The 144,179-nt window shown below is 41.1% G+C and overlaps 2 protein-coding genes across 6 annotated transcripts; one reads left to right on the plus strand and one right to left on the minus strand.

Moving 5' to 3' along the window:
* Positions 1 to 34,937: 34,937 nt before the first annotated feature.
* Positions 34,938 to 54,912, minus strand: GDAP1 (ganglioside induced differentiation associated protein 1). 2 transcript variants are annotated; one of them, XM_053395835.1, is made up of 9 exons: positions 54,852 to 54,912; positions 44,513 to 44,550; positions 42,310 to 42,406; positions 40,703 to 40,965; positions 39,734 to 39,926; positions 38,557 to 38,730; positions 38,102 to 38,196; positions 37,123 to 37,237; positions 34,938 to 36,732 (listed from the first exon to the last, which is right to left on the minus strand). In XM_053395835.1, the coding sequence occupies exons 4-9, from the start codon at positions 40,817 to 40,819 to the stop codon at positions 36,350 to 36,352; spliced, it is 1,077 nt and encodes a 358-aa protein (XP_053251810.1). In that variant the 5' UTR covers positions 40,820 to 40,965; positions 42,310 to 42,406; positions 44,513 to 44,550; positions 54,852 to 54,912; the 3' UTR covers positions 34,938 to 36,349. The 2 variants fall into 2 exon arrangements, with proteins under 2 accessions (XP_053251810.1, XP_053251809.1); XM_053395834.1 differs by lacking the exon at positions 54,852 to 54,912 and adding an exon at positions 47,142 to 47,216.
* Positions 54,515 to 117,204, plus strand: JPH1 (junctophilin 1). 4 transcript variants are annotated; one of them, XM_053395833.1, is made up of 6 exons: positions 54,515 to 55,050; positions 60,979 to 61,735; positions 101,149 to 101,267; positions 106,958 to 107,598; positions 111,565 to 111,646; positions 114,636 to 114,731. In XM_053395833.1, the coding sequence occupies exons 1-5, from the start codon at positions 54,672 to 54,674 to the stop codon at positions 111,640 to 111,642; spliced, it is 1,974 nt and encodes a 657-aa protein (XP_053251808.1). In that variant the 5' UTR covers positions 54,515 to 54,671; the 3' UTR covers positions 111,643 to 111,646; positions 114,636 to 114,731. The 4 variants fall into 4 exon arrangements, with proteins under 4 accessions (XP_053251808.1, XP_053251807.1, XP_053251806.1 ...); XM_053395831.1 differs by lacking the exon at positions 111,565 to 111,646 and adding an exon at positions 116,542 to 117,204 and having other exon boundaries at positions 54,516 to 55,050; XM_053395830.1 differs by lacking the exon at positions 111,565 to 111,646 and adding an exon at positions 114,919 to 117,204 and having other exon boundaries at positions 54,517 to 55,050.
* The last annotated feature ends 26,975 nt before the right edge of the window (positions 117,205 to 144,179 follow it).

Consider the following 144,179-nt stretch of genomic DNA (forward strand, 5'->3'; position numbering starts at 1 on the left):
CTAGTCAATATTTCTCAGCCTAGTCTACTCCTTGTTGGAAGGATGAGCAAGAATTTCAGTTTATTAGATAGGGCCTCTAGCATGCGCTTTGCATGGGTTCCATCCCAGGTCCTATCCCCAGCTGTTCTGACTAAAGTATCTCAGGCAGAAAATCTAGGAAAGACATCTTGCTGAAACCTGGAAAGCTGCCATGGCCCAGATTAAGCAGTGCTAGGCTTGCTCATTAGAGCAAAGCTCTGATTCAGTAGTGAGGCAATTCATGTTTCTAGGTTATGGTTGAGAGAGGAAAGCATTTTTATTTTCCTTGTACTCTGGGTCAATAAAATAGTCACTCCAACTGTAACAGGAAACTCCTTGCAGATGGTGAATTTGTAATCCTGTTTGGATCTGCTGTTTACATGCCCTCGTTTTTGTTGATAATTGAGCAAGAATGTACAGGGCATCTCTCTTAAGCCGTGAGAACAGAAGTGATCATGTAGCATTTCTTCAATGACATCAGCAATGCTAATCCACTTGCAACATTTGTACTGAATCATATGCATATACAGTATAGTTTCCAAGCATCAGAGAAAGTTAGGAAATACCCTTCCAGCAATAGAGGCAGCTGGCATGTGCTGGAAGAATAGTAGTCACATCCTTCAAATCTAGAAACTACTGTCTGGCCTACAAGGCCTACCTAATGCCATAACCACCCATCTTTCTCTGTCATTATATCAGTTCATCCCTGGGTCAGGTTCTGGGGCTTTTTGGGGGCTTTGTAACTAAACACATAACTTTTTGAAATTAAACCCTAGATTTGCGAGATTCTTTCTAGTCACTTTCTGGCTTCTGTTTTTTTTTTTTTAATAAAATTTTTATTGTTTTTTCAACATATAATATAGAACAATACAAAAAACAAACACAAACAAACAAACATATAAACATGTATAATTTCATAAATTTCTTCATATATCCAATTTCAGCGACTTCCCCATGTCTCCCTTTTCTGCATCCCTGTTTTAAATTTTTTTCAGCAACCCCTGGCTTGCTTCTGGCTTCTGATTCCTTTATGTTATCTCTGAAACCAATGGTTCTCGAACTTCTTTCTCTGGGCCACACTTTCAGAATAAGAATTTGCTCGCACCACACCAATTTTTTTTATCGATAAGAAATACACTGGGAAACAAAAAGAAACAACTCCTAGTAATGTTTGATTTATAACACAGAACACAACTACTTTATAATATGATCATGGGATATCTAGAAAGTATAAAACAATGCAGCTACAAGAGAACATGAATCATTCCCAAAATATAATATTGATTGCCCTTGAGTCTTCCCTCCGCACTTGGTCATTTTCTCCTGCCAGACCGGTGTGGTACTCCACACCCTTTGAAAACCACTGTCTTATACATCTTTAAAACTCTCTTGCCAGCAATGGATAGACATGGTAAGGAGCTATCAATTTATTTGTATGGAAAATAGGACAGAACCATACTGCTCTACCCTAATTCTACTCAGGTAGAACAATTGGAGAAAGTCGAAAGGAAGTATGAACAACTCAAGTGCAACTGTGGTGAAGGAAACCCACATCTGCCCAAGGGGTAGGAGAACTGCGCCTGGCCACAATGCAGATCATAGAATTATGAGGTGTCTTGGAGGTCATCAGGTATAACACCCTATTCAGTGTGGGATGCCATGGGTCAGCCCAAGCACTTTTGGCTGTGCAATGAAATTTCTCCTCCCTGTCCTGTTCCCATGTGCACCTAAATGAGAGGGTTGAGGGGAAATTTAAATAAGATTTAGGGGGTGCACAGCAGGTGCACTGGGTGAGAAGGGGGGGGGATTTCTGTTGTGCAGCCAAAGGTGCTTGTGGAAGTAGAACTGTTTACTTGGATAAGATCCCATATTCTCCAGAAAAGCAGTCAGAAGTCAGAAGCCAAAAATCAACTACACTTCCTCTTAAGGTAAAAGGTAATGGTTAAGGACCCCTGGAAGGTTAAATCCAGTCAAAGGCGACTATGGGGTTGCAGAGCCCATCTTGCTTTCAGGCCAAAGGAGCCGGCGTTTGTCCACAGACACCTTTCCGGGTCACATGGCCAGCATGATTAAACCACTTCTGGTGCAATGGAACACCGTGACGGAAACCAGACCACACGGAAACGCAGCTTACCTTCCCATCGCAGCGGTACCTATTTATCTACTCGCACTGGCATGCTTTTGAACTGCTAGGTTGGCAGGAGCTGGGACAGAGCAATGGGCGCTCACCCCATCACGGGGATTCGAACCGCTGACCTTCTGACCCTCAGTGTTTTAGACCACAACGCCACCCGCTTAACCCCTTTCTTATATGAAATAACTAGTCCCACCCTTCCAGCCTCATACCAAAGGGAGGAGGGAGAAACATCATCATCATCACCATCATTTATATCCTGCCTTTTCTTTATCTTTCCCCAGGCATTGTCTGTGGCAGCTGCTAAACTGAGAAACTCCCTTCCAACAGAAGTTGCATTGGGCAACTTCATTACACAGTTTTCAGTGAATGCTGAAGACACACTTCTTCACCCTGGTCTCTGACACCTGAAATGTATATAAAACAGCACCTACCTTAATTTTTGTGATTATATTCTGTATGTTTTTAAACTAGTTTTAATGTTGTATTTTAAATTGTTGTACCCTGTGAAATCCAGCTTTCTATAACCCTAACCATGACCCCTACGTTTAAGGTGAGAAAGACCTCTTTATATGGGACATAGCTTTATTTGTCTTGAATTGGGCCCTGATCCTAAACTTTGGAATTAAACCATTATGTACCAATTCCCTGCCACTGCCAAACTTCTTCCTTCTCTTTCCCTGCCCCTTCACTCAAGCTTTACTCTATGAACTCCAGCAGCTGCTCATCTTTTTACACAGTGCTCTCCATGGACAGTGTACTAAGGCTTTTATAGCTCTCTGCCAAGACTTTGGGGTCTCTCTTCTTCCCCCCAGCTAATCCAAAGTTTCTACCTGTATCTCTGGGCTACACCTAAGAATTCCGACCAAAAGGAACTCTCTTTTAGAGTTCTGGCACACATTCTGGCATCAAGGCTTCTCCTTTTTTCTTGTCATGCTTCCCAAGAACAAAGGGAAAGTTCAGAACGCGCTTTTTCTGTGCATGGAGAGAATAATTGGAGTAAACAATCAAATGCTGGAGCTCAGTGAGCCCTGTTAGTTATTAGACAGATGTTATCTTCTAACACGATATTATTTAGCTCTCTGCAAAAAAAAAAAGAACATTAAAGAATTGAACTTTAAGAGCACACACTAATTGTATTGTGTTGCACTTAGAACTGTGTGTAGCTCTTGTGTGTGTGTTTTTCCTAACTGAATTCAGGTTTCTTATATTGATATCTATCTATCTGTTATGAGTCAGTCTTCAAAGTCCTCTCATGATTTCCCTTGAAATTTGTCGAACGAGTTTCAGATTTCAAACTTGATCATGGCAGCTCAGACTTTTGAGGAATCAGACTATCAGCTACTCAGGGGTCTTTGCTGACCTCGTCAACTTCACTGAAGGTAACATCTGAGGGCCATCAATATTAAGCTGATGCCCCTTCAAATTCCTTGCAACTTTACCTGATGGGCAGCCCTCTGGCAATCATTGCTAGAGACCCTGCTTGAGGATTGAGCTCTGGGCTTCCTTGAATAGGCACCTGCTGTACCGGAGCCCCTGAACTGTTTCCTGCTGTAGTTGTTCTTTACTGCAACCTGGTCCCACCTATCCTGGAGACCGGAGCTGTCCCAGGTCCTGCAATGTGTAAATTTGTCCTGGTCATAGATGCTGTTTTCTCTGAGCTGATTGCCCCCAGACTTTGTCCAGAAACCTATAGACCAGCTTTCTTCAATCTTCTGCCCTCCAGATGATTTAAACGACATCTCCCACCATCTTCAATCACTGGCCATGCTGGCTGGGGCTGACGGGCATAGTGGCCCAAAATATCTGCTGGGCATCAGGTTGGGCATGGCCGCTGTAGACTCCCAGCTTTGCCAGAACATGACAGCATTTCTCAGCTGAATGTGAGCAAAGGGTCAATGGGGAGATGAGATTACCCCATTGCTGTGTGAAAGGCAAAACTGATGTGACATTAATTGTGTGAATTTGTGTCATTGGAGGCTTATCTACCATTGAAAATAGCAGCTGGCAGGGTCAATGGGGCAATAGATAGGTATATCCATTGCCAGATGTCAATTGTGGGACTCCTTGACCTTCTAGTCTAGAAGTTGTGTCATGTCTTGACCACAGTGGCTGCGGTGCCTCTTTCCTAGCTGTCGTGTTTGTACAATACTATGTACATAACAGCTATAAGCCCAGATCTTACCTGATCTATTTCATCAACAATTTTGACCTTGGAACAGCCTCACAGCAGACATTGTTAATACTTTGTATATCCAGTGATTATGAGTTTTCCTGTTACTTAGCCAATAATGATGGATCTTTCCACTACTTGAGCACAAAAGAAAAATTAAAACATTGCTCTGCTCAGGCAGTGGAAATAAAACTATATTATTCTGTCAGCAGCACTATGCAGCAATACTTTCAGTAATAAAAATATTGATAACTGTGTTGGTCTTATTCAGATGCCTGTTATAGTCTCTGTTTGAAACACCCTTCTGAATGATATAAAGATTTGCCCTGGGAGACCTTTCTCATCATTCACTAAAAAGTTGGCATTGTGGATATGTGAATTTCCAAATACATTTTCTTATCCTGCACAGATCTTTTGAGAAAAGCTGAAATGAAGATTTCAGTATTTTAAATAGTGAGGCATCCATAGGTCAGACCTAAATATGTTAAATAGCTCTGAAGCTGGATGGTCAAATATTTGCCTCAGATGCTACATTGGGGAGTTCACACAATTAAACACAATTCTGTGTGTGCAACCATATGTAACTCCTTGCTGCATTTTAATAGTTAATGTAGCAGAAATTTGTCACCTTATTATAATCAAGAAGTAGCTTTTTTATTTAAAAAAGTCTTCAGAGCAGACTTGGGTTTTTTCCTCTTAGTTTAAAGGAAAGGATTTTAGATGCAGACTATGAGATTATTCCATTTTCCCTCTTTTTCTTAGAATTATCTTTTACATAATGCCTTCCAGACTGGGACAGGTTTTTTTCATAAACAACACTGCAGAATAGTAACAGATTTGCTGCAGGTTGCTCAAAGGGTTGGTTGGTTGGTTGGTTTGTTAGTTAGTTAAGCTTACAGGGTTTGCCAGCAGCATGATGCAAGGTCACTATATTTTTTTCTCACTGCTGGCCAAGCTTTGTCTTTTGGCTTCCAGCAAAGTGTGCTGTTGCCATTTGTTTTGAGCACTTTTTAGGCAAATTTATCCATGAAGCAAAGAAACAACCTTATTTTGACATTTGGCAAGAAGAAGAAGAAGAAGAAGAAGAAGAAGAAGAAGAAGAAGAAGAAGAAGAAAGAATCGCTCACTGACTCAACAGCAAAAAGTAAACTAATCATCTCGTCCTTAAAACAGAAAGGCGTAAAAGGAACAGATACTGGAGGTCTGTGGCCAAACTTTCCAAACCTGTTTGCCTAATCTTAGAAATTCAGTGTCATGCTTCTACAACTGACCAGCATTTTCCACTGTTGGTCTTGTAAACCTATATGTTTTTGAAAATCAGACTCTTTATATTTAAGGTAACACAGTAAGCCTAGGCTGCTAGTCCTGAAGCCAGAGGCAGCTTCAAGGAAACAAAGAAAAGATAATAATAAAAGGGACAGAGAGGAAAATTAGAATTGTAGAATCATAGAATTGTAGAGTTGGAAGGTGATAAAGGGTAGTCTAGTCCAACCCACTGTTTTAAAATTTCCAATGAAGAAAAGACCACCTCCTTCTGACTGTCAAGCAGCTCTTGCCATCAGAAAATTTTTCCTAGTGTTATGTTGGAATTTCCTTTCCTGCAGCTTGAGTCCATTGGTTTGGGTCCTGTTCTCCAGATCAGCAAAAAACAAGCTTGCTCCATCTTCCATGTGGCAGCCCTTTAGATCTTTGAAGATGGCTGCCATATCACCTCTCAGTCTTCTCTTCTCCAGGCTAAACATATCCAACTCCCACAACTGTTACTCATCTTGGTCACACACACACACACCGCACTTAAATATTTTCTAAGGAGAGTGTGTGGCAGAATAAACCTTCCTCATATATTTCAGTCTTCATATATATATATATATATATATATATATATATATATATATATATATAATTTATATTCTATTTCTACCCAAGACAGGGTGGACAGGCCATTTTCACAAGGTGGCCTTTCATATTCTTTCATGGCCTATCATTTTTTGTATTACTGTATATTGCTGTTTGATTTTGGCTGAACAGAAAAGCAGAGAGAGGCAGAGAGAAATCAATTAAGACAGGAACAGGAAGTAGACTATTCTAATGCATAAACTGATAGTACTGGTATAAACTGATATAAAATTTAAAAAGAAGAATACATTATTATTATTATTATTATTATTATTATTATTATTATTATTATTATTATTTCTACTCCACCCATCTGGCTGGGTTTCCCCAGTCACTATGGGCGGCTTCCACCAAAAGATTAAAAATACATCAAAACATCAGTCATTAAAAACTTCCCTAAACAGGGCTGCCTGCAGATGTCTTCTAAATGTCGGATAGATGTTTATTTCTTTGACATCTGATGGGAGGGCATGCCACAGGGCGGGTGCCACTTCCAAGAAGGACCTCTGCCTGGTTCCCTGTAACTTTGCTTCTCACAGCAAGGGAACTGCCAGAAGGCCCTCGGCGCTGGACCTCAGTGTCCAGGCAGAATGATCGGGGTGGAGACGCTCTTTCAGGTATACAGGACTGAGGCTGTTTAGGGCTTTAAAGGTCAGCACCAACACTTTGAATTCTGCTCAGAAATGTACTGGGAGCCAACGTAGGTCTTTCAGGACCAGTGTTATGTAGTCTCGGCAGCCACTCCCAGTCACCTGTCTAGCTGCCGCATTCTGGATTAGCTGTAGTTTCCAGGTCACCTTCAAAGGTAGCCCCACATGGAGCGCATTGCAGTAGTCCAAGCAGGAGATAACCAGAGCATGCACCACTCTGGCAAGACAGTCCACAGGCAGGTAGGGTCGCATCCTGTGTACCAGATGGAGCTGGTAGACAGCTGCCCTGAACACAGAATTAACTTGCGCCTCCATGGACAGCTGGATAGCACTGGATCCAGACGTAGAGCACAATCCTTATTATTTCTACTCAGAAGTAAGTCCTGTTGAATTCAGTGGTGCTTAGTCCCAAGTAAGTGGGGTTTAGATTGCAGTCTTAGGGGCTCGTCCACACTTATATTTTGCCCCACGCTTTCTAGGCAAAGGTTCATGCTTTTCTGGTCAGCATCTGAACCCTTGGGGGGGGGGGCTGTCACTTTCCGCTTCTCTGGAAAACCTGATATTTACTGCTAAATCAGAGCAAATGGCACTTTGGGTTTTCTGCATATTGCTGTTTACTCCAATTCAGTGCTAAACAGTGGGGTTTCGTGGGGGAAATGATGAGGCAAAAAAGGAAAAAGAACTTGGAAATGAACCAGAAAAGCCTGGACCTGTGCCTGGAAATGTGGGGGGAAGTATGGATGAGCCCTTAGAGTAGATCTTTATCTGTAAGATGTCATTATAGGTTGAAAGAATTTAATTTTTAAAAATTGAATTTTTTTCTACTGAAATCAATGAGACTTAAGTAAGCCATGATGAACATATTTATTTCACTGGGTCTACTCTAAGTATAACTAAGCCATCTGGATCAAATATACAAATCACAACTATGGACCTTACAATTTAACCTCTATCTCTGAAGGTTAGTTCAGTGTATCCCAAAAGCTTGCTTCCAGCAGAATAATGGATCCAGTAAAAGGCATTATCTCACGTCTTCAAGGTTTCAGATTTACAAAACAGCATTTTATTTATAAGATAATTTGTAGCCCGCCCTCCCAAGCTGATTACAATCAATAAATTTGTATGTACTGCCTTTATATTCTTGCAACCCTTTTATTGTACTTGAGTAAACAGAACTTCTAAATAAGGTAGTTGAACTTATCAACAGATTATTTTTTTTCATTTTATGGAGACTGTTGGCAGATGTTGGTTTTTTAAGCTAGCAAGTATATCTCTAGAGGATGTAGATCATATTACTTTAGTACTGTACCAGTGTTTTTCTATCAGTTAAAATAAAAATCAATTATGTGGAGCTGTTTGTACTGAGGGAACTTTGGGTGAACGAGAAAGCTGATAATCTGATGTTACTTTTGGAATAATGTACAAAAGCACAGCAGTTGGCTTAAAATTCTCAGCTCAATAACACAAGAAGTGAACAGGTTGTTCCTTGCATGACCACAGCCAGAACTTGAATACTCTAGGAACCCACTCCATTTAAACAAGTAAAGTTTAGAGTTCATTGGTTTCTTTATTATTAAATTTTGGGTTAACTTTTTAAACTACCTTTGGAGTGTTTTTATTACGGAAAAGCTGGTTTCAAACTAAGAAAATATTAGACTCTAAAGTGCTTGCCGAGGACAGACAGACCTAGATATCCTCCTGATTACCTGTTTATTGGGCACCCATTCTACAGAGAGATTATACAATATTTTGACCCCATACTTTCTAGTGCTTTTCCTCATCACTTTCCTTACTGCAAAAGGTCCAATGTTTTTTGAAACATGGAGTAGGAGGAGGGAGTTGCCAAGGTGTAAAGGGAAGGGGCTTTGAACAGGTGTAAAAGGAGAGGGTTGGCAAGGGGTGGAGGTGAATAAGCATAATTGGAGAACAATACAAGCAGGAGTGCAGCCCTGGAACACATCAGAGTTCACCTCCTTTAAAGCAGTTTTCCTCTACTTGGGGCCATGCAGATACTTTGAACTGCAAATGGTATCAGCCCCAGCCAGCATGGTCTGTTATGAAGAGAACCCTCTTTGCTCCTCTTGCTGAAACACACTAACATGGCTAACCCTCTGGGAAAGAATCCCCATGTCAAGTGAAAAGGAAATACAATAAATGCACAGCATTTTTTCATCATTCCTGCGGGGTGGAGCCAACAACAAACCTGTTTTATTAATGCATCAGATATGAAATACTTTAATGTGTCGACATGTTAATAATAATAATAATAATAATAATTTATTATTTGTACCCCGCCCATCTGGCTGGGTTTCCCCAGCCACTCTGGGCGGCTTCCATAGAAACCAAAAATACACTAAAATATCACAGATTAAAAACTTCCCTGAACAGGGCTGCCTTAAGATGCCTTCTGAATGTCAGGTAGTTATTTATCGCTTTGACATCTGATGGGAGGGCGTTCCACAGGGCAGGCGCCACTACCGAGAAGGCCCTCTGCCTGGTTCCCTGTAGCTTTGCTTCTCGCAATGAGGGAACCGCCAGAAGGCCCTCGGCGCTGGACCTCAGCATCCGGGCAGAACGATGGGGGTGGAGACGCTCCTTCAGGTATACTGGGCCGAGGCCGTTTAGGGCTTTAAAGGTCAACACCAGCACTTTGAATTGTGCTCGGAAACGTACTGGGAGCCAATGTAGGTCTTTCAAGACCGGTGTTATATGGTCTCGGCGGCCGCCCCCAGTCACCAGTCTAGCTGCCGCATTCTGGATTAGTTGTAGTTTCCGAGTCACCTTCAAAGGTAGCCCCACGTAGAGCGCATTGCAGTAGTCCAAGCGGGAGATAACCAGAGCGTCTGCATAGTGCATAGTGGTTTTATTCATATTTTATTGTCATTTGTAAGCCATCCTTACCCCCCAAATGGTCCAAGTGGAAGTATACACGTTTTTTAAAAGTCCTATCCCTTTAAGCATTTGCCTGAGCTTTATTCTGTGCATGCTGCTCTATTTAGGGGGCTCCTCCTATAAAACAGGGAAGCTCTGACATTATCATGTATGCCACATTGTGCTTGTAAATTTTTCGCTTTCACAAACAAAAGATCAACTCCTTGTCTCCAGATTCTCATTTGTTTAAAATTGTGTGTCTCTCTCTGACACCAGGGGCTCGGGGGGGGGGGGGACACACACACTGTAAACGTTTCATGCAGCTTCATTCTAGAAGGTTGGCACCCCAGCCAAGATAGAGCTGGCTCTCTTTCCTTCTCCTCCTTTTATTGGCAGCAGTTATGTTGCATGTTATGGTCCAGTTGCAGATGGGCTCCTTCCAACACTCTTCAAGAGCTGTTGGCTTATTTGCCTGTACTTCCAAGATCTCTGAAATCACCCACAAGGCCATTTGTTGCACAGGAAGGATTCTGAATGTTGAAGCATACATTGCTCTGCTCAAAGAGAAGGGAAGGGACGAAAGGGCAGGGGTAAGATTAAGAGAGGTGCAATATGTCCTGGCAAACAGTCATGTTTCTTGCACATTAATCTCAGATTCAAGTAGATGATGTGCTGTTTTGAAATACTTTCCCCCAGCTGTCCAGAACTGTATTTGACAGTTTGCTAAAGCCATGAGTATTGTATTTAATTATCTAAATAGAGGACTGCTGTGTCTTAAAATTAAGACTTTGGGAACAAAACAGAGAGGTTCAAAAGGAAGTGGATTGTCTCAAAGTAGGATGACAGTATCCTGGACTTCCTGAATATTACAGCAGTGCTAAGCACACTAGCAGATGGGTGGATTCCTTTTAAGTCAGTGAGTCCTATTTCTAAGGAACAATGCTGAGGCTTATTCCCATCAGAGCGTCGTTTTCACCATGCCACCAATGAACTAGTGATGCAATTGAGTTAGGAGCATTTGATTTGCACATTCTTTTGATGGAGGACATCTGGTGATCAGAGACTTGGAGGTTAAGCCAAGGAGGCTGGTTTCAGATCCCAGCTTTGTCATAGATTCCAGGAGTGATAATTGATTGTTTGTTTGTTTGTTGTTTAGAATCATAGAATCATAGAGTTGGAAGAGACCACAAGGGCCATCGAGTCCAACCCCCTGCCAAGCAGGAAACACCATCAGAGCACTCCTGACATATGGTTGTCAAGCCTCTGCTTAAAGACCTCCAAAGAAGGAGACTCCACCACACTCCTTGGCAGCAAATTCCACTGTCGAACAGCTCTTACTGTCAGGAAGTTCTTCCTAATGTTTAGGTGGAATCTTCTTTCTTGTAGTTTATTGAAATCTCTTGTAATCTCTCTCTCCAGCAATCAAGGCAGCATTCAGTAAGACATGAAACAAAATGAGCTCCCCAAAACCTGCTCTGGTGCATTAGGAGATCCCCACACAAAAATCTGAAAAGGCAGCATTGGTGAAAACAAACAGATATGTTGGCTAAACCAAAAGCCAAAGGAAATGAATGCCTCTTGCTCCTAGCCCTGCTGAAGTTTAATAGAGAGCAGGAATTATAGATAGAGGGAAGTACATTCTACAGTGTTGAGTGGAAGACCCACAACAGAGGGGTTTGAGGAGGTCAGAGCTGGTGCTGAGAAGTGGACATGAAGGATAGTATAGACAGAAGTGCTATCTGAGATTTGTGGAGCCTAGGCCATGGACACGTTTATAAGGAAGCACCAGGACCCTGAATGATGCTGTCAAGAAATGGGAGTTGAACTAAATGGTTCTCGCTGTCCCCTTCAACCCAGTAATTATATATCTGTAGATTTGATTCTGCAGAAAAAGAAACTGCTAAAAAAGTCAAACTGCGTAGGCAAGTTTAAGCAGGCATTCAACTAACCAGGTGTGCTACGAGAAGCCAGTGCAAGGTTTCTCACTAACACAATAGGGCCTTCCTCACCTCCCCAAAACCTGCTCTGGTGCATTAGGAGATCCCCAGAACAATGTATGTTGGGAGGAAAGGGGAAATCATTCAATCTGACAAAAAGGAACACTGGTCAGAAGAATGCAGTTTTATATTTTCTCTTTAACAAGTTCCCTTTTGTTGGTGGAATGGGTCTTTGCAAAACTAAAGAGACGGCCAAGTACAGGTAATGTTTTGCCATGGAAATTAAATAGCTTGAGATCTTTTTGGGAAGGGGATTATGTCTCTCTTTCTCCTGTCTCCTGTCTTCCTACCCCACCCAACTGGAAGTGCTTCTTTGTTTTGGGGAAAGTTATGTGCTTGTATAATATGAATTTGAATACATAGTGCTCTTGTGATTTTGCATTGTGTGCTTTGTTAGCACTTGAATGTTAAGCAACTAGGAAGGTGTATCTACAAATGGTATTTGCTATATATATGGCATTCATCTTGATTGACAGAGGCTTCCAAATTGGGAGTTCTCTTAGGCCTGCAGTTTGGATTCACCTTTGGAACTGCAGTGGATATACGGTACATTAAAGCACTCATATATCTTCTTGAGTGCTATTTTTGCTATTTCTCTTGGAATGGCAATGGTGCCTACCTGAGAGGTGCTGGAATTGAGTTCCAGTGAGTTCTGACTGAAAAAAAAGCCCATTCCCAAATTTGCTATTGACCTACCCTTCACTTGATCCATGATCTGGGAAGAAAAGATAAATCCCTTTTCTCAGGCACTGTTGTTCCAATTTTCCCCTCCCACCATTCAGTGTTGTCTTGATGCTGCAATCCTATACCATTTACCTGGGAGTGAGACCAACTGTAGGACATTCTGAGTAGACATTATAGGACTGAGTTGGTAGCGACACATATTGCTTGGTCTGAAGTCCAACAACTTTCCCACCATTTAAAAAAAAAATCCATGTGAACATTCAGTGTGATGGGTGTGTCATCTCCTATCTTCAACCACAAATCCACAGACATCTAAACAAACCTTACAGACCATTGGTGGTCCACGGACCACACTTTGTGAACCTTTTCTCTGAAAACCATGCTAGTCCTTTGCTCTGATGTTTAATGTTTTGTTTCTCCACCTTTTATATGTTTTACTTTGGGTTATCAAGACCTGCAAGAGAACTGTGTAGTGAATGCAGAACAAATCAGATTGGGGTGGAAGGAGAGAGAAAAGAAGATAAGAAAAAGAAATGATGTAATTGACACAATTATGCCAAACTGATTATTAATGGCTTCATGGTTACAGTATGAAATCAATAGCATAACATGCATACTTGCTCTCATGTCAGTGCCAGTATTTAATTAGTTGTGGTAAAATGTTCAGATTGAAGGACACGGAGCATACATTTTTCTGATGCCAGATATATTATTACTCTAGGATTGAAGTTTTAACAAGGCCTTTAGTAACCTCATACTTAAAGCATTTGTTTTGGAAGAAACCCTGCAGCTTAAAGTATATGTTGGAGAGATGGGATTTTAAAAATATACACTCCATAGTTTATGCATAATCACTGAAATCAAAATAGCCCAGCATATTTCTTTGGTTCACAACCTAGTTGTACAACATTGCTATTTACTGTGATTTACTGTTGCTTATGTAACCTTTATTGCCAGAGGTCAGCGATTTTCAGATGTTCTATGAAGAGGAGGCAGTCATTTCTCTTTGCCCAGGACACATGTGCCAGCTCCAACTCTTTAACATAGAAATCGCTGATATACGGCCCCAATCAATGGAACTCTTGTCTGTCTGCTGCAGATGACATCATGGTTCCAAAGCAATTGAGGGGCTACAAGAGTCTCCCCACCTTCCCTTGCCAGTGACATATTATTCTGCCACCTTCAATACGGTCTACTCTGCCCAATCGCTCTAACCCTAAATGAGATGTGTGTGTCATTGTCAAAATATGGGCTACTGGAGACAGTAAGAAATCATCCTTGGCCTGAGAAAATTGAGCACACACCAGTCAGCCATGTATCCCGCTATTGGAAACATCAGGTGAGTGATTAAATAGATGTGGACATATATCATGCTTTGCCAAAGGCATTCCTGCTTGGTTTCTGAGAAGGTGAGATGCATATTTTCTGCAATGCCTAGTGTGGAAGGAAAAAAATAATATGTTCAGCTGTTTTACAGATCAAAGAGCAAGACAGATATTTCTGGGTCAATCCCAGAAATATCTGCAAAACAGTTAACTCCAAGAATCAGTCATCAGGGATTTCAAGATATAGTGACTTCTCTCTCTATCTATCTATCTATCTATCTATCATCTATCTATCTATCTATCTATCTATCTATCTATCTATCTATCTATCTCTATCTCTCTATCTCTCTCTCTCTCACACACACACACACACACACACACACACACACACACACACAAACCCCTCACTGTCTCTCTCTTCTTAATATTTTGTAGGTACAATCCAAATATAAAATAACACTTTCAAAGGCCACAGTCCAGACGGTCAAGGCAAGTGCCCTTCATTCTTGTTGAAAGTCAAGTAAGGTCAAAATAATCCCACTCCAACATCATGACCGGAGTATCAGTAGTACGAGGCTTCCCAAAAGACAATAAATTGAATGCCAAGAAGATGAGAAGCATCTTTTTTCCAGGCTTTACTAATATTTCCTCAGAATATTAGAAGAAAGGGGATTTATTGGGTCAGATTCCTGGATGACAATTAACCTCTCTAGATGTTATTGGACTTGGAAGCAGTTCTTAAATTTTCCACCTGAAACAGTGAAATTCTGGGCAGTCTTCTGCTGTTAGTCCTTAGTCCTAGTCAGCCATTCTTCTCAGGCATTCTTCTGAGGGCAGAGTGGGGTCATGTTTTCTGGACCTGCCTCCAATGTCAAATCCTTATTTTCCACCCCACCCACCCCTACACCATCCATGTATGGGGGATGTTCTAAAGGGGGGAGGCTGCTGTACATACTTAGGAACCCTGCCCTATTCAGAGTAGCGCAGGGTTTTAAATTGTACAGGACCGTCTTTAGGATTTAAAACACAAATCTTTCCCAGTCCTACTTGGAGATGTTGGGGATTGAACTTGGGAATTTCTGCATGCAAAACCACTCAGCTGCAGCCCTTCCTCTTTGGAGATGAATTACCTCATAAGCAATTTCCCTTGAAATGAAGAATTGTGCAAAATAACCAATGTGACCTCCAAGTTCAGTGTTTTGATGTGTTGTATATGTTGCTTAGTAGTTTAAAGAACTTGGCAACTTACACGGCAATTTATCTATTTTATTTTATTTTGGTATGTTTTCAAAGTTGTAAATAATGTAATGGTGCTTGCTGTTATCTCAGTACGGTAATGCCAAACATCATCATTATCATTATTATTATTATTATTATTATTATTATTATTATTATTATTATTTCCCCCACAATCAGGACTCAAGGTGGTTCACACACACACACACAAAAAGATAATAACATTACCTCTTTTATGCAACTCTCAAAACTAATACAGTTGATTTTATTAGAAACCACTCTGTTTCTCCATGATACAAGCAGGGTTGTTCTAAAATGAATTCCTATACTGTATTAAAGTTGGATATTGCAGTACAGTATATGCAACCTTACTTAGCAACAGCCGCCGCCAGAGGGAGCCCAAAGATAGAGTGACAGCAAACATTCATTCAAACAAAATCCAGCAAGGGTTAGAGTTGGTGATGAATTATGGAGCTACATAGAATTCCGCCCCATATTTGAGCTTCATTCCTGCCAATTTGGAGAAGGGTTTAAGGAGCTTGTGGTTGTCGGAAGAGTCGAGAAAGAGAATCTCAGGACTGTATTGCAGCATATCTATTATTTAGTCGAGGATCATCCATCCAAGTGAACAGGACACTCCCCCAGCAACGCCATCCAGCATGCCTGCCTTCTTCTTATAACCACTCCTCAGCTATCAGCTTTCCCCTCCTTCCTTTGTGTCCCCCTTGTAGAACTCTACAGAGGCGAGGATGGGGGCAAACCTAGTATGAGTTGGCTGTGCCTGGCTATGGCTCTACCTTCTTTTGGCCTGCCAGTTCCAGTTAGCACTAGTCACCACTACTATTATTTACATATTTCTGATATTTATATCCTGCCCTTTCTCCAATAAGGCTTTCTCCCACCATTGTTGTTGTTGTTGTTTCAATTTAGATCCTGCCCTTCATCCCAAAGGAGCCCAGGACAGCAGACACAGCAACACCAAAATTTATCTTTACCCTGTGAGTTGGCTTGGAGGTTAGCGCTACCTAGGGATTTGTATCCAGGTCTTTCAACACATTCAACCACTATACAGTGGTACCTCAGGTTAAGTACTTAATTCGTTCCGGAGGTCCGTTCTTAACCTGAAACTGTTCTTAACCTGAAGCACCACTTTAGCTAATGGGGCCTCCCGCTGCTGCTGCTGCTGTGCCACCACTCAATTTCCGTTCTCATCCTGAAGCAAAGTTCTTAACCTGAGGTACTATTTCTGAGTTAGCGGAGTCTGTAACCTGAAGCATCTGTAACCTGAAGCGTCTGTAACACAAGGTACCACTATAGCAGGAATGGACAATCTCCCCCCAACCTGCTCCCATCAAGGAAAATCTGTCAGGGGTTGCATGTTGATTGTGAGCCTGGCTAATAGCCAGAGCCAAAAAAAAAATTATTCCCTCTCCCTACTCACCTCTCTTTCCCCCCACTCTTCTTCTTCCAGGAGGCTGTCAGAGAGGGGACAGTTCACTCTTAACAGAGCTGACTACTTGCAGAGGACTTTTGGAATTACGCTGCAGGCCACAAAAATCCCTAGGGCTACAAACTACCTACCCTTGCACTATGCCACCAGACTGCTGTTCTTTGTGCAAAATCGCAGCTTTTAGTCAATATGTTCCCAAGCAACAATCCATTTGTTGAAAGATATGCACATCTAAGAAAACGTACAACCCAATTCAAAGTGGTATGTGTGCACTGATGTATATGTAAACTGCTGTATGTTCAGCAAGCATCCCATTTAATCCCGGTGGATGGAACCAAACTGCCATTGCAAAGAAATAATATGTGAATGGATTGCTCTTCCAGCTGAAATGAATGGCAAAGCTATTCTGAGCAACACAGGTGTGTTTGAACTTATGGATCAGGAACAGATCACTTGACTGAATTGGAAATTCTGGATATCAACCATGTTTTCTACAAAATGCAACTGAGATGATTGCTACTTCAGTATCTTGAAAATGACATGCCTACTTGTCAACGGTGAGAAGGAGCTATTTAGCTATTCATCTGAGGTAGTATTGCACAGGAGTGGGAAGGCATGAGTTAAGTTAGTTTCACCCTTTGTCAGAGGCTCACTCGGAAAACAATAGTCTGTTCTTAAAGCTAATTTTGAGGCCTTGAGCCAGGAGCCACACAATAAATTTGTAAACTCCCCAAAGAGGAGATGTTGCCATTGAAATATGCTATTTTTAAACGATTTGGTCATTTTAATTTCTGCAGTGACTAAGTACCTAGATAGACAAGGAAAAACAATGTTTTCAATAGCTATCCTCATTGGCACCATATGGTTCATTTATTAGGAAAGAAAGAAACCCTCAAGTTTCAGGGTTCTAGGCCAAAATGGGTAAGAGCCCATTGGCACAGAAATCAATCCTAACTCTTTTTTATTATTACTGCCCCAGAGCATCAGGTTATAAACTGCTGTCAGCAGAAGGTTTTGGGTTGGTTACAACATTCTTCAGGGAACTGTTATAGGCCTCAAAGTCAGAGACCATCAGCCAACCAAGAGCAGCAACAATTACCTCAATAGTTCTTCCTGTTGAACCACAGCACGATTGTGATTAAACAATAATTGCAACAGTGACAGCTCAACGAGACTGCTTAGTATTCTAAAAGGTTTCCATAAATGCAGATTAATTGGATAAGGTTGTGAATTAGGAGGCCAGTAATTCAGCCTGTGTATCTTTGGTGCTTGACAGGTTCATGGAATTATTTGCAATGTTTTCAGAAAGCCCAGGGTCAGCCCAAAGTAGTGTCTTGATTTGCAGCCTTCCAGTACCAAATACGACGCTTATTTGGGTTGATCAAATATGTTAGATATGTAGGGGGTACCATCGCGGCTGCCCCCCAGACATGCGCCGCGTACCCCACCACCACGCCGGGCACCACGCCCCCACCTGCCCTCTGCCCCCAGTGCCGGAGCATGCAGCTTCGCCACTGCCTGGAAGGGGGGTCAGGAATGCTCACCAAAGACACTGAGTCTATCTGCTGTCTCTCCCCTGGTATTTCTTCTTCCTGCTGTTCCTCTCCCAATATTTCTCAGCTTCTCCCCTCTGCAGCCTCTGAACCTTCTGCAAACCACTGTTTTAAATTTATACTGTCCTCCTGTTCTCGGGAAGGCTCAGGAGAAGGGGGGCAGCCCCCACCATTCCTCCTCAGTCCAGCCCCTGACACCCGGTGAGCTTTATGTTGAGTGGGGATTTGAACCCTGGTCTCCCAGTTCCTAGTCCAACACTCCAACCACTACACCACACTGACTCTCAATCTGAGCCCCAGGTTGTTGTATTTTACCTCTTGCCTTGATCCATGAATCAAATATATCTGAAGTTTTGGTGCTTTCTGCCGGTGCAAAATTAGCCCACATGTGTCTCTCTGCTCACTCAGTTGGGCCAAATTCATACATTTCTCATCCTAGTAAATTAAAGATCTGTAGAGCACAATGAATCCATCTCCCAAGGAAAAGACTTTTAAAATTAATAATATGCAGTGCTTTTTTCTTAAAAAAAATGTTTAGGGGTACTCTCATTTTCCTACTCAAATTGAAATCCTGCCTCTCAATGAGGCCAAACTTAGATTCACAAAATGTTTAGGGGTATGTGTCCCCCCAGAAAAAAGCACTGATAATATGCAAAACACATATGTGCATTCTTCCGTAAAATATATTATAATGAGTTTGGAATTGGGCAGGACATCTTCTTGGGTTCCCTTCCAGCCTTTTTGGTTTTATAGCTGTAAGACTCTAGCCTGCAGGAAAGGGGGACTGCTAAAATAATCAAACCAGTCTATTTGCTATGTGAATAGCCTGGCCAGGTCCATTAACTATCTGCTTTGTAATGTAAGCTAGGGCAATGAATTGCCACAGAACCAAGCCAGAGATCCTTCTAGAAATTGAGCAGAGGTGGGGGCATGTGTTCCTTCTTCCCGTCCCTGGTTGGAGGCGATGTCGTTGAGGTATTCTGTGTGAAGTAGAACACAATAAAGAGCAGTATGCTGATGACACTCAGCTCTATTTCTCCTTTAGATCTGCAGGTGAGGCAGTGGAAGTGCTGGACCAGTGTCTTGCCTCAGTAATGGACTGGATGAGAGCCAACAAACTGAAGCTCAATCGAGAGAAGACTGAGGCACTGTTAGTGGGTGGTTCCTCAGACAGATGGTTGGGTGGTCGCCTGCTCGGGATGGGGTTACACTGCCCCGAAGGAGCAGGTTCATAGCTTGGGGGTACTCCTGGATCCTTTGCTGTTGCTTGAGGCTCAGGTGGCCTCAGTGGCCCAGAGTGCCTTCCATCAGCTTTGGCTGGTGTCCCAGCTACACCCCTCTCTGGACAGGGATGGCCTAACTACTGTTGTCTATGCTCTGGTAACCTCAAGGTTAGATTACTGCAATGCGTTATACAAAGGGCTGCCTCTGAAGATGGTTCAGAAACTTCAGCTGGTGCAGAATTCAGCAGCCAGTTGCTCACTGGGGCAAGGCGGTTTGAGCAAATTACACCAATTCTGGTCCAACTGCACTGGCTACCATTAGTTTCCGGGCCCAATTCAAAGTGCTGGTTTTGACCTATAAAGCCTTAAATGGCTCAGGACCACAATACCTCAAGGACCGCCTCTTCCCATATGAACCTACCCAGACCCTGAGATCATCTTCTGAGGCCCTTCGTGTGCCTCCTGCGCGAGAGGTCAGGAGGGTGGCAACACGAAAACGGGCCTTCTCTGCAGTGGCTCCCCATCTGTGGAATGTTCTCCCGAGGGAAGTTCACCCGGCGCCTTCACTATACACCTTTAGGCGCCAGGCAAAAACTTTCCTTTTCAACCAGGCCTTTGCCTGACTTGATCTACATCCTATACCCTGTTTAAAAATATTGGCTCTTTGGGGGGTTTTTTATTGAGTTGCTGGTTTTGTTTTGATCTTATGTATTTTATATTTTATGTGAACTGCCCTGAGACCTTCAGGTATAGGGCGGTATAGAAATTAAATTAATAATAATAATAACAACAACAACAACAACATGGGTAGTCAAGGGACTGAGACTGGAAGGAGGCAAAAGCCTGAACTAAATCCAAAATATGAAACATCTCACTACTTGGATATTATTAAACCAAAATAAAATAAACACATGATAGACAGCTGTTTTTGAAGTCATGTTATATCAACTCATTTTATCCTTTGTCCTTAGCCCTGCAGCATATAAGAGCAGCTACCTGCCTATGTTAGTAGCCTGGGCCAGTTCAGAAGTTAGAACAACCTTTTATTGTATATTTAAATTGACTGCAATAGCATGGTCTGTATATTTTGATAATAAATCAGGTTGTTTAAAGTGCAGCCGGTGCGGTTTGACTCAAGGGGAGTCAGAATAATCACTACCTTGCCTTTGGACCTTTTCACCAAGATATGGTAGAGTACTATTGTTCTATATTCAGTAACATGCCACTGGGCTATTCTACTGTGGATTTAATATCAGTGTGAGACACTTAGGTAAATTGCCCAGATAAACTGCTAACCTGGGCAAACCAGTTCTTTGTTTAATGAATAACTCAGTCAAGGCATAAATTAAGTATATGCTTTGTAACATAAGCTAGGGCAATGGGTTGCCCCACAGAAACTAAATAGGTGGAGATCCTTCTAGAAAGTGAGCAGAAGAAAGTGTGCCTCCCACCCCCATCAACAGTGGGTTTTCCCTGAGGGTACTCATGGGTACACAGAACTGGCACCTTTTTTTTCTAGAAGAAAAGCACTGCCCACACCCTTAGCTGTAAGTGATGTCCGCAGGGTGTTTTTGTATGAATGAGAATGAATAGAAGACCATTCCATCTCAAAACTGGGCCTGGCTTCCTTTCTGTGTATAAGAACCTAAGAGCTGGATGAGGCCAGGCAGATGCCCAGGACTTGAATGCAACAGCAGTCTGCTATATGAATCCAGTTCTATGGCATTAGGGAGAGGAATTCCCCTAGAATCCTAATAGGAATCTGTTGGACTATTCATGTTGTGAGCCTTCCATCTCATGCGCAGCCTGTCTATATGTTGTAAGCAATGGCATCGGTTTCTCCAGAGATTCCAAGGAACCTGGGACCCCTGAAGTCTCCCACTACTTGGTGATTGGGGTGTGCAATATAAATAGAGTCATACACACACACACACACACACACACACACACACACACACACTGCATGCAAACATCTCACAGCATTCTAATATCTGGCTGAAGAATGGGTTGACTTGTCTCCTTTGTAGCTCTGTTGAGCAGACTGGGAAGCTGCCCTCATTCAACTCACAGTGGATTGAGCCCATTGCTTTGCTCTGGAACAGTATTTACTTTTACTCAATACTGCACATGATCCTGTTGCTTTATCACATATTTCTGAGCTACAGGTCCATTGCATTCTTTTTTGGGGAAAAATGTACACACGTTTCAAGTGTGTTCTCAAAATGTCAAGTGTGTGCACTCCTAAGATAAGGACTGACTCAAGACAACTGTCAAGTGTTTGTTGATGTGTGAATGCCCCTCAACTAACCACTTCCATAGGATTACAGAGTTTGCATGACTTCAGGGTTTGCCAATGCATTTAGAATTCTGATTTGCCTACAGAGCTTGGCATTGCCTTCCAATGAGTCTGTTTAATCCTTCCCATGTTAACTAGCCCCAGCTGTTCTTGCTGGCTCACAGAGTTATTCTTTCTGAACTTGGGGTCCTCCTACAAAGAGCTGGACCATCCCTGGAAGACAATTTGCAAATTATCATTTATCATCTCTCTGTCCAAGAAAGTGTAACTGTTGATAAGTATCAGACTGCATTTCAAATGGCACATGTTCTTGCTCTCTGCTCTGAAAGAGGGTGGGTGGTGAAACAAACATTATTTTATAAGAGTATCCTAATCAACAGGCATAGTAAAGTGCAGTGGTTAGACCTAAACCCTGGCACTTCAAGAGATCCATCACAGCAATTATTATGCAGATAGGTTTGGTGCTAGGGGAAACCCTGTGAGAAAGAGATCTCTAGTAAGTTTAGAGGTTTAAAATGTAGAACTTTCTTTTAGGTTTTAGTAGAACTTTCCTTTAGAAAGAAATCTACCCCTCTTCCGACAATTTTTTAGGTGTTGGTTATTCATTTTTATGGCATTTCTTACCCGCCCTTCACTGTAAGGTCCCAATGCAGATTAAAAAATATATAATATACTAATAGAAAAGCAGATCAATCCAAAACAAGGAAAGCCATTCCAGACAGAGGAGAACAAATTGTATTCAATAGAAGAGTTGAGTCCCATAAGGCAAAATACCTTGGTCAAAGGCCAGGGTAAAGAGGTGTGTCTTCAGCATTTTGTGAAAGCTGTACAGTGAAGATGCTGGTCACACCTCTGTGGGGAAAGAATTCCACAGTTTAGGGTCTGCCACAGAGTAAGCCCTCTCCTGGACTGCCATTCCCTGCACTTCAGAACGTACAGCTTATATGGATGCAGATATGCAGCCTAATTCACCCCCTGAGTAACTGTCCAAGGGCATGGTCTAAAGCTCTTGGATATCTCTGCATGACTAGTGCTGGACTGGAGCCCTAAACTTTGCACAGATGTACTTCATAAACCAAAGTTTGCAAAATTTGAGATCTAAGACATATGCACAACACATGCAAATGACCTATTTCCAGAAGCAAGCAGGCATATAAACTGTTACTGTGCTCCACACAAGCCCTTGTATGCGTTATGGAAAGCACTGTGCATATTAAAAGCTGCAGACTTTCTGTAATACCATGTTCACATGCAAACGTTTGCCTTTGGAGATAATCTACAATTCAAAGATGAAAAATGAGCACAGAAAATATTTGCTTCCATGCTTCTGAATAGGACTGTCCTGACTGTAGGGGTCAGGTGTTGGAAATCTGTGGTCTCCAGATGTAGTTGGACTCCAACTCCTATGAGCCCCAGCCAGCACAGCTAATGGTGAGGGATGGTGGGCGTTGGGACTCCAGCAACATCTGGGAGCCCACGGATTGCCCATCCTACCTGTAAAACAACTCAAGTAGTTGCCTTGGGGGGCAATATTGAGGGGGGGGGCATAAGAATATAAGAAGAGCTTGCTGAATCATGACAGTGGCCCATCTAGTCAAGCATCCTATTCTCACAGTGAACAACCAGATGCGTATGGGACGCCCACAAGCAAAACCTAGGGATCATTCACACTTCTGCTTATCCCACCATTTTCCCCCAGGGAAACCCACTCTTTCACACTGAATCAGAACAAACATCAGATAGGTTTTCCATGACATTTGTTCCAATTCAGCAGTGAAGAGAGGGCTTTCCCAATGAAAGGAGTGAGGCAAATAGAAAGCCGCTTGGACCTCTGCCTAGAAAGCATGGGACAAGTGGAAAGCCAATCAGATCCATGCCTTCTAGGCACAGGACAAGTGAATTTTGGACAACCCCCTAAAGCACAACAGCATGCTCCCGTCCAGCAGTTTCCAGCAACTGATATTTAAAAGTATACTGCTTATAACAGTGGAAGTACAACATAACTATTAGGATAAGCAATCATTGATGGCCTTATCATCCGTGGATTGGGCCACTGTGAGCAATGTTTATCAGAAGGACACGTACCTTGAAATGTTCCAGATGGTGCCAAGAAGCAACGCTCAGCAGCAAATGTTGTGTTTCCTCATCTGCTGTGGCACTGCGAAAGGTTCTGGGGAACACCAAATGACCCATGTGGTGCATTTCCTTGAGGTGACAAAAAATTTTGAGGTACCACCATTTTTGAAACTGACAGTGAAAATGCTTTAGAAAGAAAAGTTCCATCTTCTCAAGATGTGGGACTATTTTTGAAGTAGGGGAAATACTTTGTCATTCAGCAAATTGCAAAATCCAGCTGATCCAATTGGTTCCGAAAATGGTGAACAACCAAGGCAAAAACTTTGCACTATAGAGATTTCTGATAGATCTGTGTTGAAAGGGCTCCATACCGTAATCAGGCTCAGAAAAGTTGCCTAATTACCACATTTAATCATTTACAATTAATTATACCTTGTATAGTGAATTAAAGAATGGTGGAAGATGTTGTGTGGCTTCTATCATTATGCTCCACCAGGGTCAGGGTGAGAACTGAGCTCATTTTTGGCATCCTTTCAAAATGGCCTCCAAAATGGCAGCTTGCGCGTGCAGACTTTATATCTACAAATGTATGCAGTATAGAATTGTCTTCTTTAGGAAAATTCACTTTACTTTTTAGCACCCATTTACTTTTTGATGTTAATTCTGTGCTTTTCTGAAGAGCAGTTCTATTCCCAGAGCAAACCATTTTCTGCACGTGGCGTGAGCTTTTCCGGCAATGCAAATCGCTTGTGACTTGCACTCAATTTAGTTTCCTGGCTGGATCTTGCTCAATATCTAAGGGAATTATAATTTTAGATGAGGATCGTTGGAGCTGTCTGTGCGTTTATATAGAAGCGTCCAAAATAAATTCTCAGGAATAGTAAATAAACAATGTCACAGAATCCCTGTTTTTCAATTGCCACTAATATAGACTCCATTTGGCAACTTGGATTGAAACAGGACTCCTCAGGTTGAGTTTCATTTCTAAGCATTTTGTCTCTGTTGTATTCATAAAAATCCATTGCCCTTCTATTTTTCTATGCCTTTTCCCATAACGATAAACAAATAATTAACAAATCTGTTTTATTAGCAGAAAAGAAGTAATCTGAGCTGATGATTTACTGGACATCCTTCCCATCTGGGGAGAGTCTAAATAAATGGATTATAAGCCATCCTATGTTGGGGAGGGAAATGTTCTCAATAATCACTGCAGTTGATGGGATTTTTTCCACAAAACAATAACTTCATCCTGGTGGCCCAGTCCTCAAGAGTGCCATTTAGTTGGGATGTTGCTCTGCCATGCAAATTTGCTTCAGAAATGACAGCATCACTAGCCATTACTCTCTACCCCACAAAAAAAATTAAAAATCTTACACAATGTTCTGGATTAGTGCTGTGCCGAACATTTCTCCTGCTTTTTTTAAACAAAACAAACCATTATCCATCAATTTATGAGAAAGGAACTTACATTTGAAAATTACAAAGGGAGGATGTAAATTTCTGCAAAAATCTTGCCCACGGGATAAAGGATTTCTGTAGCGCTCACCTTAGTTTCAGGATGGCTAAGGGGTGTTTATGAGTGCATTTCCTTTCATTCTGCATTCTGGAATTGGTGGGGAAGATCTGCCATAACCTCTACATTCAGTGAAGGGATAGTGTTTGAGAAAACTCATAAATACATGAATTTAGCAAGGGCTGGAAATAATACCAGCTAGCTTTCTCATGAGGCCAGCCTGGCAACATCTCACTTGAAGAAACCAAAACTTGATATGTCCTGGTTTGTTTGATAATGACAGTGCTTTTTTTCTTGGGGTACTTGAGGGTGCACAGTACCGGCATCTTTCTATCTAGAAGAAAAGCACTCGATCAAAGTGCATCACTTACTATAACAACTTCATGGTGAGTACCAGCACCTTTTTGTCTAGAAGAGAAGCACTGGATAATGGTAAGCCACTGAAAGACATCAGACTCTCTGCCCAGTAGATTTTGGAGTAGGATTACCATTGGCAACAAGGGGGGGGGGATGCCTCTGGCAATGGGTTAGAGACAATGGGCCAAGGAGACTGACAGGGTACTGGAAGCGGAAGGCGGGGAGTTGTTTTCTGCAAGTGTTGTTGGGAATGAGGAAGTGGGCAGAACTCCATGTGGGAACTGAAGGGCAGCAGCCATGCTGGCTGGCTGGAGCAGGCTGTTACAGAGAGAGACAGGGGTGGCACTCAGGGTGCCCCTGAATCCAATGCTATACTGCTGGGTAGAACATGCAACTCTTCAGATGCAAATGCTGTGAAGTCTCTCTCCATAAAAACTCAGGTTAAATATGTGTGAACAAAGCAATATTTCATAAAGAAGCTAGTGTCCATTGTGCCTCATTTTCCCCCAAGGAAGCACAAACACCAGTTAAGTACCAAGCTCCCTTGAATCTTGCTACTGCTCAGCAGAGATTGAGGGGTGGGTGGGCAGAAACACTATATTCTCTAAAGTAGTCTGCACTCTGCAGACTTCCTGTGTGCCTGTGTTGCCAGGAAAAAAGTCATGGCATCTCCAGCTGGGCTTTCCTGTAAGCCCAGTAACGGAAACTGACTACCATGTGTTCATTGTTTTAGTTTTTAGGTGGTATTTTTATTGACCATCTTTGCTAAGGCGGATGGGAAACATGTTTTAGCAACATCTGGAGGGCCAAAGGTTCTACATTCCTGAACTCTATCTTCCTCTATACATAAAAATGTAAGGCTGTCATCATGCAGCCCCCATTAGATTTGTAGTGCCACATCACAATCCTGGATTTGCATGGAGAAAAACCCAAGAGGCCAAGAAAAATAAGCATCATGGTTACATGGAGTGGGAAGGGTATAAATGTAGGGTTTGTGGAGGCAAGGGCTATCGATTGCTATTAGCCATTATGGCTATTCTCGGCTTCCACAGTTGGAGGCAGAAATGCTTCCAAAATCCAGAAGCTGGAAACTACAAGAGGGGAGAGTGCTTTTGTGCTTGAATCCCCTGCTTGCAGTTTCCCCACAGGCTTCTAGTTGGCAACTGTGAAACCAAGATGGTGGACCATGGGCCACTGGCTTGATCTCACAAGGCCTTCTTGTGTTTTTATGGTCTTAATGTTGGGAAAATGGCAGCGGGGTTGGCAAGCAAATGAGCTGGGACACCACCTAGTATATCTATTAAAAAAAAAACACTGGTGGCAATTGGGTAATAAAGCCTCTCATGTACAAAGAATACTCTCCAGCATTGCATGAAGTGAATTCAAAACAGGGGGTGCAAACCAGATGTATTGCTAAATGTATCCCTTGGGATTGTGTCAGGTTTTTGTTTTTTTTAAAGTCTTTTGTTTGTTTTGTTAGCTGTTAAGTACTCCATGCTTAAACTTTTGCCGAAACTTTAGCAATGTGCCATTATTTATTTTGATATTCTTCTCACAAGCATTTCCTGGAAGTTTTGAGTGGATCTCTCTACAAAGAAATCAAGGCCCTTCTCCCTGTGCATGACTACTGCTAGTACAAATTTTAAAAAAAGCTATAAACTACAGGATTTTTCTTGACAGCTGAAATCTCCCATTTATAGAGATTAGAGGTCTAGGGAAAAAAGCTAAAGTAAACTGTAGCGTTCTGCTGTCTTAAAACACACAAAACACAAAATTTATGATGCTGTTCTGGAGACAATCCTAAACATACTCCACAAACTCTTTATAAAAGGAGTCATTTTCCCAAAGAAATAACTCTGTGTTCCAAAAGTTTGGTTCAGTACATGATGCCCATGTTCAAAGCTTAAATGAGTTAAAAGCATCACAGTTCTATGCTTACCATGCAATCCCCATTTTTAAAAGAGACTATTATGTGGCTCTTGATGAATTACAAACAACTGAGCTGTTTTTAAAGGATGCATTTTTCATGTGATGCTGTACTTTATGGTATAAATACCATCACCAGTCACATTCAGGCTTGTTGTAAGCAAATTCAGAAGGGGGGGGGAGGAAACGAAGTTGCGTGAACATGCTCCAGATCTGATTATGAAAGCAGGATATGTTCTGTGTCTCGCTGAATGTTTTACCATCACTGAAAATTGATTAATTATGGATGTTGGTGGCTTTGACAATTCCCCCAAAGACAGCATTCTGTCTTTCTTTTTGTCTGTTTCTGTCTGTCTGTCTGTCTGTCTGTCTGTCTGTCTCTCTCTCTCTCTCTCTCTCTCTCTCTCTCTCTCTCTCTCTCTCTCACACACACACACACACACACACACACATACACACAAAACTACATATTGTGTCCTTTTTCTTTAACTTTTAACAAAAAGGAAGAAATGTTATGGCTTTGTCCTTAAATGTTAACCTACAAGAGGGGTGAAAGTGACATGAAACAGCCAAGAACGATATTCTGACATGGCACAGGCAGGTAGAAAGTTTTGGTTCTTTAATATCACTTTTCATTTTAGTTGTTACACTCCAATGATGCTGTGGGGGGAGGGGGAATTTGTAGAAACCACTTGAATTCAGCATGGCTGCATAAGAGTCACATCCATTACTTTGCCCACTTTTGCACCTAACCCCACACCTATCACTGGCACAGTGTCCCTGGAAAGTTTCCCACATCAGGATGTTGCCCTCCAGCTCAAAACAATTCCTCACACCTGGATTAAGTGATTGATTTGTGGACTGACATCATCCCCACATAGCTTTCAAGTGACAGGCACACCACTTCAGTACACCTGACACCCGCAAAACTTGCCTGATGTGATATAAGCCTCATGGAGAACAGTGGGAGGACCTCCAAGAGTTGGAGCTGGATGCCCTGGGGGAGAGCCCTAGAAGGTTGGGGGAGCCAAGAGCGGGACCCCAATACTGTGGTACCTCAGTTTAAGAACAGTTTAAGCCCTATTTAAAAACTATTCGGTTTACGAACTCCACAAAACCAGACCTTTACCTCGGTCTAAGAACAGAATCCGAACGGTGGAAGGGCACCAGCAGCAGAAGGCCTCATTAGGGAAAGTGTGCCTCGATTTAAGAATGGTTTCGGTTTAAGAACAGACTTCCAGAACAGAATAAATTTGTAAACTGAGGTACATGTCTGAGCCCAAGGAGGGGAACAGTTTAACTAGAAAGTAAGGAGCTAAATACAGATGAGGTTTGATAGTGAAGCAGTACCAGATTTATGTATAAGCTAAACAAACTATAGCTTAGGGCCCCACTTTCTTGGGGGGCCCCAAAAAATTTAAAGGGGAAAAAAACTTGGATAAAATACATATTTTGTTATGTGCAAAAGGCTTTAGATACCTATTAGGTCCATAAATTACCATATAGCATATAGGTAAAGGGACCCCAGACCATTAGGTCCAGTCGTGGCCGACTCTGGGGTTGCAGCGCTCATCTCGCTTTACTGGCCGAAGGAGCCAATGTACAGCTTCCGGGTCATGTGACCAGCATGACTAAGCTACTTCTGGCAAACCAGAGCAGCGCACAGAAGCGCCGTTTACCCTCCCACTGGAGAGGTACCTATTTATCTACTTACACTTTGACATGCTTTCAAACTGCTAGGTTGGCAAGAGCAGGGACTGAGCAACGGGCGCTCACCCCATCACAGGGATTTGAACCGCCAACCTTCTGATCGGCAAGCCCTAGGCTCCGTGGTTTAGATCACAGTGCCACCCGCATCCCATATAGCATATATTCAACACAAAAAGCAGTAACAATTTGTTGTTGACAAAGGACAGCTGGACATATAAAGGGCCCTATTAGCTTCAGTAGCTTAGGGCCTCATCAAACCTAAATCCAGCCCTGCAGTGAAGGGTTCTGCTCCTGCGATATCAGATGCCTCTAGCCAGGCACCTACTAGAGTGGAGACACTACCGCTTTCCCTGGCATTGAGGAGCCTTCCCCTTTGGGGGAGGCAACAAAGTAAGTTGGATACTGAGTCAGTTCCAACCCCACCTCCATCACCCAAGGCATGGAGATGCAACACCAGTGCAAACAAACCTCAGAGATTCAACCCACCCCCCAAAGTGCCTGTTTGCTTGCCTAGTCCAGAGACTTCTACCCATTTGCCATATTAAGAGCTGTCTCCTGCCCACTCTTCAAAAGGAAGCAGGGCAAGGGAGCATGTGGCTGTTGGATCAATGTCTTAGCTTGCACTTAGCCATGAAATTCACTTGCTGTCCCCACCTATATGCTTCCAAACGATACTGCCCTGTTATTGTTAATATGATTTTGCAGCCCTGCAGCTAAGATGGGAAGTGACTAGTCCACAAGAATTTTTAAAATGACCTTCATTTGTGGAACAAAAATGGCCGTAGGAGCAGGGAAAGAAACTTTATGGCTAGCTGGAGAGGTAGTAGCCAAAGGTAAGAAGCCCATTGCTGTTGAGATTAAGGACACAAGTTACTCTTATTTCCTCTCTTTTTTCCTATTGCTTGTTATTGTTTGTGACTGGAAGATGGCTCGGGCCTGACCAACCTGTATATATGTTCTTGATAAATTAATGTACTTTTTTAATGAATTGCCTTCATCTGACCTGCCACAAAGAGGCACTTCTATATGCCTTTATGAAGATGTGCTGTATTGCTTTGGTGATTCCCTAGCCACTTCCCTGTATCTATTTTCAAAACGCAAGGAGAAAGTAGCATCAGCAGCTGCTTTTAAAAAGGTCCCAAAATTCTGCGAAGCTTTCCGGCAAATGTAGGCTTGGAAAACACTGCCATCTGGTGGTATTTTGTGTTTTTTCCAGAGAAGACAGTAAAGGTCACGATAAGTGAAATGACATTGTACACCCAAGGAATTAACTTTCACCGTTCAGAAGAGTGAACACCTTAACACAGAAGGAAATTGACTCTGGACAGATTTAGAAAGCATGAGAGAGGGCGCATGAAGTGTCCACTTTCACTACTGATAGTCAAATAGTAGATTTGCCATAGCAGATAATATTTGAATGTTGCATTTCAGAATCACATCAATATGATGTGTCATTGTGGCTGTCCAGTTCCAGAGTTTCTGCTATGCATATGTATAGCAGAATGTTACAATACAGTAAGTGCTGATTCACTGCAGTATATTAGCAAGAATGTTAAAGCAAAATTTCAGTCATTCATAAGGGCTTTTCTCTGGAAGTTAGGTCCATTGAAAATAACTAAGGTTACTTCCAACTAAAGCCAGTTAGCACTGGAGGGGAAAGATGCTACATATAAACAGTGTTGTGTGGTCAAATTAAACTATGTTTCTGCAAACAGAGCATATCCAGTTCATCAGTTTTGCCAAAATAACTGGGTCATGGAGTTAAATTATATTCATCTGTTTCTTACTGCCTCCAAATGTTTCCCAAATAAATAGAAGAAAAGAGTGTTTCTCATTATTGCGACTGAGCAGAGACTCAGAATATATTGTTAAATCATTATTTCTATGAAATAGTAACCAGAAATTTCAGCAAGTGAATTGCCATTTCGGTGTTGACAGTAATTTTAAATTGGCAGGGTGGTACCTCCCTGATTACATCTGGTACCTTGTGAGTTGATCATCAGGTTCCATAACAACTGTTACAGAGACAACGGCCCATTCAAATTAATGGGTATAGGCACTCAAGAATTTAACACTCCAATCCTATTGAATTTTTAGGCAACAAATGTTTACTTAAGAAACAAGAGTTTCTCTGTGTTTGATATTTGGCTGGAATTTAGTTCCATCTGGGATTTAGTCCCGTCAAAACTAATTTCTTAATGTCTTTAGATGAGGTTAGGAGGGTTCAAAAAGTTCCGAGGAAAGGCATGATGCCAATAAATTTGGCATTTGAAAGAAAGAGGAAAATGCTAGATTATTGGTGAGTTCCTTTAGAACAGTTTGGAGATGTGATTGGTGAAGGGACTGCTCATGTAAAACTAAGTCCTGCCCTTTTGCAGGCATTGAAGAGTATCAATAATATTTGTTATTGTTTTGGCCCATTTTCATATACAGTGGTACCTCGGGTTAAGTACTTAATTCATTCTTGAGGTCCGTTCTTAGCCTGAAGCTGTTCTTAACCTGAAGCACCACTTTAGCTAATGGGGCCTCCTGCTGCTGCCGCACCGCCGGAGCACGATTTCTGTTCTCATCCTGAAGCAAAGTTCTTTTTTTAAAAAAGATATTTATTGAGTTTTTCCACCTTTATACATTAAAAAATCAAAAAGAAAAAACAAAAAAGTTAAAAACACATAAAGTTTACAATCCTTATTTTCAATAACATATTTCCCTGACTTCCCCACACCTCCCCTTCTTATATTCCAATTCAAATTGTTAATTCAACAAGTTCTTGTCCTCAATTTTTGACCTTTTTATATTTAATTCATTTTTTTAAAAAAACCAATTTTAACTTATAAACATCAGTATTTAAACATCAGTGCTCACTGAAGCAAAGTTCTTAACCCGAGGTAATATTTCTGGGTTAGCGGAGTCTGTAACCTGAAGCGTATGTAACCCGGGGTACCACTGTATGACTATTAGAAATGCTTTCCAGTTATTGGTACAATATGAAGCAATAGGCATTGTTGTGCCTTGAGCCACTGTCCACAACACAAAACTTCATTTGAGACTTCATTTGAAACTTTGGTCATTTGGTAAGGAAGATGGTGGAGATGGATTCTTCATAGAATTGTGGAGTTGAAAAGGGCCATGAGGGGTATCTGGTCCAGTTCCTTACAATGCAGGAATCCTCTGCCCAATGAGGGGCTCAAACCCACAACCCTCAAATTAAGAGTCTTGTGCTCTACTGACTGAGCTATCATCTAGATAAGTATGTAACCTAGCATGTGGTGCCTATGTGCCCCTCCACACTGAGATTACATTGGAAAGAAGCCTCCCATTGTAACCAATAGAAGGCTTTTCTCAAGCCTAATTGCAGGACAGTGGTGGGTTGGGGGACTCACAGATGAGAATGGTTAACTCTCCCCTCTGCAGCTGTGACTGCCACTCCCACTGCCAAAAATAATCCTCCGGTCGCTGCATTAGGCTTCCAAAAAGCCTTTTACTGTAGCCAAAAGAAGGCTACCTCATGCCTAATTGCAATGGGGGAGAGGCTATTTTGGAGGTACTAATGGCTGCAGTGCTTGTGCAGTACCCATGACAGTTTCTCCAGATTGTAAATGGGCTCCAAAAAGCTTGGCAACTCTTGCATTATATGCTGACTTGGCTGAAAACCAGTATGGTCTTGTGTGTCAGCTCGTGTATCCATGGCCAACACTGGCAGTTTCCCACAGCTGTTGCATGATAATGATGATGATGATGATGTCAGGTCCCAGAGAAGGTTACAACAATTTAAAATACTGTATTAAATGTTTAAAAGTTTGCAAAGAATACAATCACCAAAACATAGGGAAGGTCCTAAAACTACACAAGTAAACCTCAAGCACTCACAGAACAGGCTGCCCAGTTGGAAAGGCTGGGGTGCTCTCTCCTAAGTAAACCTGATCAGAAGCCCTGGTATATAGAGGGCCAAGAAATACAGGACCTTGAACAGCTCTTAAGTGAGCCCTGCTGCCTGAAACGTTATCCTACTAAGGTAGATGTAGAAAGGTGCCACAGCAGTGAGATGAAGCCAATTGGAGCCTTATGCGGACTAACAAAACCTGTGGCATGGTTGCCTCTGCCCTTCTAGAGGAACCACATGGGTTGTTAAAGGATGTATACTACTAGAATTTGTGCTTCAGTATTGTACGTGTGTGTGTGTGCCATATTGCTTTAGAACTGTGTATTAATAAAGCATTAAAAATATGTCCTGAGTCTTTCTTGGGTCAAAAATAAGAGGGCTTCGTGCTCTTGGGCTGCCTAAAAAGAAGAAGACACTGTGCTGGATAACACTCACTGCAAGGTCCCAGGATCATGAGCCATGACACTGCTCATCGATAGAAAGAGAACACTATACCCAGCCTATCTCAAGTCTTTGCTTTCTGCTGCTTCAGTTTCTGTGTGCCTGCAGTACAAGAAGACAAACTGGTCTGCCAGCAAGGTCTCTTTCAGAACCCCCAAAGGATGTCACTTGACAGTGACAATCCAGCCAAACCACAACCCGCCCACCTAGAATGGAATAGGATATGTGACGAGCTAGCCCAAAATGAAATAAACAGCTGTCAGGAGTGGGATTTTTAAAATAGCTAAATCCTATCTCCTTTTCTGATTCTAATCATTAGTGAATTAAATTGGAAGATGTAGGGATGGGATCCAAAGTTTTCTCTGTAAACTTAGTCAGACATTGCCATTTATGCACTGCAACTTCTCAGATTTCCCTTTCCAATTGCATCTCCCTTGGCAGCTCTTTGTCAGCCATGTGCTTATGTCCTGCTTGCAGGTTTACCAAAGGCATCTGGCTGGCCATTATGAGACTAGCATGCTGGACTACATGGGCCATTGGCATGATCAGCAGGTTTGTCTAGGATGAGGAGCTTCAAAAAGCAGAGCATATGTAGGAAAGTCAAGTTTGATGAGTTGAAGAAGCAACTGACTAACAGTTGTGTGTGTGAAACCTAAGTTCACCTATGAAACCTGTAGGTGGCTTTGGGAAAGCTGCAATCTCTCCACCTAAGCTGTCTCATAAGGTTGTTATGAGGCTACTGTTATATTTGGGAATAATTCCCATATCGAAATTGGTGATATTTACTTCTGGAGGTAATATAAGCTCTTGGAAGGAGGGTGGGTGCCTAATAAAACAAATATATGGTGTCATGCCTTAACAATGCCCTTTGTTAGAGCAAAGATTAGTGCAACTGAACATGCGGTATTGAACAAAAAGGTTTGGTGTAAAAATGCTGAGAAAACTTTCTCTTGGTTTTCGCACATACAGTCTGACAATGCAATGTTTGTGATCTGAAAACGAACTCTTTTCTAAATCAAATTTGCTGCAGGAGGACAGGGATTTGCATTTCCCTGTATCATATGGCACAGTATGCTTTCCTTGAGTCATCTGGGTTTGTTTTACTCAAAACAAATCATTTGTCCTACAGCCACCTCTGACACAGTGCATCTTGGTTCAACCTGCTTTATTTATGTAGCCTAAGGGTTACATACATATGTGTGAACACTTCCCCCTCCAGGGGAAAAGGTTGGGTAATGCAAGTGGCTTCTTCTGATGTCCTCTGGAGATAAGGGCTCCTCCCTTCCTTATATTTGGAAGACCTGTGCCACAGAACAGAAGATCCTGTCCCAGGGTTGAATTCAACTGAGTCCTACTCAAAGAAGACCCACTGAAATTAATCAGCCGGTTAGCTGTTTCCATTAACTTCAGTGAGTCTACTCTGAGTAGGATTAGCAAGGGGTATCAGACCCCAGTGCCAGATAGCCTTCACACCCTTTCCAGATCTAAAATATAATTACCCCACACTACTAAGACTTCATAACCAAACTGCTGGTTGGTAAACCAATTTTAATCAGAAAGCAAAATACAGTTCATTGGACACAAATCTGTTTACAAATGTGTGTGTGTGTCTTTTCTGAAGAAATTATATTTGTGGAGAGCACATTTTCTGAGGCACATTATGGGCTACATTCATACACAGGCAGAAAAAATATGCTTACATTAAAAGAAAAGCAACACACCTATTGATTTACACTCACAATATCCAATGCATGATGCACAGTGCTTCAGAATAGACTGATGATGCATGACACTCCTGTGCAAAGAATAATCAAGGCACAAATTCCATCAAGGTGTCTCCTCCTAATGGACAATCCACAGAGGTCCAGTGCCTAACTGTTATTTGTGCCTTGGAAACCCGTTTGCTATGTTCCTAATAACAATCTACTTTTCATGTGCTTTCCTAATGTGATTTAAATGTGTGCTGCTCTGACAAAGTACATTCAACTAACTGGTGTTTTAGGAAAATGTGTTTTAATCCAGTCATGGTGCAACATATAATTGATGTAAAGCTCCTCATTTTTAGAAGGGCCAAATTTACATAATATATAAGTGGTGGATTAGCAGAGGGCTGATCACACTGAATGATGAGAAATGTTGAATTGCCAAAAGACCACATAAAGTAAAATATTAAGGAATGGCTTTTAAGAGAGAGAGAGAGAGAGAGAGAGAGAGAGAGAGAGAGAGAGAGAGAGATGGGAGAGGGGGGGTTGTGTATTCTTTCCAACTGCATATTGCCATATGAGCCACAATTTGAAAAGGAAGCTATATCAGCTAGAATCTTGAGTACTGGAAGCAGAAAGAAGCCTGGAGATTATCCCATTATTTTACCCCCCTGCAGCTCCAAATGCCCTCCTGAACAGCATGAGTTGAGAGGATGAGAAGTTGACCCAAAGCATGTGGAAGTTAACCCAAGTCATTACATGAGCAGAGCACCATTTGTGCAATCTGTATGGTCCTTTCCCCTCCCACAACATTGGGTAATCCAACCTTCTTCTGGAACTATGCCCCATCCTGTGCTGCTCAGAAGGGTCCCTCAACCATCCAGAGAGATTTTTTTTAGCAGTAGAAAGGGAAATCCCATTCCATAGTTTTCTGCTCCCAGTACTCCAGATCCAAGCTATTCTTTCATTTTTATTCAAGATTTCATTTCTATAAGTACCTGTGCGACAGCAGAAATCTACTCATATGGGGTAGCCAATATGGTGCCCGCTGATGTGGCTGGACTACAACTCTCATCATCCCTTACTAATGGCCATGAGAGTTGGCTGATGAGGATTGTAGTCCAACCACACCTGGAGGGTGCCATGTTGGCAACCCCTGTACTAATATATAACAACATTGTGGCCCATTACATCCTTGGTGTAATTGGTGGTCCTTTCACAGTTTGGCAAGAAACATCTACAGATAACTTTGCCTTGCTCTAATGGATGACATCACATTGGGAAACCTCCTCCGGAGACACACCAAAGCAAAATACCCAATTCCAGCTAAGAAGCCAACCAAAAGAGTGGTGCCAAAAATCCTTGGTGCCCTCTTCTTGGCCACTCGAAATGCAGTTGGAAGAACTGCAGAGATTAATATGTTGTTGACATGTCCTAAAACCTTGTGGAATGCTTTTCTCTTCAAGACACGGTCATAATAGGCTTCCAAGTTAGGCCGCTTTCCGTTCCCCCAGTTTCTCCTTGCCAGTCCAATGAACTTCAGTCGATGCAATGTAACAGCAAGGGATACATCGGCCAAGCTGAAAAACTGACCGCAGAGCCAAGGCTGGTGTCCATTTTCTAATCAGAATGAAGGTTAAAAAAAAGTTAGGGGTTAATAAAAAGTAATAAGATGAGAAGGACCTTGGGTCTTATGTTTCTGTCACTGTTTTCTCTATTATGCTCAAATAGCCCAGATTGTTCCTGGAAAATGCATTAAATTGTTTGTTTATTTGCATTTCTAAATTTTCAGTCTTAAAGCAACAAAAGTGCTTCAACAAGAAAACACTGGGAACCTTTGACTTAACCAATTGCAGTGCTTGGAATGAACTAGTTTCTTTTTAAAATGAACTTTCCATGTGCTCATCAAATGTCTGATATATCGATATATGCCAGTATATTGAACAACATGCAATGCTTTAACTGAGACAGCTACACACTGACCAAGAACTAAATATGAAAATTTCCTACCTGGAGTCTCTTCATTCCTTCTTTGCAGCTCAGTCTCAACTTGATCCAAAACTTTTTCCAGCTCATCCAATATTTTCTGTAAATACTTTATGTTATCATGATCCATCAGTTTAGACTAAGGAAAATAAATAGATTATATATTTAATCTGCAGTCCTATTTCCTGGGAGTAAGCTCCATTGAACATATTGAGATTTACTTCCGAGGAAGCATGCATAGTATAGTGTCATAAACCAGGCATCTATGCATCCAGTAGTGAGAGCCAGTGTGGTGTAGTGGTTAAGAGCGGTAGTCTCGTAATCTGGGGAACCGGGTTCGCGTCTCCGCTCCTCCACATGCAGCTGCTGGGTGACCTTGGGCCAGTCACACTTCTTTGAAGTCTCTCAGCCCCACTCACCTCACAGAGTGTTTGTTGTGGGGGAGGAAGGGAAAGGAGATTGTTAGCCGCTTTGAGACTCCTGAAGGGGAGTGAAAGGTGGGATATCAAATCCAAACTCTTCTTCTTCATCATCAGTGGAGTGTCGTAGCTAGAATAGCACTGCTCACCTGACTTTCAAACGCAGAGTGTTGTTGCTGGTTCCTGAGAGGTGGAGGGGCAAGATATGGGGAGTGCAGTGTGGGTGCAGCAACAAGAGTGTTCGTTTGGCATGATCACCAGGCAACACTCTGCTGAACTCTCCAGGCCTTACCCCTCTCAGGAACCAGCAGCAATGCTCAGTATTTGGAAAGAAAGTGAGCAAAACTGGAACCCACTACTGGTTGCATAACAACACCAATACAAGCACAGAACAAACAAGCAACAGTAATAGCAAGGAGTGTGGCCACAAAAGCAGAGCTATTACAAAACATTCCCCTTAACCTTGACTTCTTCTGAAGATACATACATGCAATGACAAGAAATATATCACATTAATATCACATCCAAAGGAACAGTAGCATTCTAAGTTAGGTTTTTGACTGTCAGATATTGTCCATTCTTACTTTAAGACGTTTCTGCTTCGCTATATAGGCATCTTGAAGATCTGGGTTTTCTTCTGCAAGTTTCTTTAATTCAGACTCAGTATTGCCTATTTGGCCTGAAGAAACAACAATGAGCTCATTAAAAGCTAATAAACCACGTCCATCAAAATACTTCAGTAGAGTTATATATATTAGAACATATCAGTTAGAAACTCTTTGATTTAAGAACTTGCCAAATGAATGTTGCCTGCCTGCTCCAATATCTGACATACTTGAGTATAAACACCTCTCTGTCACTGATGCAGATTTAACCCCTAAATACACTATAATTAATTTGATGGAAAACAGTATTTTTTAAAAAAAATGGTTTTGTTATTGTCAACGGAAATAGTTTTATGATAAACACACAAAAATAGAGTTAAAGCATTCTATCTAACACTGCACAAGCAGAGTTCTCATCAGACAATGGTACATACTACGAATTCTAGTTGTGGCGTAAGCTGGGATCATAGAATCTACTGCTAATTCAGGATGTAGAATGCAGCCATGTGTATAGGCATCCATTGGCAAGGAATCCAGGAGCTCTCTGTAGTGCTGAACCCTGGGATAGTACATGCTCCCTTCTTCTGGAATCAGCCTTGGAATGTTTTCTGGGGTGAAAAATTAGATAGATGATAGATGATAGATAGATAGATAGATAGATAGATAGATGATAGATAGATAGATGATAGATAGATCTACAAAGACGATGGTGAGAACAAAATTGAAGGATCAAAGTTTAAAGTCTTAGTCACTGCAATACTGTGATTGGAGAAGGCTCAGTTGCAAACCTTCATGCTTTCAGGCAACAGTAAAGGTAAAGGGACCCCTCACCATTAGGTCCAGTCGTCACCTACTCTGGGGTTGCGGCACTCATCTCGCTTTATTGGCCAAGGGAGCCGGCGTACAGCTTCCAGGTCATGTGGCCAGCATGACTAAGCTGCTTCTGGCTTACCAGAGCAGCACACGGAAACGCAGTTTACCTTTCCGCCGGAGCGGTACCTATTTATCTACTTGCACCTTGACGTGCTTTCGAACTGCTAGGTTGGCAGGAGCAGGGACCGAGCAACAGGAGCTCACCCCGTCGCGGGGATTCGAACTGCCAACCTTCTGATCGGCAAGTCCTAGGCTTTAACCCACAGTGCCACCCGTGTCCGGGAGAGCACTATTGCCTCATTCAGTGGTACTGCACAAGCTTTCTTTGCAGGAGATCCCAGGTTCAATCCCTGTTGCTTCTAGTTAAAAGGATCAGGAAACAGCTGATAGGGAAATCTCCTGCCAAAGTCCCTAGAGAGCTACTACTAGTCACAGTAGACAATAATGGGCAAATAGACTATGAGAGAGATGGGAGTAATAAAATCATAACCCATGTCAAAGAGTGGCTCTAATTTTTATCCTAAATCCATCCCACAATGTTTCCTAACCCCATTTTTCAGTGTGCCACAAGGATTAAACTGCACATTATGTGACCCTCCTGGAAGCATTTGGGCATCTTTAGACAATCGGTAACATTTAGGCAATCGTTTGGGCACCTGTAAACAAATCCTGATGCAGCAAGGTGTAACTCACACCCAACATTTACATTACGAAAAATCACCACAGTACTCTTCTTACCATTTACAAAAGTTTCTTCAAGATAGTCGACAATCTGAGTTGCATCACAAATTATGTTTTCTCTGTGGACAAGTACAGGGACTTCTCCAGATGCATTTAAACGCATAAACCAAGGCTCATTGTGTTCACTCAGTGGAAGGCTTACATCATGCTCTTCACATTTCAGTCCCTTTTCAGCAATCACCAAACGCACCTGAAAAATATATATGAACATTCCTGTTGAAGATTTACAGCTGTCCTATTAAAAATACACATTTCCTATTAATAGAGTTTGGAAATACACATGAAGAATCTGAAACTAACAGCATTATTAAAATATTATACATATAACATTAATTAATTTGTTGTTGTTGTTGCTGCTGCTGCTGCTGCTGTTTTGAAAATGAGTAACATACTATTTAATTTGGTTCAACATTGCAGGTGGATTCTGGTAGGGACATGCTCACAACATGATACCCATTAATTTCCTAAGTGCACTCTGTGGTCTCTGTAAAGAAAACCATGTATGAAGAAGCAAGCAAATATTGTTTCTTCCTTTTGCTGCTCAATTTATTTATTCTTGGAAACAGCTAACTGTTTTAAAATGAATAAAATTCTATGACAGGTAGTCAGTGTGTTCCATTCTAGATGTTGTTGGGACTACAGCTCCCATCATCCCTGACCCTTGGCCATGCTGGCTTGGGCTGGTGGGAATTGAAGTCTAATAACATCTGAAGGGCACCACATTGGCTATCCCTAGACTATGACAATTGTAAGGGCTCTGGGGCCTGTTTATGAAGCACACTGGGCTCCCCTTTCCCTACTCTCCCCTCTGCCTGCTTTCTTCTCCAAGTGCATTCTTACAGCTGCATTTAGATAAACAGAGTGTCCACACCCAGCAACCACCTTTTAGGTGGGCAAAACATACAGAGGGAGCTGTCCGGGTTCTGAAATCCGACATTCTTAGAAACAGCCACACTAGCTACTCACCTTTTGGGAACTGAAGGACTGAGTCCAATGATAGAGGATCAGTTTGTCATCTGTCTTCAAATATACTTCAGCTGGAGGCATTTCCCCTGCACCCCGGTCCTCTTTCTCTTCTGCCATTTCACCTTTTCTCTCGGCTCAGCTCACCACTCCGAGATTCTACCTATGAGATTTTGTTCTCTCGTCGTTACTGAGTCTGCTCCATGGACTGAGCATGCTCACTGCTGACAGATGAAGCTGCTGTTCTGACGATGCCCTTAGACTCCCTTGGAACCCGAAATGGGAGAAGTGTTGAAATTGCCATCAGTTTGAACCTAGGGAGATTTAAAAGAGGCACAGAGGGAGAACAACAACAACAGAGGGAACCTATATAAATGAAAAACACAAAGAATTTGAAGAGGGTTCTCTTGTATCCTATTTTCTAATTTGCAAAAAATAAAAAATAAAAATGAAGGCAAGACATTGTGATTCCAGTCAAGAATTTAAATTTGAGGCAGCAAAAACCTGATTGCCAGACAGCCCTCCAAGAATTATTTGATTTGATTTTCACAAGTTGAGAAAGGAGGTAAGTTCCACAAAGAGAAGATTTTTAAAGAGCACAAGAGGCTACGCTAATCCCTTGCAAGCTCAGCCTTCCATTCCTCTACTTCTACAATTTGATTAAACTCTTTCCTTGAATTTTAATGGTTCCTCATTACACTCCATGTTGATTAATTTACCTTGCTTTTGTCAAATATGGTTGCATATAATTTTTTTTTCATATTTCAGCATTAGCATGCATTTAATAATGTCAAATAAAATGTGCACTGCTGACAGCAGGGTGGAAATTACAAACAAAAATAAATATGTTTTAGAACCTAGGGAGCACAATTGTTTGTGTGCATGAATGAGATGTTTTATTTTCTGTCGGCTACCATAGCCAGCCTATAAAGAAAGGTGGGGAGCCCTTCAAGAATATTTTAAAAAAAGAAAAAGCAAAGTTAAGTAATGTTAAATAGACTATATGCAAATACAATAGGGGATGTATTGTGAGACATTGTCTACATTTGGCTACTACCAATGTTCTGAATAAGTGCAACATTTAGAAAGTGAAAAATGGTCATGCAAAATCTATAAATACAAGACCAAAATTTGGTGATGGAACTCCAGATTAGCCAACTTCCTTAATAAGAGTGTCAAACTGCAATCCTGTACTGAATTAATTTGGGAGTAAGTCCTATTGAAGTCAATGAAGGTTTCTTTTGAGTAGATATGAATAGGATTGCATTGTCAGAAACAGAATTTATATTTATATTTATATTTATATTTATATTTATATTTATATTTATATTTATATTTATATTTATATTTATATTTATATACAAGGGTATCACTAATCAGACACATTAAATCTAGATGAATAAATGATAGAAACGTAGCCAGAAAAAGAAAGAGTTCTACAACAATTTAAAACAGGGATTGGGAACCCTTGGCCCTCTGGATGTTGCTGTACTACAAGTCCCATCATTCTTGACCACTGAGCATGCTAGCTGGAGCTGATGTCCAACAACCTCTGGAGAGACATAGGTTCTCCATCCCTGCCTTAAAGACAAATACATATATTGTGGCACTAACTTACTTTGAGAGGAAACAGCTTCTGATGAAGTACACTCTTGTCTGTTATCAAGATTCTTCGAGATTTCTTGCTGTTTCTAGAAATCACACAGCCTGTAGGAGTGATGAACATGCATCCAGTAAACAACATGTCCCTGAATGACCACAAGAGGTCTCCATATTTCGAGAAACGGTTGGGGAAATGGAAGGGATTTGGCAGTTTTTTATCTGTGTGAAGTTCAAAATGAATGAGTTTTCATTTTTGTTAACCAATTATATGCTTTTTGAATCCATATATTTTTGTATCTACCTCTAACTCAGAGTGGTTTACAACAATGTAAAATCATAATACAATAATACATATATTAAAATGCAAGGCATACACACAAAGAGGAAAGTTTTACTTGAAACCCCCAATGTGCATATAAACTATATTATGTGAGATAATTATGAATCATGTGTATATGTGTAAACAACAACAACAAAACCCTGCAACTCTAAACACGTCTCTATTCTACATGAACCAATGTGGAATCTGCAATCTGCTTGGCTCTTTCCCCATGTTTCCCTTGGAAATTTTCCTGGGGAAGAAACCCCAGCCATTTTGGAAGGTGCTTCCTATATTCCCAGTTGTACATAATTCTATACAAAAACAAATGTCTAGAGTAATGAACAGACCAAAGTTCTGGAGCAAATTGAAGGCACCTGCGATCATGATTTCTCTTTAAGGACATAAGGGCACTGCTTTCTCCCCCAGTGCCTCATTCGTTGGCAACGAAGGTGGCAACCATTTCAATTTAATATCAGAAGTGCTGTACAAATTGGACTGCCATATTGTGTGCTATCATATTGCACTAGGAGCTTAAGAAGTCACAATTCAGATAAGTTCTTTAAAAAGAAAAAAAGACTACTTTTACTACTACTCACTGCTCTACTCAAATCATAAATGTGAAAATGTGATCTGGAAGCAGGGGAATACAAGGATGGACATGGAGAAACAATAGCAGGACTCACAAATACAATACAAAAGCCATTTAGCTGCTGTTAGAAACTTTTGTATCCCTTGTGATGCATAACATGACTTAAGTAGAATACCGTACTCCAGTTTCCTAGTTGTCCAGATTCAAAGTTAAGACCCTACCCTTCAAGTCCTAAATATACTTAGTAGTGAGATCCACTGGGTCCCATAGGACTTTCTCGTGTGTAGTTGCCTTTAAGAGAGGCGCCAGGCAATTGCTTGGGATTTTTCCAAGCTCTCTTACACACTTGCTTTGTAATCTCGGCAAGTCACATAAGGTCCTGTTATATCTGCAATGTGAGAGTGGTATGTAAAACTGGACATCTTACCTACAGATCTGCTGCCTGTGTGAATTGAGCCTCAGATCTGATTACTAAGTACAAAATATGGGGATTGCTACATTTTGTTTTAATAAAGAGATTTTATTTCAAAGACTACAATTGAAAAAAAATTATAATGAAATTACATTAATGATAAATGCATTCTGCTGTTCTTACCTTACTTTATCCTAGCCTTCTTTTTTAAAAAAATTAAACATCCCAAACAACTAATGTACTCACTATGGCAAAGCTTCAAATTTGGATTGCATTTCATCTTAGAAATGCAGAAGAGCAAAAACAGAGTCATCCTATACATGTTTCCTCATGAGTCTCAACAAGTTCAGTGTAACATATTTCCTGGAAAGTGTGGTAAGGATTGCAGGCTGACTAACCAGACAAATGAATGCATGTTCTCTTAAACTAAAACATCATGATTATAACTAGATGAAAAATCATATGAGAGAAGTGACTATTGTGATTTAATTCATATAGCAACTCAGCAGAAAACATTTATGATCTCTAGGAGTCACCCTGCTCTGAAACGACTCATTTAGGGTGACAGTCTAAATTAATTCATGGATCTACTCTGTTTACATGCTCTCCCACTGAAACCCCATTGAACTGTGTAAGTGATTTTCCTTTTGCTTGTGTTATTATTATGCTTATATTAAAATCACACTGTCCACAGAAGAATCAGAGCTACCTAAAAGGACAAAACACTCCACTACCCCACAATTTTTTAAATTTAAAATGTAATCACCACAAATCAGCATTTTCATTTGCAAATGAAAGTTAGCTAATTCAGATTTACTAATGCAGCATTTACTGAAGACTCCTTGGATTAAAAATATCCAGTTAAAAAGAGACGGTGAAAATACAAACCCTGGACTTGTAAGTGAGAATGACGTTGACTGTGTGCCCTGTGAGAGAATGGGAGGGAGAAATTAATAGAGCAGGCAACAGCATGTGTCTGATATAAAAACCTGCATTCAGCAATGCTACAGTAGGCTATTATATCAGCATAGAAAGAAGCAAAGCAGAAAATCCTCAAGAGAACATCTAGCTATTTTTCTCAAATTACATAGAGAAAAGTACACCCAAAAGGGAAAACATTTTATCATATGTATTGTATTGTATTGTATTGTATTGTATTGTATTGTATTGTGACAGTGAATTTTTATACATTCTTTTATACACCAGGGAAAAGAAAGTTAGCAGGAGGAGAGAGGGAAAGCAAATCCCAGTTCATCCACTATCAGAGGAGGCATCTGCCCCCATCTTTCCCTCTGAGAAAGAATGAACTGTGTCCATAGGAGCTAACACAATAAAATATTTGAGGGGGCTGGGCCCCCACAAAATTGATGGCCATTCCAGACCCTCGAAGTGTCCCTATTCTCCAGGGACATCCCTGGTTTAGAGAAGCTGTCCCAGTTTCTGATTTGATTCCAGAATGTCCCACTCTTCCTTAGGATGTCCCTATTTTCATTGGATAAAAGTTGAAGAGTATGGAGTTATCTGACCCCCCCGAGCCATCTGAAGGCAATCCTATATAGGGAAGTTTTTAAAAATGTTTTATTATGTTTTTATATATGTTGGAAGCTGCCCAGAGTGGCTTGGGCAACCCAGTAGTAAGATGTGTGGGGTATAAATAGTAAAATTATCATTATGGAATGGGACGTCCCTATTTTCAACAGAGAAATGTTGGAGGGTATGCCATTCCCATTCAAATGGTTTGTGTGCACTATCTCATGTGATCAATTATGTGTGGCAGGGCTTACCCGATGCCCCTACAACTTTATTCAAGTTGGCACCCCTGGCTGTGTCCAACAATGATGCCCACTTAGGCCAAAGCCCTGCTTAAGAGAGCTTCATCTGTCAGGTAGGGGATGATGGAATTATGCATCCAGTGCCTTTATTTGATTGTGTGTTGGCAGAAGAGGAGCCCTGCTGGGTCTGTCTTGTCCAGCATCCTTATTTCCAGCACAGGCCAGCCAGGATAGCCCCAGGAACCAAAGTAAAGTTATGCAAGATCCAAACTCTATTGTTCGACTTACACCACCTTTTTTGCTGGCTTAATTTATGCTGGGTTTCCAGGTCACATGACAGAGCTGAACAGGGTTAGAATCCAGCCTAAGTCCCCCCCACCCCCTCTGGTCCTGCCCTCACCACACTCCTCTTTCAGGATTAACACCAGTTTGGGATCCACTGGGCCCAGCTCAGCCAGCTGAGTCAGGATGGGGGAGATATGCCAGCATGCATCTGGCTGAGCCAAGAAGTAGGGAGAACATGAGAAAGCCCTGCTGGATCGGTTCAAAGGCCACCATCCGGTTCTGACAGTGGCCATCCAGATAGCTATGTGGGGCTATTTGTGATTCAGAAGCTGCTATTCAGAGGCATACTTCTGGCAGTGGAGGAAAGTCCACCCACGATTTCCTTCCATATGTAACAGCCAGTAACATTGCCAAAGAGCAAAGGAGACCAAAGCAGCGTGAGAAGATGGATGAGGAGAAGAAAAAAGACAAACAAGAGAGATAGCAAGGCTTATGGGCAAGACTGCATCATGACTGCATCCAGTCAAAAACTTGAATTGCATGCCATCAGTAAGTTTTGCAATTTGTAGCTAAGAGCACAAATGTTTCAAGGAAGATAAGCACGTCTTATCCTGCCCATTCTACAACAATATTGCTGAATGTCCATTTTCCAAATAGGTGAGATGAAAACATGTCTAGGCCCCTCAGTGAGTCTGCGGCTGAAGCAGGAATTCATTTGACATCAATAGCCAAAATGCTATTCACAAGGCTAATTTCCTCTTCCAAAAAAACCACAACCCAAAATAAAGGCAGCCTGCCCTCTGAAAAGTTGTCAAAAACCAAATTCTTTTCTCATATATCACTGATCTCATGTATCATTGCTCCAAAGTCAATGCAGCTATGCTCTGTAACTTTCTGATTACTCAGGGTTTTGTCTATACCTCTACACAATACAACTATGCAAAACTGCAGGTTGTATTTTAAAAAAAATCAAAACAAAGGAAGAGTTAGTGATTGGAGGTGGTGATATTTTAAAAAGACATATACCAGTATTTCATCTTTTTAGAATTTATATTTCACAGGCATTTCTCAGCCAACTGAAAAGATAGCTGGAAATATTTGTGCATGGTGGGTAAATATAGTGCTCTCCAGTGCTTTTTTTCCTTTTTTAAAAAAATGGTATTTGAAGAAGTGTGCATGCACATGAAAGCTCATACCAAGAACAAACTTAGTTGGTCCTAAGGTGCTACTGGACATATATATATATCAAAATGGCTACCTACCTGAATCTATAAAAAAAAATTTTAGGGGTACTCTCACCATTTTATACTTCAAATTGGGGAAAATAAAAACAATAAATGGACAAAAGTACAAAGATTCACACATTGTTTAGGGGGCATGAGTACCCCTGCGTACCCCCAGGGGGGGAATCACTGGTGCTCTCTCATTCGAAAGCATTTTTAAATTAGTGAGAGAGATACATGGAATATTGAGAGGGTTTTGTCTACTCCATTTTGTGTTAGCACTTTCATACTTCCACCACAGATGGTTGTGTAACACCAAAGAGAATATTAGAGGCAGAGAAAGAACCCTTTCAGTCTTCGCTTTTCATTATGCAAGGAGTTGCATGCTTCTGTCAGTGCCACAAATAACAGCAAGCTCTCACGCAGAACACACTCCCATATCTTGAAACACTGAGTCAGCTGCTGCTTTAATATATGGCCCAAGAAGTTAACACTCTCTGCTCGGGGACCATATGCCCTCCTCCCGTTTTTGCTTGATGTCAGCTTGATCAGGACAGGAATTAAGTCTCTCTTAACCACAGCTACTTTTGCAAATGTTTTATCAAAGCCTTTGAATGCCTGGCAGCCAATGGCCCCACTGGGTACTGGGAATGTGATCTGGGTCTCCGAGTGGAGGAGCAGCATGACCATATTTACGGCTGTTGCTATTCTGGGGCAAGCATGCTGCCTCCTCTCTCCTTGGCACCAGAAGCACATTGCCTGTCCCTTCGTCTTTCAACACTCACTTCTAGCAAGAGAGGATGAAGTGAAACATACAGTTTACTTGGGAGGAAAATTGCTTGCATGCATCAGTCTTTTTAATGGTGGGGGGGAGGGAGAATCTTAACTGGATACCCACCCTAGGTATCCACTGTACACAATAACATGGTTTAGTGGCAATTTAATACGCTTCTTATATTTAGGCATTATAGATCTATAACTCTTGCAGCCTGTTCTTTGCTTATAAAATACAGCTAATCTCAAGTGTTGGGTCATACAGGTTCAAGGCTGTGTTGGGTTATCATCACCTACCACATCTTGGCTTGCCGTCATATTTAGCAAACTGTATAAAGCAAGCATCAGCATGCTTGTTGGGTGCTGCAAACACTGCAAAATTCCTACATGTGAAACACTTTTCTGTAGGTATTAGCATGCAGCACCGTTGTAGATTTGCCACTGTTAATGCTCACCTGCACATCTGTTTTACTGGAAAGTTGCAGTGAGCAAGAGCTTCAAAAATGAGGTTCAGATCTGTGTGATTGTCATGTCTCATGCTCTGTTTAAAGGCAGAATATTAATTATTATCCCTATTTGCATTTCATTTCATTTCCAACTTCGACTTTACCACCAGATGAAGTGTAGCTGATGGGTCTCAAACCCTTGGTATTTGCCAACATGTGAATATAGGCTCCAGTGGATTGAGTCGAAGAGACCAATTGTGGGTGCTGTAGAGGGAAATGAGGGACAGATGGGACTCGTCAACCTGGGAAGGCAACACATCTAGAAGAAGGAAAACTCTGATCCTAAACCTTTCTGCCTTGTGGCTATATTCATTCATGAGAAAGGCTTGGGAAGTAAACTCTGAGGAAAAATCTGTACATGCTGCCAGGTGAATCTTCTTGGGAGAAGAAAAGGCTAAAGTGTAAGTCTTACACAAATCCAGACTGGAGTCCCTAAAACAACGTCTTGTATGCCTCCTTCCGGCAACACCTTCAGCGAAGCTAGTGCCAAACATTTTGCTCTGCTATCCTTTGGACCACATCAGTGAGAACGAGAGGGGGATACTGTCATCTGGGCAGCCCAGGACCTCCATACACACTGCCCAGGCTTGCACCCCAAAGAGGTCACTTTGGTGCTGCTAACACAGCAAAAACAACACAGGAGGCAGCAATTATAAGTTACTGGTCTCTGCAGACACAGCAGGCACTGTGATTCTCCAGCAGTTTGACTTCGCCTGCAGAGGTGAATTTCATTGCCTCTTGAGACAGGTGAATGCCAACAGATTTGTGTGTGTTTAAGAGAGGAGGGTATGTGAAAGTTAATGAGCTAGAAACCATGGTCCCTCATCTTCTTCAGAAACCTCCACTGAATAGTAGAAGTGCAATGGACTTGTGTCTGCGTGGGTGCAGAAGGGGCAGACTACACACTTGCCCTATATCTTGACTTACTGGTGTATATACCTATCACATCCTACAGGTTCAGTTCAGGTCGTTTGTGATTATATCAAATTTAGGATGCACAGACAATCCCATGTTGCAAAGGACAACTGGCAGACTTTCAAGCACAGCATTAAGCCGCCCTGCAATCATATGCACATTTATGTTCTGCTTGAGGGCTTCCCATAGGCATCTAGTTGGCTGCTGTGAGAACAGGATGCTGGACTTGATGAGCCTTTTAGTGTAATCCAGAAGGGCTCCTCTTATGTTCTTATAGGGCAGCACGGAGACAGTGTTGATTGCAGGATGCCAAACAGGACTCATGCACCAGAATAGAAGTGGACACACCTGCAATAAAGCATGTCATCCCAGCCCAGGAAAATTGGCTTCACATCCAGTAAGTCCTATTGAAGCAGCAAAATATACTTCTGAGTAAGCATGCTTAGGACGGTACTATTAATAAACAATGAAACTTCCTATGCACTAAGTCCTATTGAATGCACGGGGGCTCAACCCAGAACAAGCATGCCTACCTACTTTCAGTTCTCAGTGTCAAAATACTTCTGTTCCATGTTTTCTAAAAAGCCTGTCATGGTTGGGTCTTGGATATAATCTAACAAGAAATTAGATATTAGTGTCTGCAATGATGTATAACCATCTGCTCTCTGTGTAACCAGGTGTTGTAAACTCAAGTGAAAATGTTGAGCATTAGCTTTCTGCATCATACAGAGAGAGAGTAAATATGATGAACTAGATGGTATAGTTCAATGCTATATATTTCTACCCAGTATTTCTTGCTAACAGGTAAGTATCCTTGAGATATTAGCCTCAATTGGCCCTAGAAAAGCTCAGTAATTGTTGCCCATCTCCGCTCATGAGCTCACCTGCAGAACCAAAGAGAAATATAAGGGTTTGTTTCTTCCCAGCATGATATATACATGTGGGCAAACTGGAGGAGAGGAAAACAATACTTAACAAAAAGCATATGAAAACAGTGGGATAGCTGAGTGATGACATGACGGTTGATGCAAAAGTAGAACCCTATGTAATCAATGTGTTTGAACACGGTTGGTAGAGTATCTGCCTTGCATGAAGAGTCCCATGTTTAACCCCAGGCATCCCCATGCAGGACTGAGAGGGATTCCTGCTTGAAACCATTGAGAGCTGCTGCCAGTCAGTGCAGACATTACTGAGCTAAATGGACAGATGGCCTGATTTTGGTATAAGGCAGTTCCCTGTGTTCCTATGTAATAAAAACAAATGATACTCATTTGACTTCGCAAGTTACTTCCCAGTTTTCCACCTGTGTGGAAAAACTTCAAGAAATATATCTCAATAAATATGTGTGTGTTGTAGTCAACTAGGTTCTACTCAGAGTAGACTCACTGAAATTAATGAAATTAACTTCGTTATGTCAATTACCTGGATGTAACCATTTTGTGCATAACCTTGGCAAGGTCTGCTTTTCTGGGGAAAGGTCTAAGCTGGTGCTACACTAATTACCTCTGTTTCCCTTATTCAAGACTTTTGTTTTTATCATTCTACTGCATGAGGAGATGAGACTGATGCTGGCTTTCCTAGTAAGTTTATGACCTGAAGACTTCCTCGCAGCCCACACTTCTGGCAAATAACAATGCCAGTTCACATTGTTCTACAAAATGCACATGTCTTCAACAGGGACTCTATTGTTTTTCCATTTGTGAGACTATCATTTAACCCTGGACACTGCTATTCCTCCTTGGAGAGAGGGACTGACATTTGACTGTCATTCCACTTACAGGACTGTCATTTAACTGCCATCCCACTCTGAACACTCAATCCTTTTCGTTCCCATGGCAACCTACATTCCAACGTTTCTCCAAGGCCCCCTTCCTATAGTTTTTTATTTCCATTTTCCCCCTTGCCTGCCATAGTTTTCCCTACCTTCCATTTTGGTACACCAGTGCCTCTGTATTACCCCCTCTATTGTTCTCTGACCCCTACCCATTCCTCAAGTCAATTCATCTTTCCTTTCTGTTGCTGAATAAGCTCTGGCTTCTGCAAAAATATTTGCAGTCCCAGAAGGAAGTACCAATGAGGTCAAGGTAGACAGACAGGTAGTTTATTTTGTTTTGGCCATAGGCCATCATCAACAGAGGTTATTTCCAGCACTTATAGAAAGCCTTGTTCTCCTGACTTATCTTTATTGTTCTACAGTCATTGTTCTAGCACCCAGTTGTTTGTCAAGCCCTGTTTCGTGGGAATGCTAAAAGCTGACTTTCGATTGAGACAGGAACTATACTTCATCGATTTATTAGTTCCAGATCTTACCTACATATGTAATTCCCCACCTGCCACCGCCAGCACCATTTGATTCTCACAGCAACCACTTAATTTTTTAAAAAATCTCTAAACAGTTTACATGACAGTCACTTCACATAGAGAATGTTATTTTTAAATGGTCCCCACCATAAGAAACAACTGTGGATCTGTCCTGTGTGTTCCTATACATTTTACAGTTTGGACTTTCTTACTGTAAAACACTTTGATAAACTTCTTACATCAAGCAATTTTAAGAACGTAAGCAGAGCTGTGCTGGATCAGGCCCATCTCAGGGGCCGACCTTGGTAATATGCTGCCCTGTGGGAGGCCATTTGACACCCTTCCCCCAGCCCTCACAGGCTTTGGGAAGGAGGTGCAAGGCTCTGGCAGGGTCCTAGAGCCCTCCTATCTACTTCCCAAAGTCAGGTAAGTGCCCCCCCCCCCCGCGTTGGTACAGAGGACTCTAGGACACTGTCAGAGCCCTGGCACCTCCTTCCCCAAGCCATATATGCACCTACTGGGCTTTGAGAAGGTGCTCTCCTCAGCTGCAGGCCCTGTACAACTGCACTGAGCACACTGCCCTAAATCCGCCTCTACCCATCTTGTTTAGCGTACTGTTCTCATGTGAATCCCACAGGACATAAATGTACCATAGATATGATTACAGGGTCCAAGGCTGTGCCAGAAAGTCTACAAATTGTTCTCTTTGTGGCAACTTTGGACTGTCTGTATATACTAAGTTTGTTAATACAGTGGTACCTCGGGTTAAGTACTTAATTCGTTCCAGAGGTCCGTTCTTAACCTGAAGCACCACTTTAGCTAATGGGGCCTTCTGCTGCTGCCATGCTGCTGGAGCACGATTTCTGTTCTCATCCTGAAGCAAAGTTCTTAACCTGAAGCACTATTTCTGGGTTAGCAGAGTCTGTAACATGAAGCGTATGTAACCTGAAGCGTATGTAACCTGAGGTACCACTGTAATCACAAGCATTTCATGGTTTTTCCACAGCAAAGTACTCTACAGCAAAGTACTCTACTTCCTACATTGCTCCATCGGGAGAACTACCCCTTCATTCCTGTTCTCAATTTGAGAACACATTTATCCCATGACTGCTAAGCTCACTCAGGTTCAGAAGATACACTCATCCAAATGTTGGTCTAACTGCTGCACCATGCTGAGATAAAAGGACTGGGGAGGAGCAATGTGGGCGTGGGTCCTCTTCAGGAGCCCACACCTTGGCTTGGCTTATAAGAACATGAGAATGTTGGATCAGGCCAGTGCACCTTTTCTAGTTCAGCATCCTACTCTCATAGTGGCCAGCCAGATGCGCCTGGGAAGCCCCAGCCAAAGCAGGACATGAGCATAAGACCACTCTCCCCACTTGGGATTCCCAGAAAATGGCATTCAGAGGCAGTGGATCAAGAACAACATGGAGGCAGAGCATTTGCACCAGGCCAAGGCCAACTGGGGGATGCGGGTGGCGCTGTGGGTTAAACCACAGAGCCTAGGACTTGCCAATCAGAAAGTTGGCGGTTTGAATCCCTGTGACAGGGTGAGCTCCCGTTGCTCAGTCCCTGCTCCTGCCAGCCTAGCAGTTCGAAAGCATGACAAAGTGCAAGTAGATAAATAGGTACCACTTCGGCGGGAAGGTAAACGGCGTTTCCGTGCGCTGCTCTGGTTCGCCAGAAGCGGCTTAGTCATGCTGTACGCGGGCTCCTTTGGCCAGTAAAGCGAGATGAGCGCCACAACCCCAGAGTCGGCCACGACTGGACCTAATGGTCAGGGGTCCCTTTATCTTTTCCTTTAAGGCCAATTGAATCACCTCTGTTTCTACATTTGTTGACACTCTCAGAGAATTAGTGAGATGGATAACTGATTAAATAGTCAACAAAATGAGCACAGCAGGAAGAAGAGTTTTAGCCAGCACAATCCCTGCTATGCTCATTTTCTACTTGCAGGGAGGTGTGTTGTTTGTTATTTTAAACATTGGGGACCTTCACAAATGGAATACCTCACCTATAGACTGAAGTGCGATACAGTGCATTCTGCTACCTCACCTTATTGCATCAGATACAGCGACTGGGGCACCTTCCTTTGTTGGGAAGATTGCATGTGATTACTGATAGAGGTTAAAGGTAATGGATGGTTTAAGGTAAACAGAAATCGCTCTGGAATGTATGAAAGGGAAAAACCAGGCCATTGACAGTTTGGCTCCAGGGCTGGCGAACTTCTAGCACTAGTCCCTACCACAAGCTATCTTCACACAACTGGGAATTAAGCAGCAGGAGGGTTCAAAGCAACGTGAAACCTGTCATTTTAGAAATTAGCAGGTTGCTTCAAAAACCACACACAGACAAGTTCTCTCAGAAGAAGGGAGGAGCCTACTAAGGGTCAAGCTTGCTTGTGCCTAAAAGCTTCTGAACTGAAAGCTTTCCTTTTTGAATCTTAGATGAGTGAAGAGAGGTTGCAGAGCGTGCATGGTGAAAGAAATGCACTCTGTGCATGCTCAGAGCTGCTAGCTTATTATTACTTGATATGCTCTCAGCCCAAACAGAGTCGTGCCTGGCATTGCAAAGCAGCTATGGGGGTCGAACCCACAAGTTGTTGTTCTTTAAGTGCTGAACAAGTGCATCTACCTACCCCACACAGGTTGCACATCCACCATACATTGCAAGCGCATTGAAAGCACCTGTTTCCTCGCCTCCAGAGAATCCTGGGAACTACTAGTTTACCTCACAAAGCTACAGCTTCCTTTGCAGGATTCGGGGGGGGGTTGTTATGTGCTTTAAATGTGGTTTAAACGTATGGTATTATGGCTCCCCCCCCCCCGTGGTCTCCTGGTCGCTCCCTCACACCTTTGCCTGTGCTGAGGCGCCGACAACACCCCCTTCCCCCTCAAGCGGGATCCGCCTCACGCGCGCACCGGTGTTTTTTTTTAACCTCCTTTCCCCTGCTTCAAGAGTTCCGGAAACTGCGCGCCTGCCTCGCTCGCCTGAGGCACCTGCCCCGCCTCGCTCCCTCCCCTTCCCGCCTTTTTCCCTCTCCCGGGGCAGGAGCCGGCCGGCGGCCGGGCTTGGGTGGGGCAGGAGGGGACGGCGGAGGGGAGGAGCGCGGCTGAGGGCGGGCGCCAGCGCCGAGCCGAGGAGCGCTGCCTGGGACGGAGCGCTGGCATTTGTCGCGGGAGCCTCAGCAGGGGACGCAGCGCAGCGCCCCGAGAACAGCAGCGGCGGCGGAGGAGCCGAGCTCGGCCCGGGCGCGCCCCGCTCCCCCTGAATGACGGGCGGCAGGTTCGACTTCGACGATGGCGGCACCTACTGCGGCGGCTGGGAGGAGGGCAAGGCCCACGGGCACGGCATCTGCACCGGGCCCAAGGGGCAGGGCGAGTACGCGGGCTCGTGGGCGCACGGCTTCGAGGTGGTGGGCACCTACACCTGGCCCAGCGGCAACACCTACCACGGCTACTGGGCGCAGGGCAAGCGCCACGGCTTGGGCGTGGAGACGAAGGGCAAGTGGATGTACCGCGGCGAGTGGTCGCACGGCTTCAAGGGCCGCTACGGCGTGCGCCAGAGCCTCACCACCCCGGCCCGCTACGAGGGCACCTGGAGCAACGGGCTGCAGGACGGCTACGGCGTCGAGACCTACGGCGACGGAGGTGAGTGCGAGAGGCGGGCAGGCGAGCAGCGGCCGCCAGGGGGCGCGCGGAGATGGCGCGCCACGGCTTCCACACGTGCGCGTGTCCAATCCCCGGTCGCCGGAGTGCAGCGCTGCGCTCGGCAGCTTCCCGAGTTGGTGCGCTCGCTCTCTTTCACTTTTTATTTTTCCGATCTTATGGTTTGACAAACGTGGGTAGCAGGTGCATTCTTTGAAGCGTCCCGCTTGCGGAAGGAAACGCGCGGCGCTCTAGGTTCGAGGAGGAAGAGAGCCTGCAAAAGTTTCGCCTTCCTCACCGCGAGGATTGCTCAGAGCCCCGTTTTCTGTAAAAAGTATAGATCCCACCACCGTGCATAGGTGGCAACCGCCGCGAAGCCGATGGCCCTTTGTAGCTTCATGCAAAAAGTGAGAGGCGGCTTGACACCCTGCTGCTGCTGTTGATCTTCCGCCTTCTGGGAATGAAACAGGCGCCGATAAGGGAGTATTAGCACATTTGTACGGCTTGTCTTGCACAGGCGGTTTGCAGCGCAGACAAGAGATAATGCCCCCCCTTTCTTTTCTTCTTTGCTACAATCGCACAGTTCAGTTCATCAGATACATCCGAGTGTGGGCTGTTGTCCACCAAAGCCTATGCCACAATATATTGGTTAGCCTTTAAGCTGCCATAAGGCTCTTTGTTGTTTTGGCCGCAGCATGCTAACCACAGATATTCCTCTGGAATTTCCAAATTGAATTAGATCCTCCCTTCAATTCTCCTATAAGCTGACATTAAAAGAGTGAGGAAAGTCCACCCTTTCTGCCACTCTGATTGCTGTGACAGTATGTTAAGTTGCTAAGGGGGATCTAATCTGCATTAAATCATTTTTGAGTAAGCACCCTGTTATCTGCTTGGGCACATAATTGCAGTAGGTGTTGTGGGATGAACTGAGTATGGGCTGCCTGACTTAAATTTAGATGGTTGCCTAGGTTGCCTTCAGACACCCTTTTCCCACCTCAGCATTTTCGTGCAGTACAGTTGCTTAGGTCTCTCCTGAAAACCCTGAACGCAGTTTTTAGCTTGCTCAACATCATGAGTTTGAGGCTGCATGTATACCACACGTTTAAAGCACACACGCTCACACACCCCAAAAAAGAATCCTGGAAACTGTAGTTTACCAATCACAGAGCTACAATTTCCAATACTCTGAACAAACTACAGTTCTCGGGATTCTTGGAGGAGGCAGATGCATGGGGTATTTAAAATTAACTTTTACAAGGGAGGGATTAAATGTTACGGTACTGTTTTTTAGGATTGCTACTTTTCTTTACCAGCTGATAGAAATACTTCCAATATTTTACCTTTCTGGAATGCAGAACCTTTTTGCAGTTTGTTCTTCTGTGCCTGATGGCCAATTCACACAGTAGCGGTAGTGTGTTAGCCCCTGACACCGTGCTCCTGCGCCTGCTACTGGGTAAACCTCATTCTGGTTTAAACAGAAGCTGCATCAAGATAGCGCTGGTACCCCACTGTGGCATCAGGTTAGTTATCTTTTCTAAGACACCCTCCCTTATTTCTTCTGGGGTGTTCAATCAGTAATTACCATAAATCTCAACAAAAACAAGGATGAAATAAAAAGCCACTTTAAAACAAATAAAATCCAACAGAACAAAACAGAAATGTGATGAAAGCTTGGGGCGGGGCAAGCTCACCAGGAGAGTGCATGCCATAGGCAGGGTGCAAAAACCAAAAGACCCCTCTCTGCAATTGCCATCCAGTTAATCTTGGGTAGTGGGCAGAAGGTCCTCAGATGAAGGATAGAGGGCATAGTCATATTTGTGTGGAACAAGACCATGTTCCCATGGCATTTAGGGATTCATAGGTGGTAATCAGGACTTCAAATTGTACATGGCAATAGGCTGGCAGCTTGTGTAGATTTTTAACTACTGGTGGGATGTGATCACTATAGATGTTTACAGTCAGCAGCCTAGCAACTGAATTCTGAAGTTCCCAATAAATCTCCAAAGGCAGCCCCATGTGCAACATGTTTTAGTAGTCCAACTGAAAGTTTACCAGGGTACGGAAGCAAACTCTGAGCAGGGCATCTATATCAAAAGAAGTTGGTGCACCAGCCATAACTGATGAGTTTGACAAGGCCGAATAGTTATATTTTGAGAGCAGTGAAGATGGTTATTGTTCTGAAAGCACTTACAGCATATTTTACCATCGATATCTGAAATGTGAACTAGCCTTGCATCTAGGGGGGAAAGTTCCTAATTTCTTCTGGCAGCAAAGTGAGCATAACAGGGGGGATGAAACAGGAGTTCATTTAGGTCAGTTAAGAGTACATCTTGTCCAGATAAATTGTTTCCCTGACATACTGTACTTGTGTCATATTGAGCACTGTACAGAAAACAAAAATAGGCTGGATCCTTGCCATTTACAATTACAAAACTCATCTAAAGCTGTTGAGCTGCTTTTGATTTATTCCAGCCCAAATGTATAATTGGATCAATCTATTTAAAATTTCAGTGCACTGCATACATTAATCACATAACCACCTCAAGCTATGGGAGAGGCAGGATAATAATATTTAAAGTACATAAAACTTGGGCATATTTATCTTGCTTGTGTTAGCAATTAATGCTGCATAACTAGTATGTAGGAAGTTTGCTGTGGTACATTATTCTGCAAAATATGGTCGGCAACACAAAAAAGTCAGTGTTTTAATATCCTAATCCAATTGCCCTTCATTGCCATTGATTTCAACAGAACTTGCTTTCAGGGAAGTATAGTTAGGTCAGTGGTTCTGAAACTTATTTTTATGAGCCACAGTTTCAGAATAAAAATTTCCTCATGCCACACCATTTTTAATTGATAAAAAAATACACTGGAAAACAAAAGAAAACAACTCTTAGCAGTGCTTGATTTAGAACACAACTGCTTTATAATATGATCAGGGGACATCCAGAAAGTATAAAACAATGCAGCTAGCTACAGAAGAACATGAACAATTCCCAAAACATAATTATAAACGAGCCTCTTACACACATACCTTAAGTACGTATACAAAGGTATCACTTGATGCTCTCATTTCAAAAAATTATCTATCCATATTCCGCAAATAAAAATAATTATTTTGATACCGTACTATACTATACTGCACTGAAATGTTTCTTTGATTGTCCTTGAATCTTCCTGCTACATTTGCTAGCCTCTCCTGCCACACCCTTTGAGAACCACTAAGTTAGGGTATTAGCCTAACTGCCCTGTTCTCTGCATGTTTATTGGCACACAGTGGGACTTACGTAATTCAGCGAAGAAGCGAACTGCATATTGCATATTAACGCACACAACATTCCTCAGAACTTCTTCAAAAAAGAAATAAAAGCTGTTTCTGGAGCAGAAAGGTGGCCACTGAGGCTGGGGAAGGGCATATGGCTCTTCACTTGCCCATCATTTCCCTGCTCTACATCATTTCCCACATGCAGCTAGCCTACCTGGCCAGTGTGGGATGTTTTCATCATCACTCAGAGAGAATGAGTGAGCTCTTGACTGGTGGTAGAAGAAGAACAAAAGTCCATATATTTCCAGCTTCAAAATATGACTTTTTATTTTAACATTGCAAGACAAAACCTCAATTTTCTGGCAGACATCTCTAGATTTAGAGCATAAATCTGAGTGGTACTTCAGCATATCCTTTGTGTTAAATAGAGACTAGCAACATTTTTAATGGAAAATGTTCAGCACAATCCTTTGTGCAGGTTTACTTGGAAGTTACGGTAGTTTGACTATAGTAAGGTTTTCTCAGCGTCAGAGTTCTTTTGTCAAAAGACTAGTTGCTAATTCTCATCCAACTGGCCATGCAATTTTATTTGCAAATCTGGATTGTATAGTGATCTGCATGGTGGAATGTTGTGTGCTTTAAAATCTAAGGTTCGTGTGTTAGACATCATTAATGAGAAGTACCAAACATGCCTTTCTGCCGTGTTTGTGGGTGGCCGCTTTTTCTCAGCTGTTGGAAGAACAATATGTGAGAATATAAAGTAAATATTAGCTACGGAAGATAAATATCTTATTCCTAAGGAATACATTTGCTAAAACATCAAATGTTTATTTCAAATGGGTTTTTGTAGTTTGTTGACATTGTTTTAAACAAAAGAGAACCCTAATCTGCATCTTGCTTGTTTTAATATTTGTAGTTCATATATTTTATACACTATATATATTATAATCTTTAAACTATGGGTTGTATCCAACTAAGGTATGGATATTGAAATCAATTGACTTATTTGCATTGTTAGTTATTTCAGTGTGTCTGCTTTGAGTATGATTCATAATTGGCCAGGAGTGTTCAGATCTGGGTACTGGAATGTTTCTTAAAATACTTTTCAGGTGACATAAATTTTACTTTTTTCTGCACCTAGGATATGCAATAAAATATGTGTGCTGTAATCCTGGAGCCTGCTGTATATTAAATAATAACTTAAAGAAATGAAATACAAAAATGTATAGCAAAAACATTTTAAATCTAGGCTGAAACTTTTTTGATAAATTTTGTTGCATTGATTGATGGTTTAAAAAAATGGGAATGATAAATCAGCACTGCCAACAGAAAATGAAATAGGAAACCATATGTAAAAAATGTATGTCAAGATATACATAAGCTAATTGTATCCACTCAAAATCACAGGCAGAGAGGCTTCATTGCTCCAAGAAAGTGTCCGACAATACATGTTATCCCCAAATTATCGAAAATTTGGGATGAGTAAGGCTGCAATTGTATGCATGCTCACAAGAGTAAATCTCTTTTAAAATCGATGGGCCCGAGTGAACAAGTTCAGCATTGTCTTTCACATATCATTGAAGGCAATAGAACATGTTAGTTGCAACTAACTTAAATCCCAGTGCTTTAAATTAGTTGAATTTAACGGCATTGGGGTTTAGATGCAAGAAGCTTACTCAGTAGCCGTGGGAATGAAGCTTCAGACATGAAGCTCACTGAGTAAATGTAATTACTTACTTGCGTTACACCATGATGCTGTTAACAGCAATGGCGATCCTGTGGCCCATGGTTCGAATTAGGCCTGCCAGGCCTCCAAATTTGGCCTGTGAGGCTCTTTGGGGCAAGCCATGTGTTAGGTGTGGAGATCTGTTATCTTAGATCTTAGAACTTAGTCCTGCAGTGCTAAGATGAGAGATAAGCCCCTGCTCTTTGACAGTAAAAGGCAGCAGGCAAAGGCTTATCTCGTAATGCTGTGGTCCCATAGCCAAATAGGGTTTTATGAGGGCATAACAAGTTAATAGCTCATATACATTGTGACCAACATTCACTGAGTTCTATGAAGGGTGCCTTTGTACATGAGCCATTCCCAATGGATGCAATTATGATAAATTTGATACCTCATTATCATTTGCCAACATCCAGTGAGATAATTTAGGGTAGCCTGTGGATTTCTAACCTGGTGGCATGTCTCATCAGGAACAGGAAAACTGGTAGGCCTTGCTATACCATAGAGATGTGATGCTACCAGTAGACTCAAGGTAAAACCATCCCAGTGTTCTGGACTGGGGACAAAACAGAGTGAATACTATCTTGTGGTGGGCTTGCTGAAATGAATGTCCACCAGTTGAATTATCTCGGGTTTGTTTTTGTGCTTATCACATAGGAAATAATTTTAAATACTTTGATCAGCAGATTCCATGCCACATTAGAATAAGCATTTGAAGCAATGTATATGATATATATAATCATGGATCAGTTCCTAATTTGTTCAGGCTTTTTGTTATTTTCTATTTAAATCACTCGGCGGGGGGAGAGAAGAAGCCTTTTTAGGCCGTGCTTATAGTTTAGTGGTGAAAATATGCAAGATGAATTTCCAGCACTGCTAACAAACTAAAATCGTTTGATGTTTATTCATTTTCCTTGTTTCTTCTTATTTCTTTGGAAAGGTACATACCAGGGACAGTGGACAGGAGGGATGAGGCATGGCTATGGCATGCGGCAAAGTGTCCCCTATGGCATGGCAACTGTGATCCGTTCTCCCCTCCGGACATCTCTAGCGTCACTGCGTAGTGAGCAGAGCAATGGCACTATTCTACATGATATTACTTTGGACAGCCCTGCTGGAACAAGAGGAGGGTTTGTGTTGAATTTTCACAGTGATCTCGAAGGAATTGGTGGTAAGAAGAAAGGAGGCTTGTTCAGAAGAGGATCCCTTCTCGGTAGTATAAAACTTAGAAAATCCGAATCAAAATCGTCGATTTCTAGCAAACGCAGCTCTGTCAGGAGCGATGCTGCTATAAGTAGGATTAGCTCTAGTGATGCCAATTCTACCATTAGTTTTGGAGATGGGGATTGTGATTATTGCCCAGCGGAAGACCACGTTGATGCCACCACAACAGAAACGTACATGGGCGAATGGAAGAATGACAAGCGTAGCGGATTCGGTATTAGTGAGCGCTCAAATGGTATGAAATACGAAGGGGAGTGGCTAAATAATAAGAGGCATGGATATGGATGTACCATGTTTCCAGATGGCACCAAGGAAGAGGGAAAGTATAAAAACAATGTTTTGGTCCGTGGAATAAGGAAGCAGCTTATACCCATAAGAAACACAAAAACTAAAGAAAAGGTGGAGCGTGCCCTCGAGGGTGCCCAGCGGGCATCTGCCATGGCAAGAACTAAAGTGGAAATTGCAACCTCAAGGTAAGTCATTTCAAAGCATTTTATTCCTTGCTCCAGTGACACAAACCAGAAACATTTTGTTAGCTAATATTCATATTGGCCAAAATGGTGCAAGTGCAGGTTTCAATTACATTTTTTTTACAGTGGAATTGCATAGTGTGACCCTTGGAAGATAACTCGGTTCAATAGTTTTGAGGAGGCACTGGAATGAAACAGGCTTATTGGATTGAACTAGATTGCTGTGGCACTATAAGCATTTATTTTAGTGTGTCTTGAGTAGACAGATCCAGTTAGGAACCATATATGCATTCCCCATCCACTGATTCTCAAATATTCTTGGAAATGTTTCTAGCTACTGGCCCTGTGATCACCTATAAATGCAAAGTGTATCTCATCTTGATCAGATACCATAGGATCCTCTAAGGATTCTCCATATGGGCAAGGCCCATAACTTCTGAAGGAGACCCCATCATGACAAAAGTAGTGGGGAACTGGTTTGACATTTGGATTGGTTTGCTATGCTGTTTCAGGAAGTATGTGGGACGTAGGTATTTGCCATAGATGTGACCTGACAAAAGTATCTCTTGAAAGCCATATTGATTTGTTACATGAGGGCTCTATAAATGCAACATTGTACTGGTTTTTAATCTTTTATTTTGTAAGCAGCTGCTTTGGAAGCATTAATGCTGAATAGTGGGATACAAAATGAAAAAAAAATGTATTGGTGTACAAATTAATACAAAGCTTCCCGAGTATTTATTTCAATACAAATTGTTTTTGAGGGCCAATTTATGCTTCTCGCTAGTTGCAGCTGCCACCTGCTGGTTTTATTTATTTATTTCATTTTCCAATAGCTTTCCAATTCTTTTCTCTCTTTCAAATTCCCTTATGTAGGACAATATTTCCATGATTGTAGAACCTATTAATGGAAAATAAACATTTCAAACCATAATCCTACAAAGCTCTATCAGTACTCTCAATTGTAAATTAATTCTTTGGTTAGGAATGTGGAATTGATGAGTTCTAGAAAACCCGTTTTGCAAGAATGATAAGGATAGATTGCTGGAAAATGATACGGATTGCACTATCCAAAACATATATTAATAATATTATGTGAAATTATATGGTGGGGAATATTATGGAGTACTTGCCTTGCAGTCTTAGCAAGAAAATATTCTATAACTGAATTTGAAAGGATGTATTTGTATTGCACTATTTTAAAAAATGACCTTGTGCAATTGACCCCTGACATTTAGAGTAAATCATCCTGCTTGTAGGTAATAAATCTTAAGTGGTACATTCACTGTACATGCAGCAATGGGTTTGGGGTGTTTTTTTAAAGTAAGAGCTAGGCAGAAGGTTCATATTTGAATTATGTGATGAAAAGCAATTTTTAACAAATCTTAACAAGCAGGTGCATATAGAACTCTGGTTTAAAAGTCTGCACCTTGAAAGGAAATGTACACGATTATGCAATTTGCCCTCCAAGGAATGTTGGTACTTGATTCCCTAAAGAAGTAAGGAAGAACTTGGCAAGCATTATCAGCTAGCAAAGTGTTGCATCAATAGCTTAGTCTAAAATGTGTTCAAGGAACCATCTTATTAGACTTCAGATTAACAGCTCAAACCACCTTTTTAGTTTTCTCTTAGTAATGTATAATTTGAAAAATGGCCTGTTGTTCCATTGCCTTTGTAAAATTTGCATTTTTTAAAAGAGGAATTCAGTTTTTGTTGAAAGTTTTTAAACTTTTTGTCACCAAGGATTTGTGATGAAGGCAACATTTGCAAGTAACACTAATGTATGATTTATCAAGCTGCGCTGTGGATGAATTCAGTGCTGTCCCATGTAGCCTGAGCAGTCCCACTTCACTCCTCCCTTCGTGATAAATAAATCACAAAGAGGCTAGCTTGCGGTTGCATCAGAACCCGACGTGTGGTAACTATGATCACTAGCCAGCTTGAAGTCATGGTTTGTTGTAGACTTAGCAATCATGGGTTTTTTTAGGGCAAAGCAAACCACAGTCCTGGGTTTGGAAGTTACACTAAGCTACCCTCTGCAAGGTTTGTTTACCTGCTCATGGAAGGGAAGAGCAAAGTGTGGCTGCGCGCACAGTATGGCTTAATAAATCATGTTTTTACATCTTAGTTTTGTGTACAAATGCAACCATTATTAGTTTTATATGTCCTGAATCAGGTCATTGATTCATTTAGACCACTGCTGTCTGCTTTGACTCACATCCACACTCCTGGGTCTCAGTTAGTCTATGCTAGTCCTGCCACAAATGCATCTCTTTCAAGTGGATAGGTCAGGAGTTGGAACTGTGGACTTCTGTATGCAAAGCATGTGCTCTATCACTGAGTGATGGTTTCTTCTTCCCAAAGACATAAAAGGTCCCCCTATGGACTTACTTTTGAAAAGACTAGATATACAGAAGCAGTATTCAGTGGAGCAGCAATCCTTGAATGTATTCCATACCTCTGGTGTGAGACAGCTTCTTTAGTGCTAATAATGTGTTGACTTGAAACAGAATGATTAAAGATGACTATTGAAAAGTTGAACTGAGGGCCAAACTAGATGTTGCACTGTGTCTAGTTTTTGACAGGTGTCTGTGTGTGTGTTTTAAAAAGCTGTATGCTGAGAGTTTGGCCAAAGGAATGGCAGGGGTGCTGATTAACCCTTTCATACCTAGCTGTTGTTTTGCTTGAAATTGCTTGTGGAAGAAAAGATATGGAAGCTGCTTTTATATCTGTCACTTTTCTATTATGTCTGGAAAAGCAGCATGGGGAGAGTTTGTTTCTGACTGGGTAAAAGGGCAAGTGGGTGAAGGTGTTAGTAAGAGTAATAATCTTAGTAATAGGAAGATAAGAAGTAATCAATTGCTTCATTAAAAAAGTAATACTAGGGCACTTTTCCATAGCCTATGAATATGCATTAGTTCAGGGGTTACCAGTATGGCGCCCTTCAAATGCTCTGTGTAGGAACACTCCTCAGCCCTTGCCAGTGGTCAAGGATGATAAAAGGTTTGCAGGCCTTGCATTATGGCTTTGCAGATTTTGGAATGTAAACGTGTATACTTTCAGCTCTTGTCTCCTTCATTACGTATTTGCTGAGTATTACAGTGATACCAGCATATTACACAAGCTGGTAAAAATAACTTTACTGGGCATCTTGGCCCAGTAAAGTCCAAGTAAGTTTGAAACATGACTACAATATGAAATTAAATACTGGGGTTTAACAGGATTAAAAAAAAAAAAATCTTTCTCTGATTGGAGTATTGCATATGCAGGCAGGTGTAGAGTACAGACAGACAGAAGACATTCTGAACCCAATTCACTAGGGGTAATAGTGGAGGATGAAGGGTGCTTTATGCAATAATTATTTTTATTTCTGTAACTGTCATCGGCATGGATATTCTAGCCTTGCAATAACAGTTCTTGCTCACACAGAGACCAGGAGATGGAGTGACATTAATGACGGAGAAAGACCCCCAGTTCTTTGCAGTTGGGGATATGTGAGCTGTGTGTTCACAGTCTTGTGGCAGTGCAAAGATTCTTACTGCTCTGTTAGGTCTTGGTGCCAGCTCACATATTAAGCAGAAGTCCAAGATTGCCACAGAGTGAACACTCAACAGGAAGCTGCAGCCAGTCACAGGTCTCTGACAACTGCACTTATATAGCAAGTGTTTGCCTTGTTCACACAGAACATAATTAGGTAGAAACGTAAAAATATCTTAGGTGTACATCTATAAGATATAGTGTGCAGATTTGCCCCGTGAACATGACATGTGAAGTCATCAGTTTACAACCTACGTGGCAGTAGATTCTAGTCAGCTAGTATATAATATTTTTGCACAGAGAATACATAATATCTGTAACTTCGAGACCCTGCAGCAAGTTGATGTAGATCTTGCTACCATATAGCTAAGGGAGACCATAGCACCACCCACGTCCAAACCACTGAGCCTTGTGGGCTTGCCAATCAGAATGTCGGCGCTTCGGAATCTGCGCAACGGGGTGAGCTCCCATTGCTCAGTCAGGGCATCTGCCAACCTAGCAGTTTAAAAAAAAAGCATACCAGTTCAAGTAGATAAATAGGTGCCACTTCAGCGGGAAGGTAAACAGTGTTTCCGTGTGCTCTGGCACTCGTCACGGTGTCCTGTTGCACCAGTCACGCTGGCCACATGACCTGGAAAGCTGTCGGTGGACAAACGCTGGCTCCCTCAGTCTGAAACGAGATGAGCGCCGCACCCCATAGTCGTCTTTGACTGGACTTAACCCTCCAGGTGTCCTTTACCTTTACTTTTTACCTTATAGCTAAGGGACAATTAGTATATGTAAAAAGTGAACCAGGATGAAATATTTAGTGGTAAAAACAGGATATATTAAGGATCACCTGATTCCTTATATCCTGGTCTGATAACTTATTTTTGGGGGGAGGAGGGATCTTGGTTAGCGTTCCCCCATGGCTCAGATGCATGACTCATAACTGCAAGAAGCTGTCTGTTCAGTGTAGTGGGCGCAAGCTATAGAACTCTCTTCCAGCTGAGGGGAAACAGGCACCCTCTCTGCTGAACTTCAGGTGCATGATTAAGACTTTCTTATTCCAACAGGCATTTTAAGAAGGTGTTTAGTTTTATTATAAATTGTTATTAAGTTTTGTGACAATATGTAGCAAACACCATTATACAAGGATGTTTGCATCCTTGCTTCTCATGCCAAAAAGGGGTGGGGGGAGAGGGAGGAAAGGAAATGGCATATGAAGAAGGGAGAGAGACAGCAAAACAAAACTCTATAATACCGTGAATGAGTTAAAAGGAGGGGGGGAATCGTCATTTATTTTGCCATTCCAGAAATGTAAAAACAAAGCCCACCTCTCTTGATGATTAAGTATTGCATTTCTTTTATATTTTTATCATTAAAATAGTTTGCCAAGTTTTCCTTTAGCAATCAGTTAAGGTAGTGGGATCTTTGTTTGTCCCCTTTTTGTGCAATATGCTGTTTTGCTGTTGTTAGCAGTAGCAATCAGTTGTAAATCAGCATTAATGACTTAAGGATGAAGCATCAAAAGGAGAGTTGTTTTAGGGTTTCTTGGGAGATCATAGCCTGTACATATTCATGCAGTATTCAGTACTTCTGTCCAGAAAGGTATTTTTTAAACATCTTTTTTTGATTCTTAGATATCCTTAGAGCAGGATAAAAATACCCTAAATTATGGTTAGTATATTAGTATTCCTTAATTTATATATATATAATTTCTGCACGTTTTATGGCTCTTTAACATCTAAGATTTTAAATAAATGTGCACTTTTTATTTCAGAGGTAGTAAACCATGGACACTAGCTTTCATTAAAAAAATCCTCTGTGGTGGCACGTACCTGTAAGGCCGGAGAAAGAGAAAAATACCCCACCAGGCAGTGGAAGCAGAAAGTGCAGAGAAAACATATTGTCTGAACCCAGCACATTACACTTATTTGCATGTTGGATAGAGTTGCACTTTTGTGTTTTAATGTAACTGTAGTAGGTACAGTGGTACCTTGGGTTACATACGCTTCAGGTTACATACGCTTCAGGTTACAGACTCCGCTAACCCAGAAATAGTGCTTCAGGTTAAGAACTTTGCTTCAGGATAAGAACAGAAATTGTGCTCCGGCGGCGCGGCGGCAGCAGCAGGCTAAAGTGGTGCTTCAGGTTAAGAACAGTTTCAGGTTAAGAGCGGACCTCCGGAATGAATTAAGTACTTAACCCGAGGCACCACTGTATAAAGTAATGAGCAGAAATATGACTAGGCCACTTCTGCCTCCTTGCCTGCTAGAGCCTTCTCACTCAGTAAGTTGGTGCTAGTTTGCCCCAAACATAACTGACCCCTGGAGAGCAAGGCTCAGAGAGCTGGTGTTTTTCTCTTTGTGAAGGAGAGAAGATTGAAGAGCTGAACTAGTCTCCTGTTGAATACTACAATTAGGGGGATTATGAGATTTCAGCAGCTGAAACACTATTGGCTGAATTCATTATTGTTGAAATCCACCTAGGAGGGGAAGCTTGGAGCTACCCTTGGACCTTGCTTAGCAATTCCTTTTAGCTTGGAACTTGCAGAGCCACAGAAACCATCCTCTCTTGCCACCTGCTGAGGTCTCCTCTTGAGGCACACCCTACGTACCGTACTACTGCTCCCTCCCTGCTTATTTATGGAATGATCTCCCTTTGGTGATTAGGCAGGCATCAGTTGTTGAGTGCTTACAGCATGCTATTGGCTCAGGCATTCCCAGGCCATTAGAGCCAGTTTTAGCACCCCAATGTTAATATTTTACTAGCATGTTTTTATGGATGTGTTTGATGATTTGTTATATTGTTATATAACAATATTTCTTATATTGTTTTGGTTGTAAATTATGTTGGTATTGTCTGGAGTGAAGGGGGTATGGAAATAGTTTTGTAAGTAAATAAATGTAAGTTTGCCAACTTTTTTCATTTTTAGAAAAGAGGCCTTGGTCCTTCACTTTTGTACAGATCCTATATTAGGCAATTAATAACTAGTTCAGCCTTTGGCAACCTGGTGCCCTGCAGATGTTTTAGACTACAACACCCATCAGCCCCAGCGGGCACATGCTGATGCAAGTTGTAGTCCAAATTAGGAGGGCACCAGATTAGTGAAATCTGAACAAATGCATTTAGCACAGCCCTTAACCATGATGGTTGGCTCAAATGAAAAGAAAATGGGTTTGAATCAAGCCATATTTATTTTAAGCATCCCCCTACACAGCTTTTAATATAAAATTCCTAAGGCAACTAACATATTTTAAAACCAGTAACAATGGTTTAAAGCAATATAATGCTTGAGACATTTAAAACCCCTTAAAGGCCAAACAAAATCCCTGAGGAAACAAATAGTTTTTTTTACTGAATACTGAAAGTCATCAGGCATGGTGTCAACGACAGGAGCCAGGATGAGGTCAGTAATAACTCACATGTTGTCAGTTGTTAACTCTTTAGTAAAAAAAACAAACAGCTCAGGAGGCCAGGTCTAGTGAGCACAGCAACTCTGCCCGGTAGCTCTTGCTTCCCAGCGCTCTTTAAGACTCCACCCCTGGTTCCTTCCCAAGCAATCTGAGACTCCTCCATCTTGCTTGTCTTTGCTCCACCCTCTTCATACCTCTTTGGGTTCTAGTAGACCGGGGGGGAGGGGAGCTGGTCACCGCAGGAGCTGGTCACCGCAGGAGACAGCCTGACTTCTTCACCAGCCTGACTCTTCTCTGCCTCTTGGGCCCCCTCCTCTCCAGCCTCCTCTTCTGTCTCTGATTCTTGACTGCTTTCTGCCACAGAGTCTTCCTGCTCAATAAACCCCGTTACCTTTTCAGCTTCCAACAGCTCCTCCCAGTCTGCTCCCTCTGACCACTCATTGTCATCCCACCACCAATCCCCTGGCTCTGAGGCTTCTTCCATTTGGGGTTCTCCAACTAGTACCTGCCAGCACCACTCTAGCCAGTCCATGACACATGGAGCCAAGTAATCAGATAGGGTGGGAGCACCCTAGCACAGCAGGTGCATATTGAAGCAAGACATCTGTCAAATGTACATGTCTTAGACCAGGTGTGTCTAAATTGTGAGCTTCCAAATGAATCCCCTTATCCCCTAAAATTGGCAATTCTGACTGGGGTTGTTGGGGGTGGGAGTCCAACAAAATCTGAAAGGCTTCTGCCTCTCCACTATTGCCCATTTGTGGTTCTCATAATTAAAACAAATGGGTTGTATTCAATGTGGTGTTAAGTAGATCATTGCATCAGCGCAAGGATTTCTTCTTGCACAATTGAAACATCTCCCTATCTCCTCCCACGTATGTCCCTTAAATCTGTTCTGGGGGTTCCTTCAACCCTCCAAAATAGATTTGGGGGCGGTACAGGAATTTATGTTGTGCTAGTGGTAATCCTTGTATTAGTGCAACCTTTTACTTTCTTCTTGAAAGCAAGCTGTTAGTCAGAACAGACAAAATGTCCTCATTTCTACATGTTTCAGTTAATTACGTTAGCAGTTGCAGTTAACATATGAGCCCAAATTGGTTCCAATGCTCGGAATGTCAGCTGCAAAGCAGAATCAAAGTTATGGACCTGAACCCCGATTTTCTGGTCAACTCCATTACCAGCCAACTATACTTCAGTCTTGTGTGGAGTGAGCTTCAGTTTGTTGGCCCTCTTTCAGAACTTTACTGACTTAGACACCTGTTCAGAACATCTTCCTCACTTGAATTTGATGTAAATGAGAAATAGAGCTAAATATCATCAGCATACTGATGGAACTTCAAATCCCCAAACGACCTCTCCCAATGGTTTTATGTAGCTGTTAAACAGCAGGAGAGCCAAAGTGGAAACCTGCTGAACCTCGCAGCATTAATGCCATCAGGCAGAGCAGCTGTCATGCAGCACCATCATCTGGAAACTATCATTCAGGTAGGAGTGGAGCCATTGAAATGAAGTGCCTGCAATTATTTGGCCCTCCATTCTCAAATGTGGTGTGCTAAAATTGCAGACATATCAAAAACTGTATTTTCAGTTGCCTTGGGCAATAGCATTGACGCTGATTGTTTGAAGGAGGTTTGTAAAAAGGACTGGGCAATTTAACTGCTGATCTACCTGCATTTTGGCACACCTGATTTCTAAGCCACTTGCAGATTATATCAAACTGTAGTCATAGTAGCAGACTTACCTCTACTTCCTAGCTACCATGTAACTATATTGCAGGTTTTGGCAACAGTGCACCCAAGTCTTAAGAAAATCATCCATTCCCTCAATTTCAGGATAGTTTGTTAATTTTGAAGAGCTAGCAAGATTTAAAATGGTGTTGCTTGATAATAAATTTCTGTTTGTGAGCTTAGATTTGTAACAAGCATTCTACTTGAGATTCAGTCACCAATAAACATTAGCAACCAACCCTGCCAACCGTGTGGAATTATGTGCAGGGCAGACAACTTTCCACTCTGGATTAAGCTGACGCTACGAGTCTCACTTTACGCAAGAACTAAACTGGGCACTTGTAAGACTAGTGCCTAGCAAATCTTTAAAATGCTTTACTTATTATAGATGCAATATGAATTTTGTGTTTAGGAATAGGATTCAGCTGATGCCGATGGTATTAATATAAGTTCGCTTGCTTTTGTACCGAGCTGATAGAACCTTTGAGCACAATGCTTATAAGATATGAAAATGCCAAAGTTTACCCACTTTGATTGGTGGGACTGACAGCAAATGCTTTATTTTATTGATTTGTTGTAACTTACTTTTAGATGTCATATGCCCTAAAAGCTGGGCTAGAATTCCTTTAACTGTTGCTTGTTTATTTTAATACAGACATATTGAATGAGTCAGAAAACTGTTTGACAACCAGTGCTATTGATGTAGCTGCATTTTGTACCAACTGCAATTTCTAATCGGCCTTTAAAGGCAGCCCTAGGTAGATAGCATTGCAATAGCTGAATCTGCTATAACAAGTACATGAGTAGCTCAGACCAGGTAGGGTCATATACTTAACCAGTGTAAACTCATTTGATTGAGCTGCATGCTGTATGATTGAACTGAATTTGTGGTTCTATTGATTGCTGCCTGTTTGCCAGTAAGATCCAGTGGAAAAATGGTAGAATTTCATTCCAGTCCTAGAACAGTTACAGTCGAACTGGCTGACCTTGGGTAGAATTAGTTCCCTTTTCTTCAACAGGAATAACAGTGGCATGCTTAATGGAGAATAATACATTGGTACCATAAGCCTAAGCAATAGAGTTTCTGAATAAAACAGAAACGTGATGTAAAGTGCAAGCACCTTTTGTTTTATTTTTAGTCTGACTTTTCAGTCACATCTCAGTTCATAGAGTTTACAGAATCAGGTCATTGACTTTGTACTGCCCTGGTTCCTTTAATGTAAGTGAAAACGGCTGATTAATCTCATCTCCAAAATTGTATATAAAGATATTGAAAACAGAAGGTACTGTTGATAACATGGTGGGGGGGGGAGGGAATGGTAAGCTCACACTTTTGACTGAGAGAGCTTAGCTATTTGGATATTTACTGCTATTTATTCCTTCCACCTCTTCCATTTGCCATCCAGAACTAAACCACTGTGTTACAGGACTGTGAGAGACTGCTGTGCCCTCAAGTATATTTGTGCAGTTCCCATTGATTTCTGTGGAAGTTGGTCATGCATATGTCAGGACAAAATTAGATTGATTTGAGCTGCAACAGCAGAACAAACAAAAACAGAAAACATGTTCACATTATAGAAGTCTAGGAATTTGCTGGTTGAAGTGCACATTTTCATAAATAAAACTGACTGCTTGCTAGATATTTTGTAGCTGTGCAACTCAGGCCCACATTCCTCTTCCTTCTTTTGTAAGTTTTTATTTTAAATTCCAACCCCCATTTTAAGCTTTGACAAACTGTCTATTTCATTCAGAATCCTGTTAAAGTCAAAGGGATATGAGTGAGTACAATGCTCAGCGCATTGATCAGTCTCTTTGGCTGGTTTGAATTCTTTCTCATTAAGGGGGTCAAAATTGTTAAGCAAAGGGATATGTCTGTTTTAAATTTGGTGTTCAAGGTGACATTTTCACTATTTGAATATTGGCTGTCCAGAGGTCACTAGGCTTTATTGTTCCACCACATTTATATGGGGTGTTTTCTGGGGACTACAGTATTGTTTAGGTTATGATATGAATGTCGTTATATTCAGAGATGAGTAGAATCTATGATCTCCTGGAAACTAGGGCACCACTGGAGTAGAAAGGAGCTGCATCACCAGAGTAATAAAGAGCTGATCATTAACTTTTTTATTTTTGGGGGGGGGACCAACTTCATTACCCAAAGAGCACAACAAGTACATCTACATAACAAAGGAAATGCACAGCATAGGAAAGACATGCTATTCATATAATGTGGATTTTGTAATCAAAGTGTCATGCTAACATGTATAACATGCTACCAAAGCTTCCATCACATCACCTACTTCAGGGATAGGAAGCCTGCGATCCTCTAGCTGTTGTTGGACTAAAACTCCTATTATCCCTGACTAGCTGGTTAATCTGCTTGAAGCTGATGAGAACCAAACAACATCTAAAGGGCCACAAGTCCCCTCTCCCTGTCCCACTGGGTCATAATTAAAAATACCCCAACCACTTTTAAAAAGTTCACTGGACAATATTGTAAGAATGTTAGCAGAGGAAATTTTCTTCTTCACCACTCATTGCTGCAGCACAGACTCTGTAATGAGCTCTTATTTGTGCAGACACTCCACAAGACTTTCGTCACTTCCACTCTAGCAGTCTGTCAACTTCCTGTATTTTCCTCAGCTCAGATGTGTATCAAGGAGCCAGATGGACTATTCTTAGTGGAAAAGGATGCTTAGGAATGATCATGTCAACTATGAGGGTCATCCTTGCAATTCACATAGTGACTAGGGATCTGACAGGCGCTTAATAAGCCTTACCAACAAAAAATCTCTTCAATGTATTCCAGCCCTGCAGAGTAGAATAGTTACTATAGACCCAAACTTGAACAAGAAGTGATCCAACCATGACATTTTAAAAAAACAAAACCATCATCTTCTTGCCTGGTAGGGGAAAAAAACACAGATCAAGAATATGTCATGACAGCTATGAAGTCTTGAGTCATCCTGGAAGTGGTGGTCTTGATTATGGATGGTGAGTTTCTCCATAATAGTCATATTGGAAGTTTTCAACACCAATCCAGAGAGCACCTCCATCAGCTTAGCCAGAGAAACTGGTGGACAGTGATGTGAGACATAGTTCAACAGAATCAATACTTGTTGTAATAATCTTTTGTAAACCTTTTTGAGTGATCTACCTTAAATAAATAAATGAAATCCCTAATCTGTTTTGTGCACTGATCAAAAGATACACTCCTGCTCTCCATATGGTAGATGGTACTTGCCACTTGCCACTAACTACATTTTCGAACTTAAGAAATGGGTGATAAATTTAACTAAGAAAGCAAGTGACTGTTACAGCAATTTGCAGTACTTAATATGTAAATAATGTACATAAAAACATAGGAGCACAATTTTCTTTTTCTTGTTGCATAAATGGTCTTGAAGGCTGCTTATTAAAGACCCAGTGTCTTTAATTGGCTTCCCATGAGATAAACAAACAAACTTGGAACTTTGACTATATTTACATAGTTGCAAAGTTCCAAGTTTGTTTGTTTATCTCAGGGGTCAGCAAACTTTTTCAGCAGGGGGCCGGTCCACTGTCCCTCAGACCTTGTGGGGGGCTGGACTATATATTTTTTTTGGGGGAGGGAAATGAACAGATTCCTATGCCCCACAAATATCTCAGAGATGCATTTTAAATAAAAGTACACATTCTACTCATGTAAAAACATGCTGATTCCCGGACCGTCCACGGGCCAGATTTAGAAGGTGATTGGGCCGGATCCAGCCCCCAGGCCTTAGTTTGCCTACCCATGGTTTATCTTATAGGAAGCCAATTTGCCTCATAAGTACCACAAATGATGATGTTGTTGAAGTTGTTGTTCACAGCTGAAAATATGAAAATAGCCAGTGAAACAGCTACAGAAGGCAAACACATTTATTATGCAAACTCATCCTTAACAATTGGCACCTCCATCCTGCCGATTTACACAGCGCTTTTGAGACATGGGCCAGTAATAGTCAATGTAGTTATGGAAGCATCATGTATAAAATAACATATTACCATAATTACACTGTGCAATCAGAATATGTGTGTGCATTGTTATTATTATTACTGATTTCCGCTTTTGCTATGCTGATAGCTGCATTGATTCAATGGGATTAGACAGCACTCCAGTGTGGATGAAATACAAACAGCAATGGGTTGTTACTTGTTTGACAGATGCATTAAGAGCACCATCGTGCTTTATCACAAAAAAGATCATGTTAGAAAAAGTGAACTCTGGATTAGCATATAGCAGAATCAAAGCAATTAGCTATTTAATGGGATACTGATAATTCTAGAAATAGCAGCCTAAAATTCCAAGTAAGGAGTGTTTAATTCCCATGCTAATTAAAATAAAAGATGAACACATGTGGTCATACAAAAGAACACTGGTTGATCTCCAGTGTTAGCCATATTGAAAGTAAATCCACTAAACACAACATATTTGCTAATCTGAGAATGTTTTAGCTGAATATCATTCAAAACCTATCAAACTTCCTGCTAATTAAAGCCATTCTCACACAGAAACATTGTTTAACTATTGTGCAATGAGATATACCGGTACGTTTATCCCCTTCCAATCCCCTCTTTGGTAAAGTTTCTGTGGCTGCAGTGAGCACATGTATGACAAACAAAGCAAGGTGTGTGTGTTTGAAAAGTGAAGACAGCAAAGCTCTCAGGCTTCTGTGAACATACATTTGCACCAATGACAACCTTAGAAACTCCCTTAATAAATACAGCTGGACTCTTATTTTGATGCAGAAAGGTAGCCGTGTTTATTTTCTTATTTTGATGGTGAGTTTAATTTTCCTTCTGGTTCCTGCACAAACTGCAAATAAGGTTAATTATTACATGACTGCAAGAAAAGACTTTGCAAAACTCTGCAAAAGAATTAACTAGATATTTGTATATACTAGGTATTTATAGTTAACATTTTATTTTTTGAAAGCAATGATAAACATCCCTCTATTTCATCTGTTTCTCACCCCAACCCCCAGTAAAGAAATTTCCCAACTACTGTAAACTCTCAATAAACTTTCAATATATTGAAGTAAGCCAATTATAGGGAGGGAAATGGAGGGGAAAGAGAGTGGGGAAGGAAGGCATGGTGATGGGAAAGGCCTGAGTGACAAAGTATGAACCAACCCAGACCCTACACTCATCGTCTGCGTCCGCCCTTATTGTGCCTCCTCCACAAGAGGTCCGGAGGGTGACAACATGAGAGCAGGCCTTTTCTACAGTGGCTCCCCACTTGTGGAATGCTTTCCCCAAGGAGCCTTGCCTGGCGCCTTCATGACATATCTTTAGGCACCAGGCAGAAACACCCCTCTTCTCCCAGGCCTTTGGCTAATTAAACAATCATAGATGCCTTTTGAACTGGAGGCGGGGTATTGTATTGTTTGTCACTGGTATGCATTTTTGTGCTTTTATATTGCAAACCACCCTGTGATCCTCGGATGAAGGGCTATATAGAAATTTTAATAAGTAGTAATAAAAATATATGAGACAGATAAAAGCAGTCCATTTCATAGTTACATGAAATGGAAAAAAATCAATTTCCACCTTGTGGGGAACCTTTTTTATCCTATGAGTTGCGTTCACATATGGGAAGCCTTCTGAAGACTGCAAGCCACTGGTGGCAAGAGGCAAAAGCGGGTAGAGCAATGGATGTGACTCTTACCTTGGTACAATAAATAGGCCATGGAAAAGCCAGAGGTTTCTCTGCACACAACCACATACCAGCCAAGCGACCAAGAAGCATTATTGTAGTTCAAGAACACGTTTCAGCCAGCAAAAGCATTCAAGGGCAGCACAGAGCGGGGCTGTTTAAGGGTGTGGCCTGGGGAGAGCTCTAAAGGCCAGAGGGATGCATTTGGCCCCCAGACCTCAGGTTTCCCATCCCAAAGGAGTAGCCAATGTGGCATCCTCCAGGTATTGCTGTATGGAACTCCCCTCACCCCTGGCCATTGGTCTTGCTGGCTATGGCAGATGAGATTTGGAGTGCAACAGCATCTGGATGACACCACCCTGGCTATCTGTGATGCAGATGTTCAGGAATAAATGGTGTATTTGTTCTGTAATCTCCACCACCTGTGTCCAGAGGCGCTTCTACCCCCCCCCCCTTTTTAACTGACATAACCAATACAGTGGTGCCTCGGGTTACATATGCTTCAGGTTACAGACTCCACTAACCCATAAATAGTACCTCGGGTTAAGAACTTTGCTTCAGGATGAGAACAGAAATCGTGCTCCGGCGGCATGACGGCAGCAGGAGGCCCCATTAGCTAAAGTGGTGCTTCAGGTTAAGAACAGTTTCAGGTTAAGAATGGACATCCGGAACGAATTAAGTACTTAACCCAAGGTACCACTGTACATCTTCAGTCCATTGGTATGCCATTGGAAGGGTTTCTGTCTTCTGGTGCTGAAATATCAAATGCTTAGCTACAAGCTAAGGAGTTCATACGCCTCCCACAAATGGAACAGCTTATGTGTACATTACTGCTCTCTGGTGGGTCAGCAGAGAAGTCTGTCTAAATAAGGAAATGAATGAAATTCACTTATCAGCATTCAGCAGGAATATAGCCCACTGGCAACTGATACAGTAACCCATCTGGATGTGAGGGCGACCTGGCTGCGACATCTGTCACCCCATCGATCGCCAGGGTTGATTCGGCTGATCCGGCTGGCTAGGCTCCATGTGCATCCCTCCCAAAGCTGCGCGCTTGGTGGAAGAGGACGACCATCCCAGATAGGAGAGTACTGTTCTTCAGTCAAGGGTATACAATTGCTGCACTCCCCTGCTAGAACCTCCAAACACGTAACCCATCTTTCTGCTGTTATCACCAGCTGACATACTTATGCCTCATGTACATTTATCATCTAACTGTGTTTCTGGGTTGGGTGTAAAACATTTATATTCTACATTCTAACTTCTAACTAAATGTTAGTATTCCTGCCCTGCAGGGGCTGTACTAGATGGCGTTTGGGGTCCCTTCCATCCCTACAATTGTATGGTTCTGTCTCAGGTTTACCTTATATATTTATCCTGAAAATCTGGCAGAACTGGATTGTTACATATCTCAACTGTATGGCTGCCAGTACCAGCTAAATCAGAATACACTCTGTTCTAATATCCATAGTGCGCACTGCTATAACACAAAGCAAGTCAGTGATGGCAGTAATCTGATGCCCTTACTTCATTCCCAGGAATCTTGTTGTCTAGCCAGCAGCTTCCAATGAAATCAGTGACAGAGCTTCTGTAAGGCCTCCTTTGTTCTGTTAACATTAAGAATGTTTTTGTTTCAGATTGCTGTTTAGTGTCAGAGTTCGTTCCACTACCCCATCTGATTTGTGTGAATGTTCTATTTAATGCAAGAGTTAGGCCAGAGTAACTTCTTTCTCCTCCTATTCCCCAAGGTGGTCAGTTCCAATGCTTAATAATTTGTTTATATTTTAAATTGTAATAGGGTGGTTTTTAGTCATAAGGTTCTCAAGGTAGCTCACTGATTATGCCAAATTCCATTGTGTTGCTTCTGGTGTTTGTTTTGTTTTTCTTCTATGCTGTCTCTCTCCTTGACATATAATCAGGAGCCTAAAGGTTATCATACATGCTGTGGAGTGCTGATGATTTGAAACTTGCTGCTATGTTTAAGACACAGGCATATATGTGTATAATATATAGCATTTCCATTTATTTATTTATTTATTTATGCTTGGTTCTTAATTTTTGTTCTATTTTTATTATTGTTAGCTATCCTGGAGATCTTTTCTACAGAAAAGAATAGTACAAAAAATGCACAAATAAAATACACCCACAATATTCATGTGTACAATACACTTCACTGTGTTTCACCATCACAACAATCTAGGACTGGTCATTCTTTTCCCTATTTCTCTAAAGCCAAAACAGTGACTAAGACAGGACCATGAGATTAATGCACTCATGTGTGGGTTGAAATTAATTGTGACCTAAACATACAAATGTCTAGCTATGCTTCATAATTTCTTGGATGATGAAACCTTGGAATAAAATTATTGTTGATAGTATTTTGATTGCTTACCTACCTTTTACCATTAGGTCCCAGGGTGGGTTACAACAATTAAAAAATGCAAAATGGCAGAGCTAGTAAAGAAACTGGCAGGTGTGATTTCAGCTATTCTGGGCTCAGCCACTTTTGCCATGCATTTTCTAGGCACAGATCTGTGCTTTCCTAGTCTGCGTCCAAAAATTAATTGGTTGGTTGGTTGGTTGGTTGGTTTGCCCCAGCACTTTCACCACAAAACATGTTCTTTAACAGTGAATCAGAACAAACAAAAAATTGTATTTTCTGCAGACTGCCATTTGCTTTGATTCACAGGGTTTTGTGGGGAAAGCACTGGAGCAAAAAAAAAAACTTAAAAGTCCTCTGCACATACCAGGAAAGCATGGATCTGTGCCTAGAAAGGGTGAGGCAAAAGGTAAGTGTGAATGAGCCCAAGATCTAACATTTGTGAAAATTCTTGGAGAATAGGTGAAGTGCCACAAGACTGGAGGGAAGCAAATGTTTTCCCCATCTTCAGAAGGCTGCAGGTAAGAGAATCAAGGCAACTGCTGATCACTCAATCTAGAACACACTGTTAAGCAGTCAGTAGTATACCTTTTTATTGTTAGTTTTGCAGGGTGAAGTTGCTGGGATTACAAATAAAAGGCACTTAGCGTTTTGATAAAGTTAATTAGCCTGGTCAAGCAGATGTATTATACATGATTTTAGCAAGGCTTTTGACAAGGTCATCCCTGATATTCTTGTTGGCAAGCTGGCAGAATGTGAGGAATTATTATTTTTTGGGGACTATACCCAAAGAATGCTAATGAATGGCTCTTTTTTAAGCTGGGCTTCACATGATGTCAAGTGATTAAGTTCAAGCCACAGCATTTGCAGCTTGAAGAATTAGAAATACTTCCGGGTCTTCCTTAGTGACTGCAGCTTGAACTTTCCCATGCTTGACGTTGTTTGATATCAGGTATGAGAAAGATGGGTTTGGGTCTCACAAAACTGCCTGGTGGGTCAAACACCTAGGGCTGACACCTAATCAGCACCACAAGTTAAAGGTTCTCTACAACTGCTTTAGCATCTGCTCTTGAGGTCAGCTTGCAACACAGAGCTATCTATAGGATTGTTACCTTAAGTTATTATAATATGGCAGCAGAACATCTATTTGATGTTCCCACCATCCCTGACCATGACTGGGGCTGATGGGAGTTGAAGTCCAACAACATCTAGAGGGCCACAGGATCCCCATACCTGCTAAATGCACACATTCTTGTGAGTAATGCTGTGGTCATGGTGTTTCTAGCTGCATTTATACATCATGATCAGCCATGGTTTACCATGACAGGAACAAGCCTCTGCAAGCAATGGATCTGCATTCTCCTTGCTCTCATGCTTGTCCAGTGCAGCCATGAGGAGTTCACTTCCATTTTTATTTATGCAGACCTTATTGATACAGCTTGGACAAACTGTTTAATCTTAGCTATGATTTGTTTGAAACAAGCCAGCTTCAAACCATGGGTTATGAAACTAGCTTCTTTAAGTTTAACTATGGTTAAAGGTTCAGATAAACTGACAATTCACATGTAACACTGAGCCAAACCATTGTTTAGCACAAACCAGCAGGTATCTGACAGAGAAATAATCACTGCTTATAAGACTATGCACAATAGATTATTGAGGAGGACAGAGATGGAGAATGTTTTTAGTGGCTCAGAAACAGACATTAACTGATGTACGGATGTGAAGAATCTCAACTTTACAAGTGAAGTGAATTTATTCCGCTCCATCTCTTCCCCAAAAGATACCTTAACAAGCTATATCTTCCAATCCTTGGCAAGTTTTTTTTTTCTATTTTGACGTACAAATAAAGTATTTTTGAAATGAATTGTGGACATCATACTGATAAGCAGGATTTTTATTCTCTACCGCTTCACAATGTTCAATACATTGCTTATGTAAGTGCTGTGAATACCTCTTAAGACAACTGATGCGTACAGTGAACTCTGCAATTTACGTGACCAGCACACAATACCATCAGTGTAAATGCAGACTTAGTTCTAGCATGGCACTAAGCTAGATTTAATATATCCCAAATGTCAGAGCTGGATTTTAAAGTAATTCTGCTTTCTCTGTAATACATATTGAGGATTTTCAGTATCCAGAGGCATCATCAGATGAAAAAAACCAAATATTTAGCTAGGCAATATCTAGAAGGGTTGCCTCCAAGATCAGGCTTGCTGAGAGAAAAACACCATAGTTGAAGATTCTGTAAGCTTATTGCCTAGAGAGTTTAAATTATTTTAGCCGGTGCTCAGCTGTGACATTTGGGCTATGTTAATTGAAGCGTAGCACCATGCTAGAATCTGGCCTGCATTCATACAGACTGTGTTGTGAATTCAGTAGGACTTCTGCTACAGACGTTTACGTGATCAGTTCCTCAGCCGTGGTCCTCTGCTCCGAATATGAATCCATTGTTTCAGATCAGCATAGGTTTTGATCTGGAACAGTTGCCTTGGGGCAACTGCCATTTTGCTATCCAAAAACAACTTCAAATGCTTTTCCATTGCCATTAATCAAATGGCAAGCCTTAAGTCTCATGAACATAGTCTTAAATCGGATAATCTTTTTTGTGTTGATATGTGGGTTGCTCTTTTGTGCTGAGCTGTGGTTAGTTGTATAGTTAGTGCAGTGTTGTTGTATATGCAACTACATAGGAAGCTGCCATGCCTTACTTCCCTTGCCCAGTGTTGTCTCTTCTGACTGGCAGTGTCTGTCCAGAATCTCTGGCAGGTGTTTTCCCATCACCTGTTACATTAATTGGAGGTGTGATGGACTGGCCCTGGGACCTTTGATGTGCAAAGCATATGCTACATTCACTGAGCTGTAGTTGATACACTGTGAATTAGGTCAGTACAGAGGGTTGCTTATGTAGGCTCTTTGATAAACCACAGTCTCATCATGCTGGGTGAATTTAAATGTTTGCCAGCCATCAGGAAAACAATTTATATCCCTCATAAATATTTGAAGCTTAAAGATGGTGCAAGAGTGCTTATCAATTTAATTTTGAAATAATTTGGGGTTTTTTTGCATTTTAACAAGGCTAATGAGGGGTTTAAACAAAATTTTAGAAGTTGCTTACATACTGCACCATCTTTTCTTTTTAATATACAGCTGTTTTAAAATTAAATAAATCTAAATGCAACTTTGCAAGCTGTTCTGCAATTACACCAAAATTATCAAGCTGCTGGGTAATTAAAGCGATTTCAAATATGCCTTGCTGTGCAGTGTCTTGTATAATTATGTTGCTCATCAAGCATGAATGTACATCTAGGTGTGTGTGTGCGCGCGCATGTGTGTGTGTGCGCGCAAACACACACACACACACACACCTTTATAAACTGTAAATGTATTTTCACATTTTCTCCAGGCTTCATTATACCAACTGCATAAATGCAGGAAGAGACCATGGCCGGGGAGATTATTTATTTAATAATCTGGTTTGGGGAAGGCATTTTGATAGTATCTATTTATTTCAGTTATATAATTCATTGTTACAATCCGTTAACAATACTCCCATGGCAGAGAACATGAATCTAGATGAACATTGTGTTCCATTTGTGTTTTTGAAATGAATGATAAAATGTAAAATAGAGAATACTTTTACATTAACTGCCGATGTGTCATGTATGTATATGTGTGCACATGTGCATGTGCATGCACCCAAAATATTTCTGCAGTGTTACAGATAACAGTAGCTAGCTTGGTCTTCTGTGTGAATAAACCAAAAGCAACTATTCTGAATGACTAAGCAGAGTAAATCTAGCCATGCAAATAATTGTGGGAGCTGCACTATCATCCCATGGCTAGTGTATAGTGGCTGGGGGGCATGGGGCTGGGGGGAGATATTGGGTAGCTTGCTACATGTTTGCTGCCACCTTTAAAATAACACGTTTTAAAGGCCTTTAAAATAACACATTTGCCCTGATGTATTGCTGACTGGCAGCAGATTATCTCCCGTTTGACCACAACTTATGAAAAGGACTTTCCATCACATCCAGTCCAATGAGTTCTCTGGCCATTGGGCAGATAGTGGAGGCAGCATGCTTTTATGATGAGGTCTTTCTACACATCACCTCTATGAAGGCACTACTCACTGATACCAGCCCAAGCAGCATGGGTTTCGTAGCAGAGGCAAGGCAGCAATCACTAAGTACCTCTCTGGGATGACTCAAGTGAAGCTGCTTGCAGGACAAGTTGGGAGAAGAGGTATAATGGAAATCAAGATTTATTCCATGCTTTATTTAGACCTACCCCCTCCACCTGCAGCAGGTTTTTAGATCCTCACTTCCTATTCCTGATTCCTTTATTGCTATTTGATATATCTACTGTGAACTTTTTCTTGGGAATGCTAACTGTGCAATTGCATCCATTTATTTCAATGAAGTTTGCATGGCATAAATTCCATAAATTTGTGCCCTGTTGTGAAATAATTGATGCTTCTACTTACATATTCAAAAACTCTGTTTTTCTTGGGTGTTGCCAACTTGTTTTGTTTTTTCGTTGCTTCTTTCCTGTTAAGCAAGTTCTGATCATTTCCTTTATAAAGATATGCTTCAGATTTTTTTCTGGAACTGGTATTCCTATCCTACCTATTTGAAATTAGCCTCTCCCACTTCTGTTGTTGCTGTTCCTGTGTTGTTGTTTTTAAAGACTGAATGCATAACATTTATTCATATTTTTAAAAGATTGTTCTGTTGTTATTTAATGGAGGTACCCATACCTCTGTGTATTTCTCAACTTTGAAGACACATTAAAAACACTCATCTCCCTATGGGGGTAAAAAATTAAAGCTTGGTAATTCAGAATTGTGTGATCCCAGCTATAATTAAATGCGTTCATAGGAACAGAGAGTCACACCAGGAGATTTTTCAGTCTAGACTGAAGTTCCCAGTTTTGCCAACATTAAAAATATTTTTTCATTTGCTGATTAAGCAATATAAAGCAACAGTGTGCCTTTCAGACGTTTTCCATAAAGCCTCTCCTCCTTCAGGAGGGGAGGGATTGTGAGCGGGAGACGATTCACGCGTCATGCAGGGGGCATTCTGAACCCCTGCCCTATCATCATCGCTGGCGCGCCACACCTCCCACTTGGGCACCCAATCGGGTGCCACCGCAGGGGGCATGGTTTAGCCGCTCAAATGCAGCCGCGCCAGCTCTCCCCGCCATTGCACTTCAGATTTCCATGAGTCATAACAGTCAGTTACATCTGCAGCTCATTTTAGCCAGCTTATTTGGATTTAAGGCATTTCTGTTTGTTGGTTTGTTGGTTTAAAAACACCTGCATTTGTTACATATGTTATTTTGACTACAAAATTACGAATTTGAATTCAGCTACAACATTGCCACACAGAAGGTTGTTGAAAAAGCTTCAGTTAAGCACATAACCTACATGAAAACTCAGTTTATCATCCTATAGAAAATAGCAAGTTTGGGCAGCATTGGAGAAACTTTATTCATCAGCGCAAGGATATCTGCTTGTGCAACAGAACTCCACCCCTCCTCTCTCTGCACATATCCTGTTGCATCCCAAATCTGCTCCAGAGGGTTGAGGGAACTACCAAAACATATATGGGGAGGCACGGGGAAGGATAGTGGGAGAAGTTTCCTTGTGCAAGCAGAAATCCTTACACTGTCAGAGCGAGTTAGTTGGATACCACCGCTTACCGGTATTTTTAATTGGAACAACTCTGAGAGTTTACCTTTCCCATCATGGTATTGCCTGAATAGCAGCTCAGGGATATGCATGTTTGTCCTTGCAATAATACCCATATCTTTTCTCTCACCTTCATGCCAAGGTGAATAGTTATTTAAGATCCCTAAATCTAGGATCAAAACAAAGCTGTTTAGATGGGCAAGGAGAGATAACTAGTGCTTCTCCCCACTTTCTCTCTTAAGAGATAGATGGTTGCTATGGTGATTGCTGCTCCCATCTCATCAGCTATAACCTGGTTTTCCACATCAACTGAATCACTGCAAGCAAAACATTATCTTTATTCAATCATTAGATATAATATTGTTATATTACTTGTCTTAAGCATCAACATATTCACTTTCAATATTAGCTTGCCTAGCATATATGCATATATAGCACGCTTTTATTCAAATAATCCCAGGTTTATATAGACAAATTTACGCTATAGCATTTAAAGAAGAATTTATGGGTAGGAAGATCAAACCATTAGCTGTAACTTAAAATACACAAAATATAATCCCCAACAGACAATATTGTGTATGGAAAACTACACAGGAAGCATTTTCCCCATTACTTCTGGTTCAGCTCTACCATTTTAGAAAGAATTATATATGCATACACAGAGACACACATAAAAATCTAGAATTTTCAGTTCAAATTTCATTGGTTACATTTCTGGGATTTGTAAAGTGCATTGAATTGTTGTATGAAAATAAATAACACTGCATGCCAGTCATCATCTGTGTTCTACAGCTTGAAGTCATTTCCATCAACTTAATCTTCCCTCTTGAACTGGAGTACTCCTTATCACAGATTCCACTCTTTGCTTCCAGCAGTATTTCAGAAGAGTTCAAAAAAGGTTGGAATTCACTCCAGTGCACTGACGGTGACTTAATAACAAGACATTCAAATTACAAGTTATCTCTTAGTGGTGGTGTGTTTCACTCAAAGTTATTTCCTAGCAAGGCAGTGTATATCACTTGTTATTCAATAAGGCAAAAAATATTTTTAAAGGTAGATGACTCTGACCTTCATGGGTTGATGCTATTTTCCTTCTTAAATATTTAAGGTGGGTTGGTACCATTACGTCTGAATTACCATAATTGGGTGGATCTGCCCTTAGCTGCCAAACTGACTGGTTGATGCTGTTTCAGACTTGTAATGTGTGTGGCCTCTCCTTTCTGGTGTGGCCAGTTGCTACTATGAGCCAATTAGGCAAATACATACTGTAGTTTAAATATATGCAGGCAATATGCATGCTAACTGGGTGTATTTGACTGTCTGTGTGGCTAATTTTTTTAATAAACTGCAGAACATGTGATTAGAAGTGTATATTAAAAGATGCTGCAGTCTTAGAGAGTCAATCACTTTGTTTTGCTTACATTTATACATTAGAAACTGAATTAGAAGTTAAAGAAAAAAAGAGTAAACTATTCAGCTTAAGTTAAAATGAAATGATGCTTCAGGTTAATATGGAAAGGTCATAACACATCTCTACAAAAACACATCATGTGTAATAATGATGCTGATGATAATGAATATTTTTGGAAATGTATGAATATCAAAGCAAGCAAAATTTGATGCATTCTGAACCCAAACAAGGAACTAGTAAGTGCACGATTATTTCTTTTTGCATGCATGGTATGTTTCTGTAATTTTAATTTCAATTTTCTAACCATAAGCTATTTAGATATGCTACTTAATTACTGAAATTATTTCACCTGTGACTTCATAAATACATTGGGTTTTTTATATCATGAAACTTCTAGAAAGTATGATCCTGTGACTGAAATATTTCAGGATTGTGCTTTGCATTGTAGATTAACTACTGGCTGGTTTGTAAATGATTTCTTGCCTTGCTAAAAGGACCAAACCCTGTAATATAAATTTGTTGTTGTTGTTTAGCCGTTTAGTCGTGTCCGACTCTTCATGACCCCATGGACCAGAGCACGCCAGGCACTCCTGTCTTCCACTGCCTCCTGCAGTTTGGTCAAACTCATGCTGGTAGCTTCGAGAACACTGTCCAACCATCTCATCTGCTGTCGTCCCCTTTTCCTTGTGCCCTCAATCTTTCCCAACATCAGGGTCTTTTCCAGGGAGTAATATAAATTAGTGTTGTGCTGTTGTGCCGTCTAATGCCAGCCTTGATTGAAACTAGTGCCACAAACCAGTGGCATTGAACAAACTTACTGTGGAAGAATATCCTGATCCTTCAGTTGCCTCTTTGCTTTCTCTTGTATGCAGTAGAACCACCTAGAGTTAGGGTTATTACCTTTTCTCCTGGCAGAATTCTCTTGCTTTCACAAGTGCCAGCCAGAAAATGATTAGCCAGCATAAAGATGCAATGTCTACATCCACTGTCAGAGGCAGTATGCCTCTGAATACCAGATGCAGGGGTTCTCAAGAGAAGAGAGTGCTGTTGCCTTCAGGGACCTGCTTTCAGGCTTCCCATCAGCATCTGGTCACTGTGAGAACAGGATGCTGGAATTCCACCAAAAGGGATGCAGACAATAAGGTAGTGGTGATAAACTGGACCCAATCCGCGAGCTGAATCCTTACCTACTATGGATGCTTTAGTGGAGATGCCTGCATTGCAGGTGATGGGACTAGATGACCCTCACGGTCCCTTCCATCTCTATGATTCTATGAAGGGCAGATTAGAATTTTTATAAATAAGTAATACTGTCCAAAGGCCATCTTTTAGCTGAATATTTCTTAGCTGAGTAATATTTCATAGGCTATATTATGGCTCATCCTTTGCACAAACATAAATAGAAAATTATTCAGTGTTGTTTCAACAAAATTCTCTTGGTGTGCTTTGATTCTAAAGAAAGGTATTTTGAATATCCATAATGTTTTGATCTTTTGGGCTGTTCGTTGACTGAATTCCCATAGCTCAATTCTGCCATCTGGCCATTGCAGAGTGGGGGAGATCTCCAAAGGATTTTTGGATATTATTGCATAGACTTCCATTTCAGATTAATTGTGACAAGTTGCAGTTAATCTAAAGCAGGTTTCATCAACCTCGGCCCTCCAGATGTTTTGAAACTACAATTGCCATCATCCCTGACCACTGGTCCTGCTAGCTAGGGATCATGGGAGTTGTAGGCCAAAAACATCTGGAGGACCAAGGTTGAGGAAGCCTGAACTAAAGCACAAGTGGAAGCTTCCGATTGCCTCACATCTGCACCAGAAGAGGAAGAGGAGGCATACCAGCCACAGACTCAGTAGAGCTTTTTCCTATAATGCTGATTACCAACATGTTGCCCATGAAGCTGCAGGGCCCCCCCCATACAGAAATTATACATGAAACAAGAACTCTATCGTAGCCAATAGAATTGGTTGCCATGTGTATGTTTTGTGTAGTTGAAGTGTATGTTTGGTGCCCTCAACAGCTTTTCCCATTTGTAAATGTGTCCATTTACAGCCCCTGTCAACTATTACATCCAAATAAGGCCCATATCTCAATAGACTACTGTGATGGAAAGTGGAGCTTTCATGTTTATGAACATTAAGATAATGAGCATTAGGATTTAATACATTTTAAAACTGAGTGAGGTTCAGATGCAAAACACTCCCATTAAGTGTAAGCATGGGGTTATTAGAAGCTGCAAGCATTTAGCTGATAAATTACAGCAATAAATAAATCACTAATTAAGACTGTACTTTTCACTCTTTGTGAGTAAAAATCTTGGATTGAAAAGGAACTTCTAGTATTATGTTTATTTTATTTGTTAAAGTTTTCTTTCAAACACACTCGAGTTTGCTGCTGGTCACGAGATTAAGTATAGTTGCTTTTTCCTTTAACCAAGAGGCATCTGCCTTGCTTACTCAAGAGGTGCATATTACAAAATTGGAAACAGAGTTCCTATTATCTGTCTTTCCATTTCTGTCTCTGGGCCATAATCCTGGCTATCTGATTTGCCGCATTTTTCTGTGTATAACACACACACACACACACACACACACACACACACACACACACACCATGTATAACACGCCCCCTAAAAATTTAGAAGATGGGGGGAGATTGCCCATCACTCACCTGCCTGGCCAACGGTAACACTCGCACACGGAGCAAACAGCCTCCTAACCTCTGTCCCCTCACTAGCAGAAGCAGCCTCTTGCCCGCCCAATTGCCGCAGCAACACCCAATCAACGCCACCCCTTGCCAAAGACACCAGTAACACGCTGCAGAACATCTCCGGTTCATGCCATCATCCAATCCCAAGTCTCCCCTCTAGGCACTACCCATGTATAAGACAACCCCCTATTTTAAACATAGTTTTTCAGTAAAAAACAAAAACAAAAAAACCAGCCTTATACACAGAAAAGTACAGTAATTTGCTTTTTTGTTTTTTATCCAATGTATTCTTAATATTGCTGCATTATCCAGCCATGGCTTTATTTAATAATTTGTGATTGTTTAGTTGGAGTTTAGTTAGAAACTAATTTATGGTTATAGACATTTTTATTTTTTGCAATAGTGGAGACTTACGGTAATTTCAGTTCTGCATTTCTTTAGGGCAGGGTTGCATGTAAATGCCTCTCTGTTTATTTTTTTGGTCTCTAGGTTAATAACTTTTAGTCAGTCAATTATATGCATTTTAATAGATTGAGTAATTGATTTAAATTTATGAATGAGTTTACACCTGACTAAAACCAATAGGTCTGAAACACAAATCATACTTCTTTGCTTTTTAATTATAGAGGTATTCTGTCCTGCTAAAGTAAATAATCTGTGTTTATCACAGCCTGAAACAGTAAACTTAACCAGATGTCTTATTCCCTTTCTGTTTGTTATTTTTTGCTCTGGATGGTCAGGCATGGTTTAGTCTCTATTTTAGAGCCAGTACTGTATGTGGTTAACCAATTTGGGCAGAACAACTTTGGGTCTCTGTGCTGAAGAAAATTAATTACACAACAGCTTTACTTTTAGTTGTACTTCGCTTCTTTACCTTGTCAATATGTTGATGTCATCCCCATAAAGGAAGATGTTTAACTTCTGTGGCATTTCACAGAATATCCTTAATTGGGATATTTTTCATACGTTCCTCCCACCCCATCCTTGAGCATTCATGACTATTATTATTTTCCTGAAACATTTGAGTGTAATTTTTTTTACACATACTGTCTCTACTTTGCTGGATTAACCCACGAACAAAAAATAATAATATTATGAATCTTTTGTTTTACTTTTGCAAATAAGTGGAGGGGGAAATGGTCCACACCAATCTTTCTCTATGCTTGTTAAGTGTACCCCTTGCTATAATTCCAAAACATTGTTGCCCATATTGGATCTCTTGTTCTAGCTCTGCTCTGTAAACCACTGTTGTTCATTTTAATACTATGATGTGTTCATAGTAGTGGAGTAAAGATCAATTTTTTTCAGGATCAAACTATTCCCCATTGGCCTTTCAATCTTTCAACATGGTGTTTCATTTAAAACCATCAGGCCTCTATGGGCTTTTATCCTTTCCAGGAATCAAATTAGCTGACCTTTTTTAGATATCCTAATCACCTCATGAAAATCTTTCAGGCTCAAGCCTATTAAACATGAATGCCTTCCAGAGTCAACACTGTGCAGCAATCTCAATATTCATCTTTTCCCTTTTTAGGATCTAAATCTGAGCAACTTCATAGAATCATAGAATTGCAAGAGTTGGAAGGGACCCAGAGAACCATCTAGTCCAAACCCCTGTAATCTCACCACTCTATGAAAAAAAGTGAATTCTATGTAAGGAGTCACTAGAAAGAGGACTTAAAATAAAACTGCCAATGTCGTAAATGCCTTATACACAGTCTTAGATGTATAACTGGAATATTGTGTATACTTCTGGTTGACGCATCTCCAAAATGATATTTTAGAGTTGAGAAAGGAATAGAAAAGGCAGCCAAAATACCTGGAACAGTTTTGACTATGAGAAAAAGTTACAATGTCAGAGGCATTTTAGTTTAGGGGAAAGACAAGTGACGTTCAAAGGAAATGATAGAGCTGAATAGAATTATGCATAGTATTGGGAACATGGACAAACAAAAGAACCTACTGTACTGTACTGTGCTTCTTTACGTAGCCCATAGTTAAAGTATGGGATTTGCTCCCACAAGCTGTAATGATGGCCACCAACCTAGAAGGCTTCAAAAGCAAGTAAGAAAGGAGGTTCTCCCACACTCATAGGGTTGGCTACTGCAAGAAACAGGATGATGGCCTTTGGCTTTATCCTCCAGGGCTCCTCTTAAGAGATGCAACTGATCTGCTTGCTAGAGAGGCCTCAACTTGAAGATGAAAACTATACCCCTAGCAGCTAGCAATGCTGATGGTCTATGCAGTGTCTGTTCAAACATCATGTGGAAAACAAGTTCTCCTTGGAACTTGTGGAAAGGAGAAGAATATGCCTGTTGAAATGGAGCCTTCCACATCTGGCAGACTTACTAATGCCTCCATCAAATACGCTAGCTGAGAAGGATTCCGTTTCAACCAGAAGCCTAGAACATTCCTGGTCAGCAAATCTACTCATGAGGAAGAAGCCCAAGATTAGGGCAGGCAAGGAAATATAACTTGTCCCTGCTCCTGCCAGAATAATTGATGTGTCCTGCCTACACTCTTGAATTTCTGTGCCCGTCACTTCTGTAACATCCTACAGTATTTGGTTCAGTTAGTTAGTATATGAGACTGACCTCAAAGGCGGTATGTTATCTTTCTATCTCCTCTTATATAATCTTTTGAGGATTTTTGACCCGTTTGTGCAACCTGAACTGTTTCCTCTTCTGTCAGACACCGGGGGGAATTCAGTGTTCTGCTGTTTTGATTTGACACTGCTGTCAGTGTCAGCATTTTGGCTTGTTAGACAGAATGATCCTCCTTCTCCTCCTCTCACAGTTCTAGGTGTTCTCTTGATCCCCTTGAGACAGTTGGGGGCGCACAGCTGGAGGAGAGGGAAGAAGCCCCACTGCACAAGCAGAAGTCCTTACTAAGTCCTTAGTAAGGTCCTTACATGGGCTTTTGCTGATGGGATTCATTAGGTGAACCCCATCCTATGCTTTGGATTAAAATGGAAGTATATACGGTACTTTACTGAAAAAGCTTTGGTTTATTTCAGGCTTACAAAATACAGTCCAGGTTTGGATGATACAACTAGTCATAGTATTACTTGTTTGAGCTATGTGGATGCTGACCAGGGGACAGAGGATGACACACAGGGACCTGTGCAGTAGAGGGAAGGATTTAAGATATAGCTTATCATTACATGTAAACACGGCCACAGTTAATGCATAAGAAACATCTGCAGAGACAGAACTGAGTCATGAAATTGTTTTTTGATTAACAGGTAAAAGGTAAAGGTAAATGACCCCGGACAGTTAAGTCCAGTCAAAGGCGACTGGGGTGTGACATTCATCTCACTTTCAGGCCGTGGGAGCTGGCGTTTATCCACAGACAGCTTTCCGGGTCATGTGGCCAGCATGACTAAACCGCTGCTGCTGCAACGGAACACTGTGACAGAAACCAGACCGCACGGAAATGCCGCTTACCTTCCCACCATAGCGGTACCTATTTATCTACTTGCACTAGCGTGCTTTCAAACTGCCAAGTTGGCAGGAGCTGGAACAGAGCAACAGGAGCTCACCCCATTGCCAGGATTCGAACTGCCAACCTTCTGATCAGCAAGCCCAAGAGGCTCAGAGAGCCACTGCTCTGTACTGTTGCATCCTAATAGAGAAGTAGATTCTTTAAAACTCATGGTATAATGAATGTTTTACTCTGTAGAGAGCTCTGACTCTTTGACCTAAAGTAGATATTCATTTATGAACAATTTTGGGCTCTCTACTTCGAAAATAATGCTAATGTGATGATAGGCTGGGTCACTTTGTACCTGGGATCTCTCTAAAACACATTAATCATTCAGCCATTTCATGTAGATTGATCAGTCCACTGGCATAACTAGGTATAGGTCATGTGGTGGTCATGTTTTAAAATTCAGTGAAGCATTTCATTGAAAGTGTACAGGACAGAGCTAAGTACTCGCTTAACTCGGAAGGTTAGAGTTTGCTTTAAAGGATCTACTTGAAATGTATTTGGATTTGTGACAAATTTTCCATTTGCTTAATGGTAGCTGGTTTGCAGTGTGTTGCAGTTTTACTTTACTTGCTGAAGAAAAAAACCTTTCCATCATCCTATCCAAACATAATGTCTTTTCAGATCGGTGGAAATTATGTGCTTGTAAACAAAGGCTGATCATGGGAAATAACACTTTAAAATATTGGTATTCAGCGTTTGATACCAAAGGCTTGAGTCATTTATCTCAGCTTGGAAAGCATGCTTTATTAGTAGAACTTTATTATAGGGAACAAAGTGGACTTTTTGGAGCAGTGAACACCTGTTAAAAACAAATGAGCAGACCTACAATTCCTGTATACAAAGGCTTTTAATATACTTGTTATGATCAGGAGTATATTGAGGTATTGTAATATTTTTTGTAATTCAATCACCAAGACATAGGTGTCAATGTTTATGTTTGGGAAAAAGGGCACAGGCTTAATCTTGCACCTGCAGGTAGAGCTGGAAATGTCCTGTGACTGAAATCCTGGAGAGCTGCTGCCAGTCAGCATAGACAGAACTGAGCTAGGTGGATCAGTGCTCTGACTCCATATAAGGCAACTTCCTATATTCCTGGTAGGCAGGTAAGGATAGGTTAGACTGGAAATTGTCTATAGGTGTTCATGGGGGACCATATGACCATGAAGGTGGAATTCTTCACATCTTTTATAAAAGTTATATTTTGCTTTAAGTGTCAGGTAACTATAGGAAATGTTGATAGATGATAGATATAGGTAAGTAGGTAGGTAGGTGGGTGGGTAGATGATAGATGATAGACAGACAGAGAGATAGAAAGATAGATTTGAAGTTGTATTGTTGCATGTCACTAGGCTCCTTAAATTCCACTAATTTAAAGAACTCAGTACATATCCTGTAGTGGTGTAATAAATAGATGCATAAAATGTAAACACTACCCCCCCAATCTTCTTTGTTTTAAGATTAAGTGCTTGTGAATTACGTGGGGATTCCTGCAGTAGTAAAATTCCCGCTAAGTGTACAATTAAATTGGCTTACATTTTGTTGTGCTCATCATGGCGCATATGTATGTTTACTCATATTGTAGTAGTAAACCACGCTCAATAGTTTGCTCTCAAACCCATTACACAATCGGAAACAAGAGAAGAGAAATGCATTCTTAGGATACTGCAGGCTTTTTTAAAATGTGAAGATAGTGGATGAGTTCCAGTGTATCCATTCATAGATGCATAACTCTCTTTCTCTGACTGAAAGCTTACACCGTGAACAGTGGATACCACTCAGTAGCAACAACTTTTAATAAAAGTTGTATTTAAGGCTGTTGGTAAGCTAACATTTGGTGAACTGAACTGCTACCTTGCCACTGACTAATCATATGCCTTATTTCCCACAAATTCTTTCTCAGCTTGTTACTTTGCAGTGCAACCCACCCTGTTTTCACAAGTTCTGTATTTCTTTCTCCAACCAGCTCTTCCTTCCCTCTTCCCTGAATCTCGTACAGTGGTACCTCGGGTTACAAACACCTCAGGTTACAAACACTTCGGGTTACAGACTCCGCTAACCCAGAAGTAGTACCTCGGGTTAAGAACTTTACCTCAGGATGAGAACAGAAATCGCACGGCGGCAGTGTGGCGGCAGCAGGAGGCCCCATTGGCTAAAGTGGTGCTTCAGGTTAAGAACAGTTTCAGGTTAAGAAGGGACCTCCGGAACGAATTAAGTACGTAACCAGAGGTACCACTGTACTTAGAGGTAGACTTTGCAGTCACTTTAGCCTGCTGCCAGCAGTCTATACTTGCTGCTGCTCTCTCCTTTCCTTCTCCCTGTTTGCAAAAAATCCATGCTTACAACAGAAGTAGCATGTGATTCTGTAGAATTATCACTTTGACACTGGTTGGTCTTACTCTTAATTCATTCACTGGAACTTGCCTCCTAGTATCAAAAGATGGGAGAAGAGCTATGACATCATGGTCCTGCAATACTGTGAACAATTTAGGGATGGGGACATACATGCACAGGACCAAGCAACAGCTTGAAGGAACAACTCCAACCCCACCTAGTCTTTACAATTGATTTCAATGGATTAAGGTGAACTTTTTTAAGCTAGATCTTTCTAATGATATATTTGACCTTGCAAACAAAAGCAGCAAACAGAATTGTGAGTCTTCTCTTTCTGCCTTGTTATAATCTTACAAAGAAGTACATAAAATTGCCACCAAGGGAAGGAAACCTGGACTAGGAGAGACTGCTTCTGCAGCAGCATTGATGAAGGCAGTTAATGGAAATATTGTTCAATTTCAATTCAAAATCCTTTATTAGGTATGCACACCACACATTATCAAACAAACATCATATACAGACTGTATAAAATACGGGCTCAGCGAACACAATTTATCCCAGTCCTATTCTTAACTCCAAAAAATAAATCGATGTACATAGATAATATAATACAACACAGCAACATCACCTACCATTAAGAACCACTAGGTCTCTCTATCATGGCCCATTCTTTCTTCATGGACAGCACTCAAAAATTCAGCCACTATAACAGTAATTTGATCATCGCTGTCCGCCAGCAGGTCCTGAACAGTTGGTTGTGTAAAAATCTGTCTATTAAATTTTAGGGCCTCAAACAATTGTCTTCTGGCATAACTGCCAAAATCACAGGAAAAGAACACATGCTCCAGAGTATCGGGTTCCTGTTTTCCGCATTTGCAGAGACGCTCTCATTCTGGGATAGCTAAGTATCTTCCTCTCACTACCACCGAGGGAAACATGTTAAATCTGGCCAACATAAACAGCCTGCACGATTCATGTTTCTTCAGATTTGTCATGTATCCCTTTTGGAAATCTCTACACAAAGGGAGATTTAAGTGGATAGGAGAGCAGGTGCTGTGCTTTGCAACCTCAAGCATGGCGAGGACACTTTTTTCTGTAAGAGTCTTCCTGATAATTTCCCATGTATCTTTGGGATCAGAAATTTCAAAATCAGTTAAAGTGAGCCCTATCGAATCCAGTTTTCTCCTGCAAGTCAATGATAGATTGTGAATTGCACTATCACTTAAAAGATCGTAAAGTAGAGAATTAGGGGATAGAGCTCTATAATGGAGGAAGATCCAATATTTCAAGGTCCTCAGCCATGCTCTTACTGATAAAGGCAATATTCCCAGCTCACAACATATTGTTTCATATTTTACAGAGTTTGCAAGTCCTAATAATGACCTCAGAAGGGATGCGTGAAATTTATCCAACCTCTTGAGGTCACCTGAAATCCACACTGGTGTGCCGTATAGAAGTTGGGCACAAAGTTTCATATCAATCACTTGCAATACAGCTGGAATAAATCTGTTTCCTACTGGAGAAAAAAATAGGATTTAATATGGTGGGCTGTCACTTTGGCCTTAACTCTTGCAGCACATATATGTGTATTCCAATTCATATTATTTTTGAATGTGATTCCCAGATAATTGAAGTGCTTAACTTCCTGTATTAGATGTCCATTAATTATACAGCCTTTTGGGTTCCCTCTCTTTCTGAATTGCATAATCTTTGTCTTATCATAATTAATTTTGAGATTATTGAGAGAGCAGTAGTTTGAGAAACTCTTAAATAATTTTTTTAAACCCAAAACAGAGAGTGAAATAATTACAGCATCATCTGCATAAAGTAATAAAAAGAGTGGGCTATTGTTTAAATAAGGAGTATGAGTGGTTGCGTTTTGAAGAAATAATGGTAGGTCAGATAAAAATAGATTAAATAGGGTAGGGGCCAAGATACAGCCTTGCCTAACTCCTCGATTATTCAGAATAGGACCTGCTAGTCTACCATCTTTTGATACTTTAACATATATTTGGTTATTAGAATGTAAACTTTGAATCAGTGTAAGTAGATATGGGTCAATACCAAGGTGTTCTAGTTTAGTCCATAGTTTATTGCGGTCGACCGAATCAAAGGCACTTTTTAAATCTACAAATGCCACAAAGAGTTTTCGTTTATTTCTCATGACATATTTATCCACAAGATGACTTAACACTAGACACTGGTCAAGAGTTGACGAGCCTGCCTTAAAACCAGCCTGCTCTTTACCAGGTAGACCTTTTGTCAGCATCCATTCTTCCAATTTAATAAGCAGAGATTTGGCATATATTTTACTTATGCATGGTAACAAACTTATAGGCCTGTAATTCTCTTGGCAATTCCTATCACCTTTTTTAAAGATCGGTACCACTATTGAGTTGTTCCACGACTTAGGTACAAGGGCTGAGTGATAGAATTAAAAAGCGGCACAAGTGAAGACAAAGAATGGTAACGGAAATGGATAATACTTATGTTATGTTTAGATATTTGTTTTGTATTTTTCTCTTTTTTTCCTTGTAACTGTGAAGTTGTTTTTCTTTTTGGTTACTTATATGAAACTTAATAAAAAGAAGTTAAAAAAAAAAAAGCGGCACAAGTTTAATGGCCCACCATTCTACATCTAATCTCAACAGGTCTATTGGAATGCCATCCATACCAGGTGATTTCCCTTGCTTAAACGAAACAATTATCCTTTTCATCTCCTCAACAGTAATTTGAAATTGTGTGGTTTTTGCCAGAGAAAATTTAAAATTTTCCTTTTTACATACTTGGTGATCATAAAAAACACCAGTAAAATGTGAAATCCAAGCCTCATCGCTTATATTAGGGAAATCAGTGATATCTTTTATTGAGAGAAGTGAGGAAATATTGTTATTTACTTACAAGACACGGTGGTGTGGGGAGCAGTGCAATTGATAATTTTCATTGTCTAACTGGATTTCTCCCCTCCAAGTAAGTATTGGGCCTTTATAGGATAACACAATTTAATTATTGTTACAGGATTCCATTATCATAATGGTATTTTACCTTAGGCCATTTATATATTGTTCATTGTTAATGTTATTTGTTTTATATTTTTTGGCACATTTGGAACCTTGATGAGACTCAAGTATACTGGAAGCGATATATTTATGTGCTGGGCATTTGGAGTTGGGTAATGCTTTTTACTATATCTTTAATTTTGATATTTACCTGTGTAGTGTTGCAGAATATATGTCGTTTTCAATTTTATATGGATTAACTTATCAAAGTTTATACACTGAGTGTTAAAGGGTTGGAGCAACCAAATTATGGGAATATGGGTTTCAGATTTTATTAGAAAAGATAGCCCTCACATTATTTTTCTAAAAGAGATACATATAGATGTAATCCACATACACAGGACTGTTTTGATTTCTCAAACCTGGTGTATGTATGGCTTCACTCGTCTGTGCTGTTAAGTAAAGGGACTTGGCCAGCATTGAATTCTGGGTGCGTATTTTAACCCCCAACAAAGGCATTCAGAATCTTAATTCATACCTGGAAAATTCATTCCAGGTTCTCTTAGTGAAATGTGGGAAATAGCTCAACATACTCAAAACGATCAATTGATTTTAATATATTTTAATTCCGGAGCTATTTTAAAAAGTGAAAACTGAAGAGGTTCTTTTTATAAGACGAGTAGATATACCCATAACAGTGATGACAGAAACAGCACATTCTTATTCCATCTGTCAGTACTTTCTGTACAAAGATGTGACGCACAAGAGTTCTGATAAATGTCCCACTGTGTAGGAGTCTGCACTTACCAGAAGGATGATCTGTTCAACAGAACACAGCATCAGTAATCCCCTGCTTGGTGCTGCTAGACTTAGAAGAAAAGGCCTGGCATTGGACCTAGAACCATATTGTCCAAAATTCTTTATTCTCTAAATCACTTCTCTCCCAGGAGCTTGTTTAGGCTCAGGATAACTCAGTCGGTACAGCATGAGACTCTTAATCTCAGGATTGTGGGTTTGAGCCCTGGGTTGGGCAAAAACTTCTTGCGTTGCAAGGGGATGAACTAGATAACCCTTGTGACCCCTTCCAACTCTACAATTCTAGGGTTCCATGGTTCTGTGAAACAGCAACTGCAGCTCTGTGCATGGAGAAGTAAGGGTCACCTTACCTTTCTCCTTACATCATCCAGCAAAGTCTGAGGCAAAATTGGTGCTTTTCATTGTTTACCAGCCATGCATACACCTGTTCGCAAGTCAGTATAGACTGGTGGAAGTGGTTCTCTGCAAGCAAAAATTTCCTTTCTTTCAACAGAGAAAGAAAGAATTTTTCAAACTCTAGTATGAGTATGGAAAAATCCAGTGAAGATGAAGGGAAATCATCCAGAATAATATATATATTATATTGTTATGTAACAGTTTGAGTAAAAATCACCTGTAAAACATTGAAAATACCAGTCTATTATATGCACATTAATACTTTATATATAAAAATAGACACCCAGGTTTGAATTCAGTTAAGTCATTGCACTTGTAGAATGACTTCCACTTGTACAAGGGAACTTCTCCTCCCCAAATTTTGTTAGCATAAGAAGCCTTCTGATGAGGCAGGAGAAAGGAGGGACTCTAACTTCCAAATGTGTATCTATGTTACATGCATGCAGAGCAAATTGCATGTGTGTACAAATGGTTTTACTTAACAGTGGTAAATCCTTAATGTGTGAAGCAGCTCTTGAATGAAAGTAATTTGCAAAATAACTCAAAACAGAGACAACCCCCCCCCCGTGTATAGCAGAAGCAGCTGAGATTCAGAATCAGAAGTGAGAAAGGAAGTCTTACGGAAAGAATGGCATAAATTATAACAAACCTCAAATGCTACTCTCTACTTGCTGGTTTGGCAGAGAGTGAGAGGACAAATGTCAGGAAGAATGGGTGAGAGCCAAGTGCTATGGGAGGCCATAGAGGGGAAAGAGAAAAGCAGAAGGCAGGGGCCCAAGCATAGGGTGAACAGCAGGTCAGGGCAGAAAAGAGGGACTGCCAGAGCTTGAGAGTTTTAGCATGTGTTGAATTGGAATAAATGTCAATGATAGTTAGAAGAACAGTAGAAAAAGATAAAGAGTGAAGATAAATGGGAAATGGTGCGATAACTTATTGAAGCTAGGTTTTAACATAAAAAATCAAGACAAGATTTGTGTTCATGAGTGCACAAGGCTGTTCCTTTGCTTGCATATGTGATGACATACTGCTTCGGTATATGTATTGTATATGTATTGTTGGCAGAAAAGGTTGGTTACACACAAGTGCGAGACATGAAAATGTATTGGAAAATGAAGTGAAGATAGTTTGCTACGTGGATGGGAAATAAGGAACTCTTGTGTTTGTGGGCAGGGTGGGAATAACAATGCATCTTCTTTTTCACACTGAAGGACTGTTTTTGCCTTTTGAGAGATTTGTATTTTGACCGGCTTTGCATCCGTTTACAATATTTATTCAGTCAAGTTTCAAAAGCTTTCATACCTGGAACAGTCTAATGTTGTTCCTTCCAGACATTTTGGACTCCCATCATTGCGGCTATTGGCCACGCTAGCTGAGGCTGATGGGACTTGTAGTCCAAAAGATCTGGAGGGTGCCCCAGTAGGCTAAGCCTACTTTATACTATATGGGTTACAGCTAGGAAGCCCATTGATGAGCTGGGCTTCTGGACTCTGCCCAAAGAGAAAGGAGGACCCTCCACTCATCTTCTAGTTGGGGCTCTGGTGGTTTCTCCTTCATACCACACTCTCAAGGTACTTATCACAATCTCATTTGCAGACATGGAGATGTACCCACACAAATATGTATACTAAAACACCTTTCAGGCACTCTGCTCCAAAAATTATTGCATGGAGGGAGGGAGAGCAGAATCACATCCCTGTCTGCAATGTCTTTCATGCACAGGAAAGTAAAGGTCAGAAGAAGGGACCATGCTCTGTACATGTAAGTGCTTCTGTAATTTAGAGGCCTCGTTGTGCAGAGTTCTATTTCAAATAGACTATCCTCTTCAAACCTCTCACTCTATCCACATACATACACATAGATGAAGGGGCTGGGTGGGATATGAGGCAAGCTGGCATGATGATGTGTGCTCTCTCTCTCTCTTCCCAAGAGAGCTAAGAGAGCTGCAATTCCTAGCATCCTAACAAACTGCAGTTCCCAGGATTCCTTTAAAAGGACTCACATGGAGAAGAATGGAAGAAGGCAAATTATTTTTACGTTTTGTGATTTATTCACATGCTTCTTGGGAAAATGGTATACTGTTATATATTCTCATACTGTCTGCCTCTCACCTTTTATACTTTACCTGTGACACATGTTACCAGTACAGTTCCTCCTGTTATTCTTCCTTGATCTTTGGACCAACTGTATCAATGTGATTGAGGTAACAACAAATGCAAGCAAGGGCAAATAAGGTTTCAGATGTGCACCCATCTTTTCTTACGTTGCTTTTTTGGCTGCTTTTGTTCTTCAAACTGATGCCCAACTATTTATAGCTCTCTGCCCCCATGAATTTGATCCATGGTGCTGAATGGTTTGTGTCAAATGCTCTTGGGGCGGGGGGAATCCAGGGGGTAGTAGCCATGTTAGCTTATTGAAGTAAAAACGACACAGTGGTCCACATGAACTTTTGGCATAGTAAATTTGTTAGCAAAAACAACAATATTGTGGCATTTTAAGCACTCTGCTACCTTTACATTGCTCTGCTTTTTTGTCTGTAGTGGCAATATGCCTTGTGTGGCATATTGCATATTGCCTGTAAAATTGGTGTGTTGAATTTTATATGGTAGCTATCAGTGACTACTAGCCACAATGACTATGGCTTATTTCCACTGTGGGCAGCAATAGGCTTCTGAATACCAGTTGCCAGGAATCACAAGTTGCTTTGCTTTTGGGCTTCCCAGGGGCATGTGGTTGCCCCCTGGGAGAATGATGCTGGACTAGATGGGCTTTTTTCATCTTTATATGAATTACTTGTATTAATACAAAGGACAGCTGTGCTCATACACATTTTTAATGCCGTCTACAGAACTGCGCACGCAAGGGCTAAAGCTGATGCTGCAGATCAAGCCAGCCAATCTGCTCGTCAGGAGTGTGACATCGCCAGAGCAGTTGCCAGAGAACTTTCCCCGGGTTTCTACCAGCCAGGTAACATGGGAATTGAGTGAGTTTGCAGGCGAATGATCTTTTCTGCATCATTTTAAACAGATGGATGGGGGGGGCAGGGAGAAAACAACCCAAAATTCCCATTGTACCAGTTGATTTTAGTTGCACAAGCAAGTGGACATTATGTCACAGCTTCCACAACGTTGCAATGCTCTGGGTTTTGTGATTTGCAGAAGGCATGAGGATTTACAGAAATAAACATATTAAGGCACTGCTCAACAATCCCTGCAAAAGTGATGCTGCAATAGATACAAAATATAACAATTTCTTCAGTGGCCCACATAGTGTTCCCAGTGACATGGCAGGAGGCTCTTTAACCAGCAGGAGTGAATCAAAGATATGTGTCATGAAACTGGAACATGGCTTAAAGAAATACAGTACCGTGATAAAAAATGTTCTTATCCATGTCTTCCCCTGAAAATGAAAGAGTGGCTTAATAGTTCCATTTCAAAGGCTAACATGGAAAGGAAAGAAATGACATGTTCTACAGAATATCTGCCTGAAAGGTTCATGTGACCTTTAGCATATATTCTTGGGTCCTGATTCATATTCAGCTCCTTAATCCAGATATTAAGCAAGATACTTACCATGTCCTCAGAGGACTGTTCTGTCTAAGTTTATGCATGTTTGAGGTGTTGCATTATCTGAAAGAGAACAAGCTAATACAGTGTAAGGTTTCCATATCTGTTCCATCATGAAATCGTTTTTAAAAGGACATTACTTTGGACCCATATTATTGAGCAATATCATCTTCATACTAGGGTAATGCAGCATGAGGTTGAGAGATAGTTTGTCTAAGGCCAGTGAGTCTATAACTGACCTGAGACTTGAACTGGAGCCCTCATTCCGAATTCTACACCAGCTGTCTGAATGTATATCGGCATTTCTACACAAGAAGATATATGAGCCTGTAGTAATGCCACTGTAAAGCTCTTGTAATTTAAAGCCCTTGCTATGTTACTTATTTATAGATAGGTGCTTACTTTCTTCATGTTAGAAGTTTGAAATATGTTTTCACCTTTTCTAGAGCCAGCTAAGATCCACTCTGATATAATAATATGTAGCTTAAAACATTTCTGATGTAACATTAGCATAAATGATGTCGCCTGTTTAACATTCTTATTTACCAAAAACAAAAACAAAACACCCAGCCTTAAGTACCTGGCAAATAAAAAAGTTTTTTAAAATTGGAATTTTAAATGTTTCAGAAGAAAGAAAAGAATTTCAAAGTTGTTATCCACAGATAACCATTTCCCAGTTGTTTCTGTTTCCTAAGTCAGTTAGATTGTAATAGCTCCAAAGCTTGCTGATAGGTGCTACAAAAATTCAGTGATGCATCAGATAGCCTCAGTCCTCCCTGCCAGTCATAGACCTTAGGACAAAACTAGATGAGATAGTGGAAATGTGTGAGCATATGCTGACAAATTGGTACTATGGGAGTGAAGCTGCTAGAAGGAATAGTAGATTTGATCATGGAACCTTGCCATATTGCCTAGTTTAGACCTTAGGCAGCTGAATGCTAGTAAGCTAGAGCTAGAAGCCAGAACCTACATCTTCCATGTAGGTAAGCATAGTCCAAGCCTTCATATTTTTTTCCAAGTCAGAGGGACGCAGTAGGTTTGCTGGATGGATTGAGCTGCCCTGAAGCTTAAATACACATCACACCTTACCCATCAACCTGCTCTTCACTTGTGACATCAGCACAAAAATCTGACAGTTCCCATTTCTAGCCATGGCAGCTCTCTGCACTTCCTGACTGTAGCTAGGCAACAGTCTCTTGTTGTGTCAAATTGTCCTGAAAGACAATATTGTGGGGAAATGTAATTTTACCCTTTTCTTGACTAGAAATGCTTAGCATGAAAAGCAAGCAATCTGTCCTTTAATGAGTACCACATCTGCACATAGGAACTCCACAAGACTGTGGGGTTTTTTATGGAAAGAAAAGAAACTGAAGACAGCTAGCATCTTGCCTTATTTGAGCGTCTTTTTTCCCTTGAATGCAAGTGAGCGCAATCCACTTAAAGAGTCCATATATACTGAAATTAAAACAGTCTCCCCAGTTTTCAAAGTACCAACATCAGTTAGCTCATTGGCTGAAAATATTACCTATGAAACAAATGTGTCAGTTCTTACACTAAAACTGTGTCAGTTCTTACACTAAAACTGAATATAAGGAATCTCTGCCAGATATTATGAGTAAAAAAATATTTATTGGTCTAATTTTTACAGCTATACAACTGTTTGTTGCTTATGCCATCCTTGCAGTAGTTCGTCATATTTTTACTGTTGTAATCTTTTTACTGAATGTCAGAAAATGTTGCATAACTAAAGTGAGCAAGAGGGAGTTACTTATTTTTTTTACTCAGCTATTTGAATCATTAGAAAAAATATATAAACTTCATACGTGCTATGTGATAATAAATATACAGGCACATCAGGTGTATTCTAGGGGCAAGATGTGGAATCGACACAGTAGCAAAGAGCTCACTGAGTTGTCACAGTAAACTAGCTAGGATTGCCATATTTCAAGAAGTGAAAATCTGTTGACCTTTACTTAGGAGAAAATCCCGGATGAAACGCCACTTTTTGGAAATTCCCCCCAGATGTCACTTCCGCCACTGAAATCCCACTAATGTCCGGGAAAATCCGAACATATGACAACACTAAGCTAGCCATAAAAATGTCAGTGCATGTGAACTAAATGTGGGGAGGAGTGACTGCACACAAAGGTTTTGCAGTTCAATCCTCAGCACAGTGTCGCTATCAGTCAGTACTGAGACAATACTAAGCTACATGGGCCAACCGTGTTTTGATACAAAGTCCTATTCTCCAATGGTTTGTGTACATTGAGGCTCCTAATGTCTCACTGTCCTTTAACACACAATGCCATGGGCATGTTCAGTTTCTTGAAAATGCTGTCTGATAATTGCATTCAAAAAATACGTCTCTCCGGCTTCTCATAAAAAATAATGTGCCCTTTGAAAGAGTGCAGTTTTAAACAACATCAATTCTCTTCTTGGATTCTGAGCCTTTCAAGGAACAGCGCATTCTAGTTTTCTTTAGTCTTTTCTATGAAACTCTGGAGGCAAGTTGTGTGTTTTTTCAAAAGCTACATCTCTAGGGAAAGCATTAAGCATCGTAACACGCAATTGAAAACAAGTTGCCAGCACTTTTCTATCCTTTCTTATACTGGCCCTTTAAAATGCTCAGGAGATGAGTAATTAGAGGCTTCTGCATGGAGTATTGCCAGACACATTCATTGTCTTTATTATAAATATATATTTATAGCTGCCATAAATATTTGTCCTAACTAGGAACCTTGCTTACAAACTCTGTCTGTGAAGAGGGTTTTCGTGTTATATTAATTTGTTTTAAGAACACCATTTTAATTGTGATTCCCAGAATTTTCCTTTGCATAGTTAGGATTTATTTCTGTATTTGTTTTTCTCAATATGCTTTTAGGTTATGTGATGAGACAGAGCTGGTATACAGTTATAGTGCCTTTGCATTCTCTCAGCATTCTTTCCTGTTTATGGGAATTATCTCCCCAGGAAGCCTGTCTGGCACCTACAATAATGTATTTTTGGCACCGAAAGGTGATTTTTCATTTTAGCAGGCCTTTTTTATTTGATGAGCAACTCTTCTGCTGCAGTAGTTTTTAATCTGTTGTTTTATTGATGTTATTGTGTGTTCATTGGGGGGAGGGTGAACTCTATGTAAATAATCACTGAGGAGTGATATATAAACATATGAAAATGTAACCTAACCTTGAGGACCAGGTCATTGTGGCCATAGCTCAGGGGTAGAGCACGTGCTTTGTTTGCAGCAGGTTTAAGATTCAATCCTCAGCCTCTCCAGGTAGGAATGAGAGTGTCTCCTTCCTGAATCCCCCTGGAGAACTGCTGCCAGTCAGTGTTGACAGTACTGGGCTAGATGGACCTGGGAGTCTGACTCAGTATAAGGCAGCCTCCAATTTCCTATGCCTAATGAATGTAAACAAATAAATATTAAATGAAACACTGAGGATTTCATTCATGGTATGTCCCACAGAGGATCCTAAGGTCCATGAATAATAACAGCTTAAAGGTCCCGGGCCCTAAGGAAGCCAGACTATCCTCCACCAGGGCCAGGGCTTTTTCAGTGATGGCTCTGACCTATGTTCCACAACTGTTGAATTTCAGGGCTGTGTGCTGGAAATTATTATACTGTTCATAAGTCTTTAGGTCTAGAGACTAATTCTGCAGCTTTCCCTTCTAAAATTATGCTGGTTGTTTAAGATAGGGCTTCTAGAAACTTTAGAAGAATCAGGCTATGGTAGATGCATAGGAAATGAAAAAAATGAATTGTTGTTGTTGTTTATTGAGAATGCATGGCAGAATTTGTATTTGTTTAAAAACCAAAATAAAAATGTGTTAAAAAAATGCATGGCAGACATATGTAGCAAAAGGTTGATATAAAAATTGAAATTCGATTGTGGTTTTCACCAACCGTCAGTGATGATAAGACGAAAAGCCCAAAGAGGGATAGAGAAGTACAAATGGTACTAGTAAAGTCTCCTTTGGAGAAAGGGTTCACTTAGGTCCTTTTTCTTGCAAGCCGGTGGTAGAAAATTGGAGTAAATGTTGCTCAATCTGAGTTAAAACTGCCAAAAAGCAAAAGAGAAAGAGATAATAATCAAATGGAAGGAAGAAACTTGATCAAGCGTAATACTGTGAAACAAACTTAGAGGTGATAGGAGTCAGCAAATTAGATGAGAGACGTGATCCTACGCCCATTGAAGTGAACTGGCAAACACTGCAGGCTCAGCCCATGTATTTGAAATGTGATACAGCCACAAAAGTGCTAATGCTATTTTAGGCTGTGTATGCAAACGCAAGACATGGAGAAGCAAGGTGATAGCCCTCTTCTTTGCCTGCATCTACTGGCTCTGCATGGGTTACTTGGTACTTCAGTACTGGAAAGATGCAGACAAGAAGGAAATTCAAATAAATAGTAGTAATGCCAGAAATGAAGCTGCTTGACCCTGGAAGCTACTTCGGGAAGAACTGACTTTGAAACTTGCACATGTTACCATAAACAATGCTTTCAAGTGGTGAAAACTTGCAGTGTAAAAACACTGGGCATTTTGCCACAGTTCTGTTTCAGGTTGCCCTCAACTCAATCTCCTGTTTTAATTTTGGTATACATGGGCTTACTTTTTGAAATCAGGATGTAGAAAAGAAAGTGTCATATCAGAACTTGTGTCCACATTTCTTTTTCTGGGGTGGAAATGGGAGCAGAGTCCTGGGTTTCTCTGATGTCTTGCTCACTGATTTGATTTCAAAATGCAATTTCTGATGAAACGTTTCCAAGCGCATTTGTTGACAAAGAACACAAAACAAGGAAGCAGCAGCATTTGAAAGCTGCATCTGTAAATACAGTACTAATGAAAGCTTTTCCTATGTTTTAGCTTAAAGAAGGGCATAAAAAGAAAACCACTAGTATTTATGATTTTATTTCTTCAAAAAAAATTGTAAAAGCGATTAATCCAAAAGAAAAATATCCCACAACATCAAAAGAGAGTAAAAACTATAAGTCTGTTAGATGGAAAATGTTATTGATCTCCTTATTTTTGTTTCAGTAGCTTGATACAAGTGCTCAAGTTTAATTGCTTTTGTCACTGTTAAATTTAGGTCCTGATTATATCAAGCAGCGATTTCAAGAAGGTGCAGATGTTAAGGAAAACCCTGAAGAAAAAGCTCAGGAAAAAGCACCTACACCAAAAGAATCTCCTCACTTTTATCGAAAAGGCACTACACCTCCTGGGACCCCGGAAGAGAGCCCAAGGCAAAGCCCCCTCCCCTCTGCTGAGCCTTCCCCTGCAAAACAAGGCAAAAAGCAAAACTCCTCCTCTGAGGTCAGACTAATCCAAGAAAAAAAGAATTTACCTAGTGAAAATGTGACACCTGTGGTCAACAAACCTCTTTATTCGAAAGCACCTGTGAAGGAGGATATGATGGTAAAGCCCCAGCCAAAGTTGTCACCCCGCAACAATCCTACCCACACAGAGAATGGGGAGTTGCATGATCATTACCATGGCTATTACGTGAAACCGAATCCAGCAAGGTACCCATTTGAGCTCGGGGAAGACGAGGACCATGCCAACCCATCATCTTCAGCACTTGCACTAGTAGCATCAGCTCAGAAGCCAAGCCCCAACAAATCTGGGATTCAGTTAGATGCCAAAGAATCATTAAAGAAGCCTGAATCTGTTGCACCAAAGAATCCCGCAAATAATGACTTCTATTCTTCAGTGGAGAGAGAAGTCAGTATGGTAGGTACTGGGCATTGAGAGTTCAAGTCTGGGCATAGGCCAGAAACCATGTAAGATATTTCTGTTTAGATGAGTCGCCCTCTGAGCGGCCAGGCATACTCAGTATATTTGGTGGTATTTGCCTGCTATGTTTTCTGTTTTCAGTTTAGTTTACATCTCCATCAGAATTCTCTCACCTTCAAGGGTACAAATGAGAAGCAGTTAATTTGAAGCCTAACTAGAACCCTTTCTGGATTCCTGTTCTTTAGGACTGGACTCTGCAATCCTAACTGAGCATAAACCTTTTCCCCATGGAAATACGATATTAAAATACACTCCTCGCATTCAAGGTGCCCTATGCATTTAGTTCCTGCCAGCCTAGCAGTTCAAAAGCACGTCAAAGTGCAAGTAGATAAATAGGTACCGCTCCGGTGGGAAGGTAAACAGCGTTTCCATGCACTGCTCTGGTTTCACCAGAAGCGGCTTAGTCATGCTGGCCACATGACCCGGAAGCTGTCTGTGGACAAAACGCCAGCTCCCTTGGCCAGTAAAGTGAGATGAGCGCCACAACCCCAGAGTCGTCCATGACTGGACTTAACGGCCAGGGGTCCCTTTACCTTTATGGAAGTTGAAAAGGTACTCAGGATAAATCAGTTTCGCAGCAGGGACATTTATAAAATTAACAACATCAATCAGTTTGATCTCAGTGCTCACATTTTTCTCAACGTTCACATCAAATTAATATCTATGTAAAATATGCTCATAAAATATTTGGCAGGGATGAAAGCAAGCAGTGTGTACGGAATTCTCTCTTTCTTTCACCACACTTCAATAATACTGATAAAGTCAATGGTGACTCTTTCACTGAAAGGCTTTTACTTTTCATACACACATTAACCCTATTCAGGCACCCAAAAGTCTGCATGGGGTCTTAAACTGTAGAAGGGGGTCAGAGCACACCTGCAAGCCCCATGTTCACACAGCTTGGCTTCACTGAAGCCTGAAGAGGGCTTCTAAGTTCTGAATATGCTTTAGAAGTCTTCCTAAGATGGAAGAACCTACAATATCAAGGTCACTGGGCAGCTTCTAAGTACCCCATTCAGATATACTTGCAAATTCCTGCTCTAACAGCACACCTGATACCTGCAGACTGGTTGCGGTTTAATGTAATCCCCATTTTGATTGCTGCAAGATCAGCATAGATTGCTCAGTGACAGTACTGGCAACCCCACCACCACCATTTCTAAACCTAGTGAACTAGTAAGTATTTCTTTTTTCCTTTGCCACTACTGTGTCTGCAATACTTAGGACTCACTGGAGGTCTGCCACCTGCGAATGTCCTAAAATCACTGAGTTACTTCTTCATATTACTAACATGTCCTTCAGACATTGCAGCAGCAGCACGAAAGCGCCTTACCCATGACTCCATCACACACTGCCACTAATGGGTCTGCCCATGTGCTGTAAGGCTTATCACTCACATGGGTTTGTCCCATGCAGTTGCCACCTGGTTAAAATTAAGGGTGACAGCTGGATGGGAAGGATCTGTGTGTGGTTGACCCCACTCACATAGTGACAAGCTTTTGAATGCTTTGGCAGCAGTGTGGAATAAAGTCACAGATAAGAGGCTTCTTGAGATTTCACCTAAGGAAGGGCACCTAATGCAACATGGACTGCTGAACAAATACTAATTTTATTATCACTGATAAACATGGCCATATTGGCAATTCAACACCAGTTTTATGGGCAACGTGGGGAGGGAGGAATCTGCTTCACACTTTAAATTGGAATTACATTAGCTGGTGCTATGCCAGTGTTTCACTGGCATTGTTTGCATTCAGCACTGGGGATTGGCTTCATTTTACTAAATAGTTCTCTTTAACAGCAGATTGTGCCCATAAATCAAAACTAGAGATTGTTTCCCCATTCAAGATTTACTGGCTATCATTTTAGGGGTGTTATCCAGTGAAAACAACTTCTGTTTTCATGAGCAAAGATTCATTGGGTTTTTCACACACTCACACCCTTGCTGACTACCTTGGTTCATTCATACATTGCTATGTTTATGCTGTAAATGAGAACTTACCCATCAAAGATTATAAATTTCTTGTCTTTCACAGAACTGCTAAGGCAGCTTCTCATGTTATATTTTTATATGTACCCATCAAATATTTCACACCTTTAAAATACAATGTGTGAACTGGAGAAATGTATGTTTCTAAGCATGCATGGGTGCTGTAGAAAAGAATCTGAGATAGACTGTAGCTCCCTTACAGTGCATCCTTTTGTAGCCAACATGGGGTTTGTACTGTGCAACAATTGAAGAAACCTTTATTTCAGGATGTGAGAGAATAATCCAAAGGCTATATCAGAGATGATTGACTCCTTCACCTTCCTGAAATTTTGGATTAACTTTTTGAATGTGCAAAGAAATCTGTGGCTAAAGCGAGTTCATGAGTTGTCATCCTAGGACGGCAGATCGTGTAAAACTGGTTTTCAGGGCACAGTAAAAAGACACCAAACCAAACTACAGCTAATATTTAGAAGCATAAGAGGGAAAAGAAAAGAGAAATATTAACTTGATGGTCATTTCACAGATGATTGTTTTCTTACATGTAAGTTGCCTCACAAGGGCTTTGCCCTAAAAGGCAGTCTAGAAATATTTAAAATAATTTGCTGCAACATTTGTGTAGATAAAAAATACACATAAATACAGAAGTGATACCAGTTTAACATGATGGTGGTGAAATGTGGCCTTAGTTACTGAGTTAGCAAAAACATTGACAGTTCTTCTGCTCTTTGAGTTCTGTTCCAGAGAGTCTCCCAAATATCCAGATAAGGATGCAATTGATTCTTTGTCAAGTGAATGAATTTCCTTGATTGTTGGTTTGGATTTTGCCAAGTGAAACACCTGTCCTCCACCAATATAGCGACCGACACTGTGTGTTTTTGATTCCACACGCACACACAACCCACCACAGCCCAAAGGGTGTGCTTATGATTACCCCTTCAACCCACTCACACACTTTGCCCAGAAATATACATATATATATATTGACGCAGATTGTATTTCTACAATGATTAATAATGAAAAAACAATAAGTATAAACAGGATGATAGAAAATTTAACAGTTTATTATAATGTTATAGTAAAGTAATAATATTATTACAAAAAAAATGTGCATCAGGCTTATATTTTAATGTTCACAAAATGCAAGAAAATCTCATTTTTGGTTACTAGTTATTATAGATTCACATGAAGCTGTAAGACGGTGACTGTTCCTTCTGTATGCAGTTTTGCTGTGTCACAGAGGGCAAAAAAATGAAAGTCTAAAAATAAAACAATTATTGGTGGTTAATGAGTAACATTAGCACCTCGGTGAGACAGAAGTTAAAATGAATACGCATTTTAGCAGTACCCAGTTAAGTTAAAATGTTGATGATGGTAGCTGACTGAATTATATTGGAATAAATGTCATCATATTAAAAAAAATAATCAAGAACAAAAACAAGTATCAGGGAACTCTGCGGAAAGTCACTGCCAGCCAAACCACTTCAGAGAGAATGGGCAAGTGGACTTTTAGCAAATTCCACTACCATCCCTTCGTCCAGAGCACAGTTGCGGGTGGGGGAGGCTGCCGAGAACATTAAGGGAAAGGTTAGTGCCATTATGCAAGAAGGGTATTCTGCTCTTCCACAGACGCCATTGGATACAATTGAATGTGTGCTACAAATGAGGTAGCTCAGTTTGCTTTTTACTTATTTCAAAGCAAGAGATAACCTCTCTGTCCTCAGCATATCTCCTGTGTAGCTTCCAGTTATTTTGAGCATCAAAAGTATTTCCAAAATGATTTGTGTGCTACCAAGGTCTAGTTGGCACAGAAGTTTTGTATAATGTTGCTTGCAGATTTTCCTTTTGTCTTCAGTACTATTTCAACCCTTGGGGGGCGGGGGGAATTACCTTCCTTATTCTACCTCTTCTCCCAGCCTTTTCAGAAACAGAGAACCTCCAGTGAATCATTCCGCAGAAATGAGAACCGCAAAGCTATTGGAGATACTATCTGATGAGGTTTGACAGCTTAATCAGAAGTGCTAGAAAATGTTTTGAATAAGTCTTGGAGTACTGAAATGATTTTTTGTGTATATGACAATATATTGGTAAACTACTACATAAGTTTATAAGGGATACACAGATTCTAAAACAAAAAAATTAGAACTATGTGAATAAATCACATCACTAGGTTACAGGGCTACCTTCTATCAAGCCAAGCAGCTGGTCTATGCAGCCCAATACTGTCTGCTTTCATAGGTAGAGGCTTTTCAAGTTTGGAGCCGGATATCTTTCTCGTCCTGGTACATGATGTTCTTTTAGCCAAAGAAAACGGAGACTGGCCATGGGATCAATGAGCAACAGCCCTCCCCTTCCCCGTGCTCCATAAATAGGGGAAACCTGCATGAAAAATAAGAACTGCTATTAGTTATAATAGTAGACTAATCAGAAACTAACATTAGCTTTTTATAGTTGATCGTCTTTTTCTTTTAATATGCTGCCTCCTAACAGTGAGCCAAAATGTCACTGTATTATATCGCGATGTGCTTTGTTTTTTTGTTTTTGCTTTTAATTACTTCTTCATTTTACATGCTTCCCTTTTTTATGCCTTAAGCTTGCTGTTATATAAGAGTTGTACGGACAATTCCGGGCATGCATAACGCTTTTCTGTTACAGCTTCTTTCTAACACCTGTTCAAATCAGTCATGGAAAGCAGAGACTAATTTTGCCTTTTTCTATTTTAAGCCCTTGTAGAAAGCTGTGAGGCCTTATTTATGGCGCTTCACCCTAAAGCATTTTGAAGTCTCACTATTAATGTTTTAAAAGCCAGAAATAAGAGTCACATTTTTAATTCCATGGGTGGAGCAAAGTTCTCTGCAGTTTCTTTGATCAATCCAAAATGCCTAAGCAATTTAGAGCGGGGTTTTTGGCATTGCTCAAAGTTCCCCGTCCCATTCTCTCATTCTCATTCTCACTCCTTGAAACTCTCCATTTATCTTTCTTCATAATCCAGTAAAGCATAACCTTTTTATTTGAGCTTAATCCATAAATTTAGTTCCATGGTAACATTTAAAGCTGCATTCACATGGTAGTTAATTTCATTTTCCTAACTGTTGATTTCCATATTACATTTGAGCTTTCACATGATACTTCTGGAATTCTAGTGGAATATAGTGCAAGTTTAGGATCATTTGGCTGTTAATTGGCTCCAGATATAATGCATTTGTAGCCCCATTAACCCAGAAAATCACAGGCATAAAGTGACAAAATTTTGGGTAGCATACTGTCATATATCACTTCCCTGCTGTTTTTATGGATAAGTCGTGAGGGAACAGAAGCATACATGATATTTATACATACATACATACATACATACATACATACATACCCCGCCCATCTGGCTGGGTTTCCGCAGCCACTCTGGGCGGCTTCCAACAAAATATTAAAAATACAATTAAAACATCAAACATTAAAAACTTCCCTAAACAGGTGCAGAAAGAGTGGAAGAGTTGTGAAGTTGTCTCCAATGGTGTTTGTTGTTGTGCCACACCACACCCACTGCTGTGAATGGAATTTAGCTTGCCGTGCCAGTATATTGGTCAAAAAGCCGCAGTTCCATAATGCAACAGATACTGCAGCGTGAAAGGAATGTTAGAAAAAGAGAAAGTGCTAGTCAGGAAAACTAATTCAATATCCCCCAAATCTGAATGCACCCTAATAATGCTGGGATCATATTGGGATTGAAATGTGCCTTTGAAGGTTGCTCTGAGATTATGCATATGGCGCAGCAGAGGCTGCTCTCCTCAGTTTAGAGCTGAGGTATTAACTGCCACAGCTGTAATGTGTGGCATCATCCCAAACGCAGCCTGTTGTGGTGATATTCTGGGCCACCATCAGCCACCTTCCAGAACGGGTAGTTGGTGGTATGGGAGTTTTTCATGTTAGGCCCCAGATCAATGTGCTACGCATTGCAGGCACAAAAGACTAACTCATCCTAAGGATGCCATTTCCAGTACCTTCTACATAATGCGCTGCTCCAGCTGTTTGAAAGGTGGAGGAACAGCACTTCTTCATGATCCACTTGAGGAGATTAGGATAATAGATGACTATATGCTCCTTTTTTGTGTTAAAGGAAAACCCACATATTTTAAATTGTGAGAAGTCAAGAAGAAATACATTTTTTAAAAAAAGAAGCAATTTTATACCTTTTCATGGGCCAAGCATGACCTGCTTATAATAATCTTTTCACTTTCACTGAAACCATTAAAATGATGTCTATATTTCAGGCAGAGGTGATGGTTAAGTTGGTTGTGCTTTCTTACCATTTTTACATCTATTAACAGCAAAACATCTCAAAGTGAAATGTTCCTCTGCAGAGGATTTGTATAATCTGGCTCAGATGAGGGAGGGGAGAATGTGTGACTGACATTGCAAGGGCTAACATTTCAGTATAGTTCTTTTGCTAATCTTTGTTTGCTTTTGCAAATGTCAGCGAATTTTGTTTTGTTTTTTCCACTTGCCACGAAGGCAGAAAAACCTTCCTTCAAAATATATTATTTATAATATTTGTATAGCAAATAGATATCAAGGTGAAATGGGGTTGAAGCCTTCCACTTTTTTTTTCAATCTTCACCTGCACTTCTAAGAACCTATGCACTGTTTGAAGCCCTTAGTGTTGCTCTGTTTTCCACTGCATAACTAGATTTCTAGGAAGAAAACTGCTCAATCCATATGATAATCACACTTTTATTTACTTTCTCCTATTTTAGAAGATGTTACATAGTTGGGTGTCTCAAGAAATCACACTAAAGATGTGTTGAATCAGGAACAAAATTTACTGCTTTCAAAATAACATTTCAAGAGGGCAAGAGGGTACAAAGAAGAAAGAGTCACATCTTGTGTTTTTGCTATTATGACAAAATTTAGAAGCAGCATAATGTTCAAGGTTACAATTTCATTATCTTGTTTTTTGTGAATGTAATCAAACTCCATTTTATTTCACTTTCAGGGTCCTAATTCAATCATGATTGTCCTGGTAATGCTGTTGAATATTGGTTTAGCCATTCTTTTTGTCCATTTTCTAACTTGATTGGAATTAGGAAAGGTAAGAATGGTCTCATGTTTCACCTGAAATTCTCTCCTCCCCCCAAATCTCAGTTCTAATCCTTCCCATTTCAAATGACAAAGCTTTACTATTTGCAAAGTTTAATGTTATTGGCACTTTAATTTTAGCTATGCCTGAATGTGATTCAACATAGTTACTTAATGATATAACTGTTTTGATCCTTCAGTGAAGTCATGACAACTAGTGGCGTAAGCCCACAATTCTCGGCAGTTGTGTCATCAGCCTTTTAAATGGCACGAGTCATGTTCAGACACAGGGAAGGAGGCATGGAATTAGGATGGGACACAAGAGAGATGAAACTTGGAAAACTCAGCCAGGGGCCTGAGCAGCAGTTCCTCTGCTGAGGATTTGTGGCTTTGAGGTCCTCTGAAAGCTGAAGCAAGCAAGCAAGGTGGAGAAAAAAAACCCTCACACACGAGCGTGCACACACACAAGCTTGCGTTGGTTACTCCATCTGTTCCAGCAAAGAGTGTGACTAAACTGGAAATGTACAGAGCTGCACTTTTGATGATGGAAGCTAACAGCTGCCTTACTATTTTGCCGTCTGATGTTTTTGGTGGGGGAGATGGGAAAAGCGACTGCCAGAGGAATGTGGTCAGAGGATTCTGTTGCTGTGGAAGCGATTCCAGTATTCACTCCTATCTCATTAGAAGAAATAGTTAGCAGCATCACTCACCAGTCTTATTCCATTACCTGCTGCTTTTAAAATCTCCTTGCAGTTTTCTGGGAGATTGTGTTTCATTTGCTCATGCATGATTCTGTTAATTTACTATTTATTTAAAATCATTGTACAGCCATAATGTAATAATGTAGACCAGCCTGGAAAACTTCAGTAGTTTTCACCTGTTTCAGAAAAACAAAGCCTGTAGAATATGTGCAGTATAGATATTTTCTTAGAAGGCTCAGTTTCTTCACAATTTTTTTTTTTACCTAAGCTGGTAAAATCATCTTCCTCGAAGGCTTAGCAGGCAATATGTAACAGTGTTTTAAGCCATCATTTATATCTTCCTAGTGACAGTGGCAAGCAGAATTGTTTTTTTATGCTGTGAAATTTATCGGGATGTATCGGCGTACTGGATGAGCAAGGTAGAATATTTTGATAAGTGTGCCATACAGCAGTTTGGATCTTAATTCAATATTGCAAAATTTTGCTGGCATTTACAGTCTTGCCTGATTGCACAATAGAAACTGTTCATTAACATAATAAATAATTATTTTTAAAGGTCAGGCTTCATGTTGAATACATTCAGGTAGAGCATTTAAGTCTGTTAACAATGACTGATTATCAGTTTGATGCCTTTTAATGTTGTTAAAATGAGTCTGTAATCTTACCTCAGCCAGTTAAAACTTAAGCCTCAAACTTTCATTTGGATTCTTTGTCTTAACTAGATTTACAGTCCTGTGTTTGATGATGTGATCCATTTCCCCCCCTCCCTGCTGTAGTTACTGTATTCCATATTACTCAAAAGCATGCTTGTTTACTTATAGGAAAATTGTACGTGGAGTGGTCATTTTGAAAGTCATCATTTTAATTAGAAATAAAAAGTAAAGGGTTTGGGTTTATCTGAGAGAAAAGAATACTTTACAGGAGTTTTATCCTATTTGTAAATTATAATTATAATTATTTTTGATGTTACTATTATTATTTGCATGGTTTAATAGTGAGTTTTCTTCATAACTACATTAGCAATTGTAAGAGGCAACCCATAAAATGGAAATGAATAAGGGATGGTTTTTATAGCCTGGAACAGCTCAAAGCAGGGCAGTAATACAGTGGCATTTTTTGCAGAAGGGGGTTTGAGAATCCTGTGTTTTGACCAGTGTGGAAATCACGAAGAAAGCAGAAAGGCAGCAAATGAAACGTTTAACAACTTGTGTTTGTATGTTTGTTAAGGAAGGAAAACTTGTTTTACTTTTAAATTTAGAAAACTACTTCTTAATTGAGATTCAGGTTTTTAAAATTGTAACAAGCCTTGATGTCCTGTATAAACACACTTTCTTATCTACAGTTCACCCCAGTTAAGTTATTGCTTAAAATAATTTTGTAACTGACATTTAAATTTTATTACATGTTTATTTAAAAAAGAACATGGCTTTTGAAAATGTTTATAAATTTAAGCATGCTATTTCCATTTATAAATATGTATGATTTATAAGCTTTTTTAAAAAACGAAGCTCCAATCAAAAATTGTTGGTATTTTTCTAAAATGTGCACAGCTGTATTTTACATAAAAGGCTATTTATAGATGGTTGTATACTGTACACTACATTTTGGACAGCTCATTGATCTGCCAATGTACTTAATGATATGTCACTTTGTCTATTTAAAATTTCTTGCTGTGAATGAACTCTTTATCTAATGAGCTTCTTTATTTATAATTCTGGAACCCAAAATGGATAATGTACAGTTTTCTTAACTGTATTTGCTCTAATAAAAAGAAATTGTTACTAATGTGTATATGGGTCTTCTCTTTATATATATTTGAAAGCCTGTGGTTCCCCCCCCCCCCAACTTTTGGAGTTATTTCTATAGAATAACCCCTTTCTAATCTATATTTCCATTTCTTATCTAGAGGCACAAAAAGAGTGAGAGCATTACAGTAAGCCATATAATTGTTAAAAGCACGCTAGTCAAACGTTCTATTTGGCTATAGTACTCATGGCTGTAATGAAATTTCAGGTCTTTCCAGCATGCGTTTGGAATGAAATGCAGTCCTAATACTGTGAATATATCAGTTTACAAGGAGATTCAACCAGTGACAAGCAAAGGATTTACCTTGCCTGAAATACAATTATGCCAAATTTGTTTTACAGTTATAAACCCTTTTATGTTTTATTAAGCTTCTCAATATCCACTGGGTGTTTGAAACAGAAATTGCTAATATGTCCTATTTAAATTGTGTTAAATGGTGAGTTTGCCCCAGTAACACTCTTGTCATGCTGAGAAAATGAAAAGTTTTCTTACTTATTTAATTAGGTAATTTTCATGGCTGCTGACAAATTGCATAGATGCACACTAGCTATCCAACAATATAAAAGCACAATCAAGCAGGATTTGTCATTTTTTAAAAAGTATTCAAGCCAGTTTTCCCTTCACTCGAAACATTTGCTAACAGATGTTCTTCATTCCCATTCTTATTCTAGAGACAAAGAGGATGTTAAATCGGAGAACAAAATTATTGTGGTACTTGGAACAAAGTTGTAATTGAAACAGCTAATAATAATGCTGAAAACTCTCAAAAGCAGGCACGATCTTCAGCCTGCTTTACTGAATTGGCACTTGCAATATACATCACTGTGAAGATATTTCTGTGTGCACATATATATGGCATGCATAAATGTGATTTGGGGGAAATGAGTGTATACAGTAGAAGATAATGAAGCTGTATAATGTCTGATTCCGATGGTAGCCTGAATTCATTGTAACCTGCCTGGAGGTTTCTTGTTGTACAGAAACATCTTAGGATGGGGGTGTAACTTGTGAAAGTGGTCACTGAATCCTTAATATATAGACTATATGAGAACAATGGTAACAAGTCACCAATTAGTGCAATGCATTCAACTAAAATAGATGGTGCAATGTAACTGAAATATACACAGAGGATTTTAGCATTCTGGGACTTCTGTTTTCAACAGTATCTGAAATGGTGAATAACAAGCAACATGTTACAGGTAGTGTTTCAATTTCACAAGACTTTAACCCCTTTTCACTATATAATCAGTTTCTTAACAAGGTAAAACAGTACTTGGAAACTAGGAGCATAGAAAGTTGCCATAATAAATCTTAGTCATTATTGTTTATACCAGCATTAGCCAGATGTCCAACTTCAGGTCCACTGATTCCTGTCTATTGGCCATGATGGCTGGGATTGATAGGAGTTGTAGTCCAACAACATATGAGGGCACTACATTAGTTTTGTCTACACTGACTGGTAGCAGTTCTCCGGGGTTTTAAGCAGGTGTCTCTCCCAGCCATGCTTGCAGAAGCCAGGGATTGAACCTAGGACCATGTAGCCTTCCCTTACAATCTTGTGCCAATGGTATTTCATGACGCAAAAAGAAAGTCAAATTAATTTGGCTTGTGAACTATACTACACGATTTCCTTCTAGGATCAGAATGCAGAAGTACATACTGCTGAACATGGATCCTCTGGGAATTCTTGTCTTACTGTGACCTGATGGTGCAATCATTATTTTAGCACTTGATATATAGGCCCGCAATCTCCTGGGGGAAGAAGAAGCATGTGCTGCAAATTTCTCTTGCTGTTTATAAATTCTGCCTTCATACCTTGAGCTAGGTCACTGGAACTATAGGAAGTTACAGATTGTACTAAATGCCTCCTGATTATTTATCCTCCATATTTGAAGTTCAGCCCCCTTCACAGAAATATAGCCTTTCAGAATGAGGTGCCAAGCTTCCGAAAAGCTAGGGGTTTACACAGTGTGATGTGCAGGGAAGATTTTACAGTTGCAGCAGCTGTGACCCATTTAACATATCCAGAAGCCCCTGTGCAATTGTAACCAAGACTATGCAAGGTTGTCCAGCTGGGATTGTATAAAAGTATCATAAGCACCTGAAGCATATACTTCATTTGAACAATCATGGCAAATTTAAACAATCCTTGATAAGTCTATCAATGGCTTACTAGCCATGCTGGCTTTCTTTGAACTGTTGTTAGAGGCAATATGTCTCTGAATACTAGTTGCTGGGAATCTCATGTGAAGAGAGCACTGTTGCATTCAACAGTGGACTTCCCATAGGCATCTGATTGGCCACTGCGAGAAAAGAATGCTGGACTAGATGGGCCTTTGGTGTGTTTTTAATCATAGTGGTTCCATGTACAACCTTCACATAAACCTGTGGCAATCCCTAGACACTCTCAGACACAATTATGTGGTTATTCACTAGCTATATGAACTAGGACCTATGATTTCTAGAAAATACACTAGTTTAACAGCCTTGCTGGTATATCCACAAGGCATTGTATGAAGCTCCCTGCCTTTATTTATTTATGTACTATTGGGAGTCATTTGTGGCAGATCAATGACTTGAAATAAACAACATTCTCCAATTTAACAAAATAACTTTTCCAACTGGTCACCTGGAAGTAACTGTTGCTTGCTATAAGCATGTAGCAAAGTGGTTCTTTGCAAACATGTGGTAATAGTGGGCTAGATTTAGCTGCTTGATTTCATATACTAATTTCATACACAGCTATTTTAGCCTTTCCACATGCCATCAGAACCTCTTTCTGGATAGCTAGGTGAAACATGCTAGCCATTAGAGTCCAAGTTTGCCAAAGTACACTTCACAGTGCACTTCATTCTTTGTTGGGCTGTGGTTAGGATGTGAAGCAGAGTTAATGGGATGGCCCCAAGATGGTGGGTGGATGGACAGTAGACCTGTTCATGTCAGATAACAAGACCTGGTGCTCTGGAGATGCCTTGCAACCTGAATTGATAAGCAATCCCCCCAAAAAACTACATATTAATAATACACTATAGCCAGTGGTTAAATAATATTTCCCCTTTTCACCCCAACCCCAGAATAGTTCCTCCAGTGCTAAAAGTTTAATGTGCTAGGTAGGGACTATTCACATAACAATGTAACTAGGTTACCTAGGCTGAAACCACATGCCAATTTCACAATGCAGTCTACAAAACTAATGGATTGGCTGTTTTGTGGGTTTAGCTGCAAGCTCATCATAAGGTGAAGCTATCATGTAACCCTCTCATCAGAGGCACAAATCAGTCTCTAGGGGCACATTCTAGACATGCTAACTAATCATGTGGCTTGGCCCCACATCTTAAAATATGTAGGAGACATCGTGGGCTCATCCCATTACCTAGTCAGAAAGAGGCATACTTTTATCATTACATTTGTCAGGAATGGAACCTTTATACCAGTGGTTCCCAAACTTTTTTGAGTTCCATAAACTCAACTCCAGTGCCCCCTACCCCACCCTGTAAATAGCACTATTCAGGAACCACTAAGGAGGATGATAACACAGCAAAATTCAAAACAGTAACAATTAATTGCTCATTCATTCAGAATCCAATTGAAACTGTTTAGTTCAATGAAATTGATAAACTTGACCCAGCAATATCAGCTTTTCAAAGTCTGATGGTCATTTACCTCCAGCACCTTCACCCACCCCCAGGGGGTAGGACCAACCATTTTGGGGGAAACCCCTGTATATCAAAAACCACCAGATTCCCTAAGATTTTGCTTTGCAGTTACGAGACTGAGAAAGTTTCCTTCTGTGTGAAAGACCTTGAGAACCAAATTGGCCTGCATAGTGATGCTGGTCATGTTTTCCTTTGTCTTTAAAACACACACAAACCAGTTTCTTTGCTTTTCTGTGTGTATCTAGCAAGTTACCGCTTTGGTTATTAAACTAAGGCCATGATTTGAGCACTGCATAAGAAGGTCAATTAATCACAAACACACATGAGTAAGATGGTTTATATTGATTGACTGCATAAACCACTGCAAGGAAAAGGCTTTCCACTCATGAGATTTTCCTGCTACTAATATAATGGGGGTGGGGTGTCTGAATGAAGAGATAAGACCATATTCTGAATAACAACTTCCTAAATTCATAACTGCCAATGTCAAATAGAAACAATACATAAATCACATCAGAATATGCACAGAAATGTAGCTGTTCAGGTTGTTGTTTTTACCAAACATACCTGCTTCTTACGACTAACAGTGAGTTGAATGCAGAATTATGTAAAGTTTAGTAGTGACCACAAGCAGTTCTGTAGTAAAAAACCATAGGAACTGAAATTTCTTTCTCCAATCTATGCATTACACTTATTGTTCATTTTTCTCCTTTCCACATGAATGACTTCCTGATGATGATTCATAGCTATAGAGTTTATTTGGCGCTGGAAGGCACCAAATGGCCATTTATCCTGGGGATCCAGAACTGTCAGATACTATCTGTAAGAAGCTAGGCCATCAAGTGAGGCTTATTATTGTGTTGTTTTGAGAGAGCACAAGAAGTACTATGCATGCTCCAGGAACACTAGCTGGTTCTTGCCTGATACTGGACCGAATGAGGGGTAATTGGTATGTAATATGCAGTAGATAGACTGTATGAAGTTCTAGGCTTCATACAGAATTTTTAGCCATACGCAATTTTGAAAAAAAAGATTTCCCCCCACACACATGGTACTGTTTTTGTAATACCAATCCCACATTTTTGCACATTGTGACCAGTAATTTTGATGTACTAAGGAGCTCTTCCACTCATTATAAGTTCTCTCGTCCCCAGATTTGTAAACCAGCAAAAGCTGTGGCCTAAAGCAGCAGAGTGGAAAAATCAGTTTTAGGTATGTACATACATCCTGACAAACACTTTTTGCCTACCTAAATTAACAGCTCCCAAATTGCAAAATCCACAATTGAAAAGTTACACCAAGGTGTTTTTTCCCTGCTTGCCAGATTATTATTTTTTAAATCTACTTTTCCCTAACCACCCTATAGGCATCTAAATGTTTATTTGTCTTATGTTTAGAGTTATTTCAAAAGTATTGATCTAAGTCTTAATGGGAATATCAAAATATGCAACAAGAGGGAAAGTGCTGTAGCAGTGCAAGATCAACAGTTGCTCTTTTGTTTTTAAGGCATCTTTTAAGGGGAAAAGGTAGGGCATATCTCTCACTACAAACTAATTTTCCCTGAAGCATCCTGGGAATTGTAGTGCTGGTGAGGTGTAGTGTTGACTTTTTTTCTTTTCTTTTAGAAATGCCTGACACCCACCTACACATACATAAACATAACTACAGTTCATTTGGAAAAAGGAATGACTAATTTATAGTTTAGGTGTGCCATAATTACTGAGGTGCCTCAGCAACTTTGTTTTCATGCTTCTAACAATTAAACTAGTTAGTGCTCTGGAAACTAATCTTGGATCTTCTTAATTAACTATAATCTATATTAATTAGTAGACACATGCTTTCACTTTAAGCCCAGACATTCTACTACAAATAAGAATTTCTTTTGCCTAACTACTCATAAAACCCTCTGCTCCATTGTACTGCTTGAAGAAAAAGGAGAGGGGGTTGTGGTGGTCCTGGCATGCCGGACAAAGTCTTTCACTCTGGTGAGGCCTTGGACCTCATCATTGCATTGTGAGATTTTGAGCACAGCCTGAAGGCACTTGAAGCCAGAACCAGGAATGTGAGCTATATAAGCCCATCTGCCGCTTATGCACATCATGAGTTGCCAGGCTTCTGCAAATTAGAAGCAAACAACCCACTAGCCCAGAGAAGCACAATGGACTGGAAATCATCGTCATCTCTGACAGGCCATTTGCTGGTCAGTTTTCACTGTATCTGGAGTAGTCTTCCTCCTGGATACAGCTGAGGTCCATAAGCTTCAATTAGCTGCATGCGGCTATTTCAGTTCATTTCTTTTATTACTGTTTGTTTATACCCTTGGCAGAAGGGGTTGTACAGATGCAGAAGAGCGGAGGGGAGGAGCAAGGGAGCCTGAGTTGAGACCAGAGGATCTCAGCAAGAGGGAGAGAGGCAAGGCATTCATGGATTATGCTGTGGAGCCGACGCGCATGACCCTGTGTTTTCTTTTTCCTTTTGATCTTCTTGTCCCCGATCCAGACAGAAGACGGAGAGCTGCCAGGTGAACTGTCTATTTTTATTTTGGCTTAGTTACACTTCAGGCGTCTCGGTTGTTTTTATGACTTGGGGAAACTCTCAGGTTCTGTCTTTCAGGACTCTTACTCTAAACCACGCCCAAAGCTAAGGCGGGTTACTCATGCTCAACAGTAGCTTGCAAAGACTCAAGCCACACGCATGGAAGGAGGAAGGAGGAGTCTGGTGAGCTATCATCAGGCCATTGCATCATGGTGTTGCCAACTGTCTGCCCAGTGCTAATATGCTAGAGGTGTTCCTCAGGGGAAAGAATTACCTGCGATTAAGAAGAATAAAGCTGCTGTCCAAAATGGCAGCCCCGCATCAAGTTTTCCCTCCCCTTCCATGATGTGCAGTATGGCTTACTGCATGACCCCAGATCGGCTTTTCCATGCAGCAGCCCATGGTATGAGACAAGGGCAGAGAAATGCACGGTGTAATTACATTGCTATGCAAACAAAAGTTGTACTAGACACTGGCCACATTCACCCCGTACATTGAAAGTGCTAGGATACCATAACAGGCATGGCTTCCTCCAAACAATTGTGGGAGCTGCGGTTTGTTAGAGTTGCTCCGAGTTGTTAGGAGGCCCCTATTCCCCTCACTTCACTGTATGGAAGTGAGAGCTGGACCATAAAGAAGGCGGATCGCCAAAGAATTGATACTTTTGAATTACGGTGCTGGAGGAGACTCTTGAGAGTCCCATGGACTGCAAGAAGATCAAACCTATCCATTCTGAAGGAAATCAGCCCTGAGTGCTCACTGGAAGGACAGATCCTGAAGCTGAGGCTCCAATACTTTGGCCACCTCATAAGAAGAGAAGAGACTCCCTGGAAAATACCCTGATACTGGGAAAGATTGAGGGCACAAGGAGAAGGGGACGACAGAGGACCAGATGGTTGGACAGTGTTCTCAAAGCTACCAGCATGAGTTTGACCAAACTGCGGGAGGCAGTGGAAGACAGAAGTGCGCCTGCTGTGCTCTGGTCCATGGGATCACGAAGAGTCGGACACAACTAAACGACTAAACAACAACAATTCCCCTCACAGAGTGACAATTCTCATAGTTCCTTGTGAAAAGGAATTTGTTGTTAAATCACCCCGGGAACTGTAGCTCTTAGAGAGAAACAGTGGTCTCCTAACAGCTATCCACATCCTTAACAAACCACAGCTCCCATAATGCTTTGGAGGAAGCCATGGCTGTTTAAAGCAGTATCATCACACTTTATGTATGTAGTGTGAATGTGGCCATGACTGGGTGGGGTTTACTTGGTTCAGAAACCTTTGCTAATCTTTGGTTGAGTGGATGGCTTCCCTCCTTGGACATTGGACTGCAGTTCTGTGCTGCTCTTTTTCTAGCCTGATATTAGTTGCCTTTGTGGCTTTTACTTTATTATTTTAATTGTAGATTGTGTTTGTTTTAATGGTTATGTTTCTGTAACTCCCCTTCAAGCCGTTTGGTGAAAGGTGAGCTGTACATGAAAATAATTCATGAATAAAGCTGGCTCCTGCCCAATGTGTTGGACTACAACTCCCAGTAACTGGCTGTGCTGGCTGGGAGTTTTAGTTCAAGCATGTGGAAAGCACCAGGTTGATGAAGAGTGCAGTCTGGGACTACTGGTTTTGGCAGCAGCCCTGTATTTGTCATAGCATGTGCAGTGCTTCACAGAGCGCAGATTCATGTTTAACAACCTGAATAACATGGTCTGGTGTTGCCAGACCTGAAAAACACCCAAGGATACATCTTTTTCTTAGTGCATTTCATAGGCAGCAGACTGGAAAATCATACTGTGAGAGATGGTGATGATCAAGTGAATATTATACTGTATGGTGAGATATGCCACAGAGGGTGTTTTCATATTCAGAAGGTATATCCTGCATGCAACTTCATTTCTTTGTCTTATCTTTATGTGGGAACACAATTTGTTCGGAATCTGCTTGTTAGTTAATGCCATTAAACTAGAAAACAAAGTTTCTATTGTATCGGTCTGTGTACACCACCTTTCTCTGTACTTTCTCTCTTTCTCTGCTCCTCACCACCCCCTTCCCCTGTTAAGACAGGGATGGAAAACCTGCGTCATTGGATTGCAGCTCCCATCAGCCCTAGAAAACATAGCCAAGAATGATGGAAGATGTAGGCAAACATCTGGAGAGCCATAAGCTATCCATCCCACCTTAAGACATAGATGCCAGTGGCTTATACCAAGAGTTCTGTGTCACAGAAGCTAAAGATCAGCTCACACTTCCACCGCAGGGACCTCCATCCCATCGGAAGCATCTCCGCTGGACTTTCTTTTCATTGTTTGGTGCCACTTACAGGAGTGTGACATTGGCCAGGTTAAAAGCGGTGTGCAAGGCACCAGTCCCAGTCAGACAGGTGTTGGTGTACCTGGATGTGCTTTTCATTTACAAGGGCAGAAGCTGCATTTGGCTTCCACTCTTTGGGGATAGGTTTCATTACATATGGGAAACACTTCCATGACAAAGAAAATACAGATGATTTCGTTTTTGGTATTGACCCATCTAATACCTAGTATTCCAACAACATCTGGAGGGCCACCGGTTCATCATTCTTGGCTAAGAGCCATCGCCCACTAGGCATCACTTTATGTGCTTCAACCTGGCTTCTTGCATTACTGTACTGGAAATCAGTGGCATCACTGACTTCTTGCCATATTGGACTATGCAGATAAACTAATGTAGCCAGGTGCTAACTTCAAACCATGCTAGACCCACCTCAGATAATGTTTCCGGAACCTGCCTGATGCTTTCCAGAAAACATTCCTACCCTTTTAAAACCTAGAGTTGTGTTCAATGTTGGGGGCAAAACAACACTCTTAATTCTACTGTTCATTTTTTCCAAATATTTTCCACAGCTGCACTTCCAATTGGTACGCTACATTGACTAGGACAGCATTCTCTCGCCTGGTGGTCTCTAGATTTCCTGCTATTGTTGTTGTTGGAACATTTATGTCCTACCCTTCCTCCAAGGAGCTCAAGGTGGCATACATGGTTCTCCCTCTCCCCATTTGATCCTCACAACAACCCTGTGAGTTATGAAAGTGACTGGCTCAAGGTCACCCAGCAATCCTCATGGCTGAGTGTGGATTTGAACCCGTCTCCCAAGCCTTAGTCCAATACTCTAACCACTACACCACCTTGGTCCTCTTTTTGAACTACAAAAAGGGGGGGTTAACTACAAGTCCCATCAGCACCAGCCAGCATGGCCAATGGTCAGGCACAGTGAGAGTTTGTAGTCTACCAGCATCTGATACTGTTCAACAACATTTGGAGGATACCAGGTTGACTAGCCTTGGATATGCATTCAATTTCTAAATGTCTGCCTTCTGCTTTTCCATTCCATACTGTCTATATTCAAAACCAATGTATCCCAGAATTATTTATGCCCGTTGTGAAACTCACAGATCTTGCCATCGCATCTTATTAGGAGCACGAGAATTAAAGAAGCTTTTCCCACATTACTGCTTTAAAGCCTTTTGTTTATGTTTACATTGCCCTTCGCCACTTACTGTATATCTGGAGGAATTGTGCTCCTAGCCAAGTGAAGAGGAGTAATATTGGAAAAAGAGTTCTTGACCTTTAGCTCAAGAGGATAGTGTGCAGTCTTGTGGACATAAAGAGCAACACTCCACTAACTCAACTAGTACTGTATCCACGTTGATGTTTGAATCAAACTCACTCCATGGATGTGTGCATGTAGAGCACTTGACAGCCTACAGGGGGCGGTGATACATGCACAGATTGGTGCATGCGCAAGCACATCAATTCATCACAGTTGCAAGCTCCTGAAACCTTAGGTACATGCCACAAATACTTTGCATGCTGTAGTGGGAGTCAGTTGTTGTGTCTCTGCTCACAAGTTATTTTTGATAATCCAGACATGCTTCCATCAAAGCTCAGTTGACACAGCATGTTGCGTTGGTAGGAATGGCTAAAAAAAAAAACCACGCAAGGCTCTCATTAAAAAGTCACCACATGCAAGACAGAAACAGTAACAAGGGGCAGCTTTGTTCTTAAAATTTTGCACATTTTGACAGAAGCCCAATGCAATTTGGTGGCACCTCTCAGGATCGAAGCTGTTTAGAGGGAATGTCTGAAGAACGTATAAATTGTCATTATATTACAATGATATTACAGCACTGTATTACAGCTGGTGGCTGTTACCCATTCTTTTGTATAAACTAAGTAGCAATTTAGAAATTGGTTCTTTGCAGGGCTTCCAGAAACCTGTGACTTGCAATCTGCTGCAGCATCATTCTGATCTTATCACGGCTGGACTATAGGAATCTAAACTCTGTACATACATTGTCAGTTGCTCTTCTGCATTGACATTTTTTCTTTGCTTGACATAATCATTCTAAAATCTAAAAAGTCATAATCACTGAGGCCACAGAACTTGTTGGTTAAAAGTAAATATTTCTGCCATGCTTCCTAGAAGCCTCTCACTTTCATTGTTCTCTGCCTGAACTGGAAATAGCAGCACTATTTCAGAATAGTAGAAATGCTCTCCATTGGTTTCAATAGGACAATCGAGTACATGCTTAAATATCACCTACTGACATCAGTGGGTTGTAAAAATGCTCAACTTTGGGTCACATTCTAAAGCTGCAATCCTAACTTCACTTACCTGGGGATAATCACCATTCAATAGGAGTTGCTCCTGAGCAGACATAGTTAGGACTGTGGTGTAAAGCTACAATCCTGTATGCATTTACCTGGGAATAAGCCCCAGTGGACTGAGTAGAACTTGTTGCCAACCAGACATGCATAAGGTTGCACAATAATATATTTTTGTGTGCTCCTCAGCAGCAGGAAAAGGTGTGAAACACCCACACCAGATTCTCAAATAGGCTTCAAGGTCCCCAGGATTTCGTTTCCATTTTCCTCATTAGCAATTTGAAAGTAATACATGATAGACTTCCAGTCTGTCCTTTGGTGCTCAACACTTCTTTCATCTCTAAGCCTCTCCTCCATTAAGAAAACTCCCTGATATTTTACAAAATGTACAGGTTGTTTAAGGACATGCGAATGCTAGGCATTATTTCTCCTTGACTTCACAGGACCTGCTCTTGTCAGGCTCATATGACATCAAGCTGAATACCAATCCAAAAAGCTCAAGTAGAATAAAGTTGAGGCGTCTCATTCCCACCCACTGATAAATTTACAGGCGCCATTAGGAATACAGCAGAAGATCATCGGCCAGAAACACACATCAGCTTCCTAATTGCTTCATAATAGATTAAAAGGCATGATTTTTTCATTACACTCGCTCCAGTGCATTAGGGTAGACGTTCTTTTAAAAATTATTTCAAAGTAGCATAAATCATGGCTCAAGACAAAATAATATCTGCCTAGGACTAGTCCTAGTCTTGTGGGGAAAGGTACAAGATATCAATTCAAAACCAAATTAATAATAATGTTGCTGAGTGTTCAGTTCGCTTTTAATTCATTTTAATTTGCATAACTCTTCATACGAGTCCATTCATACAGAAAGAAAATTATTCTTCTAAGGTTGACATCTTCTGTGGGGGCTGAAAATAAACCATGCTTTAAAATGGGTGGGCAACCACATTCTCTTGGGAATAGTCCACCAGGCACCACATATCAACTCTGAAACCAGCCATAGATATAGCTGGAACAAAGTAAGTGGAATCATCCCTTCTCCTCCCATTCTTCCTCTTCTTCCCTGCCCACCAAGTGAGGAATAAATATTTCTTCGGGAAATTAACCTGGGGGCTGCATAGATCTCAAGACACAACATCCAGCAAACTCAGTTTGTCCATAGCTAGCTCCCACCTGTCTGCCTTCTTACAACTACTGTGCTACCTTGGTACTCGAACGGCTTGGCTCCCAAACAAATTGGCTCCCGAACGCCGCAAACCCAGAAGTAAGTATTCTGGTTTGTGAACGTTTTTCAGAAGCCGAAAGTCCAACGCAGCTTACACGGCTTCCAGTTGAGTCAGGAAGCTCCTGCTGCCAATCGGAAGCTGTGCCTTGGTTTTTGAATGTTTTCAGGAGTCGGACTCCCGGAATGGATTAAGTTCAAGAACCAAGGTACCACTATAATCTGGATGGTGGTCACCTTTCTCCTCAGTCGCAATGCTGCCATTGTAGAATTTAGCAAGGAGAAGGACAGGGACAAAACTAGAATTAGTCACCTCTGCCAGTCATTGCCTCTGTCTGTCTCGGCCTGTCACTATCAGAGAATCATAAAATTGAAAGGACCCAAAGGCTCATCTAGTCCAACCCCTGCTAAAGAACCACAGCTAAAGAATCCTTAACACATGGCCATCCAATCTCTGCTTAAAAACTTCGTGTGAATGAGAGTCCCCCAGATCTAGCTTCACCTACTATTGGCCTTCTCTGTCTCTTCCACCCTACCAGTTCCAGTGGGCACCAGCCACCAGTGAAAACAAAGGAGACTTGGTTATATGAAATCTGCATGCTTAGATGTTCATATGTGTTTGCATCCCCTTTGTTTAAACAGGAAAGGGAAATAAGTTCAGTATTTTGGTTCCCTAAAGGAATGAACAGTAGAACCAAACAACAGTGAGATTGATCAGTGACTATAGACATCTCAACATCTGATCAACTATAGTCACCCATTGAACCTCATTATTGGTTAGTTTTACTAGTCACCTCCTCTGGTAAACATTGACATTGGCTTTGTTGCTGTTTCCATAATCAAAAGAGATACAAGCATAGCTTAGCACTGTGCAACCTGTTCACCCAAGTTTCCATTCTTTTCAAGTTGTGTCTGACATCAGTCTTGTTATTTATAGCTTTATATGCAGCAAAATATTTATTCCAAGCTCCAGTAAGGGTAGTTATTGTAAATGCCAGTGGATTGTTTACGAGGCATAGCTAATTATTTCTATAAATGCCTCTTTTAAATAGGTAGGATTATTTGGGTATTAAGATCCTTTTGAAGTTCCTTGGTATTTTTTTTCCCTAAGGAGCAAAGCTATGAAGAAGTGTGTGTAGCTAATGATATAAAAGTACATCTTTATGTGTGGTTTTGTTTAATTGCAGTATTTACAATACTTGGATAAAATGAATACATCAGATAATACTGAATTATATTTTAATTTCAATGGAAGTATACAACAATCTCCCATGATCAGTCTCTGAATGTATTTTGATAATGAACAACAGAATAATCAAAGACATAAAATATTTAAAAACTCGTTTTAAAAAGAACTATTTTAAAAACATACAAATATATGCTTATAATGCTGGGATGTGATTCATTTGCTTCACTATTAGCAACAGCAGCCATATAATCAGGTTCAACTAAAATAGTGTTGTGAGATGGGGGTGGGTGAGTAGGAGAAGGTTAACAGGTTGAGAATGACTGTTAATGCTCCTTAATAAGGAGTGGCAAAATTGCCAGGCATATCTTCTGTTAGGGGAATTACAGATGAATATCCCCAGAAGCCAAGGAGATAGTTGAGGAGCATGACTTACCCTGCTGCTTCAACTCCAGCCAGACAGGTGGGGCAAGCCAGATGTGAGGAGAACAAATAAGTACCCGTATTTTTCGCTCTATAACACGCACCAGACCATAACACGCATGTAGTTTTTAGAGGAGGAAAACAAGAAAAAAAATATTCTAAACGAAATAGTGATATATGATTTTTGTGGTTCATGCTGTGGCCACAGACATGTGATCTGACAGTGAGTTTGGAGTAGCCCAATGCAAAAATCCTGAGGATCCATGTGGATCCATGCTTTGTAACCACGGAAGAGTGAAGGAAGGGGAACCATGGATCCTCTGCTCACGACTGCAGCAGATCCCCCCCGCCACCCGCAGGCATTCGCTCCATAACACGCACAGACATTCCCCCTTACTTTCTAGGAGGAAAAAAGTGAGTGTTATGGTGCAAAAAATACGGTATATTCAGAAGTCAGGCTACTGTTTTTGGAGAACACACACTAAACCTTTAAAGCAGATTCGAAGCACATTCTTTCCCTCAAAGAATTCTGGGCACCGTAGTTCGCCGCTCACAGAGTTACAATTCCCAGCACACCCAACAAACCACAGTGCTCAGAATTCTCTGAGGAAGAAAATGCACTTCGAATGTGCTTTAAAGGTATATTATATACACAGACACTGAGAAAGTGACAAGAAGAGAGCAAGCTATGGTGTGTACCTTCTGAGGGACTGCTTCTTTCTGAAAATCTGATGTGCGTAAGTAGATCTGTTTGAATGCTTAAGCTGGCTGTCTCCCCCTATGATCAAGCTATATATTTGTAAACAAATTCAAAAATTCTGAAACGTCATCAGCCTCCAGTGCCCTCCTTCCAAAGGGAAACCAAATCAGCAGAAGCATTATGCCTTGGAATTGCCACACCAATCAAAGTGGATTGAGTGTAACACTATAAAATGAGTGCAGCTGCTTCTCTCCCCAATTAAAGTGCCTGTTTTTATCCATCAGTTGCCACCAAACAGAATGTTAAAAATTAGGTGGGTAAGTACTGCTGTGTTTAGCTTATTTATTTATGATCCTTCGAACCTACCCTTTAAAAACCTCTAAGCAGCTTACAAAAATACAACATAAAAACAAAGAAACTGTATCATAAAAATAGATACCACATAAAAACCAGAACAGCAGTACTGTAAAATCAGATAAAAACAGGAATTCAGTAAAATGTTACGGGTCTGGGGAAAGATATGTATCATTACAACATGTCTGAAAGCAGATGATGGATAATGGAAGGGAAGAGTATTCGCCCATTTGGGGTCAGCGCCCTGTGAGGTGCAGCAACCCAGAAGAGCTAAGTCAGGAGAATCTGTGCCCAGCCCTCCGGATATTGTTGGATTCCAAGCCCCGTCAATCCTTGCCACCATGGCCATATCTATAGAGTCATAGATCCCTCACCCCTGATCTAAATGACCTTACAGGTGTATAGAGGAGGAAGCTAATATTTCAGTATATCAGGTGGTCCTTATCTTGTGAGGTCTTCAGGTGAAGGGCAGTATATAAATTTAAGAAATAATAAAGGTAGTGATAACATTTCTACCTGAATAGTCAACAGGGTGACCAGACACAAAGTAGGAGTGGCCTGCTATAATCTTGAACGACTGAAAATTATTGAGACTTTTAGCCCTCAGCTACACAGCTACCAAAGGGTTAATAACGTGAGCACCGTCTTCCTTTTCCTGGTCCCATTCATCTCCCCTTCAACACTGACCTATTCCATATACCCTTCTTTACTAAAAATGAAGATAAAATATGCCACACTCTGGTGGTTATTAATCTCTTTTTAATGCATGGAGTACAATGGCCTTATCTGGTTTCCTTTGTGTCTCATTTATATAATTAGAACATATTTTCCTATTTTGTATCTCCCATTGTGCAGACACAGTTTGAGTCCCCCTCCAAAAAAAGTTGTTACCAGACACTCATTTAGATATATCATTCCTATCAAAGCCCATCAAGCTTCAGATATTTTTTTACAGTCAGTGAATATTTTAAATGAATTGCAGTCTGCCTAAATTAAAATGCAGCACATGTGTAAAAGGACGTCAGTCCTTTATTTATTTATTTCTACCTACATAAGAGCTATACTGGAGCTGACCAACGGCCGATCTAGCTCAGCATCCTGCTCTCACAGGATTTGTGTATCCGCAAATAGGGGCTTATAAAAAGTTGGTGCTGATGAGTCAGAGAATACTAAAGCAGAAGAAAATCGTCTTGCACAGAATGAACCAGCTTGCCTCATAAAGAACTTTCTCGGCAGGTTTGCAGTTTTTGGCAGTGGGACGTATTAGAGAATTGGCAGCCTTTAAGGAGGAAATTACCCTGAAAGGCAAAATCCAGGTGGAAATTCACACGGCCCTTGACCGCTGCTCCCCTTCCATTTCCAAAACAAGTGTTCACTTTTTTCACACTTCTGCACTTGGCGTCAGCATGATGGCACACACACACACCCTCCTGTAATACATCATCAGATAGCATTTCACAGTATGCCAGCATACCGGAGCATAATATGTCTGCAAGCCTAAGATCTTTGAAGATTTATGACTCTGTTTTCCAAGCATCAGAATGTAGCTTTGCTCCTTGCTTAAAAAGTGATGCCAGCATGAAAATTATATCTGCCCATGAAGCTTGGAGGGGGAGGGCAGGAATACTGTTCCATCATGCTAGAATTTTATATAATAAAAGCCTCATTCTTCTAACAATACGGTAATGTGATGGATGCTATATACCATAGTGACCCAAATATAAGACGCACCCACAAATAAGCCGCACCTTTAAGACTGAAGGAGGGAAAAGAAAAAAAGGCAATACCTGGGCTGCTTCCTGGGGGGGAGATGCACTGCTTTGCCAGTGGCCTTCTCCCTTCCCCCTTCTTTCCGGCGGCTTGGGGGAGGCTTGGGAGCGGCGGGCAGACTGTACACTGTTGTTCCACGCTCTCGGGCTGATCTTGGGGGGGGGAGGCCACCGGCAAAAAGGTGTGACTGCCCCCCCCCAGCAGCCCAGGAGCATGAGGCAATGGCACGCAGTCCGCCCGCTGCTCCTAAGCACCCTCCAAGCCGTTGGGGGGGGGGAGGGAAGGTCACAAATACAAGCCACACTTTAACTTTTCGCTGTCAGAATTTGGAGAAAAGGTGCTGCCTATATTGGGGCCAATACGGTAAGTAGGGTATACAGCTTGGGAGTACTTCTGGGCCCATTGCTCTTGCTTGAGGCTCAGACGGCCTTGGTGGCATATAATGCTGAACTTTACATAGACATACACACACCTCTATCTCAATCCTAAGTGGTCTAATACAGATGACACTATTCAAAACATTTCCCACTTGCTCTGTGATGGTCATATTGGAGCCCTGAAGCAAAACGACCATAAGAGACTCAGTAAAGTGGCCAGAGAAGGACTATATAATAAGATATATTTGGTCTTTTTACTTCTCTCTTCTTCTTTTTACCAAATTGTCTGGATTCTGATTTATCCATGATCTCATACCCATCCTGTGATGGGGGGGGGAATAGTGTTTTTTTGTTTGTATGTATGCATTTTTAAAAATACACATTTTGGGACCTTAATAATAATAATTATATATTTTATATTAGGTCTTTCCTAGCCCCTTTATAGAAACTGCCATGCAAGAGACACACACACACCCATCAGAGTTATTTGGGCAGCACCTATCGTTCATTGGGGTTTTATTTTGTCTGCCTTCTAGTGAATTGGGAGGGAGAAGATTAAACCTTGCATGAGCACAACAGCTGTACATGCAGCCTTCCTTTGTTTGAGCACTGCCTGCACACTTCTGTGAGGTCTGATGCAAGTTTGATGTGGCCCAGTGTGCCTGAACCCCCCAGTGATGTTCTCAGCTCCTTCCACAGCTAAGATTTTCAGGGAGAAGTGCAAAGGTCATGCATAGGCCATCATGCATGTTTATTTTGAGTATCTAGAAAGCTGCAACTAGCCATGGGAGACATGTCTGGCACCAACCTTTGCTCTTCCAGTGTTTCCTATGTTGCATTATAGTTTGAAGGGGCCCCAAAAGCTGGAGGATATCTGCAGGGGAATGCACACATTTACTGCTTCGGGAGGTAGCATTTAATCCTGCCCTTTATGTTTTATTTACTATGCACCAGATGATGCATTAATCTAAACGCTTTGATTTTCAACCATGCAAGGAAGCACAAGGAAAAGAAAAGGTAGAACGACTATTGTGGCTGACTGCTGAGACTAGTGTTTTTGGTGGCGCTATAGGATATAAAAGGTAACATTTTAAAGACTTCTAAAGCTCCATTGTGATCAAGTACAATTAATTTAGGCAGTGTCAACTGGAATTAGAGACTATGCTTTCTGCAGAGCTGCAAAACCCTATCTCCTAATTGCTATGTGCCACAGCAGCTGAAAGACATACCTTGTGCTTTTTAAAACAATAATATATACTTTTGTCATTCCTACAATAATACATAATGACACCCAGTTGCTAAACCAATTGTTCAGTGCAGCTCTTTCTTGACTTTTTGGGCTTGTCCATTCATTCAGCAGTTGCACACTTGACTCCCTTCCTGGTAACAGTGGGTGGTTATCCTCAAGTTATACAGGTTACTACAACATGTTGTGTTGCTTAAAGCTACAGTGTTATGGAAGAAACAATACATTTTCCCAGTTCATTTGTTTCAGGGGAATTTGACTGTATTTTACTCATATGATAACTGGGGGATACCTGTGGGTACCTTCCAAACCAATGACCCTGTGTCTATGAGGTTAAAATTTAGAAGGCATAAAGCTGCTGAACCAGCCAAACCAATTCCTTTGTTAAGGTGTTAGTCTTATTTGGCTAGTACAGCCATTTGCATGTCCAAAGAAGTTGCACAGTTGCTGTGGAGATAAATGGGTGAGATATTTTCCATCTCACCTAGCTAGATGCCACAACATTTTAGGTTAGAAAACAATAAGGCAAGAGGGCATCTGTGTGTGTGCACACGATTGCGTGCTTTGTGCTAAACCCAAAGCTGTGACTTGGTGTTTCCCTGGAAACCTAATGGGGAGGCAATGGGGAGAGTGTTTGTGCTGTGAACCCCTGCATCCTATGCTCAGGCTGTATGTATGTGTAAGAAAACATTGTACAGTATATTAGCAATAATACTAATAATAGCAATAATAATAATAATGACACCACAGTCTCCATTGGCATTCATTCCAAGGAAGTTGAATCATGGACAAACACTGGAACCCCTGGAGTCTTTTGCTGCTCAGAGATTGGGGTGCATGCAGCAATAATATATAATATTATAGAAGCAGAGATAGCGATGGACAAATAGTGATAATGGGTGTGGATGGGTGGGTATACACATTTGTTTCCAATTATTGGGAAATCAGTAGGTTGATTTGTAACTCATATATATATATAAAATAAACCTAACACACACAGAAATCCATTCTGTCTTGAGCTACATTTTTGAGCTCGCGTGTGGTATATCATTGAATTTTTTCCCCCTCATTAATGCCAACATATATTCCCCTCTCCCAGAAAGGGAATATCTGGAGATATTCATTATCCATGTTGCTTCCCACAGATTTATTTAAAGTAGGCTACAAATTGCCTCCAGGCTCTCAACATCAGATTACAGGGGCTATCGGTTTGCATTAGTCACAATAAGAGGCATTCCTACGACTATGAGGCTTGCAGGGCACTGGTGAAGAATTGATGCTAACCAACTGTTTCGTTTTAATTCCTATTCTCTGCACAGGAATCTCAGCCAAAACAACTTGAATTGGGCTTCATGATGAGTAGACCACCTGCCTTAAAGAAAACGGAACATTCTAGCTTTCTTAAAAATGCCAAATTACATGTGCCAGTCCTGAATCTATAAGTCTGGGGTGCCAAAAGGAAGGAGGAATTTCTACTCCTGTTCCTGTGGACACATATTTATAGATGTTTTAAACCGGAGAACATTGGTGCACTATACAAATAGGACCGTGCAGTTTTAAACATGGGGTGGGTGGCAACTCCCACTAACCTCCCTAAATTTCTTGTCTCTATTTGTATAGAGGCTGTACAAGCCATTTTTCATATGGCTGCATTCCCTTGTGACATCATCCTCTCACCCTCCAGGTGTCCTTTCTTTTGGATCAATAACCACAGAAATCCACAAAGGCTTCTCTTCAGATTCTAGGCATGCTGATTCGAGTAGTACTCTTTGCTGCCTTTGCTCTTTTTTTACCCATTAAGCTACATATTCATTCTGATTGCACATGACTTGTCAAGAAAATGCCAGTGATTCTATTGAATTCCACTACATTTGAAGTATCTTGTAAGATGGAGCTCCCAGGCTTGAACATTTACTCAAACAAGTGGGTTATAGCTACAAAGTCAATATGACATCTAGAAAGTCGGAGAGTCAGGCATTAGGCCAATTTACAATGCAGTCCAATGCCTGTTAATTCTACAGCAAATACACTGTTCAGTGAGGTTTACACTCAGCTAAGTGCATAGATTGTGCTGTAAGGATTACAGCAAAATCCTATGCATTGACAGGTCTTATGGATCTGTCATAGTAGTTCACAGGTGTGGGGAGCACAGGATCCAACTTGCTGGTCAGATTTTGTTCCTCACACCTACTCTAACCACCACAGTGGTACCTCGGGTTAAGAACTTAATTCGTTCCGGGGGTCCATTCTTAACCTGAAACTGTTCTTAACCTGAAGCACCACTTTAGCTAATGGGGCCTCCCGCTGCCGCCGCGCTGCTGGAGCACGATTTCTGTTCTCATCCTGAAGCAAAGTTCTTAACCCAAGGTACTATTTCTGGGTTAGCGGAGTCTGTAACCTGAAGCGTTTGTAACCTGAAGCTTATGTAACCCGAGGTACCACTGTACATGGCTTTAGGGCTGGGCGATGTATCTATACATCATCCCAAATCAGTTTGAGGTCAACATCATGGTAATGGTTTCATAATACAGTGTTACCTTGGTTTTCGAAAGTAATCTGTTCTGGAAAACAATTCAACTTCCGAAACGTTAAAAAACCAAAGCATTTTCTTACAGAAAACTCAATATGGAAGCCACGCGGCATGTTCGACTTCCGAAAAGCTTTAAAAAACCGAAGCAAGTTACTTCTGGGTTTTTTGAAAACCGAGATCCCACTTTATTCATCATAATGATATATCACGAAAACTATATGTGTATGTGTTGTGTAAAAAATCACGATGTGGGGAAAATCGTGAAGCCGATTATTGCTTCTCTCATGATTCATGCCACCCCTGTTGTTCTGTTGGAGGTTGGATTTTATAAACCTGAGGTCATATTAGACTCTGCAACTCTATAGCCCCCAGTCATAAAGTCTCCTGCACATGTTCGACTGAGCACTATATCCAAACCAGGCCTCTTGGTCTGTTTCTCCTGGAGACACCACAGACAGCCATACCTCAAAGCTTGGATGCAGCTCATGGTTTGACTGGTGCAAGATAAACCATGATCCTGGGTTCAGACTTAATGCTAAATGAATCAATGGCTTAGTTTACAGCAACACAGCCAGAGAAGATGAAACGTAGCTGTAATATTTTCTAGGGAAACCAACATATTTGCTCATTTACACTAAGGCTATGTATTTGTTAGGATCTCTGCCGGATTCCTACTCATGTGTAGGACCTCCTGACAGTATTCACCATACATTTAAAGCGCCTGACCTTCCGCAAAGAGTTCTGGGAACCCTGGCTTATCCTTCACAGAACTACAATTCCCAGTTCCCTTTTAAAAAACTACAGTTCCCAGAATTTTTTGTTGGGGAGGATCACGTACTTTCAATGCATGATGTGTATACAGCCTAAGCCATGGTTAGGCTTAGGGGAGAGGGAGATGTTTATTGGTTTGTGGTTTTTGTTCTTTTTCGGGTGGCGCTGCGGGTTAAACCACAGAGCCTAGGGCTTGCCGATCAGAAGGTCGGCGGTTCGAATCCCCGCGGCGGGGTGAGCTCCCGTTGCTCAGTCCCTGCTCCTGCCAACCTAGCAGTTCGAAAGCACGTCAAAGTGCAAGTAGATAAATAGGTACCGCTCCGGCGGGAAGGTAAAGGGTGTTTCCGTGTGCTGCTCTGGTTCGCCAGAAGCGACTTAGTCATGCTGGCCACATGACCCGGAAGCTCCCTCGGCCAATAAAGCGAGAGTCAGTCACGACTGGACCTAATGGTCAGGGGTCCCTCTACCTTTACCTATCCTTATGTATTTCGTGCTTTTATATTGTATTTTATGTTGTGAACTGCCCTGATATATATGGATGAATACAAATGTACTAAAATAAATAAATTACACAAGAACCAGATCATAGGCTCTCTTTCAATGCCATGCTGAACATGCAGGTGTCAGGGAGGCCTGGGGCTGGTGGCTTTCCTTCCATGCATTTAGCCTAGACACCTTTCCTTTGTGATATCTAAAATGTCTGTCTTTGGCAAAAGAACAACACCACCACCCTCCTTGCTCCTCTACAGTTTTCATTTACAGAGCTTGCAAAATCTACTCCAGGCTTGATCGTTGAGATAGCTCGGAGTCGGTAATAGACTCTACAGAACACCCTGACTAAAGAAAAGGACTTGATTACAAACCAAATTTGAAGCAGGATGTTGGATGAAAACTGAGCTCAGAAAGCTACATTCGCTCCTGGCTGTTTGCCCCATTGCTCTTTATAGTCAGCAAGCCGGCATGGAAGCATTTGACTGGATGCTGACTGCATAAAACTCGGGGCTTGCTTCTCCATTAAGTTTCTGCCTGGAGAATTCTTACCCTGTGATATCATTCCATGAGATTTCAGTTCCCTGCTTTGGCCAAGCAAGTGCTACATTCTTTTGCCCAGCCGGAGGGAAACGTGATGCCCACAGAGCCCACACACTGCACTGCTGACATCACCCACGTAGATGGCAGCTGGGGCAGTCCAGAAGGATCAGGGCAGAAAGGATCACCACTGCAGGTTCTTGGCTGAGGCTGAGAGTTAAAAAACCTTCTCGCTTCAGGAAAGCTTAGATTTAAACATGTCATTTCCCCTTTACATACAACCATTTGAATTTCAACCCTTGGGGATCTGCCCCACTTGACCATTTTACCCTTGGCGAACTGTGGCTCAAGTTCAAACTTGATGTGCCCACAAAACTAGGCACTGGGATTACAAACAGTGATGCAACTTCCATTTGCTTTGCGGATGCAGCCCGATAAATGTTTAGGATGAAGGTGCTACTTGGTAGTAGCATCTTTGGAACTGTTCTGACACCGACGGCAAATATTTATCCATGTAAAGATAGAAAGGGGTGGCAACTTTTCATAATAAGTACTTCTCCTCAAAAAAAAGTCACCTATAATGGCTAAACCCCAAGATGATCAGGAATGGAAGGGCCATGGCTGAGTTGTAGGGCATCTGCTCTGTATGCAGAGAGTCCCAACTTCAATCCCCAGCATCTTCAGGTAGACCCAGGAAGAACTTCTGCCTAGAAGCCAAGAGAGCTGCTGCCAGTCAGAGTAGACAATATTGAGCTAGATAGAATCATAGAATTGTTAGGGACCCCTAGGGTCACCTAATCCAATACCTCTGCAATGCAGGAATCTCAGCTAAAGCATCCATGACAGGCGGCCATCCAACCTCTGCTTACAAACCTCCAGAGCCAGTGTGGTGTAGTGGTTAAGAGCGGTAGACTCGTAATCTGGTGAACCGGGTTCACTTCTCCGCTCCTCACACTTCTTTGAAGTCTCTCAGCCCCACTCACCTCACAGAGTGTTTGTTGTGGGGGAGGAAGGGAAAGGAGAATGTTAGCCGCTTTGAGACTCCTTCAGGTAGTGATAAAGCGGGATATCAAATCCAAACTCTCCATGAAAGGAGAGTTAACCATCTCCCAAGGGAGGCCATTTCACAGTTGAACAGCTCCTACAGTCAGAAAGTTCTTCCCCCCAAAAAAAACTAGGTGCGCCCTATGGGCAGGTGCGCCCTATAGGGCGAAAAATACGGTAGTTGGAATCTCCTTTCTTGTAACTTGAATCCATTGGTACAGGTCCTACCCTAGATAGCAGAAGGAAACATGCTTGCTCCATCTTCTATGTGACAGCCCTTGAGCTATTTGAAGATGACTATCACATCTCTCAGATGGAACAATGGTTTGACTCAGTACAAGACTGGTTCCTATGTTCTTATGACCCACAAAATGAAATAGGCTTGTAGACTAAATCAGTAGTGGCCAGGGGGTCAGTGCAACTGGGGCTGTGTTGCTCTGCTTCCCAACATCATGCTTTGCTGCCAGTTACTGCCAGAGCAAGGGGCAAGGTATTGGGGAGCTTGGCATGATGCAGTGCAGCATCAGCAGTGGTGAATTGGCTCTGCCACTGCACCGGACGATGCCAAGCTCCCTATTGGCTTGTGCCACCTCTTCTCCCTCTCGGTAACCAGCAGCAACATGAGGCATTGAGAAGTCAGCAGAGCAATGCAACTCCACCCACTCTAGTGCCACTGGCCGCTACTGAGCTAAATGAAAGAAACCTGTAAATACAGTTCTTTTAAAAGATTTGTCATTGATCCTCCCTCTGCAACTATTCCAGTGCCATGCAGAATGCCTTTATGTTGCCTGAATTGTATGGAGCCAACAAAATCCCTTGGCTGAAGCAGAATTGCCTCTCCTTAAGATTCCTTCGCCTGGGTGGGGCACCCAGCCCACATGCTCATAGTTATCACTGCAAGCAGCAAATTAGCCCAGCAGACATGCTGTCCTCTCACTTGGCAATGAAATCCCTGCTAAGAATACACTTTGCTGGCTTGAGCTTAATAAATCTCTGGATGTCTGGGTGTTCAAAAGAGCCCCCAGAATTTGGTTCATGTAAAACTCTCAAACTGGTCATAGAACCATGCTGATGTTTTCAATCAGAAATCCCCATGTAAAATAAAAAATAAAATAAAAAATGTTACCTAAAGATGAGGATTCGAATTTATCCCCCGTTCTGAAATTCATGACAAAACTCTCAAAGCTTAAGTGATCTAAACTAAGGGTACTAAATCAGAACCTTAGCAGCAGAAGAAGAAAAGACATGAACCTTATACTAGAAGAAGGTACGAGAAAGATTCAGACTAGGGTCTGTTGAGCTACAGAGGCACTCAGAATGCATGTCTTCCCTTGCATCCTTTGCTAATAGTTCTGCAGTAATTTGGATAGTGCTGTAGATCTGTTCTCTCCCCCCCCCCCCCCAGATTGCAGGGTGCCACTGATATAAAACTTCTCCCAAACTATGGGGTGTTCTGCATACACACACAGTTGTGTACCATGTTGAAGTCTCAGGCAGCTCTTTTTGTCCTGTTTGTTTGTTTGTTTGTTTGTTTTGCTTTCGCATCACTTTATTCTTCTTTTCACCTGAACATCGTCTGTTCCCTGTGGGAACAGCTCCTTAATTAACCCTTACTTTATCTCACAACCATCAGATGTAAATTAATAGTCCCTTGGGAGGTCATCTTTCCAAGGTTAATCAGCACAGCAACCACCTGTTATTGCCTATCAGATTTAAATCTGCAGAGTGCTGAGTTGCTTGGTAATGTACGTCACTTGAAGAGTCATCTATACGGCAAAGGGTGGCTTGGATTTTTGGACTTGAATGGTGCAAAATACATTTGGGTTAAAAAAAGATCTATAAGTAAAATCTCTTGTCTGAAGCAGAATAAATATAAACATAATAAGTTGATAACGCCACTTAATTCTCTTAGACCCTGCATGATCTAAGCTCATATAAGAAGCATGATTATAAATTATACCAAGCCCACACTGCTTCCAGGAGTTGAGTGATCTGTTAAAAAACAAGCAAATAGGAAACCCCCAAGCCAACTGTGTATAAAACAAGCGACTTTCTTCATTTTTCTTTTCTGAACAAGTTGTTTCACTTTATATGTTCATTTGTTTAAAGGAACATTTATAACAGCCAGCATTTTTAAAAATCTACAATGAAGTATAAAATAAAATCATTGACACATCATAAAACTATAATATAAAATACAGAACAAATTATTAACTCTAAATCGAATTAATTCTGTAAAAATGCTAGTGAAACAAAAATATTTTAAGCAGGTCAGAAAACATCATTATGGCCATGTGGCTAAATGATAAGTGTTGATTTTGATCACTTCTATGTACTAAGGTTTCCCTTCCAGGATTCCTTATAAGAAAAAAGGGTTAGAATCAGTACTTTTTTTCTTTAAAAAATGTTTAGAGGTACTCTCATTTTAGGGACACAGGTGGCGCTGTGGGTTAAACCACAGAGCCTAGGACTTGCCAATCAGAAGGTCGGCAGTTCGAATCCCCGCAATGGGGTAAGCTCCCGTTGCTCGGTCCCTGCTCCTGCCAACCTAGCAGTTCAAAAGCACGTCAAACTGCACGTAGATAAATAGGTACCGCTCAGGTGGGAAGGTAAACAGCGTTTCTGCATGCTGCTCTGGTTTCGCCAGAAGCAGCTTAGTCATGCTGGCCACATGACCTGGAAGCTGTACACCGGCTCCCTCGGCCAATAAAGTGAGATGAGCGCCGCAACCCCAGAGTCGGCCACGACTGGACCTAATGCTCAGGGGTCCCTTTACTTTTACTCTCATTTTGACTCATCATCACCATGTTATAGTTCAAATTGGGGGAAATAAATACAGTAAATGGACAAAAGTACAAAGATTCAAAAATGTTTAGGGGTATGCTTACCCCTGTGTCCCCGGGGGGGGGGGAACTGGTTAAAATATATATGACAGCTACGTATCAAAGCTTCAGCTTACCAATATGGAAGCTTCAATTTACCAGATCTAAAATTATATCATGATGCATTTAAACTTAAATAGCTGATCCATATTGTTAGACTTGATCAAGGAATCCCTTGGAAGTCTCCCTGGGGATTCTCTCAATAAGAGCCTTCCCTTTTCTACCATTCATGCGCTTTGCCATTTAAAAAACAGAAAATCCATTCCTTCAGACTTCTTCAGATCATATAACACAGTAGGTGCTGTCTTATTGCCTTTGGGGTGGGACTGCACTGTAGACTTGGTGGAAAGCTTTTTAATCAAATCACTCCAATCACCATAGGATGCTGCTTTCCATCAGGTCAGAAGATTGCCTCTTATGGCAGTCCTACTCACAGTAGATCCAGTGAAATCAACAAACAAGACTAACTTAGATCCATTGATATCAGTGGATCCACTGATCCAATGAGACAAACCAGATTCTTTATCTATCCAGACTAGTAGTATCTACAATGACTGCAGCTCTCTAGGGTCTCAGGCACACAGAGAAA

Source organism: Podarcis raffonei, chromosome 7 (assembly GCF_027172205.1).
Source record: "Podarcis raffonei isolate rPodRaf1 chromosome 7, rPodRaf1.pri, whole genome shotgun sequence".
In the NCBI taxonomy this organism is placed as follows: Eukaryota; Metazoa; Chordata; class Lepidosauria; order Squamata; family Lacertidae; genus Podarcis; species Podarcis raffonei.

Excerpts from the sequence above, each read along its gene's own strand:
- GDAP1 (XM_053395835.1), bottom strand. The coding sequence starts at position 40,819 with ATGGCAGAAGAGAAAGAGGACCGGGGTGCAGGGGAAATGCCTCCAGCT. Across the intron at positions 38,731-39,733 it reads TGAAGAAACTTTTGTAAATG|AAAACATTCCAAGGCTGATT; the intron begins GTAAGAAGAGTA and ends TTTTCACCCCAG. Across the intron at positions 37,238-38,101 it reads CGAAGCAGAAACGTCTTAAA|TCTAAACTGATGGATCATGA; the intron begins GTAAGAATGGAC and ends TATTTTCCTTAG.
- JPH1 (XM_053395831.1), top strand. The coding sequence starts at position 54,672 with ATGACGGGCGGCAGGTTCGACTTCGACGATGGCGGCACCTACTGCGGC. Across the intron at positions 55,051-60,978 it reads CGAGACCTACGGCGACGGAG|GTACATACCAGGGACAGTGG; the intron begins GTGAGTGCGAGA and ends TTCTTTGGAAAG. Across the intron at positions 61,736-101,148 it reads GTGGAAATTGCAACCTCAAG|AACTGCGCACGCAAGGGCTA; the intron begins GTAAGTCATTTC and ends TGCCGTCTACAG.